Source organism: Mya arenaria, chromosome 16, assembly GCF_026914265.1.
Source record: "Mya arenaria isolate MELC-2E11 chromosome 16, ASM2691426v1".
In the NCBI taxonomy this organism is placed as follows: Eukaryota; Metazoa; Mollusca; class Bivalvia; order Myida; family Myidae; genus Mya; species Mya arenaria.
Window position 1 is genome coordinate 2,981,358 of NC_069137.1, and position 135,258 is coordinate 3,116,615.

At 33.5% G+C, this 135,258-nt stretch overlaps 4 protein-coding genes across 14 annotated transcripts in view; 2 read left to right on the forward strand and 2 right to left on the reverse strand.

The window, feature by feature from the left end:
* Nucleotides 1–56,205: 56,205 nt before the first annotated feature.
* LOC128222186 (centrosome-associated protein CEP250-like) lies at nucleotides 56,206–110,924 on the reverse strand. Of its 8 annotated transcripts, none has more exons than XM_052931074.1 (20): nucleotides 110,814–110,924; nucleotides 106,447–106,493; nucleotides 90,469–90,600; nucleotides 81,898–81,939; nucleotides 81,502–81,543; nucleotides 81,168–81,209; nucleotides 78,941–79,006; nucleotides 78,135–78,236; nucleotides 77,680–77,742; nucleotides 77,153–77,248; nucleotides 76,932–76,973; nucleotides 76,395–76,433; nucleotides 69,453–69,494; nucleotides 69,016–69,057; nucleotides 65,705–65,839; nucleotides 64,637–64,818; nucleotides 63,621–63,690; nucleotides 58,924–59,020; nucleotides 57,919–58,094; nucleotides 56,206–56,567 (listed from the first exon to the last, which is right to left on the reverse strand). In XM_052931074.1, the coding sequence occupies exons 3-16, from the start codon at nucleotides 90,597–90,599 to the stop codon at nucleotides 64,659–64,661; spliced, it is 1,044 nt and encodes a 347-aa protein (XP_052787034.1). In that variant the 5' UTR covers nucleotide 90,600; nucleotides 106,447–106,493; nucleotides 110,814–110,924; the 3' UTR covers nucleotides 56,206–56,567; nucleotides 57,919–58,094; nucleotides 58,924–59,020; nucleotides 63,621–63,690; nucleotides 64,637–64,658. The 8 variants fall into 8 exon arrangements, with proteins under 8 accessions (XP_052787034.1, XP_052787035.1, XP_052787038.1 ...); XM_052931075.1 differs by having other exon boundaries at nucleotides 110,810–110,884; XM_052931076.1 differs by lacking the exon at nucleotides 56,206–56,567 and adding an exon at nucleotides 56,600–57,159.
* Nucleotides 110,925–115,732: 4,808 nt separating this feature from the next.
* LOC128222359 (uncharacterized) lies at nucleotides 115,733–120,636 on the forward strand. Its single transcript, XM_052931336.1, has 2 exons — nucleotides 115,733–119,661; nucleotides 120,021–120,636. Exons 1-2 carry the CDS (start codon nucleotides 115,733–115,735, stop codon nucleotides 120,634–120,636), a joined length of 4,545 nt encoding a protein of 1,514 aa, XP_052787296.1.
* Nucleotides 120,637–127,475: 6,839 nt separating this feature from the next.
* Nucleotides 127,476–128,273, reverse strand: LOC128221250 (PR domain zinc finger protein 13-like). The gene is made up of 2 exons (XM_052929791.1): nucleotides 128,183–128,273; nucleotides 127,476–127,865 (listed from the first exon to the last, which is right to left on the reverse strand). The coding sequence occupies exons 1-2, from the start codon at nucleotides 128,235–128,237 to the stop codon at nucleotides 127,594–127,596; spliced, it is 327 nt and encodes a 108-aa protein (XP_052785751.1). The 5' UTR covers nucleotides 128,238–128,273; the 3' UTR covers nucleotides 127,476–127,593.
* Nucleotides 128,274–130,252: 1,979 nt separating this feature from the next.
* The window catches only part of LOC128222489 (ribonuclease Y-like), a 17,834-nt gene continuing 12,828 nt past the window's right edge, over nucleotides 130,253–135,258 (forward strand). For all 4 annotated transcript variants that reach the window (XM_052931516.1, XM_052931517.1, XM_052931519.1 and 1 more), the window contains exon 1: nucleotides 130,253–130,390. The gene's annotated coding sequence lies outside the window, so the exon portion shown is untranslated. The remainder of the gene's footprint in view (nucleotides 130,391–135,258) is intronic.

The window sequence follows — 135,258 nt, forward strand, 5'->3', positions numbered from 1 at the left end:
ATAATATAACAGAGATATGTTGGCTTTTCTTTTTTAAAAGAATGATATGCATTTTATTCTTAGATACATGGAAAAAGCTCTAAAGGAATCCGAAGAAGAATTAAGGTAAGCAAATGTGCATCTCGTTATTTCATGTGTCTTCGATATGTAAATCAAAAGTCCGTACTGCATTACACAATTGCAATGATGAATGCATGAGTACCGTTAAACTTAGTTAACTCTTGAAGGAACAAACTTTTATAACTTCCATATTTGATAGGTCGAGCTTTGTTTCTGTTATAACACAAATCATGTATTATTATGTGCATGTACGCTGTAGTTTAATACATGAAGATCAACTACTCAAGTTAACATAAATAAACTTTACTTTTCAAAATACAAAAATATGAAGACAATATTAGATGTATATAATGTATTATATAATGTATTTTATCTTTAGGTTAAATGAAAGGGCTTTTAGGAAATTCAAAGAAGAGGTAAGGTAAGCAAATATCTATCACCTTATTTAATGTTTTTGATGTGTTAATTGAAGGGAAATAATGCATGACAAATTAAGAGTCATGAGTAACTCGACGATTCTTTAAAAAATGAAATGGAAAAGGTTCCATATAACTTTGTGTACATCACGAAATGTATGTTTTTGTAAGTACAAGTCAAGACTTTTTTGCACAAAAAAAAACTTATTTATTACATGCGAATTTAAACTAGAATAATTGTTTAATAATGTTATTTTTGTTCATAGATTCAGTATGAGAAAGTTTTTCTTTAAGATTATTAAATATTTCGTATTCTTACTTAATTTTATTACACTGTTAGCAACCGTATACACTAGACGTTTACATGAACCTGTCACAAGGTTCGGTTAATAAGTACATTTCAAGCAACAATAGTTCATGTTCATTTTCAATCCTTTTTATGCTTTGAAATGGAAAAGTTCCCATATAACTTTGTGTACATCACGAAATGTATGTTTTTGAAAGTACAAGTCAATACTTTTTTTTTGCACAAAAAATACTTATTTATTACATGCGAATGAAAACTAGAATACTTGTTTAATAATGTTCTTTTTGTTCATAGATTCAGAATGAAAAAGCTTTTCGTTAAGATTATTAATTATTCCGTATTCTTACTAAATTTTATTACACTGTTAGCAACCGTATATACTAGACGTTTAACATGAACCTGCCACAAGGCACGGTTAATAAGTACATTTCACGCAACAATAGTTAATGTTCATTTTTAATCATTTTTTATGCTTTGATCTTGTACATACCTGTAAATGAAATAGTTCGGATGTCGACGGCTCTATATTAGTCAAATTAGTTGATCTAGATTGTATCATCTCAAACATAGCTTAAAATGTCCATCATAGAAAAATGTCATTGAAAAAACTCAAAAGACTTTAACAAGAAATTACACATTTTGTATAAAAAATGGAACTTAGCTTGATTTTGTATTGATACTTTTGATTGTTTGATTGATGGGGTCCATATGTGGCCCTCTCGTTTCTATGGCCACATAACAATATAACCCAGTCTTTAATAATCGTGATTGCAGTTTTATAGGAAAAGCAATTACAGTTGTTCTTTATAAATACAATAACTCAACAAGTCCGTGTACGTTTTCCACTTATTTATTATTGATACTTATTAAAGTAAAGATCTGTATTTAAAAAAAATATATTATTAAACAATACGAATACATTTTCCGTAGTTCTGGCATCATAAACCCTCGTGACGCACAGTTGAGCGGTACTTCAAATCTTGAGCCCCAACGCAAAGGTGTCCAAACCTTTTTATACCACAGCTCAGCCAAATGAGCACAATTTCCTTATGGTTAATCTTGACACTGTTTCATCCTACAGGTACAATACATTTGTCCGGCGTTAATAATGTATAACGTCCTTACTTCTCAATATAGCCAAACAGCAGAAAATATCCTGATTTGAAATATTAAACAGGAAATATACATGAGCATATCAGCAAATATAGAAAATTTCAAATCCAGCAAATTCATGCAGAAACCCTTGTATGTTACACATATTTCAAATATAATATTCTTAAGCTGCAAATAATATTGAACGCACATTCTTGTTATTGAGCGTGGCATGACAGTTGATATCAATCAAATAAACACTCTTTACAACTTTCAATACAAATCGAAATAATCGTCAAAAACAATCAGTTTTTGTTTATTTCATAGAAAAAAACAACAACAAAATAATGGTAACATCGTTTATATTCATATATATATTTTTAACGTAAACATTTCTTTAAATCAACACTCCATCAAATTGTGAACGAGGAGAATATAAAAAATATCAATGGAAAACAATGAAAATTAAGTTCTAATCCAAGGAAAATTTACATTAAGACAAATGGATTCGTACACATCATTCATTGTTTTCATATGTACGTTCGTAATTGTCAGCATGTGTATTTATATCTCGTATTAAAAGATGTAATTGCGATACATATATTGCTATACTATTATAACTTCAGTAGCCTAAAAGAAGACCTGGATGGAGTTTCAAAACAACAAGCGCAGAGACATAATAGGTATACTATTAACTAGCTTTCAATCCTTTTGAAGTTACAGTCAACAGTGTTATGAAAGCATTACTTGCATAACTACTTGAGAACACGTTTACTTGATCAATCAACCAGTTTAAGATTTGTATTTGTTAGGACCAGTAGATTACCACTTTTTACGTTGTTACCTTTAAGTACATTATACTTTGTTTGACAATGAGTTCTTGGCCTGCTTGACGATTTAATACCACAAGAATTCTGACCAGCAAATGGTCAAGACAAAGCGGCGCATAGGGGATTATTAGTTACGAGCATCTCTTATTCTCACAAGATTCTGAGCTCATACATAGTTATGATATTTCATACTCCGCATCGATGGTTTTCTTGATCTTATTTCAATTTTTACTGAGGGTTGGTTGAATAAGATATGTACATATTTAATATTGAACATACACTAAACGATCGACACACAACGTCACAAAGTACATCTTTATTTATTAATAGATTACTGCATTGGAACGGTCAGCCAAACCGAAGATCACTGAGGTCACACTTGTACCAACTTTTACTAACACTACAAAAATAGCAACAACAACTAAATATAGCCATGATACACTTGACGACCATGACAAACGAATAATAACAACTGGTAAAAAACGCTTAAAAACATATACGAACGTCCTTATCTCGTCATCTCCTTTTGGCTACCTTTTGCCCTATCTTATGATAATCCCATCTCCCATATGTACGCATATTGCAGTTTATTTTGATTATCATTTATACCGTAGACTCTTATATTGTAACAATTTACCACTTTTGTATCACTGTCCATTGATTTGGATACAACATTATGCTCTCTCTGATGATTGCTAGATTACGCCTATTACATTATCTTCTGTTCATTTAATCCTTGCTATTCCCAAATGCATCATCATTTCATCGCACATCCCTAATACATACATATTTCATTAACCTCTGATCAACTCATTTCCTATGGTAAATCGTATTATGTCCTTGCCATCACATCTGCCAAATAAAAGCCTTTTGAAAAAGCATTATCTTTCAGATTATTTTTTCCCATCAAAAAGCGCTTGTTGCATTTTGGTCACCCATATTAAGATAGATACGCCTGTTGCATCGTCTTCTGATCATCTCAGCCTCTCTAGACACGCTTGTTGATGCAGTCAAGTTCAAACGGCCTTACGGACATTCAAACAGGAGTTTTATACTGATTTATTATGTTCACATTGATACGTTTAACAGCTCCCAACATAGTTGACCGTTTCTGATTATCGACATATTTTAATGTAATGGATGCACTTAATATTTATGCAAAAAACTACAGAAATAAGCTCAGTAGCAAAAAGTTTAAACATAAACCTGGTTTAATGGTACTGGGTGAACGCCAAAGACATAGAACATAACAACAAAAACATTTATAAAAAACAAACATGGAAGAACATCACAAAACTCAACAAACAGCAAAGTACATACATTCTATATATAACAAAAACTAGGTATGTTGATCAAGGATTGTTAGGTACCGCCTTCGAACGGTCAGTAAGATGTAAATTTACTGGGGGTGTCAACCAGTAAAAGGGCAGAAACCTCACTCTTAACCCAACACTCCTAAATAAATAAAAGACGTAAAGGTAAATCTTATCTGTGTGCATTAACTGGGGAAACTTAATAATAAAACAAATAATAATAAGCATATAGGTAAACCTCAAGTGCTTCTATGATTATGGATCCTAACTCTATCTGCAGACGGAGGAATACAATTCAGAGCACCTAATGCAAAAACATTTCAAAGATACGATGCAGTCATTGTTTGAAACTATGAGCATCACACACAGTCTGCCTTATAAAATAAAAGGTTAAAACCTGTGTGATCATAGAGTTTCATAATAAAAAGCATCATTGTAGTAAAACTGGGAACAAATAAAGAAAACATTATTAAAAATAAAAGCGATATATATATTAGCTATTTGTTCTTCCAAATGGTTACCTATGATATATATTTGAAGACAATGACCTCACATGCCAAAACATTCCGAGTCAGCCAAACAAGGTTTTAAAGATAAATTAGCAATATTTTCATAAAATCAAAGGACTGAAAGCTTAGTTATGTAAGGATTGATTAACCGTACAATTGTTAAAGGGGCTTTACTCCGTATGATGAAAACACGAAACTGACATAAACTTGGTATCGTTGTGAACACTGCATCGAAACTTACTAACTGAAGTATCATATAATTCACAATTAATTTATTTTTTGCATTTTTTTCGTTTTATTTTTCCATTTAAAAAGATTACTAGGTATGTCTACCTAGTATAATTAATTACTTATGCGTGATTGGCTAGTCGATGTTATCACGTGATATTACCACGTTAGGTATATAACCTTAACATTCCAGCCATTTAGGTTAAGCATTCGTAGCATAGTGGATACAAAACTGAACAGCAATTTTTGCGACACCGGTTCGAACCCGTTCAACAACTCGATTTTCATTACATTTTATTTTTTTTTTTGTCGAAGAATAAATCATTTTATTAAATAATTGTCCTGACATTCGTTACAGAAATAGCCAGTTTTGGTGTATAGTCCCTTTAAACACTTATACTATTTAAAACCATTGCTGAAATAAAACGATGACGACTGTCATGCATCATCATAGTATATGATATACCAATATAATTTTTAACAATCGTTATGCTTAGTTTATTTATGGTGATACTTGTTTCTTCAGGTCTGAAGAAAGAGTTAAAATGTTGGATGATAAGAACCAGAGGCAAGTGTTTATTCTCGTTGTTTATGTATTTAATGATAGATTTTCGTATTAAATTTAAAGATATAAATTAGAATGCAATTGTCCAAAATTTTGGCATTGTTAAGATCATTAGCAACAACAACAACAGCATCCTAAACATCAACAAAATCAACAAAATATCCAAAAACAACTTGCAAGCTTACATCCTGAGAGACCCGAATATGAATCCATTAATGTACTTTCAATTATAGTAATCAATCAACCTTAGTTGTCTAATTATTTAAGGAAAGGTAATACATAATAGCGAAGTTATAAATTAAGAAAAAAAAACAAAATTATAATTTGTTTCAGTTTAACTTTGGAACTTTCGGAAAAGGAGGAAGAGATACAAAGGTTTGGAAATTAATACCTTCGTTGCCTTAGATAAAACTTGACTTACTCACGCGAGTTATCCTACGACTTCAACTGTATCCTCCGTCCATCGTAGCAATAACGTACGATTTGACTTCGACAGCACTGACTAATTTCAGAGTCGCATAAAATATAGTTCATATGTTAGCAACTTTCAGACAAAGCTTTCCGAAACTAACTAAAGTTACATCCGTCCGCTTTTATCGAACGAATTTAATTTATAAATATATGTTAACATAAGTCAAGATAGATGTGAAATCACAACAAACACAGTGTTATATAAATGAACAATAAGAAAGATAACTAAATATTACGTACACTTGTTTAATAAACGGTCAGGCACAAAGGTATTGTACTAAGTAAAACAATGCAATAAGGATCATTTGATGTTCTACACTATGCCCTAAAAGTTATGACCGTGTACTTAACGTACTTTTCAATGATTTATTTCGAACTTCAACGGTACTCGGTATATGTTTGATTTTTGATGCTACGATTTATTATTGCCATTTTTAAACTTATCTATAATCGATTCATATTTTTTAACTGCCCCATCTGACACAGCAAAGTATTGTGCTGAACGTACATATAGTTTTTTTTTAATCTTGATATATTTTGTTTTTATCAATTAAAGCCATTGATATGAATAAGATCCTGAGCAGGTATATTGATTGAATAATTCCCCCAGCATGAATGATTATGTTTTTTTTTTAAATGACCTTAAATTTCAAACAAAGATTATCTTAAATGAAATAATGAATACATGTTAACATCTGTCAAGAGGAGTATGAAATCACAACTTATGCAACTTATGCAGTGTGATATAATTTAATGTATAATATAGTAATAACGTTAACAAATTTAGACACACAATAAGAAAGATAACTAGATATGACGTACTCTTGTTTAAATTATGTAACAAATGTCTGGCATTAAGTAATTCAATACAATAAGGATCGTTTAATGTCCTACACTATGTCCTTAAAGTTATGACCGTGTACCTAACGTACTTTAAAATGATATAATATTATAATTTGTTTCAGTTTAACTTTGGAACTTTCGGAAAAGGAAGAGGAAATACAAAGGTTTGGGAATAAATACCTTCTTTGCCTTAGATAAAACATGGCTTACTGACGCCAGTTATCCTAGGACTTCATATGATTTGAATAAGATCCTGAGAAAGAATATTGATCGAATACTTACTCCTGCATGAATGATAATTTATTTTAAAACAAAATGACATTATATTCGAAACAAAGTTGATATTATATTATTATTTAAATGAACAAATATCGTTTGTAGGCGTAAACAACACCAAAGTTTTGTTTTACGAGCGTTTGATTAGAATTATTATCTTTCTGTTATAACCTATACTTCTTAACGACATTTCAATTGTGATGTTAAGCAATATTGTTTGCATTTCATAAACGGACAAACTCATTAATGTAGCGTTAATACGTGTCTTTTTATAACAGAAAAGGAGAAGAAATCGATGTCCATAAACTGGAAAATATACAGCTTTTGCAGAGAATTAGAGGTCAGGAAGAAGAACTACTAAGTGCTAGGTAAGTGATTTTATTGAAGTTTTTATTAAATCTATTATAAAGACAGAATGAAGAAATTAAACATTAAATCCAATATTTATTTCTTGGTAACCAATGTATATTCTGGCTGAAGTTGTGATCGCTGCATTAATGCATTAATGCAAAATTTAATGTGTGTTTAACAAAGTAGACGTATATATCTCTGCATATTTCCTTTCTCTTTAAGACAAAATGAAACGAAGCTGAAAGAGAAAATAGAGGAACTACAGAAAGAATGTACTGAACTGAGGTAAGGCTATGTATATTATGTCCTCATTTCAAATAACGATTATAATGCAATCAAATGACTGTAATTATACACACAATCTAAGGTTGAGGGTTCAAAACTATTCTAAAAAGGATATTGGCCCTAAAGCTGCACTCTCACAGATAAACCATTATTTCAAAAAAAAAAAAAAGATTTTCGTCTTGGAAAGAGCAAATAAGTGCGTGAATATCTAGAATCCAATGATATAAGATTGCTGACAAAAGATCAGATCGCAGATTTTTTTTATTTCCGTTCGAAAATGAATGTTTATAGCTTAAACTGTTACTAATGGTATATAAAAATGCATACAATATCAATTTTTTAACTACAGTATAAATATATGCGATGTAAATTTTTGTCAGCTGTCATATATAATTGGTTTTCATGGATTTTCACAAAATTTGGCTAGTTCCAAGACAAAAAAAAAAAGAAAAAAAATGTCAAAACGTTCAACGTGGCTGTTATTGCAAAACTTTGTTAAAGTTTCAAACGTGATTAAATACATCGTTGTTATTTTTTAAACGTCAATTATAACAAGTACAGACAGATACTAACGTACAGTTCTTAAAAATCGGCCAAATAAGTATATTTTGTAATATTAGATGTTGATTTATCGAATGTTATTGATTATTTTTTCATCATTACTTATGTATAAACGTGTTAATTGTTAAAATGACTTAATTCAATCTAATGTATCATTGGTATCCTTTTTCCAGCAAAAGTGGAATTAATTTATATGACTCTCTAGCAGCAAAGTCAAACAAATTGAGAGAAAAACAAGAGCAGTTAAAAGCTTTGCAAAACAAAATTGAGTAAGTATTACATAGGTACACGATATTGCTAACATTTTAAATAAGCTTTCTCTCATGTAAGCTATATCATCAATATTTACATAAAGTTAATTAAAAAAAATAACTCCAAACGTTTTACCATATCGAATTCTAACAATGTAGCAGAACAGGTCTTTTCGCTTGAAACCATCTCGTGTGCCTGATAAAATTTGCTTGATCAGGTCAGTCGAGTTATCTTGTTTATTTTTAAGACATTTTATTAATTGCTTTTCAATATGTAGTTTTTAACCTTAAATGATTATAAAGAATATAACTTTAACACCATTCCGCTTTGATGATAATGACATTCTTCTATAAACCTAACAGAACAGAAAAAAAGCCTACCTACTGTACCTATTTTTGAAAAAAGATGTTACCCTAACCTTTTTAGTTTTGGCCTTAGATGCATGCAAACAGCTTTAAGGGAATCCGAAGAAGAATTAAGGTAAGTTATTATGTTTCACTTACTTGGTGTGTTTTCGAAATGGTAATTGCCATGATGCATTACGAAATTATAGTAATTCATGTATGAGTACCGTCTAAACTCTGTTTACCATGGTAAAAATGATTGTTTTATAACTTCCAGATACCCTAGGTCAAAACTTATTTTGTAAAATTACACAAATCATGTGCATGTACACTTTAGTTGAATACATAAAGATCAACTACTCATATTAACGTAAATTAACTGTCTTTCCCAAGTACAAAAATAGACAATACTAGAATATACTTGTATTCAAATTCAATAGAACAATTATTAAAGGACATCGTTACAGGAATATACACATCGAATAACCAGTGTGTGATATTAATTGAAATATTATGCATTATATCTTTAGATACAAAGAAAATGCTTTAAGCGAATCCAAAGAAGATTTAAGGTAAGCCAATATGCATCACGTCATTTGATGTATTTCCGATAGGTCACCAGTAATTAAAAACCCATAATGCATTTCAAACTTATAGTTCTGAATGTATGAGTAACATTTAGCCTATTTTTACTCCTGAAGAAACACACTGTTATTACATAGGTCAAGACATATTTTGTATTAACACAAATGATTTAGTTACATGTGCAATGTACATTGCAGTTTAATACATGGACATCAATAACTTTAGGTAACATAAATACACTTTAAATTAATTTAAAAAAGACAATATAGGAATATACTGATATTGTGTTTAAATTCGCAATAACAATAAATAAAGATCAAAACACAGGGTTGAATCAGTGTGTATTCTTGAAATATAAAATAAAATAATATGTATTTATCCTTAGATTAAAAGAAAAGGCTTTCAGGGAATCCGAAGAAGAGTTAAGGTAAGATAATATGTATCACCTTATTTGATTTGTTTCGGTATGTTAATTGAAAGGCAATAACGAATTTAGAGTTATGAATTTATGTGTACTTTCATCGATTTAAAAAATGAAATACCATTTTTACTTTGTGTATATGATGAAAGATATGCTTTTATAAGTACAAAACGTTTAAACATAAGCCCCATTTAATGGCACAGAACACAATACATAGAACACAAAAACAAACAATTACAAACAAAAAACATGGAACAACAGCACATTACACTACAACACAGTGCATACATACATAATTACTTGATCTCGTTCAACGCAAACGAAGCTGATGATGATCATCTTAAGAAATGTAACTTTAAGGGTTAAAACTCTTTAACAAGAGAATTATACATGTTGCACTAATTAACAAGAGAGAGCTTAGCTTGATTATAAAAAAAAAATGATTCTTACGATTGTTCGTATAATGGGGTCAATATTTCAAATATAATAATTTCAATCGGGTAATTTTCAACGGCAAAGAGAACAATATTGTTTTTTAAGCGTAGCATGACAGTCAATATCAACCAAATAAACAAGACTAACTCTTCTCAAATTTTAATACAAAGGGATAAACTGGTCAAAGAAACAGATTTCGTTTATTTCACAGAAGAAAAAATAAAATGATGGTAAAATCGTTATAATTTATACTTTTTTAATAATGTAAGCATTTCTTTAAATCATAACTCCTTCAAAATAGTAAACGAGGAGAATATAAAATTATTTAATAATGGGAAACAATGACAATCAAGTTCTAATCCAAGGGTGATTTTCTTAAGTCAATGGACACGTACAAATCATTCATTTAATTTATATGAACGTTCTAAATTATCGGTATTTTTTTTTTCTGGTGTTAAAAGACGAAATTGTTTTACATATATTGCTATACTAAAATAAATTCAGTATCCTGAAAGAAGACCTGGATAAGGAATTAAAAGCACAAGTGCAGAGACATAAAAGGTATAAACGTCTTATTTTTTTAATCCATTTGAAGTCAGCAGTGTTATGAAAGCATTACTTGCACAAAAACTTGCGTACAAGTTTCCTTGGACAATTAATTAAACAACTTAAAACTTGTATGTGTTAGGACCAGTAGATAGAGAATACTAGGTTCATGCCGTGGACGGTCGAAGATAATCTGGCAAGGCGAAGGTATTTATCGGGTGAGCCGATACCTAGTATTATATTTATCCTGTTACTTTGTTGATAAAAACACTTTATATAACCTGAATATTTTAAGTATCTTTAAAAATCAGGTGGACTATCATTTTCCCTGTTCACGTAGGCACAGTCGGTATCCGTAAGAGTTCTCAAAACTTTTCAACTTTTTTGCAATACGCTTATAGTCAAAGTTATTGCATTTTAATACGTCAATATCAATTAAAAACATAAACGCACTTTTTAAAATGCATAAACATGGATCAGTCAACAAATATTATCTGATTATGTTAAAAATTTTCCGCAAATAACAGACTACACAAACCAAGTCATGGTTCCATATCACGAGTGTTTACAAACATTCGCCACATGTTAAATGGACTTAACTCATGCTGATAGTATTGTTCAGAACTGCACCGGCAAATAGATAATTCGTTTCTGTTTTAAGTGAGATTTTAGTTGTGTGATTTATTCATGTTTATGAAGCATCATATACAAGAATAGATATAAAAAATCAATATTTGTTAACATTATTTTTTATTGATCTCTGCATTACAAAAATACGAGCCTCACTAAGAATGCGCATCAGTCCAATTATCCTTTCAATAGGAACACGCTAACTTGAAGTTTTCATTTCACATAAAAAAAAATTCACTTTTCATTCTGTTCTTCTTTTCAAAGAATGTGGGGATGTTGATCTGTATGACAAAAGGGACAAATACGTCCTGAACATTAAATCCCGTGTCCGCCATTATGCTGTTCTTTGCAGAACACATTGAGGTTAGAACACTGCTCTCCATAATCTGCTGGTCACTTGTTGAGCCGCCAAATGAGTTGGATAAATAAGAAACAAGTCCACCACGTGTAGCATCAACCAAGCCCTTTACTGAGTTTTTATGTTGAAATTGTTGTCTGTTTGCTCTAGAATTTTCGTTTTTTTTTAATTGGGCATTTTGTTCCATCAATTATCTCTTGATTCTAAGAATAGTCCTTCTTAAAGCCTGAGGGGGCAAAGTATATTACAAAATCCCGACTAGGCCAAAAAACTCAGTTCTATTATTGGTATGTTTAAACATGGATAAAAAAAACAATGCTTCAAAGATATTCGAAATAAAACTTTCTGAGATACCGAATATGCTAAAATGCTGCTGAGCCGAGTGATTGGAGTAAAAGGACAAATGTCATGTATGTTTCAAGTCCTGCGTCACAATGGCCAGCTGGGTCTTTTTTCAAAATAGTGTATAGTGTAAGCAGCGTCTGTAGGAGTCTGCACACACCCATCAGCAAACTGAGGTGAAGGCTCTCGGTAGACTTCTTAACCATTTACTGTATCTTCTGTTGCTCTTCACACGCACAAATATCAAGATCATTACTAACAATATCAAATTTGTATCCAACATGCTCAGGCTCTGGGTTTCTTTGTCGACATCTTTGTCTTGGACGAGTTTACGTCACCGGTTTTTCCTTGCATCACATCGATTTATGCGAGCTTGAGTTGTAAAGGTGGTCTCCGGGCTAATCCAGAAAATGACACATAGAACTGCAGTCTTCAGTGTCTTATTCTGTCACTGAAATGTATAAACACATTGAATAGAACAATAAATTACAATATCGTACTATTTGACTCCAATAGCACTGACCAATATCGCACTACACAGTCGCACAAAACATAGTTCACATATTGGCGCTACTTAGCATCTTTCAGACCCAGCTCCCTGGAACTAACTTTAGTCCCTTCTTTGCGCTATTATCGTACAAAAGACATTATACATGTTTACATTCGTCAAGAGTAATGTAAAATTAAACTGATGCAGTGTAATATAAATGAGCATATTAGTTTGACACTGCAAACAAATCTAAACATACATCTCACAATAAGAAAGATCACTAGACAGTCCGTTCTCTGGTTAAGTTTCTGTCACAAATGTCTGGAAAAAAGGTCGGACCTTAAATGAAAATAAGTTCAATAGAGATCATTTAATGTCCTACACTATGACCTCAAAGTTATGACAGTGTATTTCATTTTTACTTAATGATATAATTCGAACCTTGACGGTTCCTCTTTATTTGTGTAATTGTTGAATACGACTTCCTTGTGTGCCACGATTAAATATTGTAATCGTTAACCTTATCTTCAATCGATTGATATTGTTTAAACTGGCCCAAATGTCACAGCATAGTATTGTGAATTATTGGATTAGATAACTGGCTTATTTTTTTTGTCTATCAATTAAAACGTAGGTGAAATTGATAATCACTAAAATACATTTCTTTAAAGTGTGTGTTCTTTTTGCATTTCAAATTCATTGCGAATTGTTTGTTTCTATAACTACCAGTTAACATATATCAAGACTGCCTTTGATAATGTAAGTTGGTTTCCTTATACGCTATGAAAAGCCTTTGCGTTAAGATGGCTAATTATTTAGTAGTTTAATCATTTGTATTACCTTAGAAAAAACTACAACGTGCATGCTAGACAATGAATATATGTATGTTCAATACTAAATTTAAAGTATTATCTGTATTTAAATTACGGCCACGACGTAACATCGGAGCAACAGCCGTTGGTAGCATAGGACATAGGTAAATAAAATGAAATCTGAAAAGGTTGCTATATAAGTAGCCAATTGTTCAGGGGCCTACCGATTATTACAAATTTTGCGTATAAACAATTATACATATTCTCAATATAACTCTTATTCAAAATGATATCAATGAGAGTCATCCTCATATTCTGAGCCTTATTGAAACAAGCATCAACTTGGAGACATTAACGTGGGAAAGAAAACATAATTGTATACGATTATAAATCGATAGTTCACAAAGGAAACATGAAACCCTTTATCATTATCCTTAATTGCATAAATGCTCACTCATTGTTTTGAAAATGTATTTGTTTTCCATTTCATAATGATTGAGATAGCTTTGGACGTTTTATAATTGATGGTATTTATTCAGACAAATGTTAATTTAACCATTGAAAATTAAACAAATAACCCAAATTAATCAATTAAATATACACATTTCACCAAAGTTGATACAAAAAAAAACTAAGAATGCTTACTTTACTTTAAAATTCATATTGCACTTCATTACGTAGAACATGCTTTGAAATTTAGTTTGTTTGAGGTGGATTTGTTCTTGACTTTCCAGAACAAACAGTTTTTAATTGACTGTGCTGTATTAATTAACAAATTTGCATATACATTGCATCAACGTATGAATACGAAGAAAGAATTTCTTGTGTAATTTTGAGTATTGTTTGAATAATACACTTTAAAAAATAAGTAATAGCCATACCAATACTGCAGTCTGCATGAACTATATACTAGAGTTCAGAGAAACATAATTTGATTAGTTGAACATTTAACTTGAGTCACTTTACTATATGTTACTAACAAACTTTACAACAATGGTACAGTGACAAATCCGACCACACATCTATAACCGGTAGCATACATTGTACTAATTAACTTGTGTGTATTAGAAAACTATGCTCTTATAAGCTGTAAAATATTCTGTCATACCTACAAAGATTTGCGTTTTTAATTTGTACAGTATAGTTTATTCAACAGCTTATCAGTAACACTGTATCACTGTACGGGATCTTTTATTTACATTGGCATTGTTTTGGAAATAATGTTTTAATACACCATATAATGATTAAAGTAGGCAATAAGATGTATTGTTTGACATAATGAAATTTCAGCCTTGTAAACACGACAGAATTTCTCTACGTTAAAGGCATGGCCTCAACATGTACGTTTAGGTTTCATCTAAATTAAAATGTATTTTCAACACAGCTCCAAGACAATTATGAAGACATATAGAAGAAACAAAAGTTGTTTCTTTCCTTTTAAACAACCAGAAGCCAACATAATTCAAAATATTTCCTCCTGTAGAAACGAGTGTTCATATAAATAAAATCACCAAAAACAAGTGACTATGACACTACTGTTTGGTACAACACAAGTTGTCTATGAAATTAATGAGATAATTTTGAATAAAAATAATATGTAGTGAATGCTTTTGTTTCAGGCAGGAAGAAACTATTCAAAAGCTGATGAAGAATAATTCGAGGTGAAAAAATTATTTTTTACGACGCATTCATTAAAAAATAACTAGCAGTATCGTACATTGTCTTCACCCGTAAATAAATAAGCCCTTGAATATTTGCGATGGAACGACCTGTCTGCATTGAGGATATATTTACGTATAGTCACTTTATTAAAAATATGCAACATATCAACAATTTAACACACTTCTTATATAAGGTCAATTTTAGAGATTAAGTATATCAAGATTATTCTGATTTGTACATCTATCATATAACTATGCATTATATGATAACATGTATAAAACAGACTCTACAGCGCAAGCGTCGATACAACGTCTCGTGTTGTATATACTTTTAACGTCAACGTAAAAATTGATATAGAACAGTACTGCAATAATGTTCATGCTTCAATTACTTTAGTAATTAAAAATAAAGTGCTTATAATTCAAGTACTTGACTTAAATATTGTTTATTTGGCTTTTCCTTGTAGAAGTATAAAAATATCACAATGTGTGTCAGTACGTGAAATTATAAGCTGATCTTTTTTGGCATCAAACAGTATTTGTTATTATTATGTAGTATCAATGCAAACAATTGTGATTTTGATCGAAGCTAAACTGTAATAATTACAATTTTCTTTAGCATCAATGGTAAATCATTGTTTGGTGTTCTTATAAATTTCAAAAGATGTGTTCGGTTAGCAATAAAAACTTACATTGTAAAGCATGACTTGCAAAGTTTACAATTTTTACAAGGAATACGAGTTAAAAAAACTATCGAACGGTTTTGCATTGGAGAAAGAACATATATACGATTTTCATTATGTAATCATGAATGTATGTAATCTGCTGCATAAAACATTTTCCAATACATGTAAGACATTGAGTCAAGTATAAGTGTTTGGAAATGCAGGATGTTGAATACATTATATTATTACTTTCAAACACATTGTAAAAATGAAAATTACAATAAAATGATGACCTCAAAACAAAAAGCGGTTAAGAGATGTACAATTAATTGTTTTTGTAGCTGTAATATAAATATCGTGTATCAAGATACGGAATCAAAATAAAGTTAAATTGCAGGTTAAGTGTGAACTTGTCAACGGCTGAAGAGGAAACAAAAAGGTTTTTATTATTTAAATACTTTCTATGTTGTTTTCACTTAAATTTGTATTAGTTCTCATTAAATGCCGTTACTCTTTAAACAAGGCCAATTGTTTAGTTGTACACACTTTTCATATATGTATAGCCAATAAGGGTAGCATTGGGACGGGTATGGTAAGTTATGATTAATAAACATTCGTCCTTTATTCTTGAAGTAAAGTCTTGGTATAGTCATGTTCACATATATGACCTGCTTCATACTGACGAAAACGTCTTTGTTGCATTTAATTACCAATTTTCAGAAAGATTAGATGGCTAAGAAATAAACATCAAATAATTGTTCAATGAAAATAAACAAGTAATACATTTACATATGTATGCTTACCAAGGGGACATTTCAGTTTGCAGGATGAAAAATCAGAGATGGAAGAACAGCACCAAAGGTAAGTTTGTGTTCCATTTATAAATCTTCATATATGTTCAGATATAGCTGTACTTATAAAATATGATAAAAACCGTTTAAAGGCAAGCCACAATGCAAACGTTTTTTGAATAACCAAAATTTTAAATATTTTAATAAATCCACTTTATCTAGTTTTGAAGTAAAATGTTTCGCAAGCATAATTCAAATATAACTTTTTTTCGGAAGAATGTGAATGTCTTTTGAACATAAAGCTGGTAAAATCCTCTTTGTAAAATTAAAAAAAAATACTACATGAAAACGTGTTACCAAGAATGTATGTTTTATTCCCAAAAACGATCGTTCCTAAAAACTCGATAAAACTTAAACTTTTGAAATGTTTTCTTTTTAGACCTTCCATACCCACTTTTGTAGACGGCCTTTATTTTAATGATCACTTGGTACAAGAATGTGAATGTCTTTTGAACATAAAGCTGGTAAAATCATCTTTGTAAAATTTATTTAATTCCTAACTACCTGAAAACATGTAACCAAGAATGTATGTTTTATTCCCCAAAACGATCGTTCCGAAAAACTAGATAAAACTTGAACATTTGAAACGTGTTCTCTTTTGACCTTCCCCACCCACTTTTGTAGACGGCCTTTAATTTAATGATCACTTGGTACACATTTTTTCAGTGACATACCCACATGTTTATCGATGTATGTAACATTATATTGCCAATACAGTTATGCTAATATATCGACTGAAAACATCTTGCTTCTGCTGACGTTGGTTCTGCAGTGCTCTTCAATGTAAAGAGAGTTTTAATGAAATTAAAATGATACTTAACTTCAGTTGATATGAGCGAACTAGATTGAATACTACTACAAGTGCAACCTCTTCTGCTAATATTAATATTGTTTTAACTCATACTATTTACAAGTACTGAAAACAAAATATATAAACAACTAGAGGTTTTAAAGTTGGGCATATAGACCGTCATGGATTTAAATTAATCCGCCTCGGCATCATGACATGTTCACTTTTTAGTTTATAGACTCATTTAAATCTAATGTATTACATAAATGACCTGACCCAATACGTCGCGGAAAGTGGCTTTGGTAGGCAACCAACTGAAACAATGCATGCCCTCACTCCCGTTGTTCAGAGGAATGTCACCTATTTACTTGAAATAGTCCTGTATAATTATGCAATATATTCATAAATGAAATATCGGATGTTGGAATACGTGTTAAAACTATGTTTAAAAATGCTACTATGCATATTGCACTATTCTATTCTTACTACTTCTCTAATCCATCTAAAGTACAAACCTGACGAATTTTGTTAGGACATGTGTGAAGAGAACACCGACCTCCATTCCTACGAAAAACTCGAGTGTTTTGTGCTCATATCTTGGAAACCACATAAATCAATACTATAATAACTAAATTTATACAACACAATATAAAAACATGATTGCCTTAGTCTAACAATTATTTAACTCATTAATTAAAAAAGGTATGATGAACAAAATGTGGTTTTTGTTGCAGACGAAAAACGGATTGAAAATATACACACAATTGATTGTTATTGAAGATGTGAAAGGGATGTCATGTTATTGTATTTGAAGTAAAAATAATGTTTGATTTTAGATTAAGTGTTAATATTTCAAATGCTGAAGACGAAAACAAAATGTTTCTTTTTGTTTAAATACTTCTGTGTTGTTTTCATTGGCTTTACTTTTCGCTTTTAAAAGAATCTCTTATTCTTCTAACATGTCCAATGTATCAGTTGTGTACATCTTATTTTTTTTATTTATGTTTATTCAGTATGGGTTAATTTTGACTGTGAATTATAAGTAATTATTATAAAATGCTCGTCATATATACTAGAAGGAAAGTCGGGGTATTATAATATCCTTTGCATCTTTGTCGTCTGAGCCTTAGTCTGCGTACATGAATTTTTAACCTTGGCAATGATTCAAATTCGTTCCAGATTTTCATAATGAACTTGGTTCACATTTTGCCAGTGAAAATGCTTACATGTTCCATTTTTGACCAACTATTGTTTGATGAATAGATACATTTTATGAGCTCCACTTCTATTATTAACTCCACTCCAAACCCATGTTTTATCTTTGATGCATTGGAGTTTAAAATTTCAGGCAATGTCTTAGCAATAAACATACCTTATATTACTATGCATTTGCTTACTGTATCACATACAAAAGTAGTACTTTTATGTACATATATATGCTTTTTTAGATTGCGGGATGAACAGTCGGAAATGCAAGAACGGTACCAACGGTAATTATGTGTAGTGCTATGGTTTTATAGTATCAACAACTATGAAATTTATCTTATTTGACAATATTGAAGAATATGTTTATTGCAATGACATAGGTTGTACATGGTCAAAATAAATCATTACACTACACATAATTTTTAAATTCTTTTCATTTTTTTTAATACATTCATTAAATTAATTTTAGTCCAAAATACTGTTAATTTAAGTTCCGCACCATTCCCAATATATACATGTATATGAATGTGTTAAATAAGGATACATTGCAGATTGCATGATGATAATTCAAAGCCAAACAAAATGCATCAAAAGTTAACTTGAGTAGTGTAAAGATTTTTATTATATACCTTTATAAAAAGTTTCTATTATATTTGGCAGTGTTGCACAATTAATAATTTCCAATTTAATATCTGGCTCGTTATATGTTATATATCATCTTTAGATTTGCAAGGTGCGGAGCCACAGAGCAAAAGTTAGAAAAATTATTCATGTTGACATGTGGCTTAAGCTCTGTCAAAACAAATGTCAAAACGATATTACATGTTAGGCCCGTATTGGGCCGGGATTCACCGTTTATCGATCTGTATGGAATGTGTTTCTTGTCAATGTTACTAGATACAACATACCGGAATCTTTTCTAAATTCTGGTATATGTTTACCAGAAACATGAACTTTTAGAACTAGTTTTTTACCTATATGACCGCGCTTTTAGACAATCTGTATAATTTATGCTGTGTATATTTTATTCGTTTTTACGATACCTGAGAATCATGAAGCTTTAGTATTTCGGGTATCGAAACACATTCGGAGATCTAGTTTAGGCAATTTTCTTCTTACAGTATGCTACAATTTTATTCTCTGCATGAGCAAACACAATCAGAAGTGACATGTTCATACTTATATTAACAAAATTTACATATTTAAGCCTAAACTACTGAAGATCAATTTTTAATACCGTTACTTTCTATTTGATGGAGAATGTATTTTACATTTTTGCACCGATATCAAGATCAATTCTAACCATATCAAGTTTGTATTCAACATACTCAGGCTCTGGGATTTCTTTGTCGACATCTTTGTCTTGGACGAGTTTACGTCACCGGTTTTTCCTTGCATCACATCGATTTATGCGCTCTTGGGTTGTAAAGGTGGTCTCAGGGCAAATCCAGAAAATGACAGATAAAACTGCAGACACTTTCAGTGTCTTATTCTGTCTCTCAATACCTGAAATGTATAAACACATTGAATATAACATTAAATTGCAATATCGTACTATTTGACACCGTTCTCTTGCTTAATTTATGTCAAAGTTATGACAGTGTATTTCATTTTTACTTCTAAATGATATAATTCGAACCTTGACGGTTCCTCTATATTTGTGTAATTGATGAATACAACTTCCGTGTGTGCTGCGATTAAATATTGTCATCGTTAACCTTAACATCAATACTGCTTTTAATAATGTAAGTTTGTTTCCTAATACAATATGAAAAGGCTTTGCGTTAAGATGGATAATTATTTAGTAGTTTAATCATATAAAATGGAATCTGAAAAGTTTGCTTTGTAAGTAGCCAATTGTTCAGGGGCCAACAGATTATTAAAAAACTTTGAGTAAAAATAATTACACATATTCTCAATATAACTCTTATTCAAAATGATATCAATGAGAGTCATACTCATATTCTGAGCCTTATTGAAACAAGCATCAACTTGGAGACATTTAAGTGTGAAAGAAAATATAATTGTATACGATTATAAATCGATAGTTCACAAAGGAAACAGAAAACCCTTTATCCTTATTTTAATTGCATTAATGCTCACTCATTGTTTAATAAATTTATTTGTTTTCCATTTTATAATGATTCAGATGGCTTTGGACGTTTCATAATTGGTGGTTTTTGTTCAGACAAATGTTAATCTAACCATTGAAAATTAAACAAAAACCCCACATTAATCGATTAAACATTGCTATCTTTATTAATAAATGCTATGTAAGCGAAGCTGGAGATCATGCGATCACATTTGTGTTAAAATATAGAAAATCCGATCCAGCATTAACATTCGATTTAAAATTCCTTCGTATTGATTGAAATTAGAGAAGGTTTATGAAATTCAGAAATGTAAAATTATATGTCGTCGGAAAACAAATTGTCGATGTCAAAATGTACATTTTAACAAAAAGTATCGTGTTAACAGCTTTAGATTAATAAATACTTGTTATGCGTGTTTAATACTGAAAAAATGTAAAGACATTGAGACAAAAATTTAAATGACTTATACATATTTCACCACAGTTCATACAAAAAATAAGGAATGCTTTCTTTACTTTAAAATTCATATTGCACTTCACTACGTTTTGTTTTAGGTGGATTTTTTAATTGACTGTGCTTTGTTAATTAACAAATTTACATGTACATAACATGAACGTATGAATACGAAGAAAGAATGTCTTGTTTATAAGTAATTTTGAGTATTGTTTAAATAATACAATTTAAAAAATAAGTAAAAGCCATACCAGTACTGCAGTCTGCATGAACTATATACTAAAGTTTAGAGAAACATAATTTGATTAGTTGAACATTTAACTTGAGTCACTTTACTATATGTTACTAACAAACTTTACAACAATGGTACAGTGACAAATCCGACCACACATGTATATCTATAACCGGTAACATACATTGTACTAATTAACTTGTGTGTATTAGAAAATAATGCTCTAATAAGCTGTAAAATATACTGTCATACCTACAAAGAATCTTTATTGACCGATGCGCAAGCGATTTACGTTTGTTTTTGTAGAGTATAGTATATTCAATAGCATATCAGTAAAATATCACTGTACGGGATATTTTTTACATTGGCATTGTTTTGGAAAGAATATTTAAATACACCTTATAATGGTTAAGGAAGGCAATACGATATATTGTTTGACATAATGAATTTTAGCCTTGTAAACACCACAGAATTTCTCTACGTTAAAGGCATGGCCTCATAATGTACGGTTAGGTTCCATCTAAATTCAAATGTATTTTCAACACAGCCCGAAGACAATTATGAAGACATATAGAAGTGACAACAGTTGATTTTTTTTCCTTTTAAATAATAAGAAGCCAACATAATTCAAAACATTTTCTCCTGTAGAAACGATTGTTCATATTTAAACTCACCTAAAACAAGTAACTATTGCACTACTGTTTGATACAATATAAGTTGTTTAGGCAAATCAGATGAAGTAAATGATAGATTGAATAATAATATGTAGTGAATGCATTTGTTTCAGACAGGAAGAATATATTCAAAAGCTGATGAAGAATAATTCGAGGTGAAATATTTATTTTTTAAGACACATTCATTAAAATATAACTAGCAGTATCGTACATTGTCTTCACCCGTGAATAAATAAGCCCTTGAATATTTGCGATGAAACGGCCTGTCTGCATTGAGGATATATTCACGTATAGTCACTATATTAAAATATGCAACATATCAACAATTTAACAGACTTCTTATATAAGGTCAATTTAAGAGTTTAAATATATCTAGTTTATTTTGAAAAGATTTGTACATCCATCATAGTACTATGCATTATATAATAAAATGTATAAAACAGACTCTACAGCGCATGCGTCGATACCATGTCTCGTGTTGTATATACTTTAAACGTCAACGTACAAACTGACAAAGAACAGTACTGCAATACTGTTCATACTTCAAACAAGTATTTATAAAGAATGTGCTTGTGAAAAAAACTATAATTCAAGTACTTGACTTAAATATTGTTTATTTGGCTTTTCCTTGTAGAAACATAAAAAAATATCACGATGTGGGTCAATACTTATATTTAAGAATAGAAATTATCAGATGATTTTTTTTTGGCATCAAACAGTATTTGTTATTATATTGTTGTATCAATGCAAACAATTGTGATTTTGATCGAAGCTAAACTGTAATAATCACATTCTTATTTTGCGTCAATGGTAGATCATTGTCAGGTGTCAAAAGATGTGTTCGGTTAACAATAAAAAACTTACATTGTAAAGCATGCCTTGCAAAGTTTACAATTTTTACAAGGAATACGAGTTAGAAAAACTATCGAACAGTTTTGCATTGGAGAAAGAACATATATACGATTTTCATTATGTAATCATGAATGTATGTAATCTGCTGCATAAAACATTTTTCAAATACATGTAAGACATTAGTCAAGTATAAGTATTTTTGGGAATGCAGGATATTGCAGACGTTATATTAATACTTTAAAACACATTGTAAAAATGAAAATATCAATACAATGATGACCCTCAAAACAGAAAGCGGATTGTTGTACATTTAATTGTTTTTGTAGCTGTATTATAAAGATCGTTTAACAAGATATGGAATCAAAATAAAGTTTAATTGCAGGTTAAGTGTGAACTTGTCAACGGCTGAAGAAGAAACAAAAAGGTTTTTATTATTTCAATACTTTCTATGTTGTTTTCACTTAAAATTGTATTAGTTCTCATTAAATGCCGTTACTCTTTAAACAAGGCCAATTGTTTAGTTGTACACACTTTTCATATATGTATAGTCAATAAGGGTAGCATAGGGACGGGTATGGTAAGTTATGATTAATAAACATTCGTCCTTTATCGTTGAAGAAAAGTCTTGGGTTTTTTTCATGTCCACATATATGACTTGCTACATACTGATGAAAACGTTTTGTCTTTGATGCATTTGATTACCAATTTTCAGAAAAATAAGATGGCTAAGAAATAAACATCATATAATTGTTCAATGAAAATAAACAAGTAATACATTTACATATGTATGCTTACCAAGGGGACATTTCAGTTTGCAGGATGAAAAATCAGAGATGGAAGAACAACACCAAAGATAAATTTGTGTTCCATTTATAAATCTTCATATATGTTCAGATATAGCTGTACTTATAAAATATGATAATACCGTAAAGGCAAGCCCCAATGCAAACGTTTTTTGAATAACCAAAATATAAAATATTTTAATAAATCCACTTTATCTAGTTTTGAAGTAAAAGGTTTCGCAAGCATATTCATATATGAATGTCTTTTGAACATAAAGCTGGCAGAATCCTCTTTGTAAAATTTAAAAAAATATCCTTACTACATGAAAACGTGTTACCAAGAATGTATGTTTTTTTCCCAAAAACGATCGTTCCTAAAAACTCGATAAAACTTGAACTTTTGAAATATTTTCTTTTTAGACCTTCCACCCACTTTTGTAGTCGGCCTTTATTTTAATGTTCAATGATGCATGTAACACTGGCTATATTGCTAATACAGTTATGCTAATATATCGACTGAAAACAACTTGCTTCTGCTGACGTTGGTTCTGCAGTTCTCTTGTTAAACCCTTCAATGTAAAGAGAGTTTTAAATAAAATAAAATGATACTTAACTTGAGTTGATATGCGCGAACTAGATTGAAGACTTCTACAAGTGCATCCTCTACTGCTAATATTAATACTACTTTAACTCACACTATTTACAAGTACTGAATACAAAATATATAAACAACTAGAGGTTTTAAAGTTGGGCATATAGACCGTCATGGATTTAAATGAATCCGCCTCGGCATCATGACATGTTCGCTTTTTTGTTTATAGACTCCTTTAAATCAAGTGTATTATATACATGACCGGACCCAATTCGTCGCGGAAATTGGCTTTGTTAGGCAGCCAAGTTTGGCGTAACCAACTTTTGACTGAAACAATGCATGCCCTCACTCCTGTTGTTCATAGGAATGTCACCTATTTACTTGAAATAGTCCTATGTATTTATGCAATATATATTCATAAATGAAATATCGAATGTTTGAATACGTATTAAAACAATGGTTAAAAATGCTACTATGCATATTGCACTATTTTGTTTCTTATTACTTCTCTAATCCATCTGAAGTACAAACCTGACCAATTTTGTAAGGACATGTGTGAAGAGAACACCAACCTCCATTCCTAAGAAAAACTCGAGTGTTTTGTGCTTATATCTTGGAAACCACATAAATCAATACTATATTAACTAAAGTCATGCATACAAAACAATATAAAAACAACATGGCCTTAGTTAAACAATTATATTAATTAAAAAGGTATGATGAACAAAATGTGGTATTAGTTGCAAACGAAAAACGGATTTTTAATAGACGCACACTTGATTGTTATTGTAAATATGAAAGGGATGTCATGCTATTGTATTTGAAGTAAAAATAATATTTAATTTTAGATTAAGTGTGAACATTTCAAATGCTGAAGAAGAAAACAAAAACATTGTTTTTGTTTAAATACTTCTGTGTTGTTTTCATTGGCTTTACTTTTGATTTTTAAAAGATTCTCTTATTCTCTTAACATGTCCTATTTACCAGTTGTGTACATCTTATTTTTATTCATGTTTATGCAATATGAGTTAATTTTGACTGTGAATTATAAGTAATCATTATAAAACGCTCGTTTACTTTTAGGAAAGTCGGGATATTATAATGTCCTTTGCATCTTTGTCGTCTGCGCCTAAGTCTGCGTACATGAATTTTTAACCTTGGTAATGACTCAAATTAGTTCCAGATTTCCATAATGCGCTTGGTTCACATTTTGCCAGTGAAAATGCTCATATGTTCCATTTTTGACCAACTATTGTTTGATGAATAGATACATTTTATGAGCTCCACTTCTATTATTTACTCCACTCAAAACCCATGTTTTATCTTTGATGCATTGGAGTTTAAAATTTCAGGCAATGTCTTAGCAATAAACATACCTTATATTACTATGTATTTGCTTACTGTATCACATACAAAAGTAGTACTTTTATGTACATATATATGCTTTTTTAGATTGCGGGATAAACAGTCGGAAATGCAAGAACGCTACGTACGGTAAGTATGTGTTGTGCTATATATGGTCAATATAAATCATTACCCTACACATATTTTTTAAATTCTTTTCATTTTCTTTAATACATTCATTCAATTAATTATAGTCCAAAATACTGTTAATTCAAGTTCCGCACCATTCCCAATATATACATGTATATGAATGTGCTAAATAAGGATACATTTCAGATGAACACAATGCATCAACGGTTTGTTTGAGTTGTGTTATTATTTTTATTATATACCTTATAAAAGGTTTCTTTTTTCTTTTATGCTTTTCGATGAAATATGCAAAATAAGAAGTGAAAATATCAACTTTCAGAACTACTTTAGATTCCTTTGTTGTTACATGCGCTGGACTTCAATAAATTATGTCAAAAAATGTTAAAAAAATATATAAAAAAATGTTTTATAAATTTAGATAAATATATAATTGGAAATTAACAACTTACCGTTTATTACCGGTTATCCCGTTTATCAAACATTTTACTGATCTTTGAAGCTGAATGTTCGAACATTTGCTTTCATACCAAACAAATTACAGACAAAAACAACTGTTCGATCATAAATCATCGTTCAAATGTATTTTGAACTGTTAACCATTGGAGTACGTAAATTGAGCTTCCTGGAGAATTCACACAACAATTTACAGATGGATCCGATATTTTTTACCCCACCCACACCTCAAAATGTGTCAACAAACTAGCGTGGCATTTACTCTTTATCTGGAAAACAAACATTTTAAAGCGAAACAGACTGGTCTCTGACAGTAAGATGACTGAATATTAACTTACTATAAAACACGCGTACATGCAGGTTTAAACTAAGAAAAATGGTTAAAATCCAATGAGTGTCCACATTTGTTTTGCTAACACATTTTACCTTATAAGTTTTCATTCTTTAAATAGCGGCGTAGTAATTTGGTTATGTTTTCTTAAAATAAAAAGTGTTTTCATTGTTTTTGGAACATATGTGCACTAATAATACTTCATTGTTTACTGTTCATAAAGCTTTGCAATAAAAAAACGAGCGAATATTAAGCTATAAGAATGAATAGCAGAGAACTATTTCTCAGCAAACCGAAAGTAGAAAAGTTGACAGCTATAATTATGCATGAGGGGCGCTCCGCGGGCAGCGGCGTAAAGCCCACCCTTTTCAAAAAAGGGGATAATTCAGAAATAAATAAAAAAACAAATAAAACTCCGAAAATAAGCATAAAATAAACAGAAAATCTGTTTATTTCAGTGTAAGATCGTATTTAATTTCACTGATTTAATTTCGTGATCGTAAAAAAACTACATTTTCACTCGTGGCTTCGATCTGTAAACTCGATCTGTATGGAATGTGTTTCTTGTCCAAGTTACTAGATACAACATACCGGAATCTTTTCTAAATTCGGGTAAATGTTTACCAGAAACATGAACTTTTAGAGCTAGTTTTTCACCTATATGACCGCTTTTAGACACTCTGTATAATTTATGCTGTGTATATTTTATTCGTTTTTACGATACCTGGGAATCATGAAGCTTTAGTATTTCGGGTATCGAAACACATTCGGAGATCTAGTTTAGGCAATTTTCTTCTTACAATATGCTAGAATTGAGAGTTTTTATTCTCGGTATGAGCAAACACGATCAGAAGTGATATGTTCATACTTTTATTAACAAAATTGACATATTTAAGCCTAAACTACTGAAGATTCAAATACCGTCACTTTCTATTTGATGGGGAATGTATTTTATGTACTACTTAACTGTTGAGAACGAAGTAACTCTTATTTGATGATATACCATTTGTACAAGACGTAGGTTTTGATATGTGATCCTTCACATTGCACCTTGAGGAAATGTCAGTATCATTTAAGTCAACAAACCCATTGCAACTGAAAATCGTTAACCAATTTTTATCTGAAGATGTAGTATACCTTATAGACAGAATTTAAATTATCTGCATATGTAGGATATCTTGTAATTATCGGCCTTTATTTTGTATATATTTCAATTAATGTATTTCAGATATATGGAAGGAACGGCCAATAAACAGGACGAATATTGTCGTTTACATTTGTGGTATAGATCACATGCCTCCCTTGAAACTCCTAGAGGGACGTATATAAGTATCCACCCTCCTAATAGGACTTTGTTTCCCACAATTGTGAAATCACTGAAGGAGGATATTAAGCACCTACAAAAATTACCACAAAGGAGTATTCCTTTATATGATCTTAATATGGACGCCATCGAAGAATGGTACAAGACCATTGATATACACCATGATTTCTTAAGAGGGGATTACAGCATGGTAGCAACTGCTCTTACGAAAGGATCCTCCTTTTTTAAATATGACATTGCAGCGTTCAATGAATGTAGGTATCAATACGCCATTATTTTTTGCTCTGCAAAAGAGTATGCAGAGCGGCATTTTTCATTAAAAACTGTTGAAGAGCGAAAGTAAGTGGCTAAAAGACTTTGGTAAATAAGAACAGGATGACACAAACTGATCTAACGATTGCTATGAAAGGAAATATAGTTTTACCTAAAACGTTTGAGAATTTCCAATGAATACATAAAAGAAAAGTGCTACGCGAACGTAACTTGAACGTTACGGAAAACTTATGATGTGTCAAATTATATAATTAGCATCGCATGCGTTAAAACGATGCATATTTGTTTTGATTTGCTATAGTTGAATGGCATATGCTGTGGGACACACAAGACAAGTGCAGCAATGTATTTATTGTGTTACAGTCTCATATAAATGCTTTCGATGCAAACTGTAACACTGGAATAACTCTGTTTATTCAATAAATCATGTTGTTTTTGAAGTTGTGTGTTTGAATATAAATTGATAACATCGTATTTGTTGACACCGATTTTGTAGTTTGGTAAATTGATTTTTAAATATGTTAAGTTGCGTAGCCACCGACCAAAATATATAACATTAAAGAAAATGGCATTTGGCTTTAGCTTTGTCAACAAATGTCCAAAGGATTTACAGGCGAACCATTGAAATTCTTCGCAAAGAAGCTGCAAAGAAAAGTATGCCCAAAATAAAACAAAACACTATCACACTTAACCAGGAAGTCATAGCTTAATAACGTACTTGCCAAGGTTTTGGTGTAAAAGACAAATCAATTACAGAGTAAAATGAAGTCGAGGTGTTTAAATACTAATACAGTATAGTATAACCTGATTCAGGTGTTCAACTTTTACTGCATGCGTAATCGTACATAATTATATTTAAACTAACTGGAATAAAAGATCTGGGCAATAATGATTATTTTGGTCTTTCCAGTAGTCTATTGTTTATAAAATAAGACATGATTGACAATGGCATTCGGTTGCTGCAGTGGGAAGAATAATTATTTCTTACTGGATCAATTATCAACCAAAAAACATGGTCAACTATGAATTATTCCATATTATAAATACGTTTTGTCATTTGTAAATGATTTAAACCGGTTTTGAAAATTACATTATGGAACAACATAGGAATTTGTTTAGCAGGTAGTCTGAAGGATTTAAACAAATAAGCATAGCAAATTGGTTCTGAAATGCAATAGTTATTTAAAGAACTAGTAATTGGAAAGTAAAATAGCAAACTTTTTATCACGCGTTTTCAGAACAGGACGGCAATATTTCCATTCTTCAAATGTTTCTTGTTTTTGCATCGACTGATTTTTACGTTCATTTCAATATATATAACACAGCAAGGGTCGATCCAGCCTAGGAGCAGATTCATAAGAATCTGGGCTTGAATTACCCTTACCATTTCGCTAGAATAAGTTACACTCCTCAGCAAAACAAGTAAAACAAACTTTTAACCAAAAACTAGATTTTCACCGTCATCGGTCGTAAACTTCCAGTTCTATTACAATTCCCGGTAGTACTCGCTACTTAAACATCGTGTCATTATGTAAAACTTAGTTCACTTGCCTTGTACCGATGTTTCCGTTTAATTCCCTTAAATGCTTTGCTTGTGTGCATTTTTGCCTACCACGAATCCGTCGGCCACATTTAAATCGTGAAATCATGTTGCACGTTTTGGTCTCCGTGAGGCAATTACAGTACCGTTCAAGGAATCATAAATATAGTTTGTTCAACCAAGAACGGTATTTCCTGAACGAATCACTTCGAAATATTTCTAAATAATATTTTGATTACATGTATTTACAAAAACGCAATAAATAGTTAATGCACTTTTCCTTTGACGTTATTTCCGATGGGAAACTCTAGTAAATGATATGATCAAGCTAAATTTTGTTGTCTTTGCTAAAATAACGATAAGATGGTCGATAATACACGGAACATGATAATGGGTGACATGCATCGGTGTTATATAATGTATGGTGATTATCCAATGTATAATTCGTATGAGTGTGCAATATAAACAAATAAAAACTGAAATTTAACTAAGGACGTTGTAATTATATATTCTATATGACAGCTATTAAAACATGTTTGACATAGTTTTTAGTTCATCAAAATATATACCATAATAAGGGGTAATATAGATTGATAAGCGACCGTAAAAAAGTGAGCACTAACGAGATGAGGCCGAGTACAGCCGTCAGAAGGGAAATTAAACTGGAATATTTATTAGAAAATATTTATTCATGTTGTTATAATAACATTTTACAGACGTGTTCATCTCCACAAGTATGCCTGTTTCACCACTTCGTTAAGTGATGCATCGAATGCCAGTTTTTTTGTAAGAAAGGCTAAAGTATGCTAAACATGCACTGATTGTAAGTGCTTTGAAAAAAAGAATCAATAATAAAACTATGTTTAAAAATTTAAATCTTGAAAACGCATGCCAAAACATGTCAAAAAAGAAAAAGCGTATGATATGTTATAAATATATAACACTCATTCAAAGTTTAATATTTAATTATTATGATGTCGTTTCTGATAAAAATATTTCTGTAAATACACCCTCCTCCTGTGTCTAAGCTCTCAAAACTGCTACAATAATGTTGGTCATATTATATTGAAATTTTAGAAAACAAACAACAATTATTGTAAATTCAATCTATAGTTAAATTAAACAAGTTTCTGTATTTCTTACCTCTTGTTTGACCGCGATAACAAATATTTTAACAAAGTATATGAGACCCCTGGACTTAACCTATTCTGGTCTATCAATTCCTCTTTAGATGGTGTTAGAATAAGTGTAATTAAACGGGTTTACTGCCTCCACAATAACAAAAACATTTGACCTTTCGAAACTTGTAACTCTTTTCCTCACCATCTACTTATTAAGAAATTCATACATTTAATACATCGACAAAAGAATTTGCGTAAAGCAATACATCATTTAAAAACTGTATTTTTTACATGATTATGCTTAATTTGACATATACATATATATTAACTGGACATGCACTTATGTTCATTCATTTTTTTCTGAAGTATAAATGGGGTATAATAATGGGGTATAATAATGGGGTATAATAATTTTAAGTATGGATAATCTCTCATTTACTGAAATTTTCCAATTTCCAATTAACACACTCATCAGAATCATCAGAATCAAACGCGTCCGATAACAATGCTTCGTTTTTAGATATTCATCTAGGTAGTAACAGGTGACAACTTGAGTATCAAAATTTATGACACGCGGGATGAGTTTAACATAAAAATTGTAAATTATCCGTTTTATAATGTCGATGTTCTAATGTTCTCGTATTATGGTGTATTCATTTCGCAATTAATTTAGTTCGTGTGCTTGAACGTGGATGAATTGTGTCCCCGTCGTGAATTAATGACTTCTGAATTGTTGAAATAAGGATTTAGATGTCAGAAATTTAGGCAAACCTTTTCTTAGTTCTTTATTACGCTTTACGAAATACTCTCTTAATACAAATACAGTCTTAAAGCTCTGATTACTATTTATGCTATGTATGATGGAGGTAGAGTAGCATTCTTATCTGACCAGTGTTCAGCTCTGTCAAGTTCTGGCAGTCTAAGAGTGTTAGTTGATTTTATGGGATGGCACACTGTCATTCGTTCGTGTGTCTGTCTGTACGAATTATGCTCCTGTGGTCAAAACTGGCAACGCCCCGGTGAATCTCTGAAAATTGTCTGATATGAAACTGCTAGGCACTGATCTATAATAATTTTTGAGTAGGATCATACAGTGGTCCCCTCCCAAGAGTGTGCAAATTGACCATAGGGTCAAATCTGGTCCCATTCATTTTGACCTTCTTTCTTAATGTGTCTGTTTAAATATTGTGTTTGCGTTATTCTACATTGATATAAAGTTGATCCCAGCTCGGATGAGACTTATTTATTTTAATACAGTAATGATTGATGTATGATGGGACGAATGTAAGGTTATGGCCATGCTAACAAGTTTAATCTCCCAGTGTTCTCGAGCTCAAGTGACCGTTCCAAGGCGGAAATCCAATCATTTAATGGTGAAACAATTTTGATGAGAGTATGATTGTTGTGGTGTTTGTTTTGTGTATATTGTGTCAGTTTGGTTTTGGTGTTTGTATTTGTGTATGTGATGATAATATGTTCGTGTGTATAGTTCATAGTTGTTTGGGCCCTAGCCTTCCGCCCCAAAACAATGTTTATGTTGAAATTTTCGACTACTTGGCCTTTTTTCATTGCATATTTGACAATATTGAGGAAGGTCTAAAACATCGAATTCAAAACAGCAAAATGTACAATCTGCAACAAAAACTCTTTTTCGTATCGATATTTTTATGGAAAACTACAGAAACAAATCCAGTTGTTGACAATAACGTTCATAAGTACAGGATCAAAGCCAATCACATAGAACAGAACATGGACGAAATTGCATACAACAGAAACATATACAATAATCTCTTTAATTGTTAGGTTTAAGGAGCCCTTTGTTTTAGAAGTACTAGTAATTCAGTAAATACTTAATTATTGCCCATTCAATTCAAGTGAAAATTGTCAATACTCCTGTTCGTAATATTATTCCGTGCAATAATTAAGTTATGTTATAATTATTTATTTTCTGTTTGTTACAAATTCTTCTAAATTGTTAGTGTTATGTATCGCAAATGCATAGTAGCTCTTTTTAAATTGAAATGAGTAGGACAACTCAAATTTGGATATAAAAACTACTGTAAAATATATAATGTATACATTAATATATTAGATATTTTTGTATATATTGAACGAAATGTCAACAACACTTGCTTGTTTTTTTAAAGATGAGGTGAAATTGTTTCAAGTTGCATTAGCATACATAAACAACGTTTTCCTTTTACTCCTAGTATGATTTACTTTATCATTAAGTAAACTTTAACAATTACGTGTCCGGTTGTAATTCTTAAATGCCATATAGACGCAGCGCCTTCGTTCATATTATGTTTACTTTGCAGTTAAGTGTTTGTATTCCACCGTGTCAATGTTCCATAAAATACGTGTTTTATTGGCATGCACTTTCGGTTATATCGGCATTTTGATATTCTTTGCTACCAGTGGTGGATTCATAACGAAGATCAATTTCAGATCGAAGATCAGAACACCATCCTTAGGTTTATTTTACATTATTATTTATATGCTTAGCATCAACTTAATATTTAAAGTTAAAGTAAAAAAAGTTGGTTTAGTCCAGTAGCCAAATGCACTTTAAGGTATTCTTTAATAAATATATTTGAACCTATTATCACTATTATTAAAGGAAGCAAATTGTCGATCCATGCATGAGGCATCAATGATATAATGAAGTCTAAACGTGTGAACTGTTAACCATTTTGTCATTTGAAAGAATCTTCATGTTTTAAAATCAAAATATTACATCACGTGCTTATTTTGTTTAAACCTTGAATTATGACAGCCCGATGTATTATGCGATATATATTGTACACAGAGAACTAACTTAGCATCGGAGTGTTCATTGTCATGAACTATATACCTCGCTTTCTACGCAACCATTTTCGAAGTTTAAAAACAAGCAGTGTCAACGTCCATCGCATAAAACACTTAGTTGTATTCACTCACTTTGCAATGAAATTAATATTTTTACTTATTACCTTACGCTTAATCCTTCTGTAGCAAAAAGTATTCTTTAATTGGCACGAGGGTTTCCTACATTTTATTCATAAGAGCAGTTTAATGTTTATATATATATACGCGGTTATTCGCCTACGTAAACACTCATTATATTACATATCAAAATATGTTACATTTATCGGAAAATATAGCCCAGCTACTTCTATATTGACTGTATTAAACTAAATACCAATCGTTAAGCCCAGACCATATTTACTGGTTCAACGATCAAACTAAAAATAAGCATGATCACTTATTTATGTTCAGTTTGAAAAACATATATGGTTTTAATTGTTATGAAAATAAACAAACACTAATAAAAACGATGGGTGCAAATCCTTTCCGAAAAGTAAATATATTATCAATAAGCCATATTTCCAATTGTCAATTTTAACTATATTTATTATTTTTATAATGTTTCGTGAACATCAGTGCTTTCTTTGACATTGTGGATTTTGGCGAAATGCTTCTTCCTATATTTATTGTATCCTTGTTAACCTCAAACTTTTCAAGAGATTCTAAGCAGGTGAATTGTACAAATATACGGAAGAAATATCATTGCACACACACACTAGCGTTTAACATAAATCCTTGATTTATTAATCATTGTTTTTCTGTAGTATTAACCTGTATCATGTGTACTTGGAATTCAATTATTTTGATCCAAAGTAATGATCTGCATCATAACCCAAGCCTTGCGAGTTCATCATTTCGATAATCATTTGACTTATCTCACAATCTTTTTAAAGTCAAATATAATGCTTAATGCCTATTTCCCGAAAAGTACATAGTTCAAGCGGAACTCCCAGACTTTGATAATTTAAGATCGTTTTTCTGATAACCTTGACTGTGCTATGTTGTTTGTTTAAGATAATTATCGTATAAGAGATGGCAAGATATCTAGATTTTAAGTATAGCATGTTTATGGATAGAACTAGCCCTAACACGCTACCACAAATTGTTGATTGGCCTTTTTATCGACCTCCAAAGACAAAGGTTTTCCAAGATCTGCGAATCGAAAAATCAATTGACATGGCTCTTAATACTGGTTAATCAAACATTGTACTTGTTGGATATTTTAACCTAAATGTCTTGCATTAAACTGCTAATCCCAAAATACTGATATTGTGTCAACAGTATGGTGTCATCCGATGTATTGATAAGCCAACTATTATAACAGAAAGCTCGTCGTCTATAATTGACTTGATATATCCAAAAGCACACTAGATGATTACTTATCGGTGAAATCAGATAGATAATTTATTTCCTCCAAATGTAAAGAGTATACAAGGTGATCCCTTCTTCGACCACCAAATTTAATTCCATTGCCCAACGTTTTTTTCAAATTTTGTTAACTTAGATTTGTGTCTACTTTAACTCTTCTACCAGGGTGATTATCGTAATATCAAAATACATTCTGCAAATATCGATTGGGATTCTATTCGCACGAATGACCTTAATTCCTTTGTTTCTTCACTTCTCACATTATTGTAGGCTATAAGATATTAATTCCTAACAAAACAGGAATTATAAGTCCCCAGGAACCAAGATGGATAACTTCAGATATCAAGATACTTATTCGTAAAAAGAAAATAGTATACAGGGAAGCCATACAACATAAACTTTCTTTTGTTTTAGATTTCAGAAACACAATATTTTTTTTAAAAATATGACACACAAGTCAATTCTCGAAAATACAAACAATAAGGGATTGGTGATCTTCTGTCAAACAGCTCATGTCTTCGAACTCCGGTTTACGTTCACTTCCTGCCCTACTTGTCAAATCTGAATTCAATGCTGTCAACACTTTTTAACAAACAAAACACTTCTTGAGGAACCTAATACCGAACGATCTCCTCCAACATACAACATTTCACCCATTCTCCCAATGGAACAGTTTAATCGCTGTAAAATAAAACCTTTCCTGCTTTCTCTGCCGCTTGGAAAGGCCAGATAAATATAATAATATTAAAAAAATAGTGTCATGCTGTCACACCCACTCTTATTATTTTTAACAGTTTAATGTTATGTTTTTTTTTTTTTCAGTCTGATTTTAGACATAGTGATTCAACTATTAACCAATGAACTTCTTTTCAAAAACACATTACGTAGATAATGGGACGGAAGTTTGAGTTGTTTTCTATGACATAAGCTAAGCATTCGACTTTGTTTGGCATGCTGACATTCTTTCAAAATTACTTGCTATTGGTGTCCGTGAAAATTTTCTTTTTTTTCTGAGGAGATACCTACATAATGGAAAACAACGAGTCACACTTCAGGGTTCGAATTATTCCCTTCGTCCTATTAAAGCAAGTGTACCATATAGTTCAATATTAGGTCCATTGCTCTTTATCGGATATTCTAACGACACAGTTTGCGATATTGATTCGTAAAATAGTTTTGTTTGCTTACAACACAAGTTTATCCATGCGTGTATATTACCAATGATGCTGATTCTAATCTTAATTCTGACATTTGAGTAATTAGTAAATGATCGGATACCTGGTTAGTCTCATGTAATCCAAATAATACAAATGTTCTGATTGTTTCTGCGAAACCTCGACCTAAACATCCCCTTACACTATCTGCAATCATAATATTACTGGAAATATATCAGAAAAACATCTTGGCATCAAACGACAGTTCTTGGTCAGCCCATATCGATTACAGAAAACTCGCATTGGTCCAAATAATCATTTGAACTCACTTAAATTTATTTGATCGTAGAGCTCTAATAGAAATAATGAAATAATCTATATGGCTTTTATCTGACCACTACTTGAATACGGCGATATTATATTCGTGAACTGCACATCAATAAAAAAGATTAAGACAAGATACAACACAAAGAAGCAAGAATCGTCACCGGTGCAAAAGAGATTAGTCTCAATAGGAACATTTCATAGTGACCTTAATTTGCTGGCCCTCACTGAAAGAAGACTCAAGTACTCACTCTAAATTATTTCTTCAGTTTGCTTCTACATTGATCCTACTAAAAGGTTTCGCTTAGTTCAATTGTTTTGCTGAATTACATGTGACTCAAATTAATTTTAATTTATTAATAAATTTCATCTGCTACTTTAAGACACAGACACAATGTTTTCACTCAATTATTTTATAATGTATATTTTAAATTTAATGGAGCGTCATATATGTGTTTCTATTAGAATATCAATACATTTGTTAAGTTCTATTGACATAAAACATTAATGAGGTGTTTAAAAGGGCAACCACTTTAGTATATTCAACTGCTTTCTACAAAAAAATGATAATCTTTCTACGATCAAATTCTTATATATTTAGAATAGAATATATGTTACCACTTATATATTTATGTTTAAACCAAAGATATGACCAAATTTATCTTTGATTTCAATAATTATTTTTGAACTGTTTACTTTGAAATTGTTATTGTTGATACAATTATATTGGTCAAGTACACAGCGGACGTATATTCTAATGCTCCTGAAAAAGATGGATTTACAAGTGTTTTCGTGTGTTGTTTCCCGCTAATTTTGGACTTATGAATGCAATAGTTGATTATCTTGAAGGACTGAGCTTTTTTAAGACTTTTAATTCAAAATTTTGACTTTAAATTTGGATTTTTCACCTAAATTTGAAAGAATATCTTCTGTTTTCGTGATATAAGTTTGAACAGCACGCCATTATTTCGTGAACACTTGTCAAATGTTATTTGTGTCATTGTTTGCTTGATTGGATTACGGTACAGTACAGGTGTGCAACAATCTCTATACGATCGGTCCATGTAATTGCTGATCATTATATCCATATCAGAACTATATTAGGCTGTTACGCTCAGTTATTGTAAATGGGTATTATTTACGGACCATGACTAAGAAGAAAAGTGGTGTTAAGCGAACAAAGGAAGAGGCATCTCCAAATTCGGCAAGTGATCAGCCCGACAAATTGCACATAATGGACGCTACTACGGCCCCCGGGTCATCTACGCAAAATGACCCGAAGACGTCTACACCGCCGCCCCCTCCCATCCCCCAGGGTTCCACATCGCCCATGGCGGGTGCGTATATACCCCCGCATCTACAGTTCCTTGCACAACAGCAAACGCCTCTCCATGGATACCAGTACTTTAGCCCCCCGCCCGGTACTCCTCAAAATAACATGATGAACTACTCCCCAGTCGGTACGCAGCTTACCCAAACCACGCCTGCGAAGGACAACGAGCAATACAATGCAATAATGTCAAAACTATGCTCCATTGAAAACTGTCAGAAGAACATACAATCAAAACTGAACAAAATTGAAACTGATGTCAAGGCTGTTTCAGGCAAAGTTACTTTAGTAGAAGTCAAGGTTGCCTCGCTAGAAATAAAAATTTCTGAAGCTGACAAAAAGTTAGCCGAGTTTGAGCAGAGCCGTGCGTTTGATAGCGAAACATGCGATGAAATCAAACGTAACCACACAGAATTATTAAACAGTATTAAAACCCTGAATAATGAAAACTCGAGCCTATCAGAGAATATATTAGATCTTCAGTCACGATCAATGCGCGATAATTTGCTTTTTTTCAATTTTGAAGAAGAAAAAACGTTCGAGGATCGCAAATCTGAAAATTGTTTGAACAAAATTATCCAGTTTTGTGAAGATGACCTAAAAATCGAGGACTCTAAAAGCAAAATAAAAATTGATCGCGCTCATCGCATTGGTCATTTCGAACATGGGAAAAAGCGACCTATAGTTGTCAAGTTTAACTATTTCGGTGATAAAATTGACATTAAAAACAAGGCACGGGAATATCTTCGGGACAGTGTGTACCGTGTCAGTGACCAATATCCCAAGGTCATTCAGGACCGCCGCAGAAAGCTTGTGCCATATCAAGTACAGGCCCGCCAAGCAGGTAAACAGGCATCGCTTTCGAATGACGTCCTGTACATCGACAGGGTACGGTATACCCACGACCACCCACCACCAGGGCCTACACCGGCGCTCCCCCCGCGCGGTCCCCGGTACCAGCGCCGCGGAGACACCGGCAGCCAGGATGGTCAAGGACAGCCACGCCCCAGCTAGGAAAATGAACAGAAGCAGCTTCACTTTTTATCTTGGAATGTTCAGGGTTTAATTTCAAAATTAAATGATGCAGATTTTCTAAACTTTATATACTCTTATGATGTGTTAATATTTTCAGAAACTTGGTCTTCTAAAACTACCAATCTCAACTTAGAGAATTTTGAAAGCTTTTCATGTCCTCGTCCAAAATGCAATCGAAAGGCTAAACGTAATAGTGGTGGGGTTATTATTTATTACAAGAAATCATATTCGAAGGGAATAGAACTTGTTAAACTAAATAACAAAGGTATTATATGGTTTAAACTCAAAAAGACTTTTTTTGGGACGGATAATGATATATTTGTCTGTGCATGCTATATACCACCAACTGATTCAAATGTTTATACGAACGAAAACTCTCTTTTATTTGAATTTGATTTCTATGAACAACTTGCTGTCGATATAAGATGTTATAGTCAGTTGGGTGATATAATGTTAACAGGTGATCTTAATTCAAGGGTAGGTCAACGATCAGATATAATTGAGAATATTAATCTTAATCGATATGTTGATATGCCGGAGTACGATGTTCCGCTTGACGTACTACCGCCACGCTCGTCTTTCGATGACCAGGCTAATTCTTTTGGTAACAAATTATTATCACTTTGTAAAGAAAATAGTATATTTATCGTTAATGGTAGATTAGAGCCAGGTCATTTTACATGTCATAACCTTATTAGAAACACATTTGCTTCTAGTGTTGTTGACTATGTGATAGTAAATTACAATTTATTTACTTGCTTAGATAGTTTTAAAGTTCTAGACGCTACAGAGTTTTCCGACCATTGCCCGATTGATTTTTCTTTGAATTGTAATACTCTTTATAATGATACAAACTTGAATTCTACTTATGATAAGATTATTTGGGATACCTGCGATGCCAATGTATTACAACATGCGTTAGATGGTAAAAAACAATTATTTGATGAAATTACCAATAATTTATTACATGACAATGTGGACTTTGATGTATGTATAAATAAACTGTGTGATCTTATTTATGATATATCTTTTCAGATGAATGGAAAGTCTTTTAATGTAAACTCTCTACCTAAATGCAACACTAGAAAATCATTGTGGTTTGATGTAACTTGCAAAGATCATAAAAATATATTTTATCGTTGCAAAAGGGTACTTAAAGATTCACCTACGAATGAAAATCGTTTAGCTTTTTTAAATGCTAGAGCTAGCTTTTGTGGTGTTAAACGCAAAGCAAAGCGTGTTTTTTATACTAAGGAACGTAAAACATTATGTACTCTTAGTAAGTCTAGCCCCAGAAAGTTCTGGAAATATATAAGCAAATATAAGGCTAAACCTATTTCTAGTAGTCACGATGTCAATATTGATGATTTTATCAAACATTTTAAGGATATATCAAATACTCCACACTTCAGCTCATTCGACAACGACGATTTTTTAACCAGAGAGGAACCAATAAATGTTGATGATTTAGACTGCCCTTTTACGATCACAGAAATTTTAAAAACTATTTCAAATTTAAAAAGACATAAAAGTCCTGATATGCAAAATAATGTTGCTGATTTTTTCGTTGATTCTAAGGATTTTATTTCTCCCTATCTTGTTAAGATTTTTAATTTTATCTTTGACAAAGGAATTTATCCTGAGGCTTGGTGTAAAGGCGTCATAGTTCCTATCTTTAAGAAAGGTGATCGATCTTGTGCTGCTAACTATAGAGGTATAACTTTAATAAATATTATTGCTAAAATATTTTCAATTACCTTACGGAATAGAATAAACAAGTGGTGTGAACGTGAACATATATTAAACTCATCTCAATTTGGGTTTAGAGATAGCCGTAGCACAACTGATTGTATTTTTATATTACATACTATTATTCAGAATGTTATTAATAATAAATCCAAGTTGTATTGTGCCTTTATAGACTACGAAAAAGCGTTTGATACTGTCATACATGAAGCGCTTTGGATTAAACTTTTGAAATCTGGTATGAGTTGCAAAATGCTTAAAATGATTCAAGCCATTTATCTCAATGTTAAGTCTTGTATTAAAGATTCTGCTTGTATGTCATATTCTGAAATGTTTAATGTTACTCTTGGTGTTAAGCAGGGCGAACCCTTGTCTCCATTATTGTTTATATTATTTATAAATGACATTAATGATTGTATAGATTTTACCAACCTTACGGAAAAAGACTTACGCTTGCTATCCATATTTATGCTACTATTTGCTGATGATATTGCGTTATTCACTACCAGTGCAGATAGTTTACAATTACAACTGGACACTATATATCAATATTCATGCAAATGGGGCTTAAAGATAAATGTAAATAAAACTAAAGTTTGTGTTTTTGAGAAAAGAAAAAGCAATTGTACATTCAATTGGTCTATCAATGGTGATATTATTGAAATTGTCAGTGAATTCTGTTACCTAGGTATTAAGTTTCATTACACTGGTAATTTATCACGGGTAATAATTACTTTAAATGAGCAAGCTTTGAAAGCATATAACCATTTATTATCGATATTTAGTCGTGTCAATATAGATGTTAAAACAAAACTCTCATTGTTTGATGCGCTTGTTGTGCCAATTATTCTATATGGCTCTGAGGTATGGGGGATTTACAACACAAATGACGTCGACAAGTTGCACTCAAAATTTTGTAAATTGCTGTTAGGAGTACGCCCCCAGACTTCAAATGCAGCTGTGTTTGGTGAGTTGGGTAGATTCCCATTGTCTATCATATGCAAACAAAGAGCTTTAAGCTACTGGGCTAAGATTATGAATAACCCAGATTCACTTATGTTTAACGTTTTTACTGAACAATGTAATTTATATAATGGTTTAAATAGAAATATCGCTAATAACTCAAATATAAACCTATGGTGTTTATCAGTCAAACGGGTGTTAGATAATCTCGGTCATGGTAATATTTTCTTTGAATTTAATGCTGATATCAATTATATACCAAATTTGGTGCAAAGACTGAGAGATCAATACGTACAACAATGGAGTGATATATTGTCTAATCAACCCAAAATGGAATACTATAAAACATTTAAATGCGAATTTAAATACGAAAAATACTTAGATTGTGTTTATAATACTAAATCTAGACAAAAGTTGTCACAATTTCGATTATCTTCACATAATTTGGAAATTGAAAGGGGTAGATTTAATAATGTTATTAGGGCAGAACGTAAATGTAAATTATGTGCACAGAATACTGTTGAGTCAGAATTTCACTTTCTACTATGTTGTTCCGCTTATAGTGATATACGAAGAAAACATGGAATAAAATCACACTGGCCTAGCTTACTTAAATTTAAGAATTTATTATCCTGTCAAAATGTTAAGGTTATTAACAATGTTGCTAGATTTATTTCCGATGCAATGGAATTTCGAGAGGAAAAACTCCAACTTTTGGCTGCTTCTTAATTTTACTTAAATAATAATAATAGTAATGTCAAAAATATTGATTATAATTATAGTTAGTATGAAAATGACAGAAATGACAATAATTAATCATGATATAGTTTGTATAACTCGTTAATTACTTAGTATATTGATTATTTCAACTGTCAATATATATATATATTTTCATATGCATTTTATATTATATTTGTAATATTTATGCATGTACGTTTGTGTCTTGGCCATATCGATATTTATGCAATGTGTAAATGGCCAAAGGCAAGATGCCGATTTGCCAATAAAAACTTGTAAAAACTTGTAAAACTTGATATAACAATGGATGGTAAGAGACGTTAATATACGCGTGTTATTTCTACTTTCGGTAAAACTGCATAATAAAAGTATCTCTGACATTTTCACAAACTAATTTCTATACAAATACTGTTTTAGGTATGTTTACCAGATTTCAAGATAAACAAATACTTAATAAACTAAATATATTGTATCACGCATTTAAAGATATTTCAAAAACTTAACTGTCTGACTATTTCATTTGTACATCATGCCAGTTACCGGTTAAATCTAGATTAGGTATCATATATAACATAAATATCTCCAAACTAGATGAAAACACTTGATTTATTTTCAGTTTGTATTCATCAATAAATTAAGCACATTCTTTAATTTTAAGAGTCTGTAAATCACTCGGCAATACCAGTCGGCAAACACTTATGGAAAGTAAAATATGGTTTTTAGTTTAAGTCCCAAATCAGTATGATTTATCAAATTGCTTTTTGTTTCCCTTTTATCACTGAAGATAAGGTTGCACAATTCAAGACGTAATTATTGCAGCATACAAACTTCTATTTTAAAAACACAAGTTGACTTGTTTGTTCAATTTTCATTCCCTCTCATAACTCCTGTTTTAATATGTATTGAACGTTTTCGTTTTGTGTTGTTATTTATGGGCCAGAATGAGAAACGCAGTATGCGAATTACTTAAAGTGACATTCTTATTCAAAACCAATACATACACATGTATAACAAACATAATTTTTGAGTGATAAACCTTTAACTATTTACTAAATAATGCATTTTTGAAAAATATTAATTACTGATAACAAGATTGTAACCGTGTATTTAATAGCTGAAAGTGCAAAAATATTAAATGATTGGTGAATGCAAAAAGATTTACTGTGATCTACTACATAGTCTCATAAGGTAGATATACCATGTTTTCTGCATTTTTCTTTCAAATTAAACTAGGTATACCTCATAAAAACCTTTCTTGTCGATATTTATTCATCCCTTTTTGGTATATCAAAACATTTGCATTAATTGTGGTAAATTTTATTTGGGAGTAAGAGTGCATCTTTAAGGAATTGTGTTTGTACAATTTACCTATCGCGATGAGGCTTTGAGGCATATATTCAAATTACATGATGCCAAAAACAGAGTTTAAAACCATAGTATTTATTTTTGATACTTCGGCAAGGTAAAAAGTGGTGAATGCATTAAAGAGATACACACCCTTCGTATAAACATATACTAATTGCTGAGGTACATTTTCAAAAAAATAAACATTAACAGAGGTTAAACTGGCATAATTTTACAAAATACAGACCTTTTGTTTTATTTTGAAACAAGACTAAACAAACGGTATCATTATTGTAAGTTTTCATTAAGCATAGTATATAAATGTTGACATCGAGAGAAGCATGTCCTTGATATCTTGGCAGATTTATTGCTAGTATATTATCATTCTTAATGTGAATTATGTCACAAGTATGGGAATAAAAAAGGCTTTTTATTGTCACTTTAACAGAGATAAAAATAAATATTGCACTGGGTCTGAAATGACAAGGGGGTTATAACAATGATTAAATAACAGTTAACATTGAGGTACACTTTTTGAAAAATTAACCACATTTCTTAAAAGAGACTAGCTTTCCAATACGTACAATAAGTACAGGCACGTTTGGTTACACAAATAATATGAGTAATTAAAGAAGTAATGCATGCCTTTTAACTAAAGCGTTGCATGTTATTCCAATATATATGCAATTAATGATGACTCGATCCGCATGATTACCAGAACATATATCCTTTTGGAAAGTGTTATGACTCATTTAAATATGATGAGGTTCATGAACAGTTATTGACTGATGAGTTTTATGTACAGTCATTAAATGATAAGGTACATGTACAGTCATTGACTGATGAGGTACATGTACAGTCAATGAATGATAAGGTACATGTTCAGTCATTGACTGATGAGGTACATGTACAATCATTGACTGATGAGGTACATGTACAATCATTGACTGATGAGGTACATGTACAATCATTGACTGATGAGGTACATGTACAGTCATTAAATGATGAGGTACATTTACATTTATCCATTGAGGAGGTACGTGTACAGTCATTGACTGATGAGGAACATGTACAGTCATTAAATGATGAGGTACATTTACATTTATCCATTGAGGAGGTACGTGTACAGTCATTGACTGTAGAGGTACAAGTACAGTCATTAAATGATGAGGTACATTAACATTTATCCATAGAGGAGGTACATGTACAGCCATTGACTGATGAGGTACATGTACAGTTATTGACTGATGAGGTATATTTAGATTTATCCACTGAGGAGGTACATGTACAGTCATTGACTAATGAGGTACATTTACATTAATTGACTTATGAGGTACATGTACAGTCATCGAATGATTCGGTTCAGTTAAAGGTTCCGACTGACCAGGTCCATCCAATTTACGAATCAGGTACAATTGCAGTTAACGACAGAGAAGGTTAAGAACACATAGAATTATTGCCTGACGAAAAGTTTTGTTTTATAATATCGGAAGGGTATTGTGAAACAAAAACCGATATGTAGAGGGTCACTTAATACGAAATTTAACGCATCATTCTTCGGAAATTGATCAAAACGAGCCTGTTTTGTCGATATGCCACTTGTCTTTCGCCTTTGTTTGTATTATTTATATCACGGATAATATATCTATGTCGTCTTCGGTGGTTATAGATAACTATTACATTCATTTTTAAATAGAAGACGTTTTAACTATAAATCGATTTGAAAAACGTGTTTCTTACAAATGTCTTCATATATCCCAAAATGAAAGTGTTTATAGTGATTTTGACGAGAGTTCCGAATAATAGCTCTAAAATGTAACAAAAATTAATTTGTTTTTACAATGGTTACTTATATTAATTTACTTCTGTATCACTTATAATACTTGCTCATTGGTGTTTTCAAAAAGAAGCTAGTTGTGAATTTCATTTCCGTATTTCATGGGGACCTGTGAAAAGCATATTTAATGCAAGTTGAAGCTGATTTTTGTATTACTTTATACACAGCATAATTATAAAACACCTTTAACAAATGATAAATTCGACCGAGAGAAAAGAGCGATTTCAAAAACTTGTATTAAATTTTCTCTAATTGATATATACGTTAATACCTTGTTGCCAAATATCTGTTGACTTACATCCATTATCTTGAGGCCAAATATACAGGCTTAGTATCGTTCCACAACGAAGGGTCAAATAACCGTTGCCTATCTGTGCAAAACATCCGTCAAATGTCTAACTACGAATTCAGGTTTAATATATTATATATTCGTAATATGTTAGACCTTACTTATGTTTGGCAAAATATCCGTTGACAACAGTAGTCCGTTTATTATATTTCCGTTGACTGTTTTATACCAAACTTCCCTTTAATACCATAGGTTATACATCGGTTCACTACATTCGCGAAAAATTCGTTGACTTACTTAAATTGACTTGACACCAATTAGGGAAAAAGTTGACAAATGCAGTATTGCCTAAAAACAAGCATATAATTGTCAATACGAGATAGTACAAGGGTCAATAATACATAATTTTACATGACTTACGGTATAAAAGCCACAACAATTCCATACAACACGTTGTCTTCGCTGAGTTTACCCGTTTAGAAATGCGCGGAATGATTGGAAGTCACGTGATCGTTTCACACACTAACCTGCAAATAGTTAACTCGTTCTTATTTCCAGAAGTGTTAATCTCTTTGCAGTCCAAGTTTATCACCGACGTTTTTTTAGTCGGGCTCTGTGTCTACGTTGTATCGTTGCAATTGTCCTCTTCTTTGCACTTTCAATGAGTTTTGGAAGCCATGAAAGTGTATTCAGCATGTCAAAGTGACGTGACGACTTTCGTTAAAATTACCGAAGCTAATTATAATCTTACCAGGAACTACCGGGTTGAAAACCCGAGTAGATTTCGAATTTAAAAACGCACCAAACTCCAAAAGATAAATGTATTGAAGGCGAGTTTGATTCAATGCGTTGTTCACAGCGATATAAATTTTATGTTAGTTTTTTTACCATTTTCTTCTTCTTTTTCTTCTTGCAAATAGTAGTATACATACTGTGACTCACAGCACAGTCAGCAAATTCTGAATGTACTAGATTCGAGTGTTGCGAGATAGTAGATCTAAATACATTTACAAAGCGTTGACAAATGCATTTATTTGGGTACTTTACCATGTAATACTTTGTAAATATACTATCTCGCCAAACACAAGTAAACTCCAAATAAGCCAACTCCCGAACGACAGACAGTATGCATACTTTTATGGTCAATTGACTGTACCAACCCTTTAAAATTTGCCTATTTAGGACACATTTAACGATAAGTTTTACCCCTTTTACATTAAAAAAAACATGATAATTTTTTAATCCCAATTTTTATTAATGAAATTATTGTCATGAAAATTTCAAATTATGATGATAAACAAAAATATGATTCTTTTAAACAAATGTATGATCACATTTCACAGTCTTGTTTTATATTATTAATATCTGGCAACAGTGGTTCTGGGAATACTTATACGCTTCTTCATATGCTATTAAAACCATTGATTAATTATGATAAGAATTACTTGTATGCAAAGAATTTTGAACCGTCAAAATATCAGCATTTAATTAATAAAATAAACAAGATTGCAAGAAAGAATAAAATATTGTTTGAAGACATACATCCAGCTATGAAATAATACCTGTTACAGAAATGAATTGTGATCAGCAGAATGTAATTATTTTAATGATAATGTTTAAGAGAAAAATCAAAACGACATAATTGATTACGGCGTTTGTTATCTTTCTCAATCATGTTACAGAACACCAAAAGACATAATATTAAATTGTTATGTTAAAAGGAACTTTATGGAATAAAATAATATAATCGGGTAATTCAATAGCGTTTCCGTAGAATTACAAAGCAATGAGACAAGTTCACAAAATATTTTTAGGCACGGCATTGTGCTATCAGACTATGTTCCAAATGAGAATTTAGTGAACTACCATCACAGGGGAAAAGGCCAGGTAAATATTTTACATAGAGATATTGACATGCATAATATTAAAATAGAGATTCTTGGAGATTCCGAGGAACGACATGCTTGTGTAAACAAACGCTATGTGTTTACGCAAATTCACAAATCCTTAAACGATAATGATATTGAGAAGTTCCATGGTGTCTAAGACAACGTTCCTTGTCTAGTGTGTGTATAACTCAAAAGTGTTGAAATTAATCTGCATAATATCTTAAGTGCATTCACAACTAAAACATAACGTTAGAAAAACGTTGTATAATTTTATACCAAGATCCATTTCGTTAAAGATTAAATTCGGTCGTACTTTATACAAGGTATATATAATGTGTATGTAAGCATTGTAAAGTATTTGCAATAAAAACACTACTTTCTTACGTTTAGTTGTAATAACGTCATATTAAGCGTTTTGAAGGACACAGAGAAACACAATATTTCGCAATATATTTCAATAAAAAACATAATATATGCATGTTTGTGTGTGTTTTTATGTTCTCTTTAATTGGCGTTTATCCCGTGCTATTGAACGTGGCTAGTGTTCAAAATTACGTCTATTATTACAATTACATTGCCCTTAAACCCATTTTAACACAGTCTTTTACCAAATATCTAAAGAAATCATTAATATTTAGTGGTTAACATTTTATTATGTAAACTTTTATTTTTTGTTTTAATGATTTCACATTGAGGCAAGAATATTAGAACATACTTATTTTCGCCTATTTGTGATGGTATCGGAATACTTTTAAATCTGCCCATGTCATTCCGGTTCTCATAGATCCTGTTATGCGTTTTTACTTTTAAAGTATTGGACGTAAATCTTTGAAACTGTGTGGAATATTGTTCCTTATAAGATGTTGTGCGCCAGATGACTTGATGTTTGGCAATCTTAAGTCGGAGTTCAGACTCAAAACCGATAATATTCATTACATTCTAGTTACATTTGTATGATAATGTTAGTTGAACTTATTGCTATTCGACACCGATATGCATTCATTTTTTTTAAAAAGAATGGAACAAGATTTATCTTGGTTGTATAATTAAAGTTATTTTTTAAGTCTGAGTCAAAGTCTTTGGACCAAGAATGTCAACAATTTTCGATACAAAATAATTGCTTTACATTTACCAAAACAACAGGCTTCGCGAGTGTAAGACAATTATGTCGTATACTCAAAGGTATTTGACTACTACACTACTGTTTTGTTTGACGTTTCTAGCAATAGGACTAGAACTGTAACATTGCGTTACTTAGAACATATATACGGTTTTGCGTCCAAATATCTCATTTTTTCAGAGAGCAAGATTAAGGTTTTGTAAAGGTTTATATATATGACTCTTATGTGTGTATGAAATATATGTATGGTTAAAGTGACTAAAAATAAATGCAAAAATATATGACACGTTATTAATGAATAGCAAACGAATTATTTTTTTGTTAGGCATACAGTTAAAGTATAAATATATGTATTTAGCTTAAATATTCATGTTTTAAATATCACACCAACGAAGAAACAACTTTATTTTTCAAAATGTCCGCTTTATTTTGCTGTTAATAATGTTGAATACAATGGTGAGGAATTTAGTATCATTTGATCTCGTAGGTGACACCATTTGTTCAATTGTGAAATGTGAATAGCAAAGAAAAATACTTGTAAATTCGAAGTGAAATAAATGACAATCAAAACGTTTTAGATTAAAGGCGATAAGGTGTTTTATTTAAGTGGTTCTACGATTTCCTGAAAGTTTCAAATATGTCCATGTTTTGAAAAAACAATGACACACGACCGTATAATGACTACCGACTTCACCAGATGTCACCATCTTCCCAAATATATAATTCAGTGTTTAACTTTTTTTTCTGTTTTATATATTCTTGAATGTTTCAATACGTTTGGTTTTATTTTGTAAAATAGTATTAATCAACATGATGGCTGGATTAACAATTGGAATTTGGAAGTATAGAGTCAACTTCGAGTAAGATTAAAAATATATGAAAGCATGTCAACAATTGTTTACGCCTGATACAGATATTTGATATAGAGAAATCGATTGAATACCACTTCTGTCCACATATGCATCACCGCTTTTGAAAAACTCTCAACACTTGCTCTAAAAACCCTTGGCCCTTATAAAGTATCGAACCTGTACATGTTAATTGAAGCGTACCGTCTTTAGGTATCATGCAGGAAACGAAAACCAACGTTGTTTTTTTTCTTTTACAATTTTGCGGGTTGTGTTTCTTTTGAATTTTCCATTGCTAAGGAATACTAAAGGTATACATATGGAAAACAGATCGAACAATGGATAGAAATAAATTAATCCTCTATTAAAAAATCGACTTTATTTAATTCCAATCATCCCCGCAATGATCTCCCTTAAAAAAATATCGATTTCAGTTTCAGTTTTTATTGTAAAATATACGTGTTAATGCGATCTGTTTGTAAATGTGCATAAAATATCTTTGTTTTCAAAGTTAAAAAAAAAGTGAAATACAATTTTAACTTTGTAAATAACGTCACCTGATTTTGAACATTACCACCTGATATGCATTGAGCCAGTGATTACTGTACGGCATAGAAAAAATAACCGCTCTGTGGAATTTGCTTACTTTTATGCTTGTGACCTAAAAAAATAGTTCAGAAATTATTTAAAAGAAAAATATTAATATGCATTGGCATTATTGTTTTTTTAATCATAAGCTGAAGAGAAAGTAATCCCTTAGTAAAAACTTATTCCATAAACATATGTCATAAAGCTTTATAAAAAGAACCATCCTTCTTTTCAATTCTTCTTTTTAACTATTGACACATCATATATCTGTATTTTCTGATTGAAACAAGGGTATGTATACTGTTTAAGAGTTGTTTCTTGTGGAATTTCAAACGTTCAGTGTGACACTGTTCTAATCATGTCATAGCCTTTTGAGTAATAAAACAGTCGAGTGGTGATTGTATAGGTCAGGTGTACCTAGTTTGTTGACAATCGTATGTTTTCGCCGGAGAAAAAAAAAATGTATTTTTCACGGAAAACCTGAGTAATAATTTGAAAATGTAAACATGTAAACTTTATGCAAATGAACAGTATAATACGCTACCAATCAATTGTTAAACGTTTACAGGTCGACATAAGAATGTATTTCTTTGCGAAACATTAATATTGTCTCGCACGAAATCATCAACTATAGTTTTGGATATTTCGACCTATTGGGAACCGATTTGGGACATGCCCTTGTTACTGAAATGTTAACATGCAAATGCTGTTTTCCATCAACATTTCAACATCTGCTCCGAATAATATATTTCAAAATTAATGTCCAAATTTAGCAGCTAGGAGCAGAATTGATGTTAAAAGGGTTGAAGCGTATCTACTGTTGGAATGGAACACGAAACTAGACGTCTGCATCGACACTATAGAGTTTTTCAGAGCAATACCCTTATCATTTAAATACATTGTGTAACGGTCCCCGCACCCTACCATTAAGTGATTAAGACGGAATCACCATAAATAACCTAGACCTTGTATATATTATAACTCTATAATGTTGTGACGACCATCAAACGCAAAAGAGAAAGAGAAACAATCAACAAACTTTACAAAGAATTTACTTTTTTTAGCAGGTTTATAACAGTAATTTCAATAAATATATAATAATAAGTAAAAATGTAAACTTAAACAAAGAAAAACTATTCTTATACCTCACGTGACCTGCCCATGTTAATTTATCATATACCCACCATTGGCAATTTCTTACTGTCACACTGACAGTACCGTTTTGACCGGTTGACATTATTACTGTCACATAGCACGCGTGTCTAAAAATAGACATGTTTTTGGTTTCCCAAGTCTGAGGTGGTAAGCGCTTATTAAACTGTGTTGTAAATCTGATTACAACCGGTGTTTGCATTATTTCTAAGCGACATTTGCAACAAAATGACAGCTAATGTAAACAAACAATAATTACAGAATAAATTGATTAAACTTGAAGGTTGTGTAATGGTAAAACATATTTATATATGTACATAATTGTAACTGTGTTCGGTATGATAAAATAAATATTGCATGGCTTCCAGTGTGACAGTACATATTATCAACATTCGGGTAAATACTAATACCCTCGGCTTCGCCCCGCGTAACAGTATTACCCTCATGTTGACAATATGTACTGTCACACTGGAAGCCATGCAATATTTATTTAATATATTCCAAAATTTCAGAAAAAAATATTTTACTAATCCTGTTGTATGAACTCAACATAAATAGACAATGTAAGCCCTATTAATTTATATTAATTTATACACACTATAAGTCACTAAGAATTGTTCCCATAAAACGTTCAAATGTCATTTTTGCTGAATAGTATAAATCAATCCAAATTCTTCGAAATTTTGTAATTTTGAATAATTGTTTGCTTTCTAAAGAAACATTTATTTGATGTTCAACCTCTGATAAGAGAATTTGCCCTTACATACAAAATGACATTGTTACAGTACATTCTATAAAATCCGTGGGTACATTTCTCAAATAACTTTATTCTATAACAATTTTGTTATTCTGCAATTGTTGTACATGGAATAAATATGAAACTATAGAACATTATCAACACATATTTATGATTACATTTAAAACGTTTATTCTACTGAAACTAGTTCACCATACATATAAAAAGAAAATTGCAAAACATTGTAAATCACATATACACACAGCCCCTTATAAATGTATGCTTTTGATTGATTAGCAAAGGCATCTCATAAATAACATCCTCGTATTGATCAGTATACCGACGAAAAGCGACTTGTACTGGTTGGGATTGTCACAATCTGTCGAGATGGCGGCCATTTTGATGGTGCTCTCTGTCTTCATTTCTGAGATATATGACTAAGAATGAAGATATTAACTGTCTGTTCAGGTGGGAATGTAGTCCTCCTGCCTTCATTCCCGAGATCTATTACTCACAGTGGAGATATTCACTGTCTGGTAATGCAGGGTGGTGGACCTCCTGACCTTATTTCTGAGAAATATGACTCGAAGTGTTGATATTTATTCTTTGGTCATGCGGAATTGTGGTACTCCTGTCATTCTGAGAAATATTACTCATAGTGAAGTTATCTACTGCTTGATCAGGCTGAATTGTGGACCTCCTGCCTTCATTTCTAAGATGTATAACTCACAGTTCAGTTATATACTGCCTGGTCCGACTATTTGTGGTATTCCTTCCTTCATCTCTGATATATATATATATATATATATATATATATATATATATATATATATATATATTACTCACAGTGTAGATATTAAGTGTCTGGTTATGTATGATGAGGGTCCTACTGTCTTCATTTCCGGGATACGAGACTTACACTGTAGATATTTTCTGTCTGGTCATGCGGGATGAGGATCCTCCTGTCTTCAGTTCTGAGATATATGACCCACAGTGTAGATATTTTCTGTCTTGTCATGCGGGATGAGGGTCCTACTGTCTTCATTTCCGGGATATGAGACTCACAGTGTAGATATTTACTGTCTGTGTATGCCGGATGAGGGTCCTCCTGTCTTCATTTCCGAGATATATGACTCACAGTGCAGTTATGGTAATATGAACTTATTGAGTAAATATATTCAAAGGTTTAAAATCGTACCACACCTATATGGAGTCAGCAGTCGTTAAATTGTAGCATAACAGCCAAAGAAATAATATGAAAAGCGTATTCAAGCACCTTTCACCCTTAGATTCATCTTTTAGCAAGCATACCAAATCATTGTTTGATACTTGTTCAGGTGTATAAAAAGAGCTTTGCAAAATGTACGAAATATACGAAATAAGTTATTTAAAAAAGGCATTTAAATTCAAACACAGTATTTCTACAAAATAATTATTAATATAATTGCCAATGTAACAATCTAAACAACAATGTCAACACTTATTTTAAACCCCAAGTACACTCGTGTTTCACTGGGCACTCACAGGCGGTAATCCCATCATTTATTGATGAAGCTATATTGGTGCGTGTGTGATCTGTTGGCGGTGTCTGTACAATTGTATTTCACTGACCGTTCACAGGCGGTAATCCCATCATTTATTGATGAAGCTATATGGATGCGTGTGTGATCTGTTGGTGGTGTCTGTACAATTGTATTTCACTGACCGTTCACAGGCGGTAATCCCATCATTTATTGATGAAGCTATATTGACGCGTATGTGATCGGTTGGTGGTATCTGTACAATTGTATTTCACTGACCGTTCACAGGCGGTAATCCCATCATTTATTGATGAAGCTATATTGGTGCGTGTGTGATCTGTTGGTGGTGTCTGTACAATTGTATTTCACTGCCCGTTCACAGGCGGTAATCCCATCATTTATTGATGAAGCTATATTGATGCGTGTGTGATCTGTTGGTGGTGTCTGTACAATTGTATTTCACTGACCGTTCACAGGCGGTAATCCCATCATTTATTGATGAAGCTATATTGGTGCGTGTGTGATCTGTTGGTGGTGTCTGTACAATTGTATTTCACTGACCGCTTACAGGCGGTAATCCCATCATTTATTGATGAAGCTATATTGATGCGTGTGTGAGCGGTTGGTGGTATCTGTACATTTGTATTTCACTGACCGCTTACAGGCGGTAATCCCATCATTTATTGATGAAGCTATATTGGTGCGTGTGTGATCTGTTGGTGGTGTCTGTACATTTGTATTTCACTGACCGTTCACAGATGGTAATCCCATCATTTATTGATGAAGCTATATTGACGCGTGTGTGATCGGTTGGTGGTATCTGTACAATTATATTTCACTGACCGTTCACAGGCGGTAATCCCATCATTTATTGATGAAGCTATATTGACGCGTGTGTGATCAGTTGGTGGTATCTGTACAATTGTATTTCACTGACCGCTTACAGGCGGTAATCCCATCATGTATTGATGAAGCTATATTGGTGCGTGTGTGATCTGTTGGTGGTGTCTGTACAATTGTATTTCACTGACCGTTCACAGGCGGTAATCCCATCATTTATTGATGAAGCTATATTGACGCGTGTGTGATCGGTTGGTGGTATCTGTACAATTGTATTTCACTGACCGTTCACAGGCGGTAATCCCATCATTTATTGATGAAGCTATATTGACGCGTGTGTGATCGGTTGGTGGTATCTGTACAATTGTATTTCACTGACCGTTCACAGGCGGTAATACCATCATTTATTGATGAAGATATATTGGTGCGTGTGTGATCGGTTGGTGGTGTCTGTACACTTGTATTTCACTAACCGTTCACAGGCGGTAATCCCATCATTTATTGATGAAGCTATATTGGTGCGTGTGTGATCTGTTGGTGGTGTCTGTACAATTGTATTTCACTGACCGCTTACAGGCGGTAATACCATCATTTATTGATGAAGCTATATTGATGCGTGTGTGATCGGTTGGTGGTGTCTGTACAATTGTATTTCACTGACCGCTTACAGGCGGTAATCCCATCATTTATTGATGGAGCTATACTGATGCGTGTGTGATCTGTAGGTGGTGTCTGTACAATTGTATTTCACTGACCGTTCACAGATGGTAATCCCATCATTTATTGATGAAGCTATATTGACGCGTGTGTGATCGGTTGGTGGTATCTGTACAATTGTATTTCACTGACCGTTCACAGGCGGTAATCCCATCATTTATTGATGAAGCTATATTGACGCGTGTGTGATCTGTTGGTGGTATCTGTACAATTGTATTTCACTGACCGTTCACAGGCGGTAATCCCATCATTTATTGATGAAGATATATTGGTGCGTGTGTGATCGGTTGGTGGTGTCTGTACACTTGTATTTCACTGACCGTTCACAGGCGGTAATCCCATCATTTATTGATGAAGCTATATTGACGCGTGTGTGGTCTGTTGGTGGTGTCTGTACACTTGTATTTCACTGACCGCTTACAGGCGGTAATCCCATCATTTATTGATGAAGCTATATTGACGCGTGTGTGGTATGTTGGTGATATCTGTACAATTGTATTTCACTGACCGTTCACAGGCGGTAATCCCTTCATTTATTGATGAAGCTATATTGATGCGTGTGTGAGCGGTTGGTGGTGTCTGTACAATTGTATTTCACTGACCGTTCACAGGCGGTAATCCCATCATTTATTGATGAAGCTATATTGACGCGTGTGTGGTATGTTGGTGGTGTCTGTACACTTGTATTTCACTGACCGTTAACAGGCGGTAATCCCATCATTTATTGATGAAGCTATATTGATGCGTGTATGGTCTGTTGGTGGTGTCTGTACGGTTTTGTTTTTCGTTCAGTGTCCCTTGAGCCCGTATCATGTATCAAACAGGGTTTATATTTCAATGTTTACTACAGGGCTTGTCCTTCATTGTGCTATTGTAAATTTGTTGTGGTTGCTTTTTTTTAATAAAGTGAATTTAAGTCATTATGTTATTCAAACTAATTCATATTTGCACAAATATCAAGAAACTCAAAACCTTTTAGATTGAATGTTCGGATCACAACATGTGTATATAAAAGAAAATGATATTTCACGCTAGACTCAATATATGAGTACCATACAATTATATATATCAAACAGATACGTATACAAGACAGAATGAAGTAACATACATGTAAATGTGTAAATGTATTACATACAAACAGCAAAGTTCATTTCAATAACACAACAAGACCTAATGCATGTCATAAACACCAAACAGATCTCACATCATTTGCTAACCAATAAGTTGAACAAACACAAATCAGCGATAGTTTAAGACAGGTTAGACCGAGATGCTCTTATATTTCAGTTTCGAAACTTAATAATTGATTTTATAACAGCATTTTAACCTGGAATTTTAATGTATACACTGAACAACGTGAGACTGTTGAAAATGAGTTCTTAAACGTTAGAGAGGAATACTTTAAAAGGAGTTTAATCGGATGGTTCGTCAGTTTGCATAATGGTCATCCTCTCACTGCATAGTTTCTTGATGCTGGTGGATACAGAAATGAATCAAGTTACTGAGTTACTGAGTGGTCAAATACAACAAATGCAAATCAAACACCAAATGACGAACTATATCAAATAGATACGAGGGGTGATCCAGAATTACGTGGACTTCTTACATATTTTCTATATTTTTCGTCCAAATCAAGGTGTTATTTTTTTAAATAATTATTATTTTTTTTCATATTAATATTATTTATTTATTTTTCTTTTTATTTATGTTTATCATAATATATGAAGTTGACTATGCGTCAGTGTTGGTTGGTAAACTAAAAAAATATGACGCTTTATGAGCGCAGCGTCATTGACGTCACTGAACTGCGCCGGTCGGGTTCAACCATATGTCGTAATATGATTGTAATTTAGCGAAAATTCAATATTTTGCTCTGAAAATTGAAGGGATTATATAAGATATGTAATATGTATTGAATGTGAAGTTTCTACGTTCTATGTGAAATGATATTTGAATTATTAAAAAAGTCCACGTAATTCTGGATCAACCCTCGTATATTCCATAAATCGCCGGTACCGCTTCTGGTCTCATTCGAATTTAGACCATATCACGATGTGTTGATGGACTGAAAAAAGAACGGTTAGCTATAATACTAATTTAACAAGCTGTCATTTGTTTACCATTACGCAATATATCAGCCAAGATATATTGTATAATCTCTACAAACCCCTTTTGCATGTCTATGTTAGTGCAGAAAAACAACAGGGAATACAAAAAGACTTTTCGACTCAATTATAAAGTATGGAGATTTAAGAACCCTCTTATAATAGCTGTATTACATGTGGGCAAATTTTAAGTCTAAACGTTTCGTTAAAATCGTAGGTGAATCCCTCCTCGTCCGTGTATGCCACATGGTGTTTAATGACCTGATTGATGCATCTCAATATATTATGATCGGTTATTTTTTTGATAGATGTTACAGGCGCATAAGAGATCAAATTGGGACTCCCAGCTCGCTCGCAAGTCAGGCGCTTTACAGACTGAGCTAGCCGATCCCGATAACTCATATACTCTCTGACATGTGCGATTCAGTACGTGCCAGCAGACCAACATATAACCGTTCTAAGGCACTCACGTTGCGCGATACAGTAAGATATGCGGCCAGTTCAGGAATCGAGCGACTACTCCTTTGGAGGTCAGGTGGTCTTTCAACTGAGCTTACCGGCAGGGTAACTCACATACTATCTGACAAGTGCGAATCAATACATTGATCCTGATACATTATAATGACAGTATTGTTTGCGAAAACCTTTACCCCGTTATTTATCTATTTATCGATATAGTTTATATTTATATTACCAAACTTTTGATAATCATTACTTACACAAAGGTCTGTTTTGACCATCAAACGTTACAATTTACGGAGGATTTAGGCTACCAGCCTGTTCCTTCAGACAACCAGGGAGGTCGGCGTCAAACACACTGAATGTTAGCGAGGTGCAGGGATCGGTTGACTGATCATCCTTCATTATTGTCAAGAATTGTCCAGGCAAGTCAGAACTGGAAAGTATAACACTTATCAAAAGAGGTCTTCATATGCCAATCGTTCTAGTTACTTCCTAAGTTTCCTCTGAGTGAAGCTAAGAGTTTAGTTATTTTTTATAGAAACTAGATTACCTAATTTAAACATGTTGAACATTATTTTTCACAGAGGGTTACGGAGGATACTAGCGCAGATATATCAATCAATGCGATGCAACGTATCATTAAGCGGTATATATATTGATCAGATCATAGATAGCCCATAAATATTAAATAGCCCATTGATATAAGAAGGCAATACATATGCTATGCATTAATACCTAATGACGCGGACGCTTTGAAATAAAGGGAATCAAGCCATGTCGAACATATGGACAATTACAAGCATCCGTTCAAGACACTGAGACTCACAACGTACAAAACAACATTGACATATCACACACTCATCAACATAACAGACAATAAATAGAGACTCACAACGTACAAAACAACATTGACATATCACACACTCATCAACATATCCTCAATACTAAGTGTTGGTGCTACCACTTTTCAGCGGCCATCGGAACAAGACGTAACAAGGGTTTAACCGGTGACAGAACACTAAATACCACATGTCTCTACGTTACCAAATAATTTAACATGCGTGCGTGTGGGTGTGTGTGTGTGGGTGGGGAGGGGGTGTCTGATACTTCAAATTATACGCATGTATACAATTCTACATTTGAACTTGGATTAACTTTAATGAACACATGCATGCAAAATTAAATAACATTTCATGAGATCATACATATCATAGATACGTTGGCTTCGACTAGATGAAAAACACAACAAAGGTGACCAGTACCTGTTGAAATGTTTGAAAGAAGAAGCACGTGACAGTCCATGATGTGACGAATATAGGCGCTCCATCCCTTCTTCAAACCAACTCTTCTTTGTTGAACCTTTATAAATGTCAGCGCATGCATGTATATGAACTAGAAAATAATAAACGATGCCGGTGTGCCGTCGGTCCATAATTGCATCTGTCTATAATGGCTAAAGCCCACAGGCCATTACACACCAGGTGTGCCATTATATACAGACTGCACACCGGTGCCGTATTTTAAACTTTATATTGCATAATACTATGTTGTTTTTTCATTTTATAAGAAAAAAGGACAATGTTAATTTTGATTTTTAAATCATTTATACATGATTGAAACGCAGTTCATTAAACCTTTTTTTTCAGTAAAACACACATAACATTATATGCCAATCGCTCACCCTCTAAGTCAGATTTAGTTTTGACAACGCTGTTTTTGTTCTTCATTCTGTCACAAAATCATGTGTTTCTTGATCATAATATAATTTCTGAATTTAATTGTCTAAATTTAATAATCTATCGGAGAGTGATGCAAGCATCCTTTCTCCGGTAATGTTCGCGTTGCTTATTACGTCAAGTGCCGCGTGTGATTGAAACGGCCGTTGCCTGTTCAGATGTGCGTTTTACCGGAAGTAGTCTCATTATGGATTTTTGGCACACCAGCCATTACGCAGTGAAATCCAGTCCGTATTGACCCATTTTCGGCCTAAAATGTTACTACATTTAGTAAAATATGCACTTTGCATATTTGTATTTTTTCAATAAAATATTGACGTTTTATATTGACTGTAATTGAATTTTTCATGTTATTTTTCACCAGACAAATTCCTTTCAAATACTACCAACAAAATACGGGTTCATAAGGGAAACACATTCCAAAAATGTGTGAACCGGATACCTTAATACGGGTTTACAAGGGAACCACATTCCAGATATGTGTGAAACGGACACCTTAATACGGGTTTACAAGTGAACCACATTCCAAATATGTGTGAACCGGATACCTTAATGCGGGTTTACAAGGGAACCACATTCCAAATATGTTTGAACCGGATACCTTAATACGGGTTTACAAGGGAACCACTTTCCAAATATGTGTGAACCGGATACCTTAATACGGGTTTACAAGGGAACCACATTCCAAATATGTGTGAACCGGATACCTTAATACGGTTTACAAGGGAACCACATTCCAAATATGTTTGAACCGGATACCTTAATACGGGTTTACAAGGGAACCACTTTCCAAATATGTGTGAACCGGATACCTTAATACGGGTTTACAAGGGAACCACATTCCAAATATGTGTGAACCGGATACCTTAATACGGGTTTTACAAGTGAACCAATTTCCAAATATGTGTGAACCGGATACCTTAATACGGGTTTATAAGGGAACCACATTCAAATATATGTGTGAACCGGATACCTTAATACGGGTTTACAAGGGAACCACATTCCAAATATGTGTGAACCGGATACCTCAATACGGGTTTACAAGGGAACCACATTCCAAATATGTGTGAACCGGATACCTTAATACGGGTTTACAAGGGAACCACATTCCAAATATGTGTGAACCGGATACCTTCATACGGGTTTATAAGGGAACCACATTCAAATATATGTGTGAACCGGATACCTTAATACGGGTTTACAAGGGAACCACTTTCCAAATATGTGTGAACCGGACACCTTAATACGGGTTAACAAGTGAACCACATTCCAAATATGTGTGAACCGGATACCTTAATATGGGTTTACAAGTGAACCACATTCCAAATATGTGTGAACCGGATACCTTTATACGGGTTTATAAGGGAACCACATTCCAAATATGTGTGAACCGGACACCTTAATACGGGTTTACAAGTGAACCACATTCCAAATATGTGTGAACCGGATACCTTCATACGGGTTTACAAGGGAACCACTTTCCAAATATGTGTGAACCGGATACCTTCATACGGGTTTACAAGGGAACCACTTTCCAAATATGTGTGAACCGGATACCTTCATACGGGTTTACAAGGGAACCACTTTCAAAATATGTGTTAACCGGATACCTTCATACGGGTTTACAAGGGAACCACTTTCCAAATATGTGTGAACCGGATACCTTCATACGGGTTTACAAGGGAACCACTTTCCAAATATGTGTGAACCGGATACCTTAATATGGGTTTTCAAGTGAACCACATTCCAAATATGTGTTAACCGGATACCTTAATACGGGTTTATAAGGGAACCACATTCCAAATATGTGTGAACTTATACCTTAATACGGGTTTACAAGGGAACCACTTTCCAAATATGTGTGAACCGGATACCTTAATACGGGTTTACAAGGGAACCACATTCCAAATATGTGTGAACCGGATACCTTAATACGGTTTACAAGGGAACCACATTCCAAATATGTTTGAACCGGATACCTTAATACGGGTTTACAAGGGAACCACTTTCCAAATATGTGTGAACCGGATACCTTAATACGGGTTTACAAGGGAACCACATTCCAAATATGTGTGAACCGGATATCTTAATACGGGTTTACAAGTGAACCAATTTCCAAATATGTGTGAACCGGATACCTTAATGCGGGTTTATAAGGGAACCACATTCAAATATATGTGTGAACCGGATACCTTAATACGGGTTTACAAGGGAACCACTTTCCAAATATGTGTGAACCGAATACCTTAATACGGGTTTACAAGGGAACCACATTCCAAATATGTGTGAACCGGATACCTTAATACGGGTTTACAAGGGAACCACATTTCAAATATGTGTGAACCGGATACCTTAATACGGGTTCATAAGGGAACCACATTCAAATATATGTGTGAACCGGATACCTTAATACGGGTTTACAAGGGAACCACTTTCCAAATATGTGTGAACCGGACACCTTAATACGGGTTTACAAGTGAACCACATTCCAAATATATGTGTGAACCGGATACCTTAATATGGGTTTACAAGTGAACCACATTCCAAATATGTGTGAACCGGACACCTTAATACGGGTTTAAAAGTGAACCACATTTCAAATATGTGTGAACCGGATACCTTCATACGGGTTTACAAGTGAACCACTTTCCAAATATGTGTGAACCGGACACCTTAATACGGGTTTACAAGTGAACCACATTCCAAATATGTGTTAACCGGATACCTTAATACGGGTTTATAAGGGAACCACATTCAAATATATGTGTGAACCGGATACCTTCATACGGGTTTACAAGTGAACCACATTACAAATATGTGTGAACCTGATACCTCAATACGGGTTTATAAGGGAACCACATTCCAACTATGTGTGAACCGGATACCTTCATACGGGTTTATAAGGGAACCACATTCCAACTATGTGTGAACCGGACACCTTAATACGGGTTTATAAGGGAACCACATTCCAACTATGTGTGAACCTGATACCTCAATACGGGTTTATAAGGGAACCACATTCCAACTATGTGTGAACCGGACACCTCAATACGGGTTTATAAGGGAACCACATTCCAACTATGTGTGAACCTGATACCTCAATACGGGTTTATAAGGGAACCACATTCCAACTATGTGTGAACCGGACACCTTAATACGGGTTTATAAGGGAACCACATTCCAACTATGTGTGAACCTGATACCTCAATACGGGTTTATAAGGGAACCACATTCCAAATATGTGTGAACCGGACACCTCAATACGGGTTTATAAGGGAACCACATTCCAACTAAGTGTGAACCTGATACCTCAATACGGGTTTATAAGGGAACCACATTCCAACTATGTGTGAACCTGATACCTTAATACGGGTTTATAAGGGAACCACATTCCAAATATGTGTGAACAGGATACCTTCATACGGGTTTATAAGGGAACCACATTTCAACTATGTGTGAACCGGACACCTTAATACGGGTTTATAAGGGAACCAAATTCCAACTATGTGTGAACCGGACACCTTAATACGGGTTTATAAGGGAACCACATTCCATCTATGTGTGAACCGAATACCTTAATACGGGTTTACAAGGGAAACACATTCCAAATATGTGTGAACCTGATACCTCAATACGGGTTTATAAGGGAACCACATTCCAAATATATGTGAACAGGATACCTTCATACGGGTGTATAAGGGAACCACATTTCAACTATGTGTGAACCGGACACCTTAATACGGGTTTATAAGGGAACCACATTCCAACTATGTGTGAACAGGATACCTTAATACGGGTTTATAAGGGAACCACATTCCAAATATGTGTGAACAGGATACCTTCATACGGGCTTATAAGGGAACCACATTCCAACTATGTGTGAACCGGACACCTTAATACGGGTTTATAAGGGAACCACATTCCAACTATGTGTGAACCGGACACCTTAATACGGGTTTATAAGGGAACCACATTCCAACTATGTGTGAACCGGACACCTTAATACGGGTTTATAAGGGAACCACATTCCAACTATGTGTGAACCGGATACCTTAATACGGGACAAAACAATTCAACCCTTCTAAGTTTAATAGGGTTGCATATGCCAGCCTTTGCATTATTACACAGTGAGCTTGTTCTCAATAATATTTTGTCACAAACAAGTCATACTATGCGTAGAATTTCATATTGTGTTATTGTATTATTCAAAGAAACATGCATACCTTCTCCATCGAAGATTATCGAGTAAGTTTTATATTCCAGGTTTTCTGTCGTGTATACTGTTACAGATATCTGCAAAGTAATATGATAGTTATTATGGCAAGTCTGTTATTTGTTTCTGCATATCCAGTACAGCAAAATGTCTGGGCCGGTATTCGTGATTATTTCAATTTCAATTTAAATGAAGTATATTGGCTAAATTAATTCCCAATGAAAATAAAATCTTATATTAAAAAAATTAGTATGGAAATTACTGTTTAATAAATGCAAGTCTTGTTCAAAATCGATTTTTTTTTTTAAATGACTGAATTAATGCTGAAAAACTCAATCTTTTTACACTTTTTTGTTGTTATTTGAATTCTGAAAATATCTGGTTTATATATCGCAGTAAAATATTATAAGAATCACATATTAAACGCAACATTTACACGGAATTGAATTTGATAGCAATTATGGACAACGAGTGCTGTAAACGAAGGACTCTCTGCCTTTCGACTGATATAAATTCGCTTTTTGCGCCAATGGAAGCCAAAGATGTAATTTAAAATTGTATGTTTTAATCATAAACTGTACAATCGAGCTGTGATTTCGAAATAATAAAACTTACAAAAAAAACACAAAAAACAGTATTGCCTTTATAATTTGAGATCAATGGTCAGTCTGACTTAAACCGAAGCCGCTGTTTCAATCAACGGTTCATCTGACCCAAAAAGAAACCGCTGTTATAATGCAAAATGTATTTTAATTAATAAAAAATATCTGAGCTACAGAAAAGGAAATTTTGTTTGAAATAAAATGTGGAACTCGTACGTTTGCAACTCTCGGATCTTTCGTGACATCGTGTACATATATATGCCATTGTAGTTTACATCCCATCCATATTTACACTCTGGTGTATTTGTGACACCTGAACCGTTAAGTAAAGCATATTTTATGCACGTTAAAGTGGTAGTGGCTGCACCATATGTACCATATAATCCGGAAAAGTATTGATATCGAAAAGAAGGAAATGATATACGTTTGTTACGTTCTCCCAGCGGTCAAGTAGATGACTTCTGTAGATGCCAGCACAGTTTGGATTCCATCCATCTTTTCACTGTGGTGTATTGGTGACGCCAGTACCGTAAAGATAGGCATCTTTGATACTCCTTCCCGTACCAGCGGCTGCATGAAACAGCAGTGTCCATAGACACCATTTTTCTGTTTCAAATAATATAATAATGAACTAATTCTATATCAGCACACTGCCTCAGTATCATATTATGTTTATCGTCTTTGTTTTATAATTCTTGAATCAATTGTGAATGATGTATTCATCAAGAAAGAACGTATACTGGTAGAGTATCCAAATCTAAAATTACACAAATCCCAAACACCAGTTAAAGCAAGCGTTTGTTTACCGTGATAATTATTTCGATGAACTAGATCAATACAGACGCTTGCCTTAGCAACGCTTGCGAAGATAGGTCTTATTTTGGTGAGTATTTTCCTAAAGTATCTCATTCAGTGTTTCAACTCTACACTTTAGTTTCAGTTGAGCATATACAGACACAATTTTTTCACCTTCATTATATAATGTGTTTGATATCAAAATTAGGAAGATATCTGGTACCGTTACTTACTTACAAGCAACACAGAATATTAAATAAAATGTGCCCGAAAAAAGGAATGCAAAAGGCAGATTCGGTTTTACAACAAATATGTAGTATGTTTGTATATAACAATAACCCAAACGTTACTATCTCTATGCTTCGATAACTGTTTGGCGAGCAAACATATCGCGTAATTTATTTTATTACGCAGGTTTGCGTGTTTGTTTTAACCTCCAGCTATATATATCTTAAACAAACTTTGAAAAAATGTGTTCTACAGTCAACTGTTTAAAACTAGATAATTAATCTTCAAATTGTTCATTGACTTGTTTGCACATTTAAGCAATTTGATTGGTCACCAGTTTATATTGGATAAATATTCACCAATAAATAAGTTTAACCACCAAAAAATTATACAACTGGCCGCAGTAGTTTATTGCATTTTATGGATGTAAACGATATTTTAGAAATAATAATATTATCATTTTACTCACCTTTGCCGCACTGAACGGCTGGAACATTTGTCTTGTACAAAGAACTCCAGACATATTCCCCGACTTATGGTTCGACACAATACCACTCGTTCATTAGTTGATTGCACAAGACTTTGCCGTTGACTGGTGAAGAAACTTCAATGGCAAAATTAAATGACAATTTTCCTCACCAAGATATCAAGAATGAGGGACACCAGCTAGTTACTTTCTATAGTCGACCAATGGCCTATATTAGTCATGCGGTAAAATGCTGTAAATTTAGCTTGGACACTTATGTAGGTCAAAAGATTGCGGTTTTATACGAAAATAAAATGAAAATTACAAGAACAAACCGAATAGTCAAACTTTTTAAAATATACATTGTTTATAGAGCCTTATTTAGACAGAAATCATTTTATTTACTTTCGGTCATTATTCACTTTTTCTGAAAATGTTTATGTACATACATTCAATGATGACTTTGAAATAAGTCACAACTGAGTTATGCGTTAAAAGTTTTTTTTCATTTTTATAAAAGTGACAAAAACTATCAACTCTTTGATTGTATTATGTTTAATGCAAAGACCATGTTTTTTGCATGTCCTTTTTTAGTTTGTGTATATATCATAAATTGTTTGTTTATTACATCATAAGCTGTGTTGTTTGGTTATTACATCATCAGCTGTGTTGATTGGTTATTACATCATAAGCTTTGTTGTTTGGTTATTACACTATAAGCTCTGTTGTTTGGTTATTACACCATAAGCTGTGTTGTTTGGTTATTACACTATAAGCTGTGTTGTTTGGTTATAACACTATAAGCTGTGTTGTTTGGTATTACACCATAAGCTGTGTTGTTTGGTTATTACACCATAAGCTGTGTTGTTTGGTTATTACACTATAAGCTGTGTTGTTTGGTTATCACACTATCAGCTGTGTTGTTTGGTTATTACATCATCAGCTGTGTTGTTTGGTTATTACATCATAAGCTGTGTTGTTTGGTTAGTACACTATAAGATGTGTTGTTTGGTTATTTGAAAAGCCCCGTTTACCAAGTGTTTGACCCGATTCTTTTCTTGATAGGAAATCAGGTTCGTATTTTAAATTCTCAGAATGCCTGGAAAAGCTCATATGTCATTTAAATGCTGATTAGAAATGTATTAAAAAGTCACGTGACAATGTCAATTTTGATCTATAATTATTTATATTTAATTATACACATGCTCGAAAAATTATAAAGGTGGCTCCAACAAAAAAAAAAGAACCTAAGTTAAAAGGTCACAGTCATGTTCACCCAAGAACAACATTGATCTGTTTATAAAACTGTACACATAGTCCAAATTTATTTGCTGCAACTTTCAAAAGGTCAAGTCAAGGTTCCAATGATAACATGGATCTATATATTGAAAACTGAACATATGGTCAAAATTAAATTGATGCAGCTAAAAGAATTACAAAGTAGGTAAAAAGGACATTTATATCTGTTTACCAATCTGTACACAAGGTCCAATTTTAATTGTTGTAGCTTGAAAAAAATGAAAACGGTTGAAAAGTCGTAGTCAATTTTATCAATGGACAACATTGGTATTTGCTTTCAAAACTCTACAAAAGGTGCAAATTTAATTGCTGTAACTTCAAAAAATAGAAAATAAAGTCAAAAGGTCACAGTCAAGGTCAGGAAAGGACAACATTAATACATGCTTAACAAACTGTACTTATGGACATTGCTGTAGATTCAAAAACAAAAACGAAGGTCAAAAGGTTAAAAAAAGACAATAATATTATTCTTCATAAAGCGAACACTGACAAACACTTGGTCAAAATGTCTAATCCAAACAACCCGAGTATAGTGGTTAATGGCGAACACCGGCTTACAGCGGGATGTCTTGTAACATTAAAGGTACTCTATGAGATTAATTATATACTATGCTACCAGCTGAGGATGTATGATAATTAGACATCGATAATGTATATCCCATAAAAAATTCACACTACGAGGATTTAAATAAAACAACACATGTATATAATATGATTCTTACTAGTAAAGCCCTTCGAAATACAAACTAGCCACACGTTATCATAATGTTTGTAGATTTTGTTACTTTAAAGTTTTACTCAACTACGAGTGGAGATATAAACTGTAGTCATAATTGAAATTTGCGATTTTTTTTTTCATGCGACTATTAACGCTGCATATAAATAGCCCCTGGTTATTTGAAAGAATCAGAATTGTGACAGTTTTAACAGAAGTACTGTTGGGGACGATGACGGGTCAGGTATTAATTATAATAATAGTAGTAACTTTAAAGGTATACGTAGCAATAACAGTAGCAGAAGTATTGCCAACATGAATAGCAAGAGCACCAGTAACCGCAGCAGAGGCGGTAGCAGTTGTCCTTGTTCTCATTCCTTGTTCCTCCATGGACACTTTTTGCGATTAAAGACATTTTATACATCGATTTAGACGAGGCACTTATTAGGAAGTTGAACAATAACGTTCAATTTAATCTCGTTGTTTTCTGATGAAAGTAATCGAAAGTATTAAGTGATTTCCTGATTTGGAGAATCATTCGACAAGCAAGAGGGGTGCATTATGTTTATGTTTATCTTGATATTGTTACAGGGTTTTATTTGTGTCATATCGTTTGAATCTGAGATAAGTTACCCTGTTTACTAATTGACACCGTTAATTTTTTTCACGGTTTATTCCTAAAAATATGATGAAACACAGGGAATGATGGTTATGCATAAGTTTTCGATCTAAAGTGTGTTACGCTTATTGTGGATTTTTTATGATATCGTACAGCCACAGATGCTGGGCCCGACCAATAATAGAATTCACTTGATCCTAACTGGTAAACAAAGAAGCGAATATCTCATGCTAACAGTTAAGTACTTTTAATAGAAGTACTAGCATCAGCGTCAGTGGTAGCACTACTAGTAGAAATATATAGCTAACTTACATTTCAGCGGCAGAGATATAGAACATTGTGAATTGCCGTACATCTGAGAGTTTTCACTGATATGATGTTAAGTTAAACTATATTGTTTTAAGTTTTAAAAACTCTGTCTATGATCTACTTAAAATATATTTAAATAATGTATGTAACGTTAGTAAAGATAAACTCACAAACAAAACCAAATTTATGACAGGTGTTTCGGTCTGAGTTCTTAGCAGATGTACACGTACAATAAATATTAACTAGTGAAGTATATACACGTTGTCGTCCTGGGTAATTACGATTGCAAAATATATTTTTTTGCAACATTGTCATATGTCTAAGAGAAATTTTTCAATTGCCTAAAATAAAGAAGCATAACAATAATAATACCTTTGTTTCGGTTTCGTTATCTTTGACATTTCATCTCGCAATCTGAAATGTAACCTGATTTTTAGCTAGACTAAGGAAATAACCTTATATACTTGGCAAAAAAAAAGACTCATATACAATGTTTATCGTGCATCATACTTTAAGTTAACTATCGGATTTGATATTTCCTTGAAAAATTGTAATCAAATGAATCAAAGCCAAAGGTCTTGTTTATTATATTAAATAGTAGATTCGGAGCTCATTGCATGAATTCATCAATCAATACATAAATAGTTAAGCATGGTATAATGGAATATTGTCAATGGCCAAATACGTAACTAGTGTGATATAAATATTTTGAACGAATTCTGAGTCATGGTCAACGCTAATGTGTTTTTAATACGACGCTGTTCTTTATTAACTGCGAAATGAATGAAAATTACAGAAACAATATTCACCTCGAATTTTCATCCTGAAGCTGTTGAATGGTTTCTTCCTGCCTGAAAGAATCGCATTAGAAAAACATGTTTTAACATAATCAAAAGGATGAAGTCATCCGCCTAGTCTAGAAACCTTATATTGAACCTTGCAACATTGCCATATTCATATTCTTATAAAGGGGACTATATAGAATAACATTTCTTTCATTTCTTCAAGGAATATTCCTTTAACATTATGCTCCTGATTGTTGAAATACATACAAATAATTGGTGTTCGTTCCCTGTATTTTAACTTACATTTTGTTTAAATTCACGAATTTACAGGTTTTCATAGGAGGATATTTGTGTCACATGGATAAGACTTGGGGTACTTAGGTACAAAGCGTATGACTGTAAAAGACCTCTTACGGTTTGAACGTGTATGCAAGGGACTACTTTTTTGCCGGAGTGATAGGCATTAAATAATATTGGCTCTATTGAACCATAACAATGAGAACAAGAAAAGCTCGTCATACATTGTTCATATATATATGCATGCCGGCAAGCAAATTGTACATGTTTTGGGCGGGGTTTGACCTTCGTTAACAAATAAAAATTCAGTACGGAAACACCCGAGGTTTATGTACATTTTAGATGGGAACTTCCATAATTGGAAATGCGTTAAAAATAGTACTGCGTTTAATAGGAAAGCCTGTTTCACTTCTGTGGAATACAGTAAGTAGTAAAACGGTTTTTGTCATTTAAGCAGTTATTACATCCAACATATTTACTACGTATCGCTGAAACTAAATGCTTATGGAATCAAACTTGAATATATTAATCCGCATTTCACGCTACAATGAACTTGATGAAGATTTCAAGCGAGCATTGGACGCCATTTTGTTTATATGGAACAACAACAAATGGAGCCATTACAAATCCTACTGCAAGTTTGGAGAGCAAATAAGTCTGTTTTAATTCTAAAGGTGAGTTTATGTGAGATGCATGTTGTTGTTTTCTTATTGTAATTCATATTTTGAAAACTGTTCAATTGAAAATTCACGTTTAATCTATCTCCGCGTTCCAATCGAGGAACGGGTTTTCCTAGTTTAACGGAGATTTAGTACCGGTAACCACTAAATTATCGTTTAAGGAGCGTTCACCGATTTCGTACTTTCCGCGGAAAGTGCACTTTCCGCTAACTAGTAATACCGGTACGATATTGAATGGTTACAAATTGTCATACATCTGTTTCCTGTCAACGATTCTGACACAATAATATGGTAAATATTGCCATTTCTGCTTTAATTTTTCAGGGTTTTCTAATTGTATCTTTGATTACATCAAATTAAACGATTTTGTATCAGTTTTACAACGATAGTTTGCAATATTAAGCTGCTAAAAAGATCTAAATGTAGGTGAAACAACTTCTTCATGTCATGCTGCGGCCATTGTGAATATTTTTAACGATCTACATTATGACCCATAAAAACAAAAACAAACCAGAAACTTTACTTTCTGTACTTTCTAAATACGTGAGTCACAATGACGTTTTTAAGATTCAATGTGTTGCTACATGCTATAAATTACCAGTGAATGGGCAAAAGTAGTTGTGGTATTGTTTTTAATTGACAGGTAAACTTTGCAAAATGTGATAAAAAAGAGAAACTATTAAGCGTTCATCAAGACCTAATTTTGTATGTTTAATTTATTGAATTCATGTGCCTTTTTGATCTTATATAAACAATTTATGCACTCGTCTATTGTAACCACTGCCCCACTTGAGACCCTTTCATAGCTCTTGCGGCCCATCCCCTCCACACACACATTTTAATATCCATCCCCTCCCCCTACACAATCTAGTTTAAACACCAGCTTCACAAATCCAACTCGAATACTTTTAATAGTGAATGCCCTTATGAGAATAAGTTTTAAGTAATTCCATCAACCAAGTGCATAGTGCATCTTTTAAGTAACTTAATATTGTTATTCTATGCGATAGGTTTGAGATGGGGATGATGACAGACCAGCCAGCCAAACTTAAACTGGAGCAGACATCATGCGGTAATTTTATAGTTTTCACAACTTCTTTATGAAAATGAATCCAAACAGAAGCATTGTTTGAGCAGATTTGATTTTTTTTAGTTTATCTTTTCTGTTTGTTTCATTCATAAATGACTTTGTTTATGCCAGCTATTAATTATTTCCGGTCGCGGCCATGAGATTATGTCATTTTCTAATGAAACAACAACCCTTGCGTGTTTGTCAATTTTTCTATTTTGTTTGCCTCTTTTTGAGCATTAAATAAAGAACTCATTATATAAGCAGTTAAACAAAACTTAACATATCAACAAGGCAAATAGGATTGAAAGTGTGTCAGTAACATCAAGGTTTTTTACCTTTCCCTCAATACTTCTAAATACATTTCAACATTTTTTAAAACACTAATGTATTGGTTGTAACTTTTTTTATAGCCACCTGATTGCAGAAGCTCTAAAGAACTTTGATGGACACAAATGCAGTTCAAGATAGTTCTTTCTGGAATTCCATACAACCTCCAGGGAATGAAAAATGTCTTCAAGTAAGAATAGATTCTAAGCAAGTGCATTTCTGACTCCTATAAAATGCTTCTTTGTTGTCAATTACCTTGGATAATTAAAAACTAATTTCATATATTCAAACATAAAATATTTCATCATTTTTTCTTGATCTTTGAATCCATAAAATTACGCATTGTGACTATATCAAATTTTTGACTACATATATACTTTTGTATGCCTCAAATGATTGTTAACTTGCATACATGTACTTTCGCAGAAGTAGTTAGTAATTTTATTCTGTTAAAAACGTTGCACTTATTTTGTTTGCAGGTCTTGATATGCCAGCAGCCTGAAGTGGTCAAACCATCTGAAACTTGAGCTTTATGCTCTTTGCATCAATATTGAAGTGAATACAGCACAGAATCCCATATTTAAAAATAATTCAGATGTTATTCACCACTTGTTTTGTGTAAATAATACAAAATTTGACGTTTACAGCAAATATGCAATAATTGAGCAACACATAGATAATTGCAAAACTCTGTTCTGTTAATGTTGTGCCAAATTTAGCATTTTAAACAAGAAACTATCAGTTTTTGCTTGTTTGTTCATTTTCTGTTGTTGCATGATTTTTTAAGAAGCAATCAGTTCAGATATAGCAGTTATAGTTTTTTTGACTGTCAATGTATCAAAAATCACTATTTTTATATTATTGAATTGATATGTTGAATAGTTAAGATCCAGCTGTCAGTACAAAAAAAAACATTGATTGTGGTTCTGAGAACACTATTTTTTTTTGATAATTTGACACTGTACATAATGCAAGCATTTTTTTCAGATAAATCTATATAACTTAATGGAAGATAACTGTAATATCAATTTGTGCATGTTAGTATTAATATGTGAATACATTAATAGCCTTATGATGCCATTCTGTATAAAAAATATAATATAATCACTTTAATTGTTCTAATTATTTTCAAATAAAAGTGGTTTTGGAATGAAAATTTGGGTTTGCTCTATTTGATGGTACACTCAACAAATACATATGAAATATGGTTTAGGAAGCTTAGCTGACAGTTATTCACTGTGTTCTTATGTTGGTGTGTTCCAACAATACCACAGACGTGATTGGTTTTTTGCACATGCTATATAGGCGCTAAATTTATAATATATTTTCAGCTCTGTTGAATGTTGATTGTAATTGCAATTTATCATTTCTTTTTAGATCACCCTGTAGGTTCAAATATTATTTGATGGTTACAAGTCATTTGTTTGAAATAACATCTTGAAAAGTTTAAACTCATTTAATATAGTGGGTCTTTAAAAAAGTCCCATGACATAGAAAATTTTAACATTGTTTTATTCATACAATTTTATTTCCCACCAGATGCAAAAAAAACAACAACCTTTTTATCAAAAAGGAAGACAAAAAGGCCACTGTGGGTGGTCTGTAAAAATTTCATTTGTACATGCATATTTAACTGTTAAAGGTCTAAAATAGATCTTTTTTGTGTATACCTGATTTTAGCAAAGCTGCTTTAAAAAATAATTAATTGGATTTTAGATAATTTTGATAATAATGACACAAATTATTTTAATTGAAAGCATCGTTTAGATAGTTATGTATGAAAGTAGTATTTGTAGTTGCACTTAAAATCTAAACAACACATATGTTCATCATTTACAGTCTGCAACTTTCTTTTTTTGGGAGAGGTGTATGTTTTTGTAACAATCAAATAAGAATATATTATTTATTCTCACTAAGGTGTTTTGCAGACAATTAGCCGGAGCTTCTTGTACAATAAATAATTCAACAATGTTTTTGGTTAGAGAGTTTTGCTTGATTATTAATAGTCAATAAGTAAATATTTTGCCATGTTTTACCATCATATTTAGATTGATTTTTGCCTATTTAATTACAGTGAAAGCTAAACCCATGATTGCAGTATACTCTAGTGCAACATTATTGTATGTGATCATTTTATTTATTTTCTGTGTAAAAAAATATTCAAATGTGTTTTTGTACTTGATCTTAAATGCAAAGTAGCTTTATTTAACTTAAATAAGAATAACAACTTAAACATATATACTATATGTAGTTATGCATTGTATATACTGTATATACTTTTATTGTAGATGGTTGTGTATATACTAAATAAATTGCTAACAGAAACAAAACTACTTGTTATTTAAACAGTTTCATTAACGTACACACGTTTCCCTTTTAACTAGTATGTTTCACTTAGTCATAAAGTAAACTTTAAAGTGGCACTCTTATTTAAAATACATACACATGTATAAAAAACATGTAATTTGTCTGATAAACATTTAACTACTTACTAAAAATGCATTTATAGACAATAGTTATTATTGATAACAAGACTGTTATCGTTAATTTAATAGCAGAAAGCGTTTAGAAGTTCGTTTAGAATATGTACATAAAATCTCATAATGAATTTCATGTATATGTGTGTTTTCAAATGCAAAATTGTAGTTTTTTTACTAATCGTTAAACATCGCAAACATATAAAGTAATGCTTTAAATTCAAGCTGTGATTATTTAACAAACATGTTGTTTTGAAGTGTAAAAGAAAACTAGACTAAGACCTTGTTGTAAAAAAAGATCGTCTGTATAACATTTTAATTTCAATCAAACTCGTAATTGTTTGCAGTGAAACATATTGTCATTTTTAACAGATTCATAAGACAACCAGATAAAACAATATAATAATAGAACAGTTAATTGCAAAAAAATATGATCGGTGTAAGTTTTTAGCTTCGATCGAATGGTTAAATATTAGTTTTTTTATTAATACTTGGAAATAAGGATTTGCTAATATATGTCGCTTTTATACCTAATAATGTTTTCTTCGTTTGTTCCCAGTTTTTGTACAATGAGGTTTTTTGTTAGGAAACCCTATGGTCACACCGTTTTAATCCTTTAATCTCAAAGGCAGACTGTGTGAGATGCATCTTATTTTTGAAAAGTTTTGCATTAGGTGCTCTGATTTGTATTTCGTCTGCAGATAAATGTAAGTTAGTTTTTGTATTATTATTAAGTTTTCTCAAGTTAATGCATACATTTATAAGATTTACCGTTTTTATCTAAAATTGTTATGACAAGAGCTAGGTTTGTGCACGTAAACTGGTTTAAACCCCAAGTAAATATACATTAAACTGATCGTTCCAAGGCGGTACCTAACAATACTTGATAAACTTTACTAGTTATTTTTATATATAGTATGTATGCACTGTGCTGTTTGTGGATTTTTGTGCTGTTATTCCATGTTTCTTGTTTATGATTTTCTTTTGTGTTTTCTATGTATTTGATATGTTGCATATTTGGAATATAGTCTCTTATTATATTGATATATGTTAAATGAATACAGGCCATTCATCGCTTAGAACAACAGGCTGGGTCAAATTTACTTGTGAAGACAATATACGATACTGCATAGTTCATATTGATGAAGGAATCGTAAACAGATAAATCATTCAACTCGATTTGATGTCCATCAGCTTTAGAATAGTTTCTTCTTGTCTGAAACAAACGCATTCACAACATATTATTATTTGATATTTGAGATAATTTTATCCGATTGGCCTAGGTACCTTATTTTGCATCAATCAGTAGTGCCATGGTAACTGTTTTATTGGGAATGTATATGTATAGAGATATAAATCAACACGGCCATATTATATTTCGAGATTATATAAAATTTAAATTATATCAATTTGTTATCAACAATATATGATCTTTGTTTTACTCCTAATACATATATATAAATAGTTTTTGCTCCGGCATAATTTATCTAGTTAAAGTGTTGTCTTTATTTGGCCTCTGTGAACTATTACGTCAAATTATATCTAAACTCAATTATTTTGTTTCATACTTTATTGACTCCAAGTCTCCTAGATAAGGCCCAGATAATAATTATGTCTCTTATCGATACTGTTCAGAATAAGAGGGAGGTAATCAATGTAATTAATTTTCAGGAGGCACCTAAATTATCTTGCTACTTAACGTAACCTTTTTCATATTCCATATAATGCTTGCTTAACAACGGCGTGTTGTTCGGGTGTCACGTTGTGGTAAACACTTAAATAGCATTGCAATATATATCAGTTATCATTGACTTGGCCCTGAATGAAATAGAAATGCTACTCTACTGTCACTTGTTGGCTTATTTCGTTATCCAGTTGCAATTATGTCTTTATAGCAATGCTTCCTAAAGATACTCGACGAAATAAAACTACTCCAAAATAGCATTTCGAACAGCTAGGCAAGATTGAAAATATATATTTTCGTGTCTATTAATTTGTCTTTGATTCGAGCTGTTGCTTCCTATCAAGAATGGAAAGATTTCCTCGTATTAAGGCACAGAAGTGATGTTAATTTAAAACAAAGCACGTAACTTAATGAGTGTGAACATACAACCTTTTCGAATCCAGGTCTGATATAATTCTTCGTTGCTCTCTGTAAAATATATAAATTATTTATCTCTGACCAACCAAATATATTAAATCCTAAATGAATTTACAAAACTTTCCTGTTTATTTGCTATTTGTTAAATATGTTCAAAGCTATATTATTTAGTCCTCTTTGTACTCTCTTAATTTACCTTATCGTTCATCAATGAATCGGTTATTAAGTTCACGCTATTTTGGTGTCAAAAAAGGAATTATTGTCAACTCATGAATCTCAAAATTCAGAATCAGCCAGCAAAAGTGTCGGAAAAAAAGTTGAAGTATCAAAGGTTTGTTATTAAAATAAGTGTAAATATGCATGAGTCAATTAAAATTATTAGAACTAAGCATAAGAGGCGTCACAAAGGGGGCATGCTGCGCGCATTCTCCCCCTTAAAATATTTAAAGTGAACATGTAATGTCAATATGGCAAAAAAAGTGTTTGCATACTTCAAACAAACAATGCATACTATAAACAATTTAAAAATCGTGTAATATATTCGCTCACCTTAATTTTTCTCCGAGTTCTTCCACAGCCTTTTCTTTAGATCTGAGAATGGAAATACCCCAAAATACCATTTACCCTGTTATCAGACTTATATGCAAGCGACAAAATGTTAAATGTTTAAAAAAATAATAATTTTGATTTAAGTGCTGATGGAATAGACCAAACAGGAGAAACACAACCCTACTGAAATATTATTATTAACGTAAACAAAAAATACTCACTCAATTGTTGCGTGCAATGCTTTTAACTGCTGTCGTGCTTCTCCTAATTTGTTTTTCTTTTCTGCCAGAGTAACTCGGACATCATGATTGCTGTTCCTGAAATAAATAATAATTATGTCTCACTCATGATGTATTATAACGACCTCCCCGTTAAGAGTTAGCACCGTTATTTTTTCGAGTGTGAAACATGTTTTTATTTAAAAATAAGAACAAAACGAGTAATCAATCTTTTAAAATCGACAATATATAGACATTTTTTAAAACAATTGTAACTGCAGGAACAGACCAAGGTGCTGAAATTCAATATACTATTTACAGTCAAATTTTACGTTTTGACTGGATTGTGATCACTCTTTCTATAAATTTTGAAATACGATTTGTATCGAAATATTCAGGTTTAAATGAATACATACAATCATTTCTCTTCTGCAAAGACAATTGATAACGATATAATATAATTAACATGAAAAACACAGACATACTCTTTTATTATTGAACATGATTTATTTTAACAATCATATCCATACCTTAGCTCAGTACACTCCGCCGTCGGTACTTTGATGGTATTTTTTAGCCTACTTTCATTTTCCCTAAAACAAACAGGAAATAAAACGGTTTGGTATTTCGAGAACAAATTAGCTTTAATGAAATGTTCACAACTCAGGTTTTCAGTGGATTTGTGGATTACAATATGTTTACTTTACTTAAAAGCTTATCATGATTGTTTTACTCAACAGCTTACAATGATTTTTGTATTCAGCGGCTAACTATGATTTTTAACTCAACTGCTAAATATGATTTGAGGTTCAATTATTAAAATGTGAGTGGTTCTAATTCTTATTGACACATTTGAAACATTTGTTTGTGTTATTTAATTTTGATTTTGTATAAACGGCATTTACACTTTTCATGCAATTTTATTGCCACTCCTTTAAATCAGGATAGTGAAAATAAAAATATTTTGATTTTCATAAAAAAGTACCTATCTTTTCGTATTTCTTCTTCCCGTCTTCTTATCTTCTCCAAAAGCTGTGCTTTCTCACGTTTATGAGCCTTAATCTCTTTATCCAGTTCCTGTTTTAGTCTGTCAGAATAAGACATACAATAACGCAAAACAACCAGATATTCCACAATAATATATTGATTCCAATGCACGATATGCGTGTAAGGACGCTTGACATAGCAAAACATGTGACATACTACAATACTCGTTTATGAGTCTCTGTTAAGCAACACATACTTTCAAACACTTTGCCGGTTAATTATATGTGTATACATTTTTCAATTCCACTACATTTCTCCGAAGTTTAAAATGAGCTTCAAAATAACACAAATGGTAAAAATAGATTTGACCTACGAGTACATGACTATATTTCATGTTAAAATGAAGCATTTGTAGCACGTAATTAACATAAGACGCTTTGTTTTAACCATTTGCTGGTCAGCATTCAGGTGGTAATAAAAAGTCAAGCTGTTTCAAGTTGTTGGTCAGACAATTTACATTGTAACCAACGCCAAACGGGTACTCTACTGGCCTTAAAATACAGATGTCTACAACTGGTCAATATATAGCATAAATTCGTTCGCAAACCATTAGGTAATGAAGGGTTTCAATTGAAAACATCTACTAACCGTAAGACAAAAGGGGTTATAATCAACCACAACCCAACGTATGTGGACAAAGTGTTCAAGATACTGTTATCTTAAACTTTGATCTTTGACCTAGTGATCTTAACATGCCTTCAAAATTTCAAAATTATGACCGTGTAAAAAGAAATAACAGTATACCTTCGATGTGCTTGTACTTGCTGATCAACTTCTTCATACAGGTCTGTCCGTTCTTCCTCATGCGTTCTGAAGTTATGTAATGATGGTAATATATCATAAGCATGTGTTTTAAATTCCAGAGACAGTAAACAACCCGTTTTCCAGGTTGTCGAATTAGCCCTTGTCGACGTTGACTGTTAAAATATATGACTTGTATTACTTTAAAAATCGGACCCCAGACTATCGAACACGATAAGCTAAAAAGAGAACCGTCAAGTATATCATTTAAAAGTGGGTTGAATACAAGGTCATAATTTTGAAATTTTGAAGGCATAGTGAAGGACATTAAATGATTAGTATTGAATGTATTTGTCATGCCAAGCATTTGAGAATGACAAATAATAAGCTTTAAGATGCGCGATTTAAAGCTAGAGTACATAATAGCTAATGCTCTTTGTTATTGTGTGTTTAGATTTTTCAAATGATCAGAATAATACTAATATTTATGTATATTTCACTGCTTTAGTTGCAATTTTGCAACATTATTCTTGACGTATGTTAACATGTATTTATATAAGTCTGTCGTACGATTATTGCGGACAGAATTGACCTGAGTTGGTTTCGAAGAGCTTTTAAAGTTGCTTAGTAGTGCTAACATATTCTTTGTGCAACTGTGATATGTGAAAAAGGTCAGTGCTGGCGAAGTCAAATCGTGCGGTAATGTTTCGACAGACGAAGAATGAAATAATAGTTGTAGGACTACTCGCTTCAGTAGGTCAAAACTATCTAAGTCTGGGAATGTATAATTTCCCAAACCTTTGTACCATTTCCTTCTCCAAAAGTTCCATAGTAAACCTAAAACAAATTACTATTTGGTTTTATTATTTTCTTTTATGACTTCGTATTTATATAATTTATGACATTTCATTTAATACTTTGCCAATTGCATTCTTCAGTGATGAATACTATGGATAAGTGCAGTTTTATGATGTTTATGAAACAATAGTCGGGTACCTTAACTTGTTAACTATCAAATTGATGTTGCTGTTGTTATTGTTGTTGTAATTGATGCTGCACTTGCTGCGGTTCTTGTTGTTTTTGATAATGATGATTTATTATAAAAAGGTGATCTAAACACAGTCAACATTATAAAAATGATAACCTTTTTGGTCTTTAAAAAGATGCTATCACGCTTAAAGGATTAACATTAATGTAAAAAACACAGTAAGTGAAATTATAATAAATGAAGGGTAATGTTATTGCTAAGTTCAATTGAATCATTAAAAGACCACAAATATAAAAGCACAGGGTTTGAATGCAATACACTTGAATTTGATTGTGGCGAAGTTTTAAACTTGGCCCCTAACCCTTACACTGGATTTTGAGAGATACAAACACATTTTAAACTCTCTTGTAACTTTAATTTGTTCCAATATTTACAAACACATATATATATATTGTTATTAAAGTATTTCAAGAAAGGAAATAATAATCCAACTATATTTTGTATATTTTATATAAAGATGTTCCTAATATCAAATCCAATTTGATAAATCTTTGATCAAATCTTGTAAGTTACGTCCAAAAAGTCCAAATACGATAAAGAAATTCATTCATGTACTGGTATCCTTATGAAAATAGATGTTCGTTTATTAAAGAATATGACATGCATACCTTCCAAATTCAAATACATAAGGTAAAGGTTTATTGATGGCAATTTGACTTTAGCATCTGACATACATTGCCTATAGTTATCATTATTATAAATTGGCATATCGGCACAAGATACATACACAACCAATTTCTACGTCAATCGAAATACCTTGATCAAAAGCCTTTATTTGCAATCATTAGGTTGAAATGCAGTGCCAATAACGAAATTATAAACTTGTACATGCAACGCACGAAGCGGTTCAATCACTTTTCTTGCGAACTCAATCAATGAACAAGCAATGATTTACATATTAACCTATTACATAATTGAAATAATGTTTGATTAAATGTAGTTTTATATACAACTTATCATATTGTCAGTCGAACGAATATAGCGGACAAAAAGGACTAAAGATGGTTTGAGAAAGCTGGGTTTGAACGTTGTTAATTATTGTAGCATATGAACTATGTTTTGTGCGACTTTGATGTGTGAAACTGGTCAGTGCATTCGAAGACAAATTGAACGATATTGCTACGGAAATGTTAATAAAATAAGTATATTTTTTTGAGAAAGAGATGGTTTAAATTTACACACCTTGTTATTTCCTCTTCTTTTTCCGAAAGTTCCATAGTTAAACTGAAACAAATTATACTATTCTTGTAGTATCTTCATTTATGACTTCTTAAATAAATTTATTAATAGCTAAGGATAGTAAATTTATGAAACCATATTCCATTAAACTATCAAATTGTATTTGTTCTTATGTTGCGGATTTTACGGCTGTTGGTCTGTTTGTTGTTGTTATTAATTACAATATCTTGTAATACCATAATATAAACACAACCTGAATTTGCGTTCTTATTTTTAAATCTACATTTAAAACGAAAATCTAGCATTAGACACATAAACAACGCCAATTTCCACTTACCTCTGGTTCACAACATCCAACCTTTTAACACTCTCTTCCAACCTGAAGGGACAGGTGTCATCTTACTAGATAGTATATAAACCTTCTTAACTAAAAATGATGTTTGTTAAATATTTTTGAATATCATTTACTATAACGTTGCACAGAAATGACAGTGATTTTTTTTTTATTTCAGCAATATTTTTCAATATAGCGAACAAAGGGACTAAAGTTGGTTTGAGAGAGCTGGGTTTAAACGTTGTTAATTATTGCAAACTTATGAACTATGTTTTGTGCGACTTTGATGTGTGAAACTGGTCAGTGCTGTCGAAGACAAATTGAACGATATTGATACGGAAATGTTAATAAAATCAGTAGATTTTTTTTCTAAAACAAATATGGTTTAAATCCACAAACCTTTTTATTTCCTCTTCTTTTTCCGAAAGTTCCATAGTTAAACTGAAACAAATTTTAATATTATTATATTATTTTCATTTATGACTTCGCTATTATTTAGGACATTTTTCTTGAATAATTTTACATACAACAGCTTGAAGGATTTTATTGATAACTATTAAGGAGAGTAAATTTATGAAAGCATAACTATCATTTTTGTTTGTTTATGTTACGAATATTACGGCTGTTGGTCTTGTTGATGTTGTTATTTATTACAATTCCTTGTAATACCATAATATAAACACAACCGGAATGTGCATTCTCATTTATAAATCTACATTTAAAACAAAAATCTAGCATTAAAAACATAAACAACGCCAATTTTCACTTACCTCTGGTTCACAACATCCATCCTTTTGTACTTTCTTAATATAAATATAATTGTATAAGACTTCTGTTCTTAAGGCCATTATAACTAGACTGCACCAACATGGGTGTGTAAAGGCCACGGGAAGATCGGAAAACAATGCAATATCTTGCTTTATTTGGATGATCAAAATATAATACACATGCGTTTTTGAGGAGATGAGAAGGTAATGAAAAAGGCGTATATAGGACTGATGGGATGACAAGAAGGAAAATGCAATGGACGATTCAAGATAAGATTCGTTGATCAGGAGTTAATGCAAGAGGCTTGTATATGCGATGACCAAATCATATTTAAAAGGTCAAAAGAAGTTTCAGAATATAATGCAATATTAATGTCTAGCGGGGAAGAGGTAATAAGAAGATAAAATCAAGTAGCGCGTACAAAGATGAGATAAAGTGACCAGGGGAGTTTATGCAGAAAGCGTGTCAATGGGCAATGGCGATTTACTATATTAAAATGTTACTTAATATAGTAATATGAATAAAGTTAATGAGATATTCGTGTCTGGGTTAGACTGATTTTCCAGACGATTGAGCAATATGTATGCCTAGAGGAAAATAGATGATTAAAAGATAATATGGTAAGCGTATTAAGTAGAGATAATATGGTCAGATAATATCAGCTATTTCAGAGTCAACGGGAGACATGCTAATCAGAATATGTGATGGACACGTTTCAATGAGATTGGATCATCCGAAGAAGCCTCACCAATCTGATATAAGGCACACAGATCAAAGCCCAAATATATGACTCACAAACAGCTGATGGAAGGCACACATATCAAAGCCCAACTATATGAATCACACACAGCTGATGAAAGACACGCGGATCAAAGCCCTAGTACACGTCCCACCATGCAGGTGATGAAAGACACAAGGATCAAAACCTAACTACATGCCTCACCATTCAGCTGACGAAAGGCACACAGATCAAAGCCCAGCTGCTAGCTTCACCATACAGCTGATGAAAGGCACATGGATCAAAGCCATACTACATGACTCACCATAGAGCTGAAGAAAGAAACATGGATCAAAGCCTAACCGCATGCTTCACCATACAGCTAATGAAAGGCACACGGAACAAAGCCCTACTACATGCTTCACCATAAAGCTGATGGAAAGGACACGGATCAAAGCCCAACTACATGCCTCACCATACCGTTGATGAAAGACACAAGGATCAAAGCCCAACTACATGCCTCACAACACAGCAGATAAAAGACAAACGGATCAAAGCCTAACTACATGCCTCACCATAAAGCTGATAAAAGGCACAAAGATCAAAGCCATACTACGTGTCTCAATATACAGCTGATAAAAGGAACACGGAACAAAGCCCAACCATTTGCCTCACTATACAGCTGATGAAAGGCACACGGATCAAAGCCAAACCACTTGCCTCACTATACAGCTGATGAAAGACACACAGATTAAAGCCTAACTACATGTCTCAACATACAGCTGATGACAGGCAAATATATCAAAGCCCAACTACATGTCTCAACATACAGCTGATAAATCAAAGCCTAACTGCATGCATCACCATACAGTTGACGAAAGACACACGAAACAAAGCCAAACCAATTGCATCACCATACAGCTGACAAAAGGCCCACGGATCAAAGCCAAACCACTTGGCTCACTACACAGCTGATATAAGGCACACGGAACAAAGCCTAACTACATGTCTCAACATACATCTAATAAAAGGCACACGGATCAAAGTCCATCTACATGCCTCACCATACAGCTGATTAAAGGCACACAGATCAAAGCCCAACTACATGAATCACAATAGAGCTGATGAAAGGCACACGGATCAAAGCTTTACTACATGTCTCAATATACAGCTTAAGAAAGACACATGTATCAAAACCCTACTACATGCCTCACCATACAGCTGATAAAAGAAACATGGATCAAAGACTAACTACATGACTCACTATTCAGTTGATGATAAGCACACGGATCAAAGCCCAACTACATAATTCACAATACCGTTAATGAAAGGAACACGGAACATATACCAACTACATGCTTCACCAAACACCTGTTGGAAAACACACGAAACAAAGACCAACTACATGCCTCACCATACAGCAAATGAAAAGCACACGGATCAAAGCCTGACTTAATGCCTCAACATTCAGCTGATAAAAGGAACACTGATAACAGACAAACCACTTGACTCACTATAGAGCTGATGGAAGGCACACGGAACAAAACCTAACTTCCTACCTCACCATACAGGTAATAAAAGGCACACGGATCAAAGCCCAACTACATGCCTCATCATACAGCTGATGAAAGGCACACGGATCATAGCCCAACTGCTAGGCTCACAATACAGCTGATGAATGACACACGGATCAAAGCCCAACTGCATGCCACCCCATAGAGCTGATGAAAGAAACATGGATCAAAGCCTAACCACATGCTTCACAATACAGTTAATGAAAGGCACAAACAAAGCCCTACTGCGTGCTTCACCATACAGCTGATGGAAAGGACAAGGATCAAAGCCCAGCTACATGCCACACAACACAGCAGATGAAAGGCAAATGGATCAAAGCCTAGCTACATGCCTCACCATAAAGCTGATAAAAGGCACAAAGATCAAAGCCATACTACGTGTCAATATACAGCTGATAAAAGGAACACGGAACAAAGCCATAACCACTTGCCTCACTATACAGTTGATGAAAGGCACACGGATCAAAGCCAAACCACTTGCCTCACAATACAGCTGATGAAAGACACACGGATCAAAGCCTTACTACATGTCTCAACATACAGCTGATGACAGGCAAATTTATCAAAGCCCAACTACATGTCTCAACATACAGCTGATAAAAAAATCAAAGCCCAACTACATGCTTCACCATACAGTTGACGAAAGACACACGGAACAAAGTCAAACCAATTCCATCTCAATACAGCTGATGAAAGGCACACGGATCAAGGCCAAACCACTTGGCTCACTATACAGCTGATGGAAGGCACACAGAACAAAGCCTAACTACATGCCTCAACATACAGCTAATAAAAGGCACACTGATCAAAGCCCATCTACATGCCTTACCATACAACTGATGAAAGGCACACAGATCAAAGTCCAACTACATGTCTCAATATACAGCTGATGAAAGACACACGGATCAAAGCCCTACTTCATGCCTCACCATACAGCTGATGAAAAAAACATGGATCAAAGCCTAGCTACATGCCTCACCATACAGCCGATGAGAGGCACACGGATCAAAGCCCAACTACATTTTTCACCATACTGTTAATGAAAGGCACACGGAAGAAATACCTACTTCATGCTTCACCAAACAGCTAAGAGAAAGCAGACGGATCAAAGACCAACTACATGCCTCACCATACAGCTGATGAAAAGCACACGGACCAAAACCTCACTTAATGCCTCAGCATTCAGCTGATGATACGCACACGGTTCAAAGCCCAACTACATGCCTCACTATACAGCAGATGAAAGGCACACGGATCAAAGACCAACTACATGCCTCACTATACAGCAGATGAAAGGCACACGGATCAAAGCCCACCTAGATGCCTCACTATACAGCAGATGAAAGGCACACGGATCAAAGCCCAACTACATGCCTAACAATACAGCTGATGACAGTCACACGGATCAAAACCCAGCTGCATGCCTCATCATACAGCTGATAAAAGGAACACGGATCAAAATCCAACTGCATGTCTCACCATACCATTGATTAAAGGCACTCGGATCAAAGCCCAACTGTAAGCCTCACTGTACAGCAGATGAAAACACACGGATTAAAGCCCAACTACATTCCTCACAATACAGCTGATAAAAGGCCAAAGGATCAAAGCCCTTCTACATGCCTCACCATTCAGCTGATGAAAGGCACACGGATCAAAGCCCAACTACATGCCTAATTGTACAGCTGATGAAAGACACACGGGTCAAAACCCAAATACATGTCTCATAATACATCTGATAAAAGGCAAACGGATCAAAGCCTAACTACATGCCTCACCATACAGGTGATGAAAGGCAAAATATCAAAGCCTAACTACATGCATCACCATACAGCTGATAACAGGCACATAGATCAAAACCCAACTGCACGCCTCACCAATCAGCTGATGAAAGGTTTACGGATCAAAGCCTAACTATACGTCTCACCATACAGCTGATGAAAGACACACGGATCAAAGCCTAACTTCATGTCTCAACATATATCTGTTAAAGGATAACGGATCAAAACCCAAATACCTGCATCACCAAAAAGCTAATGAAAGAAACACGGATCAAAGCCCGACCACTTGCCTCACCATAGAGCTGTTGGCAGTCACACGCATCAAAACCCAACTGCATGCCTCACCAAACAGCTAATTAAAGGCACACGTATCAAAGCCCAACTACATGCCTCACCATACAGCTGATGAAAGGCACATGGATCAAAGCCCAACTACATGCCTCAATATACAGCTGATGAAAGGCACACGGATCAAAGCCCTACTACATGCCTAACCATACAACTGAAAAAAGGCACACGGATCAAAGCCCAACTACATGCCTCACCATACAGCCCATGAAAGACACACTGATCAAAGCCCTACCACTTGCCTCGCCATAGAGCTGATGACTATCACACGGATCAAAACCCAACTGCATGCCTTAGCATACAGCTGATAAAAGTAACACGGATCAAAGAATAACTCCATGTCTTACCCTTAAGCTGATGATAAGCACACGGATCAAAGCCCAACCACAGGCCTCACCATACAGCTGAAGAAAAACACACATATCAAAGCCTAACTACATGTCTCAATATACAGCTGATGAAAGGCACACGGATCAAAGCCCAACCACATGCCTCACCATACTGCTGATGATAAGAACACGAATCAAACCCTAACTACATGCCTCACCATACAGCTGATGAAAGGCACACGGATCAAAGCCTAACTACATGTCTCAATATACAGCTGATGAAAGACACACGGATCAAAGCCTAATTACATGCCTCAACATTCAGCTGATGATAAGAACACGGATCAAAGCCCAACTACATGCTTCAACATACCGTTAATGAAAGGCACACGGAACAAAGCCTAACTGAATGCCTCAGTGTACAGCTGATGAAAGACACACGGATCAAAGCCCAACTACATGCCTCACAACACAGCATATAAAGGGTAAATGGATCAAAGCCTATCTACATGCCTCACCATACAGCTGATGACAGGCCCATGGATCGAAGCCTAACTACATGCCTCACCATATAGCTGATGAAATGCACATGGATCAAAGACCTACTATGTGTCTCACAATACAGCTCATAAAAATGAACACGGAACAGAGCCCAACTGCATGCATCAACTTTCAGCTGATGAAAGGCACACGGATCAAAGCCAAACCACTTGCCTCACTATACAGCTGACGAAAGACACACATATCAAAGCCTAACTACATGTCTCAACATACAGCTGACGAAAGACACACGGATCAAAGCCAAACCACTTGCATCACCATACAGATGATGAAAGGCACACGGATCAAAGCCAGACCACTTGGCTCACTATACAGCTGATGGAAGGCACACGGAATAAAGCCTAACTACATGCCTCACCATACAGCTAATAAAATGCACACGGATCAAAGCCCATCTGCATGCCTCACAATACAGCTGATGAAAGGCACACAGATTAAAGCCCAACTACATGCCTCACCATACAGCTGATGAAAGGCACATGGATCAAAGCCTAACTACATGTATCAATATACAGCTGATGAAAGACACACGGATCAAAGCCTAACTACATGCAACTCCATTCAGATGATGATAAGAACACGGATCAAAGCCCAACTACATACTTCAACATACCGTTTATGAAAGACACACAGAACAAAGCCCTACTACATGCTTCACCATACGGCTGGTGAAAAGGACACGGATCAAAGCCCAATTACATGCCTCACCATAAATCTGATGAAAAGCACTCAGATCAAAGCCTAACTTTATGCCTCACCATTCAGTTGATGATAAGCACACGAATCAAAGCCCAACTACATGCCTCACCATACCTTTGATGAAAGGCACACATATTAATGCCCAACTTCATGCCTCACCATACAGCAGATAAAAGGTAAACGGATCAAAGCCTAACTACATGCTTCACCATACAGCTGATGAAATGCACACGGATCAAAGCCCTACTTCGTGTCTCACCATACAGGTGATGAAAGGCACACGGATCAAAGCCTAACTACATGTCTCAATATACAGCTGATAAAAGGAACATTGATCAAAGCCTAACTACATGCATCACCATACAACTGAGGAAAGGCAAACGGATCAAAGCCTAAAATCAAACTACATGCCTCACTGTAAAGCTGATGAAAGGAACACGAATCCAAGCACAACCACTTGCCTCATCAAACAGCTGATGAAGGACAAGCGGATCAAAGCGAACTACATGCCTCACAATACAGCTGATGAAAGGCACACGGATCAATGCCCAACTACAAGCCTCAGAATACAGCTAATGAGAGAAACACGGATCAAAACAACTACATGCCCCACAATACCGTTGATTAAAGATACACGGAACAAAGCCCAACCACTTGCCTAACCATACAGCTAATGGAAGGCAATCGGATTAAGGCCCTTTTAGATTTCTACCCATACAGCTGACCACACACACACGGTTGAAAGCCTACTACATGCCTTACCATTCAGTTGATGAAAGGCACACGTACCAAAGCCTTACTACATGTCTTACCTTACCATATACCCTGATGGAAGACAAACGGATCAAAGCCTAACTACATGCCTCAACATTCAGCTGATGATTGGCACACGGATGAAAGCCCAACTACATGCTTCATCATGCAGTTGATGAAGAAGAAGCGGATCAAAGCGAACTACATGCCTCACAATACAAAGGCACACTGATCAATGCCCAACTACATGCCTCACATTACATCTGATGAATGGCACACGGATCAAAGCCAAACTAAATGTCTCAACATACAGCTCATGATAGGCACACGGATCAAAGCCCTGCTACATGCCTCACCATATAGCTGATGAACGGCACACGGTTCAAAGCCCAACAATATGCCTCACCATACAGCTAATGAAAGGCACACGGATCAAAGCCAAACTACATGTCTCAACATACAGCTCATTGAAGGCACACGGATCAAAGCCCTACTACATGCCTCACCGTACAGCTGATGAACGGCAACCGGATCAAAGCCCTACTACATGCCTCGCCGTACTGCAGATGAAAGGCACACGGGTAAAAGTCTACCGACATGCATCACCATTCAGCTGATGAAAAACACACGTATCAAAGCCTAACTACATGCCTTACCATACAGCTGATGAAAGGCACACGGAACAAAGCCTAACTACATGCCTCACCATACAGGTGATGAAAGGCACACGGATCAAAGCCTAGCTACATGCCTCACCATATAGCTCATGAAAGGCTCACGGATTAAAGCCCAACTTTATGCTTCACCCTACAGCTGTTGAAAGGCACACGTATCAACGCCTACTTATACGTTCAAACCTTCAGCTGCATTGCACATACTTGGACTGTTTATATGTGAAGGTTCATTGTACAAAATCACTTGTGAATTCACCAAACATGTTACTTTCACTCTTGTTCTTGTTTCTGTACTTTGCCTCCAAGCTATTTATGTTTATTTTAAATTGACCACATGATATAAATACGTTCGTGTATATAGGACGGAAACCTTGTTTTTTCCATTGACAACTACGTGTCCTTTTCCATAAGACAACTATTTTTTTAAATTGTGTGATTATGCTATGTTTTAAAGTAGCAAAGTATTTACAAATACAGCACAGAACGTAATGAATTTTGTTTCTGCAATGTAGATACTATTTTGAAGCATACGTCAATGGGGTGATTAATAATAAAGGGCACATACGAGTTTTTGTTTAGACAAAAATGAAATATTTCGGAATATGTTTGTGTGTTAATGAAAAATATAAAAGGAAACAAATATATGATGAACAACGTCAAAGATGAATTTCCTATGAGTCTGCATCGCTTGTACACAGTAGTTGTCGTTTGTGACATGACATGCTTGCTACCGCTTTCATCAGATAATGAAAGAAAAGTGCCTACCTTTCTGTATATTCCTTATTCCTAGAAGATGAATCATGTGACCGATAACGAAGGAAAACAAACCATGTTCCAACGCCAACCAGGACACAAATAAATAAAGTGGTAGGGTCGAGATATTGCACTGGATCCATTCTGAATAAAAAACATAAATATATGTAATTACGTCCGATAATTATTGAACCCAATGACAACCAAAGCGAGTCTATTGTTAGGCCGCCTAGTTCAGATCCCACCGTTTTGAATTCAATTGTCAAAAACATTTTTTATTGCACAACAATTGGCATTTTCTGATGCATATGAAAACAATGATACTAAATCGCAAATTTTACTAAGCTGTAGAATTTATGTAGCATCACGTACAGAAATAAATCAGGCGCGTGTTTCAATTTGAAGTCCACAAATCAACGACATTATCTAAACATATGCCAACATAGCATTAACAAATGCCAATAAGTTTAGGTTTTCTTCAACTACATTTTTACAACTCATGCAATGCAAATTTCAACATGATTAACACATATTTCATTTACAAACAAATGCAATACAATGTGATCAGTAATATTTAGCTTTCATTTAAAAATAAATGTTTTCGGATCATTCATCGTTTACATTTCAACCTTTATAACCATTGTTATTTTTCAACGTCATTGACGCTTATATTATACTAAAACTATTACAGTTCCAGTTTCAATATTATTTACTTATAATTTATGAAACCTCGCAATATTGATGCAAATGTTTTACTAAAAATACTGCAATGCAAATCAATATATGTACACATCATTCATGCAAAAACTCATGAAATTCAGACGTATATTGTATACATAAGCTAATGCAATGCATGTTTGTTTATCTTTAATGTTCCAAGTTTGCCTTCTTATTCAGAACGTTTGTATACAATATTTAGGCGAAAAGCTACAGAAACAAGCTCAGTAACAAAAAGTTTAAACATTAACCCGGTGTAATTGCACTGGGTAAACGCCAAAGACAAAGAACAAAAAAGAAACATGGAAGCACAGCACAAAACTCCACAAGCAGCAGAGTGCATACATACTTTATATATAGAAACTAGGTATCTTTATCAAGGATTGTAAGGCTGCATTTCTTAAAATTGCTTACGTTTTGTTGCAGAGAGTAATATACATTATTGAATTAGGAACAATAGAGCTCATAAAATATGTCCAAGACTTGAAAAAGGTTACTTATGCCTATTAATTGCTTCTTTTACAAATTGGCGTTGTCTAGTTCAATACTATAGGGTCTTAATAACAATTCCTTTTTTAGAAGCATGGCCGTTTGGTTAACTATAAAAGACAGCTCGCTCGATATAATTAATACAGCCAACGCAGAGTGACAAAGATAACAAAGAAAACACTTTGCAAGTGGCAAATATATATTTCGCCCGATATCCTTTAGGCCTATCATTACATCAGGCCTAATTGCTTTACTGTACTTGTTAATTTGAAGAGCAACCTTAGAGGCTATCAACGTACTTGATCTTGAAACTATTAACCCTTTAATCTCAAGACTACGATTGTTTTAACAAGCCTAGGGTTTGCTCAAATGACATCTTATGAAGTTTTTGTAATGAATCAATAAGGTTGGTTCTTCAAAGATTGGAACAGATTGGACATGAATCACCAATAGCGCGTGCAAATATCCGATCGAAACGGTTTTTTGAACAATTAAACACTTGTTTTAAAACAAAATAAAAAGCCAACAATTGCACATATAATGATAATGCAGTTTCGGTACCCCGTTTGGTATACACAGCATTCTAGTTTATTAATATTTGCTCCACGGTCAGGCAAGCAAAACGCTGACAATTTCGAAAAGGTTAATAGTCTATATCACCATTTCCCAAATGGTGTAAAAGCGTACATATGCCTTTACCCTTATCCGGACCTACTCGGCGTATTAAATTTATTTGATATGTATGTTACCATATATAGTAACAATAAATAGTAACAAAAATGATGCATTTTTTGAGGTCAATATGCGGCTTCTTGAAGCATTATGCGATAGCGGCCGTCGCGTGCTAGGTCTTATTTTTCCATAATGAGCGAGTGAATACACGCACGTGCAAAAACACGTCATCAGTTGTCAGTATCATCAAAATAGCGTCGGAGCGGCGGATGGAAAAGTTAAAGCGAACAAAATAACATTTAAATATACGTTGAATTAGTTGGCTCTAATAAAAATACGGCGACGGTTTCGAAAACCACTAATTATAAACCACAACAACACTAATTTAACAATTAACCTTCATGTTTTATGTTACAAGTATTGGACATTCATAAAGGAACTAAAAGTAATCGTTCAATGAAAAATAAAAACTGAACTCAAATGAAACATTCTCTTCATTCAGTAGTTCATAAAGTATGTCAAAAAAAAAACATGTCACCATGTAGGCTTGTCGAATTGTCGAGTTGACGAGTTACAATACAAAGAACAAATGTATTAATTACGAAAGTCGTCTTGTTCACTTATTAACTGGATATGTTGCCATAAGTTTTGTCGCTTCGTTAAGCACGTTATGTATTTTTTTTGAAATCGAGCCTGCATGTTCCACTTTGTCAATATTCATTTAATAAGTGTACAAGTCGATATAACTTTGAAACAAGTCGTGTAATCATTTGTTAATTCGACTTATAGCTGATTATCACATACCCAGTATATGTTACATAATTTCGAACTTGCATATTTAATGAAAATGGATTGATAATGCAAATTTAGCATAAGTATATGTATTTGAAGGTAACGAGGATAATTATTTTTTTCTGTGTTAAAGGCTTATTTTTATGCACCGAACAAGCACCGAAGGCTATATTTCACGGGTGGCATAGCAAGGAGTAAAACATTTACTTTCTATTGTTCAAGGTAAATTATAATGAAATCATACGCTGAAACAGAGATTTGTTTTTATTATTTGCCATAAAAAGGATATTAAATGAAAGGTAATTGTAGTCGTTAAGAACAGTGAACCAAATTCTACTCTTAAGTAGCGTCATATCGTAAATACTGTCGTTGAAATTGTGCCCCACCCGCGTACGCGATGAGGTTTGATTTGAATATGAAAGCGGTCTAAAACCTCAGAATATTAAAAACTATTAAATTGCTTAAAACAATAACATTTCATTCTGTAAATCTCTATAACAATCGGAGAGCATGAACTTAGCCTAAAAATGTATCCATCAATATACACATGTTTTGTTCAGGATAACTATTAGCAGATGCTATTAAAATCGAGTATCTTATTGGAATAGACTCGATCCGTACTGATCTAGATAGTCCAGTAAAAATGTCATTTGTATTTTAAGGCTATGTTGAATTGAATTCACTGTTCGTTTTTCAACTCTTGAAATGAACCAATATTAGTTTGTACTGTGATATATATCATCAAACTATAATATACTGATTAACTGCACAATGTGTTTTTATTTTGACCACAATATATGGAACAAAGGTTCAAATTGTTACAGCTCTTTAGGTTATACTAAATGGATTCTATGTTATGTGACATCAGCCTTCAAGATTTATCAAATGTGTGATTAAGCTTATCTATGTTTTAAATCACCATTGGTTTACAGAATACAACGTAAAAATTGTATTTTAGTAAAATAGTTAAGGCTAAAGAGTATTGAAAACATTTAGTCAAAAATGAATGTTACAATAATGCATTCAAACTTAATATGAATGGCATTGCCGCATGGCCCATTGCGCTTTAAACTTATTAGAAAATGAATTCAAAAGGACCATACATGTACACATACTTGTATGATGAGGCCATGTTTTTACTTTAGTCCTATGTACAATCAAATAAACGTTCTAATTAATGTACAGGTGTGCTTTTGTTGATAAAGATACTCGGTCACGTTCTTTGGCATAAGCGTTTTAATAGATGTAAATATTTTAAGTGTACTGCATTAAACTTATGTCTGAATGTACTAAAGTACGCGTTAATTCTTAATGTGTGCCTCTATTTTTATATAGAAGGAAGGGGACGTAACTTTGAATTACATAGAAAGTATGAACAGGCAGTTTCGGTTTAAATTACATCATGTGTTCAGCTCTGTCAACACCCCTGCCATCGACTTTAGAAGTAATATATTTTCAAAAGTCATTAAGAAATAAACCGAAGGACAAAGGGGATATTATGATAAAACGCTTTCCTGGTGACCTGTATCACGTCGAGTTCGGTGTGTATACGTAAAACATGATCCTGAATATTCACATGCTTCTGGAGCGTGAGTAAAGTAAAATAATTTAATGTATTTAAAAGTTTACAGGTTTTACCATTTTCGTTTGGTCACGCTATTTTTAGCAACGCGAAAGTAGTTCCGAGATTACACACGGTACTCGCATGATACGCAATCAGAGGATACGGATTTTTCAATACGGCTTGTTGTATTTTCACTGTTGGATATGAAAAAGGAATTTGATAGGCATATAATAAAGGTACATATATGACTGCACTTTAGTTCTGAAGCTATTTGTATGTTATGTGCTGAAAGGCATGATTTGGAAAAGTATAGTGTTAATGTTTTGATTGTTGGATGCTTTCTAGTTATTCACCATGATTATTAACAGAATTAGAAAACGAGCGAATGTCTTTTTTATTTTAAAATAAACTGCTTGTTCCTGTATTTGTCATTGTTTTTTTATACAACAGTGCTTAAAAGCATATATGCAAACGAGCGACCTAGACAAATATAAAATATGATATCGCATTGAAACTGATACACATGTAGGCTCTATATACTGCTTGGAGATTGTTCAGGTTCTGTTTTACTCGATCGGTTTTGCGATCTGAAAGTCTATAAGTAGAAAAAACTAGTGCATTAATATCAAGTATTATCAACTTGAATGTGGTGATATGTCGTTTTTGCCTGAACTACATCTTAACTGACGTTTGCAAATAAGTTCAAAAATTATTTCAACTGCAAACAAATTCATTGGCATTTAAATGATATTTCGGACGGCGTGACTCAACAATGATCAACATTCATTGCAGTTCATACATTAATGATTATTATCAATATTTGTTTTCAACTACAGGAAATCACAAAGTCAAAAACCTAAAATAATGCGCTTATATAAGAAAAAACATTTTAAACATTTTAAAATTAAAACACATATTTTCTAAATTCGTCAGGATTCACCTCAAATTTGTGCGTAAAATTAAAAAGGGATTATCAGTATAGAGCCAAAATTATTTGTAGGAGATTTTACAGGCTGTATTATATCGTCCATTGTTTATTTTTACAATACATGTCAGGTTTTGTAAAGTTCACTTAAGCATGTAATCATATCTTGGTATATCGGTGGTTGTCGTCATTGAATAGCTTAGGTTATTGTCGTCTGTAATATTTTGATTTCTTGATTGTCATATGATATTTCTACATTAGTATTGTTTTATTTATTTAAATATGCATCGTTACAGATTGACGGTTGTGACATTTCTGATAATTTTTGTTTCAGAACCAGATGTTTTTGCATCCATTTTCTTAATTCAGTCAAATAACATAACTAACTAACGCAATAACAGACCTCAATTGTTTAAATATCTTCTGCAAAACACAATTTTAATAAAGCATTTATACCGCTTTGAGCTATTAAACATATAAAAAAAATAACAATACAGTCAATCTGTGACAGAACAGCTTTAAGAAAAGGTAAATGATGACTAAATTTGTGTTGCTGCAAATGCTTCTACATTAGTTAATTCGCAAAAGCTACCGCTAAATAATTCAGTTTATAAAACCGAGAAATGTCCGACTTCTTCATACCTTTTAAGAGTTGGCACTTTTTCACCGGCCTCATTCATAAGTTTACAGGAGACTTTTGCTTCCAGAAGTTGAGTACTTATATTAATTTTTGCTCCGTTTATTTGTAAAGAGGAATCAAACAATATAGGATTTTCTTTAAATTTTACTTCCATAGAGTGTAAAAAAAGTGAAACTAACAGTTTTATATCTGGATTTTTTTCCAATTGCAATATTTTCATTTTGTTCAAAATAGTTCATATAGTGTTTACTTATTTGTGCCTGTAAATAGTATCGATTTAGTTTGTATGATAGAAAGGTTTATTCCTGTAGCTATCATTGCTATATAAAATAACTTGTTTTTGAAGAATCTTGATAATCTTTTTATTAACTTACCTGTGAATGTCTATTGTTTATTTTTACTTTATATAAATATACATAGGACATCTAAACTTGTTTAACGTGAGAATATAACCTGAAATAGTTTCAGAATATTTGTCGAAAAACACATTGATTTAAATGTGTCTCTTTTCCTTATGCGCATTCAAAGTGGGTATTTAAACGGGTAGATCTAAACTATATACTATAGTAAGGTTATTATTGTAATGTGGTCTTTGAATTTTGTATTTGGTTTCAGTATAATAATTGGGTACTGATTGATACAATGTAACAAAGGGTGCTTATTTCAACATTGATCCATTGAGAACTAACGACGATGAGCGGAATATTCAATTACAGATATCTTCGGCCGTTTAAACTTGTATATTAAATAAACGTAATGAATACTCAAAAGGTTCTTTTATGGCATGATAATCTTCAGTTGTTCATTCGAACGCTCTTAAAATTCAAATCGCTCTCTTGAGGTGGCTTTATTACGTATTATCAACTGTCATCCCGCATGTGTTAGTGATCGAAAGAAACTTAAACAAGAGCACTACAAATATGTCGTCTCGATTACAATACAATATGTGCACAAGCATCAGGAAAACGTGACACAACTATATAAACAGAGCTTATTGTTTCTGACGCGAGACTTCTCTCACTTATTTCAATTTGACCACATTACCCCGGAATTCGCCATCAGACTTATAACTAACTATTTAATAAAGTGATAAATGTTTTAATAAAAAAAAAATGAACAACGCTCTAAAATACATTTACTGTGTTTGGGCAAGCATCTGGACAGTCAACTGATTGCACAATGTAATACATAACACACACCTTATGCGAAAGTTCACACATATTAATGTTTTAATATGTAAAAACAGTTCAGAAATATAAAACACAAATACTTCATTTACATGATTTATGTTTTCGTTCTATATCAAGTTGTATAAGTGTATACTAACTACATCGCTAAGCTTTTGTAGACAAGTGAAAACAAATACCAGAAGATCATTTATATAATGAATTTGCATGATAACAGAAAACTTTCACCATAAAAATTTGCGTAAAAAATAAAGATTCAATTGAATCGATGTGAACGTTTCGGTTCCTCAAAGCTAAATGCCTTTAGATGCATATGCGTACGAAATATTCGTGCGTATGGAGCACTCGTGCTTAAAAGCTTATAACCTGGCGGTTATTCCATTATAAACAAGGAACATTAGTTTATTTCTCATTCGTTTTACTCAAACGTAAAAAATATATTTCCCTGAATATTATTCTATAATCGTTGTTACAATAGCATTAAACTTGATATTACGATTGCGAATTGCAAAAACTATGTAATATAACCAGGTTATTTAACGCTTGTATTCTATGAATACCTGCTCAGGTGCACTATAAGATCGGCCCACGTTTTTTTGATTCATTTACATCAGCTTATAGAAAACCAATTCTGTCGTATTGTGATAACATAATTGCATGCTCGCTTATGACAAAGGCGATCAGGTGACATATAATGCATTTAAGCAATTCAGCAGTCTAGACAGATTTTAAATTTAAAAATAAAAATAGCTTATTTACATGTTCATGGAAGAAGGTAGGTTACCTTGACCATTACATTATCGTCTGCATATTACGACAAAACGTGCTTAGTTAAGTAAATATGACATTTAATGAGTTGAAGTAAACGTACACGTACATATGATAATTTATGGTCTTCTAAAATAACTTTCATGTGAAGCTTCACATTTTCCCTGCACTTAAATTGCGCATGAACATATCCTGCGATTGCAGAATATGCATTATAATTATTAAACACAACTGTAAATATAGTTATATAGATATGTATGGACCATGCATTATAAAGGATCTACTGCGTACACTCCCTTATACTACCTTGAACTATTTTTCAACTCGATTTAAATCGTTCTAATTTTTAAAATATAGCTTTAAAAGTATAAACAAGATATTATATCAATTTTGTTGAACTTTACTTGAGACGATTAATAGAGTATCTAGCACTGAACATGATCGTTGGCAAATAAAATCACTGGTACTCATACTTAAACCTAACACTCAACATGATCGTAGGCAGATAAAATCACTGGTACTCAGACTTAAACCTAGCACTCAACATGATCGTTGGCAGATAAAATCACTTGTACTCAGACTGTAACCTAGCACTCAACATGATCGTAGGCAGATAAAATCACTGGTACCAAGACTTAAACCTAGCACTCAACATGATCGTAGGCAGATAAAATCACTGGTACTCAGACTTAAACCTAGCACTCAACATGATCGTAGGCAGATAAAATTACTGGTACTCAGACTTAAACCTAGCACTCAACATGATCGTAGGCAGATAAAATCACTGGTACTCAGACTGTAACCTAGCACTCAACATGATCGTAGGCAGATAAAATCACTGGTACTCAGCTTAAAACCTAGCACTCATCATGATCGTAGGCAGATAAAATTACTGGTACTCAGACTTAAACCTAGCACTCATCATGATCGTAGGCAGATAAAATCACTGGTACTCAGACTTAGACCTAGCACTCAACATGATCGTAGGCAGATAAAATCACTGGTACTCATACTTAAACCTAACACTCAACATGATCGTAGGCAGATAAAATCACTGGTACTCAGACTTAAACCTAGCACTCAACATGATCGTTGGCAGATAAAATCACTTGTACTCAGACTGTAACCTAGCACTCAACATGATCGTAGGCAGATAAAATCACTGGTACCCAGACTTAAACCTAGCACTCAACATGATCGTAGGCAGATAAAATCACTGGTACTCAGACTTAAACCTAGCACTCAACATGATCGTAGGCAGATAAAATTACTGGTACTCAGACTTAAACCTAGCACTCAACATGATCGTAGGCAGATAAAATCACTGGTACTCAGACTGTAACCTAGCACTCAACATGATCGTAGGCAGATAAAATCACTGGTACTCAGCTTAAAACCTAGCACTCATCATGATCGTAGGCAGATAAAATTACTGGTACTCAGACTTAAACCTAGCACTCATCATGATCGTAGGCAGATAAAATTAATGGTACTCAGACTTGAACCTAGCACTCATCATGATCGTAGGTAGATAAAATCACTGGTACTCAGACTTGAACCTAGCACTCAACATGATCGTATGTAGATAAAATCACTGGTACTCAGACTTAAACCTAGCACTCAACATGATCGTAGGCAGATAAAATCATAGGTACTCAGACTTGAACCTAGCACTCAACATGATCGTAGGCAGATACAATCACTGGTACTCAGACTTAAACCTAGCACTCAACATGATCGTAGGCAGATAAAATTAATGGTACTCAGACTTAAACCTAGCACTCATCATGATCGTAGGCAGATACAATCACTGGTACTCAGACTTAAACCTAGCACACAACATGATCGTAGGCAGATACAATTATTGGAACTCAGACTTAAACCTAGCACTCAACATGATCGTAGGCAGATACAATCACTGGTACTCAGACTTAAACCTAGCACTCAACATGATCGTAGGCAGATAAAATCATTGGTAATCAGACTTAAACCTAGCACTCAACATGATCGTAGGCAGATAACATTAATGGTACTCAGACTTAAACCTAGCACTCAACATGATCGTAGGCAGATACCAGCATTGGTACTCAGACTTAAACCTAGCACTCAACATGATCGTAGGCAGATAAAATCACTGGTACTCAGACTTAAACCTAGCACTCAACATGATCGTTGGCAGATAAAATCACTGGTACTCAGACTTAAACCTAGCACTCAACATGATCGTAGGCAGATAAAATCATTGATACTCAGACTTAAACCTAGCACTCAACATGATCGTAGGCAGATAAAATCATTGGTACTCAGACTTAAACCCTTAAATATACCTTTTGTATAGTAAATGATGATATTATAATCGATTGTAAGTGGGTTATAACATCATATGTCTAATCGTCGGCGCTGTATTAAATGATGATATTATTTTCGATTGAAAGAGGGTTATAACCTCATATGTCTTATCGACGGCGGTGGTTCAGACTACGCTTTGTTGTAATATACCTAGACCTTAAGTGTGAAATAAACACGACAAAACATATCAATGCCATTTGCTCGCCAAGTGGCGATAAAAAGTAATCCCTCGCCGTAGAACGTCAACAAAAGAATCAATGTGTCCGCTTACACCTGAAATATTTCGATGATCACTTTTAAACTTGATACTAAAGTCTAATTTAACTGTAATAACGACCTCGAATAGCATACCATCCCTGATCATTTTAAATTTGTAAATATGTTTACAATTTCATGATAACCGGATGTTATCAAGTACTATTACGTGTTTTAGTTCAGCGTCGTTGAGTTTCAAAGCATGACGGTTATCATTGTTGGACACCCAAATTTTATTGTTAACTTAACAGCAAATATATAATACATGTATAATACACTTACAACGAAAAGAAACTGCGTAATAAACGTCATGCATTTTGCGTATGCGTAAATGTAACAAGTCACACAGCGATGCACGTTTACTGCGTAGTCGTTTTAATAGATATCAAGTCATAATATAATCACATTTCGTGTTTAATTGTTTCCACGATTGCAACTCGTTTTATTTGAGTGGTGTAAGCTCTTAAGCACGTGTCTACATCTCTTAAGTACGTGTCTACATTATACTTGTCATCGCGTTATTCGAGTGTTGTAAGCTCTTAAGCACATGTCTACATTATACTTGTCATCGCGTTTTAGCCAAGCGTTAAAGTTTGTTTCATTTTACTTATATTAAACGGGCAAACTATATAGAATGCAATAATTTTGTTATAACGAACACATATCCATAAATCAGGAAGCATGTACGTCAAATTACTGACACTGGGTGGAAAATCAATATTTTAAAATTTCATCAGATAAATCTCGTGAAACTGATAACTTAGCTTTTTGTTTGAATATGATTTTACAACTGTGAATGTCCTAAGAATCCATCCCAGTAACGTTAGTTGGTAAGAGGAAAGGCTGCTGAATTTAATATCAATATTGTAAAAACATATTAAACAACTTAGCGATTATCGGTTATTTTTTAAAAGACTTGTATTGTTTTATTTATATTTAGTACAAAGCTTTGCATATTATGATCACGTGCACGTCGTGTTTCATATAACATAATATGGACGGTAAACGTCACGTAGATGTTAATGTTCACGTCGTGTCTAATGAAAAAAATACCTGCACGAGAAGCTACAAGTACAAAGTCATGTACACGTTGTTTTTCATGCACAGTTTAACTGCACGGGAAGGTACACGTACAAGTTCAAGTGCAGGTCATGTTTCATGCAAAATTTAACTGCACCGGAAGGTACACGTAAAAGTTCAAGTGCACGTCATGTTTCATGCAAAATTTACCTGCACGGGAAGGTACACGTACAAGTTCAAGTGCACGTCATGTTTCATGCAAAATTTACCTGTACGGGAAGCTACAAGTACAAAGTCAAGTGCACCTCATGTTTCATGCAACTTTTACCTGCACAGGAAGCTACAAGTACAAAGTCAAGTGCAGGTCATGTTTCATCCAAAATTTACCTGCAAGGGAAGCTACAAGTACAAAGTCATGTGCACTTCATGTTTCATGCCAAATTTACTTGCTCGGGAAGCTACACGTACAAGTTAACGTGCACGTCAAGTTTCATGCAAAATTTACCTGCACGGGAAGGTACACGTACAAGTTCAAGTGCACGTCATGTTTCATGCCAAATTTACCTGCACGGTATCATAAACTTGAATGTGGTGATATGTCGTTTTTGCCTGAACTACATCTTAACTGACGTTTGCAAATACGTTGAAAAAAATATTTCAACTGCAAACAAATTCATTGGCATTTAAATGATATTTCGGACAACGTGACTCAACAAAAAGAAGAAAATAAAAAATAAATTTCCAAAACAACAAATACAACTCTTGCAATAACAGTTTCAATGATAGTATTTAGTTTAGATGAGTGCCGAGTTAGTTTTCACTCTTCTGTCCCAGCCAATGCAATTCCATATAGTCATTATTAAGTCTGACGTGACCGCCGCCAACTGTTTTTTTACTGCTTTTCTTAGAGCTGTTGTTTTTAGTTGTGCTTTTCTTCGCATACACTTTAGATGCCAGTTGTTTAGTAAAGCTAACATTAGCAGTATCTATTACCTATTAAGCAACATTTTACGAACTAAGTCTTCAGGTGGAATAGGTTCAATCAGATGATGTATCAACATTCATTGCAGTTCATACATTAATGATTATTATCAATATTTGTTTTCAACTACAGGAAATCACAAAGTCAAAAACCTAAAATAATGCGATTATATAAGAAAAAAACATTTTAAACATTTTAAAATTAAAACACATATTTTTTAAATTCGTCAGGATTCACCTCAAAATTGTGCGTAAAATTAAAAAGGGATTATCAGTATAAAGCAAAAATTATTTGTAGGAGATTTTACAGGCTGTATTATATCGTTCATTGTTTATTTTTACAATACATGTCAGGTTTGGTATAGTTCACTTAAGCATGTAATCATATCTTGGTATATCGCTGGTTGTCGTCATTGAATAGCTAAGGTTATTGTCGTCTGTAATCTTTTGATTTCTTGATTGTCATATGATATTTCTACATTAGTATTGTTTTATTTATTCAAATATGCATCGTTACAGATTGACGGTTGTGACATTTCTGATAATTTTTGTTTCAGAACCAGATGTTTTTGCATCCATTTTCTTAATTCAGTCAAATAACATAACCAACTAACGCAATAACAGACCTCAATTGTTTAAATATCTTCTGACCAAACTCAATTTTAATAAAGCATTTATACCGCTTTGGGCTATTAAACATATAAAAAAATAACAATACAGTCAATCTGTGACAGAACAGCTTTAAGAAAAGGTAAATGATGACTAAATTTGTGTTGCTGCAAATGCTTCTACATTAGTTAATTCGCAAAAGCTACCGCTAAATAATTCAGTTTATAAAACCGAGAAATGTCCGACTTCTTCATACCTTTTAAGAGTTGGCACTTTTTCACCGGCCTCATTCATAAGTTTAAAGGAGACTTTTGCTTCCAGAAGTTGAGTACTTATATTAATTTTTGCTCCGTTTATTTGTAAAGAGGAATCAAACAATATAGGATTTTCTTTAAATTTTACTTCCATAGAGTGTAAAAAAAGTGAAACAAACAGTTTTATATCTGGATTTTTTCCAATTGCAATATTTTCATTTTGTTCAAAATGGTTCATATAGTGTTTACTTATTTGTGCCTGTAAATAGTATCGATTTAGTTTGTATGATACAAAGGTTTATTCCTGTAGCTATCATTGCTATATACAATAACTTGTTTTTGAAGAATCTTGATAATGTTTTTATTAAATTACCTGTGCATGTCTATTGTTTATTTTTACTTTATATAAATATACATAGGACATCTAAACTTGTTTAACGCGAGAATATAACCTGAAATAGTTTCAGAATATTTGTCGAAAAACACATTGATTTAAATGTGTCTCTTTTCTTCATGCGCATTCAAAGTGGGTATTTAAATGGGTAGATCTAAAGTTTATCCTATAGTAAGGTTATTATTGTAATGTGGACTTTGAATTTTGTATTTGGTTTCAGTATAATTGGGTACAGGGCTGGTATTCTATACTGGTCTTAACTGGATCTAAGAACGATGTAGCTAATCAGATTGCTTGTTATTCATAACTGACCAATAGAGTGAATGTAGTCAATCATGTATGACCATAAGATTGACTTAAGTTACATATTGAATACCACCCCTGATTGATACAATGTAACAAAGGGTGCTTATTTCAACATTGATCCATTGAGAACTAACGATGATGAGCGGAATATTCAATTACAGATATCTTCAGCCGTTTAAACTTGAATATTGAATAAACGTAATGAATACTCAAAAGGTTCTTTTATGGCATGATAATCTTAAGTTGTTCATTCGAACGCTCTTAAAATTCAAATCGCTCTCTTGAGGTGGCTTTATTAAGTGTTATCAACTGTCATCCCACATGTGTTAGTGATCAAAAGGAACTTAAACAAGAGCACTACAAATATGTCGTCTCAATTACAATACGAAATGTGCACAAGCATCAGGAAAACGTGACACAACTATATAAATACAGCTTATTGTTTCTGACGGGCGACTTTTCTCACTTATTTCAATTTGACCACATTACCCCGGAATACGCCTTGAGACTAATAACTAACTATATATTAAAGTGATAAATGTTTTAATGAACAAAATCGAACAACGCTCTAAAATACATTTACTGTGTTTGGGCAAGCATCTGGACAGTCAACTGATTGCACAATGTAATACATAACACACACTTTGTGCGAAAGTGCACACATATTATTTTTTAAAATATGTAAACACAGTTCAGAAATATAAAACACAAATTCTTCATTTACATGATTCATGTTTTCGTTCTATATCAAGTTAAACAGGTGTATATTAACTACATCGCTAGGCTTTTATAGACAAGTGAAAACAAATACCAGAAGATCATTTATATAATGAATTTGCATAATAACAGGAAACTTTCACCATAAACATTTGCTTAAAAAATAAAGATTCAATTGAATCGATGTGAACGTATCGGTTCCTCAAAGCTTAATGCCGTTAGATTCATATGAGTAAGAAATATTCGTGCGTATGAATGACTGGTGCTTGTAAAACGTCACCTGGCGGTTATTCCATTATACACAAGGACAATTAGTTTTCTTCTAATTCGTTTTACTCAAACGTAAAAAAATATATTTCCCTGAATACCATTCTATAATCGTTGTTACAATAGCATAAAACATAGTATTACGATTGCGAATTGCAAAAAATCTATTTAATATAACCAGGTTATTGTACGCTTGTATTCTATGAAAACCTGCTCAGGTGCACTGAAAGATCGGCCCGCGTTATTTTGATTCATTTACATTAGCTTATAAAAAACCAACCCGGTCGTATTGTGATAACATAATTGCATGCTTGCTTATGACAAAGGCGATCAGGTGACATTTAATGCATTTAAGCAATTCAGCAGTCTAGACAGATTTTAGATTTAAAAATAAAAATAGCTTATTTACATGTTCATGGAGAATGATCGGTTACCATGACCATGACATTATCGTCTGCATATTACGACAAAACGTGCTTAGTTAAGTAAATATGACATTTAATGAGTTGAAGTAAACGTACACGTACATATGAGAATTTATGGTCCTCTAAAATAGTTTTAATGCGAAGCTTCTCATTTTCCCTGCACCTTTATTGCGCATGAACATATCCTGCGATTGCAGACTACGCATTTGAATTATTAAACACAACTATAAATGAAGTTATATATGTATGGATCATGCATTATAAAGGACCTACTGCGTACACTCCCTTATACTACCTTGAACAATAACATTTTCAACTCGATTTAATTCGTTCAATTTTTTAAATTATAGCTTTGATAGTATAAAAAATATATTTTCTTAAATTTATTTGAGACATTTGATGGAGTATCTAGCACTCAACATGATCGTAGGCAGATCAAATCATTGGTACTCAGACTTAAACCCTTAAATGTACCTTTTGTGTAGTAAATCATGATCTTATTTTCGATTGAAAGAGGGTTGTAACCTCTTACGTCTTATCGTCGGAAGTGGTTCAGACTACGCTTTGTTGTAATTTACCTTGACCTTAAGTGTGAAATAAACATGACAAAACATATCAAGGCCATTTGCTCGCCGAGTGGCGATGAAAAGTAAGCTTACCCCTCGCCGTAGAGCGTCAACAAAAGAATCAATGTGCCCGCTTACACCTGAAATATTTCGATGATCATGTTTAAACTTGATACTAAAGTCTAATTTAACTGTAATAACGGCCTCGAATAGCATACCATCCCTCATCATTTAAAATTTGTAAATCTGTTTACAATTTCATGATAACCGAATGTTATCAAGTACTATTACGTGTTTTTAGTTCAGCGTCGTTGAGTTTCAAAGCATGACGGTTATTATTGTTGGACACCCGAAATTTATTGTTAACTTAACAGCAAACATATAATACATTTATAATACACTTACACCGAAAAGAAACTGCGCAGTAAACGTCAAGCATTTTGCATATGCGTAAAAGTAACAAGTCACACAGCACATGCACGTTTACTGCGTAGTCGCTTTAGTAGATATTAAGTCATAATATAATCACATTTCCTGTTTAATTTTTTCCGCAATTGTAACTCGTTTTATTCGATTGTTGTTAGCTCTTACGCACGTGTCTACATTATACTTGTCATCGCATTATAGCCAAGCGTTAAAGTTTAATTTTCCTTATATTTAACGGCCGAAGTAAACAGAATGTTATAATTTTGTTATTACGAACACATGTACATAAAACAGGAAGCATGTACGTAAACTTACTGACACTGATAGGAAAATCAATCTGTTTAAACTCTATAACATAAATCTCGTGGAACTGATAACTTTTTGTTTGAATATGGTGGTATTGTTTTACAACTGTGAATGTCCTAAGAATCCATCCGAGTAACGTTAGTTGGTAAGGAGAAATGCTGCTGGATTTAAGATGAATATTTTAGAAACCTATTGATCAACTTAACAATCGATATTCGGTTATTGTTTTGGAAGGATTTGTATTGTTTTATTTATATTTTTAGTTCAAAGTTTTCCATATCATATTATTTTATAGTATCACGTGCACGTCGTGATTCATATAACATTATCTGGACGATTAACGTCACGTACAAGTTTATGTGCACGTCGTGTTTTATATAAAATTATATGGACAATTAACCTCACGTACAAGTTTATGTGCACGTCGTGTCTAAATGAACATTTACCTGCACAGGAAGCTACACGTACAAGTTTACGTGCAAGTCTTGTTTCAGAAAACATTTACCTGCACGGGAAACTACACATACAAGTTTACGTGCAAATCGTGTCTCAATAAACATTTTCCTGCACGGGAAGCCATACGTACAAGTTTACGTGCATGTCGTTTTTCAATGAACATTTACCTGCACGGGAGGCTACACGTACAAGTTTAAGTGCACGTTATGTTGCATTGAACAAGACCTGCACGGGAAGCTATACGTACAGGTTTACGTGCATGTCGTGTTTCAATGAACATTTACCTGCACGGGAAGCTATACGTACAAGTTTACGTGCACGTCGTTTTTCAATGAACATTTACCTGCACCGGAAGCCATACGTACAAGTTTACGTGCATGTCGTGTTTTAATGAACATTTACCTGCACGGGAAGGTACACGTACAAGTTTACGTGCATGTCGTGTTTCAATGAACATTTACCTGCACGGGAAGCCATACGTACGAGTTTACGTGCATATCGTGTTTCAATGAACATTTACCTGCACGGGAGGCTACACGTACAAGTATACGTGCATGTCGTGTTTCAATGAACATTTACCTGCACGGGAGGCTACACGTACAAGTTTACGTGCATGTCGTGTTTCAATGAACATTAACCTGCACGGGAAGCTGCACGTACAAGTTTACGTGCATGTCGTGTTTCAATGAACATTTACCTGCACGGGAAGGTACACGTAAAAATTTACGTGCATGTCGTGTTTCAATGAACATTTACCTGCACGGGAGGCTACACGTACAAGTTTACGTGCATGTCGTGTTTCAATGAACATTTACCTGCGAGGGAAGCTACACGTACAAGTTTACGTGCATGTCGTGTTTCAATGAACATTTACCTGCACGGGAAGGTACACGTACAAATTTACGTGCATGTCGTGTTTCAATGAACATTTACCTGCACGGGAGGCTACACGTACAAGTTTACGTGCATGTCGTGTTTCAATGAACATTTACCTGCACGGGAAGGTACACGTACAAGTTTACGTGCATGTCGTGTTTCAATGAACATTTACCTGCACGGGAGGCTACACGTACAAGTTTACTTGCAAGTCGTGTTTCAATGAACATTTACCTGCACGGGACGGTACACGTACAAGTTTAAGTGCATGTCGTGTTTTAATGAAAATTAACCTGCACGGGAAGGTAGACGTACCAGTTTACGTGCATGTCGTGTTTCAATGAACATTTACCTGCATGGGAGGTGCTAGGTACAAGTTTAAGTGCAAGCCCTGCTTCAATAAACATTAACCTGCACGGGAGGCTACACGTACAAGTTTACGTGCATGTCGTGTTTCAATGAACATTTACCTGCACGGGAAGCTATACGTACAAGTTATCGTGCAAGCCCTGCTTTAATAAACATTAACCAGCACGGAAGGCTACACGTACAAGTTTACGTGCAAGTCTTGTTTCAATAAACATTAACCTGCACGGTAAGCTACATGTAAAAGTTTACTTGCAAGTCGTGTTTCAATGAACATTAACCTGCACGGGAGGCTAAACTTACAAGTTAACGTGCACGTCGTGCTTCATGCAATATTTAACTACACGGGAAGGTACACGTACAAGTTCACGTGCACGCCGTGCTTCATAACACATTTAAATGCTCGAGAAGCTACACGTACAAATTTACGTGCAAGTCGTGTTTCAATGAACATTTACATTCACGAGAAGGTACACGTACAAGTTAACGTGCACGTCGTGCTTTATGCAATATTTAGCTGCTCGGGAAGGTACACGTACAATTTTATGTGCACGTCGTGCTTCATGGAACATCAACCTGCATGGGAAGGTACAAATAAAAGTTTACGTGCACGTCGTGCTTAATGCAACCTTAACCTGCACGGGAAGGTACACGTACAAATTAACGTGCAAGTCGTGTTTCTTGCAATATTTACCTGCAAGGGAAGGTACATGTACAAATTTACGTGCACGTCATGCTTCATGCAATGATTAGCTACACAGGAGGCTATACGTACAAGTTAACGTGCAAGTCGTGTTTCTTGCAATATTTACCTGCGCGCGAAGGTACACGTACAAGTTAACGTGCACGTCTTGCTTTATGCAATATTTACCTGCACGGGAGGGTACACGTACAAGTCTACGTGCACGTCTTGCTTTATGCAATATTTACCTGCACGGGAGGGTACGCGTACAAGTTTACGTGCACGTCGTGCTTAATGCAACATTAACCTGGACGGGAAGGTACACGTACAAATTAACGTACACGTCTTGCTTTATGCAATATTTACCTGCACGGGAGAGTACACGTACAAGTTTACGTACACGTCGTGTTTTATGGAATATTTACCTGCATGGGAAGCTACACGTACAAGTTCAAATGCACGTCATGTTTCTTGGAACATTTACCTGCACGGGAAGCTACACGTATAAGTTTACGTGCACGTCATGTTTCATTGAAAGTAACATGCACGGGAAGGTTCACGTACAAGTTAACGTGCAAGTCATGCTTCAACGAACATTTACATGCACGGGAAACTAAACATACAAGTTCACATGCACGTCGTACTTCATGGAATATTTACCTGAGCAGGAAGCTACACATACAAGTTCACGTGCATGTCGTACTTCATGGAACATTTACATGCACGGGAAGCTGCTCGTGTATGTCCACGTGTACATTATTATTTATGCAACGTTTACCTGCACGGGAAGCTTCACGTACAAGTTAACGTGCATATCGTGGTTCATGCAACATTTGCCTGCACGGGAAGCTACATTTTTAAGTTCAGGTGCACTGCATATTTCGCAACTTCTCTAAAACAGAGTAAATACTTCTGACTCGGCCTTCCACGTTGTATCCAATATCATAGTGTAAATAATACATGTTATATCAAATCGAAATTTGAAAAAAAGTGTTAACATTGATGGCTTCAGAAGAAAATATCATCTAATAAATCATATGGCTGTTTTATTTGCCACGACGTTAATTAGCATGATATTATTTTCCTTTGAAATCAAACATTTTTAACCAAGATCATCAGATCATAAGTTAAATACATAAATTTGAAAATTTGAAAAAAAGTATCTTCCATTTCTCATCATGTAAACCAAACATTTGTTCAGACTAAAGACTAAACATAGCTTATATGAATTTTTTTTTTAAATTTCATATCGGTTTAAATGTTTTAAATTGATTTTTTTTAAATTTGTTATATATTATTTAGAATTAAAATATATGTCAATAGTTAGAAAGCAGTCGTACGTACGTACATGTTCATATAAACTTATTCTAATCCTCTTGTCTCCTGCAAACGAATCAGAGAAAACAAAATGTGTTCATCATTCAGGTCTTCATTCTTTTGAATAAAAGGCAAGGGGCTGTATTAGTCATACGTGGGAAATATCGGGGATTTCCCTTATACATCAGGCCGTACTTTATTAAGTTTATTGCTGTTAGCTTTCTGAAGGCTAAACAATCTCATATTTCATATGATTGTGAGATACAACTGTCACATCAATACAACCGAAAGAATTGCACAAGAGTCATCAGAGGTTTTTCAAACCGTGCTAAACGTTTAGATCTGATACAGTAAGAAGAAGTTTGGATGTTGAATAATGACTCACTCTTTGTTATGCATGTAGTGAAATCAAAACAATCCCTACAGAACGTTATCACTCTTCATTGTCGCCTGAAGTCTTGCCTCGACAATATATATTAGACTATTACCCAACCTTGGTAGGTTGCAGGGAAACATCCACTCTATTCCTATCAACACAAACACTTGATTTCCACATTTGTGCGTTCATTTTCAATTACACACCCCTGATAGTTTGCAGAGGAACAAACGCCCTATTCCTATCAACACAAACAATTGATTTCCACGTCTGTGTGTTCATTTTCTATTACACAACCCTGGTAGTTTGCAGAGGAACAAACGCCCTATTCCTATCAACACAAACAATTGATTTCCACGTCTGTGTGTTCATTTTCTATTACACACCTTTGGTAGTTTGCAGGGGAACATACACCCTATTCCTATCAACACAAACAATTGATTTCCACGTCTGTGTGTTCATTTTCTATTACACACCTTTGGTAGTTTGCAGGGGAACATACACCCAATTCCTATCAATACAACCAATTGATTTCAATGTTTGTGCGTTCATTATATATACACCATTGTTTTTTTGCAGGAGAACATCCACCCTATTCACTTTGACAGATGTTTGTCAAAAATTTAGCACTTTGACAATTGTTTGTCCAAAATGTAACTGTTTGACAGATGTGTGTCCAAAATTTAACACTTTGACAGATGTTTGTCCAAAATGTTTAAACTACAGTATTGATTTAATGACAATATTTAAAGGGGCTGTATCACATATGATAAAATAGAGAAAAAAAAAGAAAATTGTCTAAAACTGACATAAACTTGGTATCGATGTGTACAATGCATTGCAACTTACTAACTGAAGTACCACATAGTGTTTAGCAGTTATTTCGTATTTTTCCATTAAATTTTTTACTGGATATGTCTACCAGGTAAAATTCATTATTTATACGTGATTGGCTAGTCGGTTTTATCACGTTAATAATGTCACCCGATTAGATAAAGCCTTTGTAGCTCAGTGAGTAAGAAGCTGGAATTCAATCTTGGCTACGCGGGTTCAAACCCGATCTCCGACACAATTTTTTTTTTACATTTTGGTACTTTTTTTAAAAATTATGATATCAAAGCGAAACACATTCTATTAGATAATTGTCCTGAGATTCGTTACAGAAAAAAAACTTTTTTTGGTGCCAATCTGTGACACAGTCCCTTTAACAATGTAAAAATTTAGTACCCGTACACTGTTTTGAACCCCGACGTGTGGCAGGTTTTTCTTCTCGTTCTAAAGTAGTAACCCCATTTTTTAAAATAAATTCATTGTATCCAAGTGTGTTTCTCAGGTTTGTTTTTGTACATTGTTTGGTCAGTGTCCGTTGGGCCAATGTTTGACTACTTTGTTTGTTGCAGTTCATTTGCTACATTTGCCTTCATCTTTTTCAATGCCAGTTTTACTTCATTTCTTTTTGGAACTGAATTATGTATTGTGTTATTCAGAAATTCTGTAGTGATTTTGTTCCTTGCTTGCAGTTTAAACACATAGCCTTTAATATCATGGACAATTTGGCCGCTAAAAAAGCTAGTGATTGGTAAAACAGTCTATCAATTTTATAAATCGTGCCGAACGTTAACAATAACATTTGAAAGGGCCTTTGCAAAATATAAATGAAGTCTTTATTTGTAAAGAAATGCATTGACAAATACAGCGGTTTGAGTATAATGCCTTTATTCATTTAAGCTGCAATGACAGTATTTGAAGTCGGATATGCTTTTCGTGAAACTTAATATTGTCATGGATAAATATTACTCTGATTTTGTTTAAATAAGGAAAGACCAGACTTACAGATACGCCTTAAGATAACTTATATTTATTGCATAAACAAAATAATTAGATAATAACCCATCGTCTTGGATGTTTGAAGAGGCTGTTTTAAAATACTTTAAATGTTTTACGTCACTATCCCATAAATGCATTATCAATTAATCGACATAATTAGATATAGGACACATGCAAAATCGTAACTCCACTCTAACAGATCAAATAAAGGAGGCATTTCTAGATAACTTGTAAAACCCTTGAGATTTTGATAGGAAATATTGCGATGGACCTTGTTAAACAAAATCTGTAACAAAATCATGACGCTGAAAGAAGGTGCAGCTGCATATGAAAAAGTCTTTTTCCCAACATTTCAAGAATATTCAAATTAAATATTTGTCTGCCTTTTTGTTCTTGCACTTGTCAAAGGAGTTTCAGATTACTGAGGCGGCATAAAACCTGAAGTCGGACAACAATGGCAGCCTCACGACTTAAAATGGTTTGGCACTTGCATACGCTTACATGAACAACATTTCTGTTAACCCTAAACACATTCCTAAGTTGTGGGACGCCACAGGACACCATGACATGGCATTGGCATTCAAAAATTAAAGTGACGATGTGTGAGACGTTTAAAAGTAGGTTTATGGTAATGGTAACAAAGCCTCATATGACTATGACAGTAAATTTCTTCTAAATGCACATTTGTTTTAATTAAATATATGTAAATCGTTTATAATTAACTTCAACTGTATCAAAAGGAATAGAACTAATGTTAAAATGTTATTTTTTTATATAACATTTTTATGCATTTAATCCCACCAAAGATACTCCATAATGCAGGAAATCGCTTCTTGCAAAAAATATTTTCGGGGGGGGGGGTATCGACCCACTAGACCGATCCCCCTCGGTGTTTTTTAAGTCTGGCTACGGCACTGCATGCCAAAGATAACACTGAATTAAGTAAACATCGACAGTAAAACATGAATACTCTTTTGCTAAGGGTAAACAAACATTGTATTGGAGGTATTTATTTGTCAAACGCATAAATCGTTTCATCTTTAAATTTTAAAATCAGTTTAATTTTGACGCATAAGATTACTATGTGCGTGTTTGTTCAATATACGAAGGTCCGGTTTATGAAACGCATTGCTCAAACTTACTTTTCCTGTTATGTAGGCAAACATAAATTGAAACATACTTTATATGTCAATAAGTGTTAACAGTTGCTTGGTAGTGTTAATAGCTGTTAATTACTTTGATGGTTCATAGGTGTGTGTGTGTGTGTGTGAGTGTGTGTTTGTGTTTGTGTGTGCGTGCGTGGGTGTCTTGGTGCGTGCGTGTGCATGTGTGCGTTTGTGTGTGTGTGTGTCGCGAACATCGCGAAATAACATACTTTTATTCTAATATGAGTTAGTTAAATATACAATACTTTTGAGATTGATTCTTATGTTATACAGATGTTATATGGTTATCATTTGTTTAAACTTTAATTTGTATTACCTTAAGTTTTTTTTACAATATTACAGTTTAATCGTTTAAGTATAACATTCTTTCATTTGCACCGTTGACCTTGTAACTAATCGCCATGAGTCTACCGGTGTTATTCAACGGTGTCATTGCTCCGGCGGAGTCGCACGAATATCACAGGAATTCGTGCTACTCACAATACTCGTGCACTTCATGTTTGTTTTGGCGGTAAATAATAGTATAAAAGGCCTTTGTTGGGCGTTTAGGAAAGAGTTGAAAAAGTTAGAACAAAAAAGAGTTAACAAGTGAATTAAAAGGAATTATAATTAAAAAGAGTTACAAGTGATTTAAAAGGAGTTAAATAAAAAGAATTTATAAAGGTTTATAACATCGGACTATCAATTATAAATTGGATATATGACAAATTGTTGGATTATAATAGTTAGAAAGTGTTAACATCTGGAAATAAATTCATTACTTACTATTCACTATTTAGGACATTTACTGTGAATTGTTATTGGAATTAAAATTGTTAAAACTGTATAAATAAAGAAACAAACAGTGAAAAATTGTGTTTGTGGTCTTTCATAAAGTTAAGACCTAAACTCTAATGTGGCTAAAATAAAAACACCGCCACATTAAATGGTGCCGGAACCCGGGAGTATTACGGGAGTATTACGGGAGTATTACGGGAACATTACGGAAAATAATAAAACAAAAACAATAAGAAGAAATTAAAAATAAATTAAAGAATTAAAAGAGGAATAAAAGTGCACGATGGGAGCTGTAAAAGTGTAACAGTGGTGTTAAAGAGAAAAAATAAAAATAACTTGTGAAAAAGTGTTGTAAGTTATCAAAGTGTTTGAAAATAAAAGTGTGAAAAAAAGAAAATGCCCGCGACAAACGTTGTATACTTGAAAGGAGTACGAACACGGTACTTTCATGCTCTAGAAAAGGAGGTTAGTAATGCATCAGTGTTGTTAGATGCTGACATAACAACAATTGACAAAAATGTTTTGTCTGAAATTGATGTTTCTATGGGAATATTAAAATCTAGTATTGGTAAACTTGAGGCTCAATCTGAAAAATTGGCAACCGCTATCGGAGATAGTGACCTTGATTTAATTAATAAAATTGTTGAAGATGATTCAAAATTATTAAACATTGCTGAGAACCTGCTTGTGCGTTTAAAGAATTTAGAAAAGAAATTAAATAGTGCCATTAAGGAAGAAAAACAAGCAAAAGAAGAACAAATTAGCGAAACTAAAAATGAAAAGGCTAGTGTTGAAATGCAGAAAATGTTTGAAGCTCAAATGCAATTACATCGGGAATTTTTAGAAGCCCAATGTGACACAAAGAAAAAGCAACATGTGCAATCGGTTAAGTTACCGAAACTGGAGATATGTTTTTTCAATGGTGATAAAATTAAATGGATTGAATTTTGGGACAGTTTTGAAAGCTCAGTGCATAAAAGTGAAACGTTATCAAATATTGATAAATTCAATTACTTAAGGAGTAAACTTGAAGGTGAAGCTTGTAGTGCTATAGCGGGCTTATCGTTGTCGAACGAAAATTACAGGGTGGCAGTCAACATTCTCAAGGAGCGTTTTGGTGACACTCAGGAAGTCATTGACCTCCACTACAACAAGCTTATCAACATCAGACCAGCCGGCGATTATGTCGAAAGCTTGCGGAAATTCCTAGATACCATGGATAAACATCTAAGAAGCCTGGAAGTACTTGGACAAAATATTGATCAAGATGTGTTCGTTGCTGTTGTTAAATCGAAACTACCGAGCAACGTTATTCGACATCTTGAAATCCAAAAAGGTTCACGCGAAAAGTGGACAATAAAGAAGCTTCGAGATATTCTCTGTGAATACATTGTGGCTAGTGAAAAAGCAGAAAAGGTGCAAAAATCAGAAACAGTTAAACCTAAAACAAACAGGTTTAATAATAACACGAAACCGGAGTTAAAAGTACAATCATTTGGTCAAAGAAAAGTGTACAGCCAGCCAGTAAGTTCATCAGAAGCGTTATCTGCTGGCTCTTTTGAAAACAGGAATAAAAACTGTCGCTATTGTTCAAAATTACATTGGAGCGATGAATGTGTTAAGCACAAGACCATTGATGAAAGAAAATTATGTTTAAAAGGCAGTTGCTTTAAATGCTTGAGGGGAGGACATTCGTCGCGTGACTGCAAAAGCAACAAAGTATGTGTACATTGTGGTCAGCAACATGTGCATCATCGCAGCTTATGTCCAAAGAAATTTAAAAGTAAAAGTGTGAATGAAAATGTAGCTGTATCTGAAGAAGTGAGTGAAACGTACGAGAATAATACACTTCCCAAAGAAAATGCTCTCTTGTCCACAGGTGAAATAGTTCTAATGCAAACAGCGCGAACAAATGTCGAAAATCCTGACAGTCAGTTTGAAAGGAAAGCCCGTGTTTTACTTGATTCAGGGTCTCAAAGAACCTACATCACTGAAAGCTTGGCAAGTGCACTTAATCTCAAAAAAGCTGAAACGCAAGAAATTCGTTTGGTAACGTTTGGCAGTAATAAAAATAAAGTAATCAAAACAGAAAGCACAAATTTGAAGTTAAAGCTGACTGATGGAAGTGATATGATGATTACTGCAAACGTTGTTCCAAATATAACCGGAAACATTGAAAGGAAACCTGCTAACATCTATAAAAGGGATGATTTCAAAAACCTGACTCGCAATCTGAGATTAGCAGATACTGTACCATGTGAAACTGAATCAGGTCTTATCGACATATTGATTGGGAATGATTTCTATTTGGACATTATTCAACCTGACAGAATAGAAGTTCAACCAGGACTTTATTTGCTGTCATCTAAACTTGGATGGTTACTCTCAGGAAGAACAAACGCAGTTGACGATAGTGTTGAAGATATCAGTATGCTCATTCTTACGCATGGAAAAATGGTTACAGAATCGAATTTGTTCACGGATGTTGATAAGTCTCTTCCTACAAAACCAGACCTTGAGGACTTCTGGAATGTCGAAACGATCGGAATAACAAATCCAATAGACCAGTCAGATGATCAAACAGCAATGAAAAACTTCAAGAATACATTTAAACGTTCAGATGGCAGATATCAGGTGACTTGGCCATGGCGTGACGAATACCAAGAATTGCCTGAAAACCGTGGCTTGGCATTAGGAAGATTAAAATCTTTAGCAAACAAAATACAAAGAAATCCAGAGCTTATGGAAAGGTACAATGCGACAATTAATAATCAGTTAAACAATGGCATTATTGAAAAGGTAGACAAAGAAAACTGTGATGGGCGCAAGCATTACATACCACACCACGTAGTCATCACACCACAGAAAACAACTACAAAACTAAGAATCGTGTATGATGCTTCTGCAAAAACAAGTAAAGAATACAAGAGTTTGAATGATTGTCTCTGCAGGGGACCGGTATTACTCAATGACCTGTGTGGAATAATGTTGCGGTTTAGACTTTATAAGATCGGAATAGTTGCAGATATTGAAAAGGCATTTCACCAAGTTAGACTACAACCATCGGACAGGGATGTGACACGATTTTTGTGGTTTAAGGATTTGAGTGCACCAATGATGGATCAAAACAACATTCAGGAATACAGATTTTGTAGAGTCCCATTCGGTGTGGTATCCAGTCCATTCTTACTGAGTGCTACTATCGAGCATCATTTGGATATGTACGAGACAGAAGTGGCTGAAAAGCTCAAAAGTGATATATACATGGACAATTTGGTTACAGGAACTGATTCTGTTGGTGTTGCAAAAGATCTGTATCGTGATTCAAAAGTTATGTTTAATGAAGCAAAAATGAACCTTCGAGAGTGGAATACAAATAGTGTCGAATTGAAAAGTGTGATTGAAAGCAAAGATTTAGCTGACGAACAAGTGACAACAGTTTTAGGTCATACGTGGGATATACAAAATGATACCATAGCATTAAATCAAGTGAAGAATCTTAATGAGAACGACAAGGCAATAACGAAGAGAAATGTGCTTAAACAGATTGCGTCGGTATTCGATCCGATGGGATTATTATCTCCTGTTACCTTAAAAGGAAAGTGTTTGCTTCAAAGCCTATGGAAAAAGAACATAGAATGGGATGATCGTCTTGGAAGTCAGGACGAAAATGAATGGCTGGAGATAAAGGAAGATTTGCAAGACATAGCAAATTGTAGAGTGAAACGTTGTGTAGCTTTTTCGGAGCAATCTGAAGTTGTAACGTATACTCTTGTGTGTTTCTGTGACGCTTCCAACCTGGCGTACGCTTCATCGATATATTTGTTACAAGAAAGCAAATGCAGCAAAAAGTGTGATTTGATCTTTGCAAAGAGTAGACTTGCACCAATAAAAGAAATGACAATACCAAAACTTGAATTGATGGCAGTACTGATTGGTGTTAGAAGTACACACTTTGTGGAAAAGCAATTAAAGATAAAGTTGAAAGCAAAAATAGTGATGTCAGATTCACAGTGTGTTTTACATTGGATACACTCACAGAAAAAGTTGCCAGTGTTCATTGAAAACCGGATAAAAGAAATAAGAACTCATTCTGATATTAGTTTTCAATACGTTAACACCAAGGATAACCCAGCAGACATATTAAGTCGTGGATGTACAATTGGTGAAATTCAAAGGTCCAATTTGTGGTGGAATGGGCCGAAGTGGCTGTTGGAACCCAAGGAACAATGGCCTATAAATAGGAGTACTGATCCTAACAATGAAAACAGTTGTGTGACAAGTGAAGTTAAACCAAATCGTGGTCAGATTCAAAAAGAAGAAAATATTCTAGTAGAAAAAGAAAGTTCACGCGATATTAAACCACCCTTCGAAATTGACATTGAAAAGTACTCCTCTTTGACAAAAGTGTTTCGAATAACGGCATGGTGTAACCGATTTGTGAATCGACTAAAAGATAACGTTCCAAGTTGTGTTAATCTTAAAAGTGAAGAGATAGAAAATGCTGAAAAAATGTGGATACTACACACACAGAAAATACATTTCTCAGATATGTTCACATCGCTAGGTGCAAAGAAACCAAACAATTTGACCAAACAGCTAGGTCTTTACATTGAAGATAGTGGTATACTTAGGTGCCATGGAAGACTTGATCAAGCAGAGCTTAGCGAAGCAGAAAGACATCCTATTTTACTACCTAGCAAGTCCAGATTTACGGATTTAGTGATTGAAAAGTATCACTCACGAATGATGCATACAGGCGTGTCCCAAACATTAAGTGAGATAAGACATAAGTTTTGGATACCCCATGGAAGGGCAACTGTGAGAAGGGTATTGAAATTGTGTTTAGTTTGCGTCATGTAGAGGGCAGTCCATACCAATTACCACCGATGGCTCCGTTACCGCGAGCAAGGATTACGGAAAGCGCACCCTTCTCCAAAACAGGGTTGGATTACTTGGGACCTTTGTACTCAAATGATTCTAGCGGCGTCAAAAAAGTATGGGTATGTCTTTATACGTGCATGGTTACACGAGCAGTGCACTTGGAAATGGTTCATGACATGTCTGCAAGTTCATTCCTTATGTGTTTAAGGCGATTTATAGCCATACGGGGAACACCATCCGAAATAATTAGTGACAATGCTAAACAATTCAAATTATCAAGTGATACAATCAAGCTAGTGTGGTCGAATGTAATTAAAAGCAAGGACGTGCAAAATTTCTCATCAAATGAAGGAATAAAATGGAATTTCATAGTTGAGAGGGCACCATGGATGGGAGGTTTCTATGAGCGATTAGTTGGGCTGGTAAAAAGAGCTCTGAGGAAGTCGGTTGGTAGAAAAATATTGACAGAAGATCAACTACAAACCATGTTAAAAGAGACCGAAGCTATAGTTAATTCCCGGCCGTTGACGTACATAGGAGATGACCTAAATTCCTCAGTGACAATAACTCCAAGACATTTCCTATGTTTAAACCCCAAAACTGGGATACCAGAAAGTGATATCTTAAGTGATGACCCGGATTATAAAGTTCATTACACTAATAAGGACAAGTTGTTAGAGTTGTGGAAAAAGGGTGAAAAACTTCTTAACGCATTTTGGAATATTTGGAGAAATGAATACCTCTTAAGTTTAAGAGAAAGGACCCAAAACAAGTTAAAGTGTCAAGAGTGCAATCCCATCAGTCTCCAAATGTTGGAGACATAGTACTAATAAAGGAAGATTTACCGCGAGGACAATGGAAACTTGGAAAAATATTGCAGTTGCGTTTAAGCCGTGATGGATTAGTACGTTCATGTGCGCTTCGTACGTCCACCGGAAGTGTTATGAACAGACCTATCAACTTGCTGTTTCCGGTTGAATATTCTAGTAGCCAGACAAATGACAGTGACAAATGCGCAACGTTGTCTGGAGATAAAGACGTAAGTGCTCAATCTACTCATCAACAACGTCCTGTACGTGAAGCTTCGAAAACGGCCAGGGAAAAAATTCAAACAATGTGTTAACTTTAATCAGAGACGTACAGAGTAACTTTAATGAGGGGAAGGTCGCCTTCGCGAAGATTCTTGATTTTTGAAAAAAACAAAATGTTGAAATATGAACTGTATTCGTATTAATTTTCATTATAAATATTATTAATACGCCTTGTTAACAGTGTAACGTATTACTTGTTATTTGTTAAACTGTCATAAAAATGCATTTATGGTTAATAATTCCATGCCAAAGTTAACTAATTTTGTGTGTGTATAAAATATTAATTATTATTAATTATTGTTGCGTCGGGAGTGTCGCGAACATCGCGAAATAACATACTTTTATTCTAATATGAGTTAGTTAAATATACAATACTTTTGAGATTGATTCTTATGTTATACAGATGTTATATGGTTATCATTTGTTTAAACTTTAATTTGTATTACCTTAAGTTTTTTTTTACAATATTACAGTTTAATCGTTTAAGTATAACATTCTTTCATTTGCACCGTTGACCTTGTAACTAATCGCCATGAGTCTACCGGTGTTATTCAACGGTGTCATTGCTCCGGCGGAGTCGCACGAATATCACAGGAATTCGTGCTACTCACAATACTCGTGCACTTCATGTTTGTTTTGGCGGTAAATAATAGTATAAAAGGCCTTTGTTGGGCGTTTAGGAAAGAGTTGAAAAAGTTAGAACAAAAAAGAGTTAACAAGTGAATTAAAAGGAATTATAATTAAAAAGAGTTACAAGTGATTTAAAAGGAGTTAAATAAAAAGAATTTATAAAGGTTTATAACATCGGACTATCAATTATAAATTGGATATATGACAAATTGTTGGATTATAATAGTTAGAAAGTGTTAACATCTGGAAATAAATTCATTACTTACTATTCACTATTTAGGACATTTACTGTGAATTGTTATTGGAATTAAAATTGTTAAAACTGTATAAATAAAGAAACAAACAGTGAAAAATTGTGTTTGTGGTCTTTCATAAAGTTAAGACCTAAACTCTAATGTGGCTAAAATAAAAACACCGCCACAGTGTGCGTTTGTGCTTGTTTGTGCGTTTGTGCTTGTTTGTGTGTGTGTGCGTTTGTGCGTGTTTGTGCCTGCCTGCCTGCTTGCCTGCCTTCTGTTCGTCCGTCCGTCCGTTTTGACAACACAAACGTAATGATTATAACTTGCATTATTTTATACGTGCTCGTACAGGTTTAATTGTATTGGAAAACACCGGCGAATCACTTAATTGAAGGAATATGGAGATACCTAAACGTGTCAGGGTTTGCAGCGGTGGATAAATAAACTGAAATATAAACGCTAGTGTCGAAGATTTATAATAATTAATGAAACATGTGTAAGAGTTTGTGTAACGGATGTTCTGCAAACAATGTTTGGTCAAAATACCACAAAATTGGAATCTACACAGCATATGCACATGGAAGACCATAGCTCCCACGTGCTTAATTCGCTCTTTTTTATAACAAACAAGGAGTGAACGGCTGACAAGACATTGGACACAAAGTTGAGGTTGATGATTTAAAAGTTTGCGTAGAAATGAAAACTATTCCAAAACAAAAATGCACGTTGAACTTGCCTATTATATAAAACTAGAGATTCAGCTCCCAAGTTACACACAAGATGAATTAAAATCATACGGTAAACATCATGCGGTAATTTATTAGTATTTCACAATCACTTTATGAAAATGTATCCAAACAGTAGCGGGTTTGAATCTTTTAATTTTATCTTTTCTGTTTGTTTCATTCCTAAATAACATTGTTTCATGCTGGTTGTAAATTATTTCCAATCACGGCCATGAGATTATATCATTTTCTATTGAAACAACAACCTCTGCGTGTTTGTCAATTTTGTGAAACTGATTTGTTTGCTTTTTTTTATAAATTTCAGGTTTTTGACTTATCCCTCAATACTTCTTAATACATTTCAACATTCTGTAAAAGCACAAATGTATTGGTTCTTTTTTTATAGCCACCTGGTTGCTGAAGCTCGAGAGGACCTTTATGGACAAAAAATCCTGTTCAAGATAGTTCTGTCTGGAAGAAGAGATTCTGCAAGTGCATTTCTGACTCCTCCAAAATGCTTCTTTGTAGTCAATTACCTTGGAGTTGTTTAATACCGGTACTCATTGCAAAATATTCAAACATAATATATTTCATCTATTTTGTCTTGATCTTTGAATCTGCAAATTACACTATGACTATCAGTATGTGACTATATCAACGTTATGAATGTTGCCGTCATTTCCTGTTCATTATATACATACAACCTGATTAAGGCCGAATGACCGAAACGTTGTTTCATAAATTAATAATTTGTGTTGAAGTTGGACCTCTTTAATTATCACCATATGTGACTATATCAAATTTATGACTACATAAAGAATTGAGTATGCCTCAAATGATTGTTGACTGGTTTACCTTCACAGTAGTAGTTAGTACTGACAGGGTTCTCAATAAGTTTCGGTTGAACCGTCTCAAATAGTAATGTAACCGACCAGCTTCTACTTATTTTACTGATAATTAATTTAGTTTTCAAAATTTGAACCGGCCCTATTGCCATTTGAATTGTCCATTTTGGCCGGCAGCCGGTTCTTATTGAGAACACTGTACTTTTATTCTGTTTAAAAACATTGCATTTATGCTATTTGCAGATTCTGATGTGCCAGCAGCCTGAAGTGGTCAAACAATTTGAAACTGGATGCAGCACAGAATCCCATATTTCAAGAGAATGCAGATGTTAGTCACCCCTGTCAAACTTGTTTGTGTGTGAATAATACAAAATGTGACATTTACAGCAAATGTGTAATAATTGAGTAACGTATAGACAATTGCAAAACTCTGTTCTGTTACTTTTGTGCCATATTAAGCATTTAAAACCAGATACTTTTGCATACAGCAAAATCATATCAATATATTTTTGCTTGTTTCGGGCAGCTGAGTTTCTTCTCCGTGTTGATCCCGTCATTTAGCCGTAAACGAGCTCTGTTTGAACGTTAAACGAGTATTGCAACTGCTAATGCTTGATTTACATATCAGAAGGAGCGGCGATGAATACGGTACACTCTATTTCCTAAATTCCAGTTAAACCTTGTTATGATGGATACTATAATTAAGATGTAAGATATTTTCCAGTGTTAGTTAAAAAGCGTAGTTTGCAGACGAAATGCAAAAAAGAACATTTAAAAACACCGTGCAACTCGCGTAACCCATAAAATCTACACATATTCTTATTTAAATATTTCAATTCCTTGACTTCTTTTAAGAAGTGTCTTACCTCTGGTCCGTTTTTTTCATTCCAAAACCAGCGTTATAAACCAAGGGCATCTCCACCACTTCACATTAACCGTCTCCGTGGCCTTGTGGTTACAGCGTCCGCCTACGGTGTGGGAGGTCGTGGCTTCGATTCCGGGCTGCGTCATACCGAAAGACGTTAAAAACTGGTACAAGTGGCCCATTGCCTTGCACTCGGCTTATAAAGGGTAGTGCTTGAAAGTAGTGTACTCAGTACTGGTTCAACTCAGGAAAGTTGTATCCCGTGTATCGGTGCTTTACACCGAGCAAGTTAAATAACCAAGTGGTCTCTTCGAAAAGAGCTAGGGTATCGCATCCGGATATCTTGTATCTCACTCTGTTTTCAAGTCTTCCAATGGCTGGATTTGACTGCAAATTGCTGTCACTTCTATATCATGTCACTTATGGGATATAAACACAATTTAAGTTGTGTCACGGCGGGTCAAGCCAATGGGTGCGGGAAGACATTAATAAACTCAATTAAACAAACAAACACTTCACATTATATGGATTGGAAACTTGCAGGTAACTTCATTAAAGTACAAAGCATATCTGCTTAGGTCTCAAGAGTGGTTAAAAACCATACTATATATTATGTGTAATTTCTTGAAATTTTAAAATAGATGGACGAAAATGCTACTGATAAAGGTTTCATTGAAAAAAACGTTTATCAATAATTGCAAAAATAAAATAAGATTTATCGGAGCCACAATCAACTTGCTAACAACGAAGTATAAAGCAAAACTCGCATCATAACAGAGAACATAAATACATATGTGAAAAATTACAAAACAACTAAAGAAACAAACTCAAATGTTAAAACATAGACCCCGTTTAATGACACATTGCAATCGCCAAAGAGATAAAACACAAACACAACAAATCACAAACTAGAAACATGAAACAACAGCACAAAAATCCACAAACAGCGCAGTGCATATATACTATATAAAAAAATATATTTTTTATCAAAGAACTCTTCTTCTGGATAAATAAATCACCTCAAATCGTATAAATCAAGCCGAAATAACATATTCAACTCTTAAAAGGTGAAACGCAGTCTAACATAGGTTAGTTATTCAGCGGCCAGTCATGCCAGTTTGCTAGTGAAGAGACAATGTTAATGAAAATGTTTTAAGAAAATGTTGATTTTGTTTTCAAAACGTATACTTATTTATATAGGCTGTACGCTATAACTTTGAAATCGTTAAAGTCTTGCAGACAATATTTTTGGGGTTTAATCGGTCAGTTGATTCATTACGAGCGATGATATGACGCCTAATTGATCAAGCGATTAAAGATGATAATTAGCTCAACTTCCAATACAAACAAAGATACCCGGGCAATTGAATGACGATAATGAGCGATAGAACAAGATAGGTTTATACGTTTTAACGTACTATACATTACTTGATATTTTTTCAATACATAAACAATGGACGAAATGTATATACAATATCAGTCCTGACATTTATTGAAAACATAAACAATGGGCGATATGTGTATAGCTTGTGATTTTCTCACAATGATTTGCGCTCTAAACACGCAAGACCAAAACCATATCACTATAAACCCACTGATTTAAATCTCAGCGAGTTTTGGCTTAACCAGTATTTATTGAAGAACATATTGAACAAAGTAAACATTTGAACTACCGAAATGCGTAGCATACATACCAAATAACGAGTAATAAAACGCATAAACAGTGAGTAAATCACAAAATTGAGAATTAACAATAATTAGTTTTACTAAATCTCTCTTCTCTTTTCATTGTTAGAGATGTGGTGGGTATAAATAATTGAAAAACATATTTCTTGAATTGTTTTATATACTACTGCTGGCACGAAATAGATATATAATGGATGGTGAATTATATTATATATACAGATGTTCATGTAAAGAACTACAGTGATGTAAAGTCGTGGGATTTGAGTGTATATGTATCTGGTTCCAACATAAAATTGGTCTGAAACCTGCGTTTTGTTATTGAGTGATAGCTCAAAAGAACAAAGCGATTGTGATTCTCTAGTTGAATCGGACAGACGGTACTTCACGAAATGGTTAAATGAAAAAAAGGATAAGGCGAATGATTGAGAGTTGAAATCTAACACGGCTTTTGACAAATCTATCGGTTAACCTCGTGTAAGCCGTAAATAATTCATACACAAATCTTATTTTAAGAAAGTTTTATGTATTTTATAGTTTTCAGTGTGTATTGTTTAACTTCTAGTTATTTCAAAGGTAAAAATGAACTAAAACCAAATTGATAAAGTACACGGACATTTGAGGATTATAAAGTACACGGTCATTTTAGTTTATGTTTGAAATTAGAGTGCGGTTTACAAACTAATTGTTATATAAGCATTTTCTATACGTGAAGTCAGAATGTATAGTGTTTAGTTTTTATTTAAGTTGTATCTATAAATTTTGCATTATAACGCACACCTAAATAACTAAATATTTAGCAATCATATTTAATGAGGAGTTGAAAGATAGTCTATGGAATAATTTTAGAGAAAGTCTGCCATTATTAGTTTGATTACTTTTAAATATGCAGATCAATACAGAATCATACATACATTTATTCAAAAATCAGATAGTTTTACTTATAAATTATAATCTGGACTGACGGCAAATAAAACATCTCTGTAGTTTGCGGCCCGTTTGTGGTGATTATAAATTTCATGAATGTTCCTATTTTGATGTGATATAAAACAATAAAATAGGCACATCACAATTAGTTTATATATATTTCCACATTTAAAGCATATTGTTTATACCTTTCAGGTAACGCTGAATCTTTTATTTGGTTCAGTCTGACAAAAATTATCTGATCTACATCAATAAAACTGCTGTCGTTCGAACAATACAGACAGGAACTCATTGTAAAGATGGAGGCTCGGAGTTAGATGGGAAACAGCAAGGAGGAATGAGAGCACACTATATTACCAACTTACAGGCTAGGACTAAGACTTGAACATTTAGATTAGAGCTGACCAATGACCATTAGAATGTTCTAGACTAAAGGCTTAAATGTGATTACAAAATAATTGTGTTTCAAAGCTTGCTGAATTATATAAGATACATGCAGTTAAGAGTTTAAAGGATATCAATGGGAAAATGACAACAATGCATCTCTAAACCTTGTGAAAATGTTTTATGTCCAATCCGTTTTCATACTAATTTTACACTACATTTTTTTCAGTACTGTAAGACAAACAAACATTTTGAAAGAGCACCATTTGGTAACAGTACGTTTTGCTATTTATCTTAATAAAATGTTAAACTCATCAAAACGTTTTTTTAACTCGGCAACATACTGGAATGCACTTCTAACTAGACCATTGTGATCTTTCAATGTGTCCTGATTAGGTGTGTTTCGCCTTAACGTGCCTGCTGAGTCCAGATTTGAACTTGACTGCTGAGCGACACTGTAGACATTTGTGACGTGTCATACCCCTGTGTCTAGTAGATATCTGGTCACTGAGATTGGTCGTGTCATCCAATTTGAACCCACACACACCACAGGTTAGATACAATTGGTTGCTTTTGCGTCTTTCGTGTATCTTCAAGTCTTGCAAGGGCAGTTTTGCCACACTATTTGCAAACGTGCAACTTTGTCTCGCCGTGATTGCTGCACCTATAATAAAGACATGTACTGTCCCAAGTTAGCGAGAAATGCTGGCAATGTCAGTACTTGAATATAATTTATAAAAAAACACTATATTACTGCCACGCAATGAGTGTTTGATCGTGAAATCGGCATCATAAAACTGAACGACCCTGTCCACTGAAACATGGATCACATTATTATGTGAAAAGCGCAACCCCTAAAAAACGTTGAAAACACAGTCAGACGACGGCAAATCTTAACCTCTACACGAGGGGAGTCATAATAAAAGTATAACTGTTAGTATATTCTTATTTCTCGGCGAAAAAATAAAGCCATAAACTAACCTGTGTCTGTGTAAACACTTTCCCGCAAAAACGATGGCAATCGACCAGAATACATTCTATCGTGGTCTACTAGATGTTTTTTTTTTTTATTTTTAAAATGCCATTCCGCATTCTTTGCACAAAGTCGGAGTCTTTATAACAAATATCACAAAATTATAAGTCTTTCAAATCAGCTAGCAATCGAAGACATTAAAAGTACAAGAACACTTTTCTTTCTCAAAATTGACAAAATGAAGAGTTATTAAGCAGTTACTGTTTACCATGTATAATGAATACAAACACGTTTTACATATACGATACGAAAAAGAAGTGGAACACCCTTTACAAAAACTTCAATCCCTTTATATGACAATTTCGAATATATTGTTAAAATACGGGACTGAATTTTAGTGTGATAACACATGTTTCCATGATTCATGAAAATGAGCCCATAATTTAGGCGACTCCATCGGTCTAACTGTTAAAACGCGTTCATTCTTCCATTGCCACTCCATTACAATGCGTCTTTTCAAACATGGAGAAATGTTCAATAATGAATTTGAAGAATAGAAATAATTAATATATTTATAATAACTCGTTTTAGCACCAATCAGTGAAATAATGAGTATACACATTGAAGGTTGTTAACGAACGTGTACTTTATCAAACCTAAAATGTCCGTGTACTTTATCAATTTGGTTTTAGTTCATTTTCGCCTTTGAAATAACTGTAAGAATTTCAACAATACACGCTGAAAACTTTAAAATACATAAAATTTGCTTACAATAAGATTTTTGTATGAATTATTTACGGCTTACATGAGGTAAACCGATAGATTTGTCAAAAGCCGTGTACTTTGCCTTAGATTTCAACTCTGAGAAATCAGTTGGTCAAGATTGAAAACTTTAGGATATTAGAGAAAGTTCTTTATTACCGTGGATAGAGCTCTTAAATGCGGGGTTTATGGTCTTTATTTCACAAATATTCTCCAAATATTAAGAAAGTTATCTTTCAAAACCTTACCTGAATCGAGACTTGTTGACATTTGTTGCCGTGCACTTTACCAAATAAGTCACGTGGGTTCTCCACCGTGAAGATGTAGAACACATTTTACAACGTTAAAAAGATGGCAACGTCATTGGTCGGTTTGTGCGGTTTGCAGGTGTTCAGTCGTTTCGGAAAAATGATGACTAAGGCTTCAATAACTAGTGAAATTAAGAAAAGAAATATACTATTATTCTGATCTTTCTACCATATTTGCTATCAATAAGAAAAATTAACAAAAAAGGGCCTCGGCAAAAGGTTATGTTTAAATGTATGGTATTTCTGCATGCATTGTCATATATATTGCATTAGTAAATATTTACACATCAACTTCCATTCCTTAAATGAATTGCATTTCGGCAATTGCGTTAATCAATCGATGAACACAACATCTTCGGATATGTTCGGATCGCAATTCATCGCATAACAATAAATATGAAAATTTGATCTTGTTATTGTTTGTATTGTGTCAGCAGGTCCCGTAAAATATAAATCAACATTTTAGAAAGTGCTAAGTTATGATATTTTAAATTTTTTGTTGCCGAAAGTGTTTCAGTTTTACGTTTAAAAGTGATTTCAAGTGGTTGATCTTTTCCCTCGTTATTATGACGTCATTTTAAAAATAAAACGGTCGGGTCGTCCTATTTACAGAATGGGTAAGAAAGGATTATTGAAAGGTTATCCGAAATGAAATGAAGTATTTTTTTAAAGTTTCTTGAATAAAATAATGAACTATTGGTGTAAATATAAGGAATGAATTGCGGGGTTGATTTCATTATCGGGGATATGAACGCAATTGTGCTGGTCAAAGTACGCGTGGAGTCCTTCGGACTCCACACACTTAGACCAGCCAAATTGCGTTCAGACCCCGATAATGACATCAAGCCCGCAATTCATTCCTTAAATGAAAACTCGGATTACAGTATATTGGATGGTTGTGCGTTTCGTTAGTATTCATTGACATAGGTTTAACCTTAGATTAAAGACATTGTGGTAAATATATTAACAAAAGGCTCATCGCTAATCATGAATCTAATGATACCGTTTGCAAACAATACAAATTATTGGTTCATTTTAAGAGTGTCTGCACGCAGTAAATAGCCAGTTTAATTATTATTACAAATACTAATTGCATCTATCATTGGTATTTCAGATTAGGACGGACTAAGTATATATCTTTTACAGGTAATACATTTTCATTACGTTTTAAATGAATAAGATTTCAACAAACCATGATTTTTATGTATTTGAAAATATGAATTGCATGAAATAAACATATAAATGATTACGAAGTTTTGCGGATTTTTTCCCACCGTAACTGAATTTTCGAACTTATATAGTATATGCTAATTGATTTAATTTTGTCGATTTGCTTAAAGCCAATTTGTCAATTTGGATTGTTTCAAAGACTTGAATTGTTATTATTGAGTGGATATGACTACTTTTATGTATTCATGAAACTACTCGTACACTCTATTTCGACATCAATATCGAGAATATTACATAATGTGCCGACAAAACGTGACAAGTTAACAATCAACTTTTGTTAACAACGCCTTCGTAATAACTCCTGAAGTCGACATCAACAAATCGACAAGACTATAATGCCATGGTAACTTATTGTAGATTTGTATTAACTAATCAATGGAAAGTTGCCTACGAATATTCCATTTTATTTCCGTTTGGAAAAACACTGGAAGTACACTTATAGTTCCAACATATATATTCCTTTAGAATGTAATATAGCATGAACTATTACAACTAAGTGGTATTTTAAAACATTTTCAAGTTTGGTATTTGCTAATATACTGTAGTTGTATATTATATTCAGTGGAATTATGTTGACACAATAACAAATGCTAAAAAGAAACACATTAGGTCACAATAATCATTCCATTTTAGAATGTATGTCATCAATAATTGGAAAAGTTGACAGGATTTCTTAATATAAGTGATGTTGATCGCGTATTGCTCTAGAAATCTAATGAATATTTCGCAAAAAATGAATTTGAAAATGAGTTATACATTACATGTCTTTTCTGGCATAATAACATTCATTATGGTTCAGTTAAACGAAAGGAAAATGATATGGAATACTTTCTAATATACAAATAATATAATCTTTCTAAAAACAATCCAATGATTATCTGTAAATTCAGTCGCTGATGCTCATTTCAAAAACATAAGCAATGTTTGGGAATGTATATCAAAGCCTTAAAAGGGACATGCCAAACTATTATAAAAATGCCACATTTGTTGGAACACAAATGTTGATATGTACAGACGACAATTTCCAGACGGCACTCGTAATGCAAGCTGCAATTGCATTACGTTCATTGTCCCATTTAGCAAATTATTAAATAAAGCAGACTGTTTGAGAATCTTTAAATATCTGAGTTTAATAATGAGATGAGGCATGTGCCAAAATAATTTTGTTTAAAACAATATGCGTATAAATACTTAAGGGTGTATTATTTCAAGATCAAGTATATTATATACCGACTTAGGTTGTGCTTTACATAAACAATTGCAGCCATGCAATGAATAGGCCAAACATTTATCGGATAAAGCAAATAATAGCCTTATACAAAGAATGATCAGTATTAAATTGATCACTCTGCGTTGGGAGTTTTATAATCCATAAATCCATCGTTCATACCTAATCAAAAGATCATGCTTCTAATTAATATAATGTAAAAATAAACTCAAATTGAGTCATTTTTAACAAAAGCATTGCAAACATACCACCTAATAATAAGAGATAACATTGTATAGCTGCTTTAATTTAAACCTTATTTATTTTACAACGTTGGTGAAGATTTATTTGTACTTAATGCTAAGTCAATCCTTTTTACGATGTCGAGCGAGATTATTGCATTGTGTTGTAGGGTAAACAATAGAGCCTGGAGAAATAGGGAATACTAAATTAATTAAATAAAAAGGATATATGAAACATATACAAATGCTTTGGATATGAATTAAACTTTGAAAGCATATTTTGCATAAGCATATTTGCGACAGAACGATTGTACTTTTAAGCGCACCGGCTGTGAAGATTTTAGTGTAAGATTTTATGCACTTTAGGAGCGGTCTGTTGCGAGTTCATTTTATTTTACTAGGCCCCTAACTCAACACACTGGAGTTTGAGATACACAAACACATTTTAAACTTTCTTTTAATTGTAATTTGTTCCAATATTTACAAACACAGACAAATTGTTATACAAGTAATGAATCCAGAAAGTAAATAATAATCCAACTTTATTTTGTATATCTTAAATAAGGATGTTTCGAATATTAAATCCAATTAAAACTGGTGTAGGTTACGTCCAATAAGTCAAAAGGTAAAACATCTATCTTCCAATAGAAATTGCACCGCTTTAAATACCGTAACTATTTCCCGCCAAACCAGGAGATACCCGAGGATACCCGTTGGAGCAATAGACTTATGCAAAAAAATAATGGAGTAATTGAATTGAATGATACTTTTAACGGTGCAATTGTATTATAGTAAACTTTAAAATAATCAAAATATTGGTAAATAATTCATATCATAACAACATAATTAACATGTTGATTGTATTAAAAAGTTACACATTTTATAGCATCATATTGCATAAAAAAGCTGATATTTCGTGTTGTTAGCGACATTCCCACCAGGGCAAGATTGTAAATCCAATGAAAGAAATAGTAGTAAGAATTTGTACAATACAAAAACCATGTTGAAACATACTTGGAATCATTAAATGGTACACAGTATAAAGGTACTGTTGATGAACCTTATTAAAGATCATAAAAGGTTTAAAAAGTCATGTTTTGTCAATGGACCATTTTTGTTTAATGTTCTATATATTCAAGTATGATTTTTAATGTTTCTTTTGGTTTGTTCCTTGTCCTTTCTCTGAAGTTGTAGTCTTTTAACATCAGACGGTTGAGGTCCTTCAGTGACAACGTGCACTCTTTCGGAATAATTACTTTTCGAGATTTCCAAGAAAAACAATAAATTTAACGGTCGTTTCAAAACCCGTCCAGAAGCAATGGGAACATTTGCCGAACGACCGCACCATCATTGCTTATATCTAACTGCACAATCCACCCTAGTCTCCAACTTCCATGAGGAATATTGTCTTTTAAAACTACCAAATTATAAATGATCGGAATGAACTTCGACTGAATCCTCCCGAACCGCAAAGTAAACGTCATAGTATTACTCACGCCCTATTTTCCAGAAACAGTTCAATATTGTTTTACCTTTTTTATCAACAACAGCAACCGTTTCTGTAAAGAACTTGTCACTGGTGATTACTTCGGATAATCTTCATCACATATAAGTTGGGTATACAGTCGCAAGGTTTAAACTCAGGAAATGATTTGATGTTAAGGTCAATGTTGAATTTATGTCGTCATAGATTACCAAAAGCGGTCTCGAGCTCATCACTGATTCGATTTCCTAAACAACTGTGCTGAGTTGACACTGTGATAACAATTAACGTCTAACTGCTTTTCGAAACGATATTTTCATAAGCCCAACTAAGCGCACGTAAAACCCACCCATCCAATGCGCAAGTTCTATGATAAACTTTCATTTGAGTTCAGCACTTGAAAAGTAATCTTAAACATCCTTACGTGTGATGATTCCCTTCCATAACAAATACAACACACACTTGTTGTTTGAAAGTTAAACGCATTATGACTTACAATTTCCTGACGGGTTCGTCTTTGAGTGAAAAACCAGTGAATGCTTATGAAAAATTATCTCGGTAAAATATCTTTATCTATCTCCAAGTGAACTGCACGAGACACGGAACATGTAAATTAACATACCCATCACTTTTTCCCTTGATCACTACACTCCACTTTTAATGGGCCTTAATAATCAACTCCTATTCGAGACTTAAAAACACGTATATTTGGAATAGGAGGATTTTGAGGCATCTTGAATGTCCCACCGTCATAACGACAGCACACAACTCACGAATGTAGCACTTTCCGTAATGTAGCTCTTCCTTGTGGATTCTAAAATGTATGCCCTTTTTTAACTGTGTGGGATACACCACTGTGAACAATTTCTTCATGTATGTTCTCGATCACGATGTGTTTTCTTTCGGCAACAATGTGGGACATTTTGCACTAGCACTCTAGTTTAAATTTTCCTTACGTCCGCGGCATCGCAAAATACCATTTTCGTCAATCAATAATCCAAGTTGTTTCTGTTTGTTGTTTGAACACATGTTTAAAATCGCGTCAGAAACGTCTTTGAAATTATTTATCTAAACACGAAATCCTCACTAGAAAGGAATTTTTTTTCGGCTCGTTTTCTTTTACACCATTCACAAATCTCCAAACCCAGATTGTTACGCTGATGAGTTTTAATGCTGACGAATATTTCTCGCAGTCTATGTCAAATTTGGGTTTGAGTGCATTGATAGCTACGCTATCACTTTCACTCGACACTAACTAAGGTGTTTTAAGGGTCATCTCGGTACTCCCAACTTCTGAACTTTCACCTTTTATTTTGTTCTCACTAGTTGGCATCTTTTGACAATCCTCGTTAAGCCAGTGTTGACCATACCACCACAAGTTACTTTTTTTGATTAATTTTAATGTTGAACCACGCTGGGATTTCATGTGTTGAGACATAATTGAATTTGATATCACAACTGCGTTTGTTTTTTGAACTTGATTTTTCATGAGCACAGGTAGTTGTTTGTCCGATTGTGTCCACTGAAGAACGCACTGTGAATCATCCCAAATTGTAACTCCGAAATAGATAATTGACATGCGATTTCACTAATTGTAAACATCTTACAACAATAACTGCTCTAGTCTAGGTATGGTTACATATTTGATTAGGGATAATCTCTTTTTCGAAAAATTCAAATGCACTGCTGAAGAATGTCCGTTCGAATGATGGAGACATACATTTGTTGCATATGCTAAGGATGACGCGTCACAAAAATACTATTAATTGGTATGTAGTTTTACCGGAAAGTCTATTTACACAACGACGAATCTCAATTTGTTTGATTTTTTTTATATCTTACTGAATTGTTG

What these genes read in the sequence shown, in the direction of transcription:
- LOC128222186 (XM_052931074.1), bottom strand. Translation starts at nt 90,599, where the DNA reads ATGGATCCAGTGCAATATCTCGACCCTACCACTTTATTTATTTGTGTC. An exon ending in TTGGATGTTGTGAACCAGAG is followed by an intron (nt 81,210 to 81,501) that starts GTAAGTGGAAAT and finishes AATTTGTTTCAG; the next exon opens with TTTAACTATGGAACTTTCGG. An exon ending in AGCCGTTCAGTGCGGCAAAG is followed by an intron (nt 64,819 to 65,704) that starts GTGAGTAAAATG and finishes TATTTGAAACAG; the next exon opens with AAAAATGGTGTCTATGGACA.
- LOC128222359 (XM_052931336.1), top strand. Translation starts at nt 115,733, where the DNA reads ATGTTTGAAGCTCAAATGCAATTACATCGGGAATTTTTAGAAGCCCAA. An exon ending in ACGGATTTAGTGATTGAAAA is followed by an intron (nt 119,662 to 120,020) that starts GTATCACTCACG and finishes TATGTGTTTAAG; the next exon opens with GCGATTTATAGCCATACGGG.
- LOC128221250 (XM_052929791.1), bottom strand. Translation starts at nt 128,237, where the DNA reads ATGTATTCTGGTCGATTGCCATCGTTTTTGCGGGAAAGTGTTTACACA. An exon ending in AAGTGTTTACACAGACACAG is followed by an intron (nt 127,866 to 128,182) that starts GTTAGTTTATGG and finishes TCTTTATTATAG; the next exon opens with GTGCAGCAATCACGGCGAGA.